Source organism: Ischnura elegans (assembly GCF_921293095.1).
Source record: "Ischnura elegans chromosome 13 unlocalized genomic scaffold, ioIscEleg1.1 SUPER_13_unloc_1, whole genome shotgun sequence".
NCBI lineage: Eukaryota > Metazoa > Arthropoda > Insecta > Odonata > Coenagrionidae > Ischnura > Ischnura elegans.
The window spans coordinates 10868368-11012546 of record NW_025791657.1 but is presented as its reverse complement, the minus strand read 5'-3'; the positions used below and the strand labels follow the sequence as shown (position 1 = coordinate 11012546).

At 37.1% G+C, this 144179-nt stretch overlaps 3 protein-coding genes and 1 long non-coding RNA gene across 8 annotated transcripts; 2 read left to right on the top strand and 2 right to left on the bottom strand.

The window, feature by feature from the left end:
• Nucleotides 1-38333: 38333 nt before the first annotated feature.
• LOC124172062 lies at nucleotides 38334-88817 on the bottom strand. Its single transcript, XM_046551469.1, has 10 exons — nucleotides 88684-88817; nucleotides 87654-88281; nucleotides 87074-87220; nucleotides 76477-76644; nucleotides 71470-71589; nucleotides 70100-70219; nucleotides 67351-67485; nucleotides 63024-63143; nucleotides 59673-59745; nucleotides 38334-40051 (listed from the first exon to the last, which is right to left on the bottom strand). The coding sequence occupies exons 1-10, from the start codon at nucleotides 88815-88817 to the stop codon at nucleotides 38334-38336; spliced, it is 3363 nt and encodes a 1120-aa protein (XP_046407425.1).
• Nucleotides 88818-91258: 2441 nt separating this feature from the next.
• LOC124172061 (craniofacial development protein 2-like) lies at nucleotides 91259-91963 on the top strand. Its single transcript, XM_046551467.1, has one exon. The coding sequence runs from the start codon at nucleotides 91259-91261 to the stop codon at nucleotides 91961-91963; it is 705 nt and encodes a 234-aa protein (XP_046407423.1).
• A 17097-nt stretch (nucleotides 91964-109060) lies between these two features.
• Nucleotides 109061-110670, top strand: LOC124172236. The gene is made up of 2 exons (XR_006868091.1): nucleotides 109061-109740; nucleotides 110250-110670. It is a non-coding gene; the product is annotated as an uncharacterized LOC124172236 (long non-coding RNA).
• Nucleotides 110671-112400: 1730 nt separating this feature from the next.
• LOC124172337 (transcription factor A, mitochondrial-like) lies at nucleotides 112401-142135 on the bottom strand. 5 transcript variants are annotated; one of them, XM_046551781.1, is made up of 6 exons: nucleotides 141877-142109; nucleotides 141626-141795; nucleotides 141339-141544; nucleotides 128420-128515; nucleotides 118947-119207; nucleotides 112401-112651 (listed from the first exon to the last, which is right to left on the bottom strand). In XM_046551781.1, the coding sequence occupies exons 1-5, from the start codon at nucleotides 141945-141947 to the stop codon at nucleotides 118974-118976; spliced, it is 777 nt and encodes a 258-aa protein (XP_046407737.1). In that variant the 5' UTR covers nucleotides 141948-142109; the 3' UTR covers nucleotides 112401-112651; nucleotides 118947-118973. The 5 variants fall into 5 exon arrangements, with proteins under 5 accessions (XP_046407737.1, XP_046407736.1, XP_046407739.1 ...); XM_046551780.1 differs by lacking the exon at nucleotides 112401-112651 and having other exon boundaries at nucleotides 118714-119207; XM_046551783.1 differs by lacking the exon at nucleotides 112401-112651 and having other exon boundaries at nucleotides 118714-119207; nucleotides 141894-142099.
• Between the last annotated feature and the right edge of the window lie 2044 nt (nucleotides 142136-144179).

The following is a 144179-nucleotide window of genomic DNA, read 5'->3' as shown; positions in this document are numbered from 1 at the left end:
TTACTGCTGAGGTAAGAAAAATCCGAAATGACATACAGAATTCAAAATGCTAAAATAATTTTAATTTTCACTGCTGAGGTAAGAAAAATACGAAATGACTTCTAGAAATTAAAATACTAAAATAATCCGTAGTTTCACTGCTGACATAAGAAAAAACGAAATGACACCTACAATATTATATGCTAAATTATTTCATAGATTTACTGCTGAGGTAAGAAAAATCCGAAATGACATGCAAAATTCAAAATGCTAAAATAATTTTAATTTTTACTGCTGAGGTAAGAAAAATACGAAATGACTTCTAGAACTTAAAATACTAAAATAATTCGTAGTTTCACTGCTGAAATAAGAAAAATACAAAATGAATTCTAGAATTTAAAATTCAAGAAGAATTTGTAGACAAACTGCTGAGGTAAGAAAAATACGAAATGACACCTAGAATTCAAAATTCTAAAAGAATTCGTAGTCCCACTGCTTAGATAAGAAAAATAAGAAATGACATATAAAATTTAAAATGCTAAAAAAATTCGTAGTTTCACTGCTGAGATAAGAAAAATACCACATGACTTCTAGAATTTTAAATTTTAAAAGAATTCGTAGAGTTACTGCTGAGATAAAAAATACGAAATGACATCTAGAATTCAGAATTCTAGATGTCATTTCGTATTTGACAGAATGACGTCTAGAATTTAAAATGCTAAAATAATTCGTAGTTTTACTGCTGAGATAAGAAAAATACGAAATGACATCTACAATTTAATATCCTAAAATAATTCTTAGTTTCACTGCTGAGGTAAGAAAAAAACGATATGAATTCTAGAATTTTAAATTCATGAAGAATTCGTAGAGTTATTGCAGAGATTAGAAAAATACGAAATAACGTCTAGAATTTAAAATTGTAAAAGAATTCGTGGAGTTACTGCTAAGATACGGTAAATACCAAATGACACCTGGAATTTAAAATGCTAAACTAATACGTAGAGTTACTGCTGAGATAAAAAAAATACGAAATGTCACCTAGAATTGAAAATTCTCAAAGAATTCGTAGTTTCACTGCTAAGATAAGATAAATACGAAATGACATCTAGGATTTAAAATTTTACAAGAATTTGAAGATTTACTGCAGAGGTAAGAAAAATACGATGTGACACGTAGAATTCAAAATTCTGAAAGAATTCGTAGTTTCACTCCTGAGATATAAAAAATACGAAATGACACCTAGAATTAAAATCTCTTAAATAATTCGTAGAGTTACTGCTGAGGTAAGGAAAATATGAAATGACATGTAGAATTCAAGATGCTAAAATAATTCGTAGTTTCACAGCTGAGGTAAGAAATATACGAAATAACTTCTAGAATGTTAAATTTTAAAAGAATTCGTAGAGTTACTATAGAGATGTAACATGTAGAATTCAAGATTCTAAAATAATTCGTAGTTTCACAGCTGAGGTAAAAAAAATACGAAATGACTTCTAGAATTTTAAATTTAAAAAGAATTCGTAGTTTCACTGCTGAGGTTAGATAAATAAGAAATGGCATGTAGAATTCAAAATGCTAAAATATTTCGTAGTTTCACTGCCGAGGTAAGAAAAATACGAAATGACATCTAGAATTTAGAATTCTAACAGAAATCATACAAATACTGCTTTGGTAAGAAAAATACGAAAAGAAATCTAGAATTCAAAATTCTAAAAGAATTCGTAGTTTCACTGCTGAGGTTAGAAAAATAAGAAATGGCATCTAGAATTCAAAATGCTAAAATAATTCGTAGTTTCACTGCCGAAGTAAGAAAAATACGAAATGACATCTAGAATTTAAAATACTAAAATAATCCGTAGTTTCACTGCTGACATAAGAAAAAACGAAATGACACCTACAATATTATATGCTAAATTATTTCATAGATTTACTGCTGAGGTAAGAAAAATCCGAAATGACATGCAAAATTCAAAATGCTAAAATAATTTTAATTTTTACTGCTGAGGTAAGAAAAATACGAAATGACTTCTAGAACTTAAAATACTAAAATAATTCGTAGTTTCACTGCTGAAATAAGAAAAATACAAAATGAATTCTAGAATTTAAAATTCAAGAAGAATTTGTAGACAAACTGCTGAGGTAAGAAAAATACGAAATGACACCTAGAATTCAAAATTCTAAAAGAATTCGTAGTCCCACTGCTTAGATAAGAAAAATAAGAAATGACATATAAAATTTAAAATGCTAAAAAAATTCGTAGTTTCACTGCTGAGATAAGAAAAATACCACATGACTTCTAGAATTTTAAATTTTAAAAGAATTCGTAGAGTTACTGCTGAGATAAAAAATACGAAATGACATCTAGAATTCAGAATTCTAGATGTCATTTCGTATTTGACAGAATGACGTCTAGAATTTAAAATGCTAAAATAATTCGTAGTTTTACTGCTGAGATAAGAAAAATACGAAATGACATCTACAATTTAATATCCTAAAATAATTCTTAGTTTCACTGCTGAGGTAAGAAAAAAACGATATGAATTCTAGAATTTTAAATTCATGAAGAATTCGTAGAGTTATTGCAGAGATTAGAAAAATACGAAATAACGTCTAGAATTTAAAATTGTAAAAGAATTCGTGGAGTTACTGCTAAGATACGGTAAATACCAAATGACACCTGGAATTTAAAATGCTAAACTAATACGTAGAGTTACTGCTGAGATAAAAAAAATACGAAATGTCACCTAGAATTGAAAATTCTCAAAGAATTCGTAGTTTCACTGCTAAGATAAGATAAATACGAAATGACATCTAGGATTTAAAATTTTACAAGAATTTGAAGATTTACTGCAGAGGTAAGAAAAATACGATGTGACACGTAGAATTCAAAATTCTGAAAGAATTCGTAGTTTCACTCCTGAGATATAAAAAATACGAAATGACACCTAGAATTAAAATCTCTTAAATAATTCGTAGAGTTACTGCTGAGGTAAGGAAAATATGAAATGACATGTAGAATTCAAGATGCTAAAATAATTCGTAGTTTCACAGCTGAGGTAAGAAATATACGAAATAACTTCTAGAATGTTAAATTTTAAAAGAATTCGTAGAGTTACTATAGAGATGTAACATGTAGAATTCAAGATTCTAAAATAATTCGTAGTTTCACAGCTGAGGTAAAAAAAATACGAAATGACTTCTAGAATTTTAAATTTAAAAAGAATTCGTAGTTTCACTGCTGAGGTTAGATAAATAAGAAATGGCATGTAGAATTCAAAATGCTAAAATATTTCGTAGTTTCACTGCCGAGGTAAGAAAAATACGAAATGACATCTAGAATTTAGAATTCTAACAGAAATCATACAAATACTGCTTTGGTAAGAAAAATACGAAAAGAAATCTAGAATTCAAAATTCTAAAAGAATTCGTAGTTTCACTGCTGAGGTTAGAAAAATAAGAAATGGCATCTAGAATTCAAAATGCTAAAATAATTCGTAGTTTACTGCCGAAGTAAGAAAAATACGAAATGACATCTAGAATTTAAAATTCTAGAAAAATTCATACTGAGGTAAGAAAAATACGATATGACACCTAGATTTCAAAATTGTAAAAAAATTGATAGTTTCACATCTGAGATATGAAAAATACGAAATGACATCTAGAATTAAAAATGCTAAAATAATTTGTAGTTACACTGCTGAGATAAGAAAAATCCGAAATGACATGCAGAATTCAAAATGCTAAAATAATTTTAAGTTTCACTGCTGAGGTAAGAAAAATACGAAATGACTTCTAGATTTTAAAATTTTAAAAGAATTCGTAGAGTTACTGCTGAGGTAAGAAAAATACGAAATGACATCTAAAATTTAAAATGCTAAAACAAATCGTAGTTACACTGCTGAGGTAAAAAAAATACTAAATGACGTCTAGAATATAAAATGCTAAAATAATTGATAGTTACATTGCTGAGGTAAAAATAATACTAAATGACGTCTAGAATATAAAATGCTAAAATAATTTGTAGTTTCACTGCTGAGATGAAAAAAATACGAAATGACATCCAGATTTTTAAATTATATAAAATGATGTTTCCTGGAGTTTAGGTCAATAAATTAAAAGTTAGCAGCCAACGTTTCGTTTTATTTTAAAAACATCTTCAGGGCTATGTTAGAAAAAAAAATTATGAAACAATATAAAATGCAGAGAATTAGGCAATATACAATATATATACATAAAAAAGGAGCAATCGTGCCTTTTTTTATATAAACAATATAATTAATAGAAATATATATAAACATATATATATGAACAGAATGGATTATACAAAAAATTTTGACATACCTCTAAACTTTGAATACATTTATTGATATTTGGTTTCTACGGTATTGAAACAACCTAGGTTACCATTAATTTTGATGTATTAAATAAAAATAAATTTTGCTGAGGTTATCGATGTCTGTTTTTTTATTACAGCAATTTTTTGTTTTTGAAATATAAACCATTTCTTTAAAAAGTCTTTTTTTCAATATAATTTCATGATCCAAAATTTCGGCGTTCTCAAAATCAAAAATATGGCCATTGTTTATGCTATGGCTAGCTAGAGCACATAGAGTTATACCACCTTTTATTGTTGATTTATGTTGAGAAATTCTATTTTTTAAATATTGCGATGTTTGTCCTACATAACAAGTGTCACAGTCGAGGCAAGAAATTTTATATATTATATTACTGTTTAGATTTTTAGGGGTTTCAGATTTTATTTTTGTGTAAATGAGCTTTTTTAGAGTGTTATGATTCTTGTGTGCAATTTTATAATTTATTTTTTTGAATACGTTCGAAATTTGTTCAGATAATTTACCAATATAGATGATTCCACGGTATGGGGATGTTGTACTTGCTGAATCATTTTTGTTTAGTGAATTTTGAGTACGTGAAAGTCTAGTGTTGTTTTTGTAAAGTATAGAATGAACAAGTTTTTTTGGAAAATGGTTTTTCTTTAGAATATCCTCAATTATTTTAATGTTTTTTTCGTGAAATATATTATCGCTCAAATTCAGAGCTCTAAATTTTAGTGCAAGCGCTACATTTACTTTATGTTTAAGAGGGTGATGTGATTCGAAATTCAGAAATCTATCCGATTTGTGTGGTTTCTTCCACCAATCCACATGAATCGAACCATCATGATTTCTAATGGTCAGCATATCAAGAAATGGTAGAGTATTGTTTTTTTCATATTCTATTGTAAATTGCAATTTAGGGTGGAAACTATTAAAATAATTTAAAATGGTGTCTTCCTTGATGTCATTGGGAAGTGCTAAATATAAGTCATCAACAAACTTGTAAATGAAAGGAATTTTGAATGGTAAACTAGTAATTACATTGTCTAAGAGATGGTTCATCGTCAAATCAGCTAAAATGGTCGCTACTGGGGAACCCATGGGAACTCCATTTTTTATTTGATATTGACGGTCCTTATATTGCATATATCCTTGATTGACAGTAATATCATACAATTCAAAGAATTCTTCCTTGTTTAATATTGTATGATCAGATATTAAAAGCCAATTTTCTATAATAATATTGTTTAATAGATCTAGTGGGATGTTTGTAAAAAGAGATTTAACATCTAGAGAGCACAGTTTATGATTTAAGGGAATCGTTTGTTGTTTAATTGTATTATAAAAATGAAAAGAATCTTTTAAGTTATATTTATCTGAGGATAGGATTTTTAATTTATTGACCTAAACTCCAGGAAACATCATTTTATATATTAAAATAAGGTCAAGAAAAAGGAGAAAATATAATAATGATTTTTAAATTAAAAAAAGATTCGTGGAGCTACTGCTGAGATAAGAAAAATATGAAACGACATCTACAATTAAATATCCTAAAATAATTCGTAGTTTCACTGCTGAGGTAAGAAAAATACGAAATGAATTCTAGATTTGAAAATTCAAGAAGAATAAGTAGAGTTACTGCAGAGATTAGAAAAATACGAAACGACGTCTAGAATTTAAAATTGTAAAAGAATTCGTGGAGTTTCTGCTTAGATACGGTAAATACCAAATTACACCTGCAATTTAAAATGCTAAACTAATACGTAGAGTTACTGCTGAGATAAAAAAAATACGAAATGTCACCTAGAATTCAAAATTCTCATAGAATTCGTAGGTTCACTGCTAAGATAAGAAAAATACGAAATGACATCTAGGATTTAAAATTTTAAAAGAATTCGTAGAGTTACTGCTGAGGTAAGAAAAATACGAAATGACATCTAATATTTAAAATGCTAAAATAAATCGTAGTTACACTGCTGAGGTAAAAAAAATACTAAATGACGTCTAGAATATAAAATGCTAAAATAATTTGTAGTTTCACTGCTGAGATGAGAAAATAACGAAATGACATCGAGATTTTTAAATTAAAAAAAATTCGTGGAGCTACTGCTGAGATAAGAAAAATACGGAACGACTTCTACAATTAAATATCCTAAAATAATTCGTAGTTTCACTGCTGAGGTAAGAAAAATACGAAATGAATTCTTAAATTTTATATTCAAGAAGAATTCGTAGAGTTATTGAAGAGATTAGAAAAATACGAAATGACGTCTAGAATTTAAAATGCTAAAATTATTCTAAGTTTCACAAGTGAGGTAAGAAAAATACGAAATTACATCTAGAATTTAAAATGTTAAAATAATTTTTAGAGTTAATGTTGAGTTAAAAAAAGACGAAATGACACCAAAAATTAAAAATTCTAAAAGAATTAATAGCGTTACTGCTGAGGTAAGAAATATACGAAATGACATCTAGAATTTAAAATGCTAAAATAATTCCTAGTTTCACTGCTGAGGTAAAATAAATACGAAACAATACCGCGAATATAAAATTATAAAATTTTATGAAGTGTTACTAGTAATTATTAAACATTCATTATGACTTCTAGAATTTCATATTCTGAAGAAATTCGTAGTTTTACTGCTTAGACAATGAAAAAAAGGTATGACACGTAGAATTTAAAATGGTAAAATAATTCGTAGTTTTTCTATGAGATAATAAAAATATGGAATAAAACCTGGAATTTTAAGTTATAATATGAATCAATAATTTACTGTGGAGATAAAAAATACACGAAATGACACTTAGAAGTTAAAATTCTAAAAGAATTAATAGAGTTACTGCTGAGATAATAAAAATACGAAATTACATCTAGAATTTAAAATTCTAAAAGAATTCATGGAAGAACTGTTGAGATAAGAAAAATAGGAAGTGATATCTTGAATTAAAAATGCTAAAATAATTCGTAATTTCAATGCTGACGTAAGGAATATACGATATGTCATGTAGAATTTTTACAATTCTTAAAGAATTCGTAGAGGAACTGCAACGGTAAGAAAAATACGAAATGAAACCTAAAATTAATAATACGAAAGGAATTCGTTTTTTTCCCGCTGAGGTAAGAAAAGTACGAAATGACATGAAGAATTTATAATTCTAAAAGGATTCGTAGAGTTACTGCTGAGATAAGAAAATTATGAAATGTAACCTAAAATTCAAAATTCTAAAAGAGTTCGTAGAGTTTCTGCTTTGATAAGAAATATACAAAATGATATCTAGAAATTAAAATGCTAAAATAATTCCTAGTTTCACTGCTGAGTTATTATAAATACGAAACAATACCGCGAATTTAAAATAATACAATTTTACGAAGTGTTACTAGTAATTATTACAAATTCAATATGACGCCCAGAATTTCATATTCCAAAGAAAATCGTTATTTTACTGCTTAGACATTGAAAAAAAGGTATGACTAGTAGAATTTAACATTGTAAAATCAGTCGCAGTTTTTCTATGAGATAATAAAAAATCGAAGGGACGCCTAGATTTTAAAACTCTAAAAAAATTTGTAGTTTTACTGCTGCCATATTATTAATACGGAATGACACGTTGAATTTAAATTTCTAAAATAATTCCTAATTTTAAGTTATAATATGAACCATAATTTTACTGCTGAGTTAATAAATACACGAACTAACACTTAGAATTCAAAATTCTTGAAGAATTCGTAGTTTCACTGCTGAGATAAGTAAAATACGAAATGACAAGTAGAATTCAAAATTCTAAAATAATTCGTAGATTTAATGCTAAGGTAAGAAATTTACGAAATGACATATAGAATTTACAATTTTAACAGAATTCGCAGTTTCACTGCTGAGATAACAAATGTACGAAATGACACCTAAATTTTAAAATGCTAAATAAATTCGTAGTTTTACTGCTGAGATAAGAAAAATACAAAATGACACCTACAAGTTAAAATGAAAAATAATTCGTTTTTTCACTGCTGAGATTAGAAAAATACGAAATGACATCTAGAATTTAAAATGCTAAAATAATTCGTAGTTTCACTGCTGAGATATGAAAAATACGAAATGACACCTACAATTTTTAATGCAAAATAATTCGTAGATTTATTCTGATATAAGAAAAATACGAAAATACACCTAGAATTCAAATTTCCAAAATAATTCGTTGAGTTACTGCTGAAGTAAAAAAAACACGAAATGATATCTATATTTACAAATGCTAAAAGATTTTGTAGAGTTACTGCTGAGGTAACAAAAATACGGAATGTCATCTAGAATTCAAAAGTCTAAAAGAATTCGTAGAGTTTCTGCTGAGGTAAGATAAATACGAAATTATATCTAGGATGCAAAATTCTAATGAAATCGTAGTATCACTGCTGAGGTAAGAAAAAAATCGAAATACTTCTAGAATTTTTAAATTTAAAAGAATTCGTAGAGTTACTGCTGAGATAAAAAAAATACGAAATGACAACTAGAATTCAGAATTCTAGATGTCATTTCGTATTTGAAATCTAGAATGACGTCTAGAATTTTAAATGCTAAAATAATTCGTAGTTTCACTGCTGAGATAAGTAAAATACGAAATGACACCTAAAAGTTAAAATGATTAAATAATTCGTAGCGTTACTGCTGAGATAAGAAAAATACGAAATGTCATCCAGAATTTGAAATTTTAAAAAAATTCGTAGAGCTAATGCTGAGATATGAAAAATACGAAGCGACATCTACAATTTAATATCGTAAAATAATTCGTAGTTTCACTGGTGAGGTAAGAAAAATACGAAATGAATTATAGAATTGAAAATTCAAGAAGAATTCGTAGAGTTACTGCAGAGATAAGAAAAATACGAAATGACGTCTGGAATTTAAAATGGTAAAAGAATTCGTGGAGTAACTGCTTAGATACGGTAAATACCAAATGACCCCTAGAATTTAAAATGCTAAACTAATACGTACAGTTACTGCTAAGATAAAAAAAATATGAAATGTCACCTAGAATTCAAAATTCTCAAAGAATTCGTAGTTTCACTGCTAACACGCGAAAAATACGAAATGACATCTAGGATTTAAAATTCTACAAGAATTTAAAGAGTTACTTCTGAGGTAAGAAAAATACGAAATGACACCTAGAATTCAAAATATTAAATTAATTCATAGTTTCACTGCTGAGATAAGAAAAAATAGCAAATGACATATAGAATTTAAAATGCTAAAATAATTCGTAGTTTCACTGCTGAGATAAGGAAAATACGAAATTACACCTATAATTAAAAAAGCTAAAATAATTCGTAGATTTCCTGCTGAGATAAAAAAACACGAAATGACATCTTGAATTCAAAATTCTAAAAGAATTGGTAGTTTAAAATCTAAGATAAGAAAAATACGAAATGACATGTAGAATTAAAAATGCTAAAATAATTCGTAATTTCACTGCTGAGGTAAGAAAAATACGAAATGACTTCTAGAATTGTAAATTTTAAAAGAATTCGTATAGTTACTGCTGACATAAAAAAATACGAAATGACAACTAAAATTCAAAATTCTAAAAGAAATCGTAGAAATACTGCTTAGGTAAGAAAAATACGAAAAGACATCTAGGATTCAAAATTCTAAAAGAATTCGTAGTTTCACTGCTGAGGTAAGAAAAATAAGAAATGACATGTAGAATTCAAAATGTTAAAATAATTCGTAGTTTCACTGCCGAGGTAAGAAAAATACGAAGTGACATCTAGAATCTAAAATTCTAGAAAAATTCATACTACTACTGAGATAAGAAAAATACGAAATGACATCTAGAATTAAAAATGGTAAAATAATTCATAGATTTACTGCTGAGGCAAGAAATCTCCGAAATGACATGCAGAATTCAAAATGCTAAAATAATTTTAAGTTTCACTGGTGAGATAAGAAAAATACGATATGAGACCTAAAAGTTAAAATACTTAAATAATTCTTAGCGTTACTGCTGAGATAAGAAAAATACGTATTGTCATCCTGAATTTGAAATTTTATAAAAATTCGTAGAGCTACTTCTGAGATAAGAAAAATACTAAAAGTCATCTAAAATTTAATATCCGAAAATAATTCGTAGTTTCACTGCTGAGGTAAGACATATACGAAATGAATTCTAGAATTTAAAATTCAAGAAGAATTCGTGGAGTAACTGCAGAGATTAGAAAAATACGAAATGACGTCTAGAATTTAAAATTGTAAAAGAATTCGTGGAGTTACTGCTTAGACACGGTAAATACCAAATGACACCTAGAATTTAAAATGCTAAACTTACACGTAGATGCTAAAAGATTTTGTAGATTTTTGCTGAGATAAGAAAAATACGAAGTGATGTCTAGAATTTAAAATGCTAAAATAATTCGTAATTTCACGAATAAATACGAAACAATACCGCGAATTTAAAATTATAAAATTTTATGAAGTGCTACTAGTAATTATTAAACATTCATAATGACTTCTAGAATTTCATATTCTGAAGAAATTCGTAGTTTTACTGCTTAGACAATGAAAAAAAGGTATGACACGTAGAATTTAAAATGGTAAAATAATTCGTAGATTTTCTATGAGATAATAAAAATACGAAGGGACGCCTAGAATTTAAAATTCTAAAAAAATTCGTAGTTTAATACTGAGATAATAAAAATATGGAATAAAACCTGGAATTTTAAGTTATAATATGAATCAATAATTTACTGTGGAGATAAAAATTACACGAAATGACACTTAGAAGTTAAAATTCTAAAAGAATTCATAGAGTTACTGCTGAGATAATAAAAATACGAAATTACATCTAGAATTTAAAATTCTAAAGGAATTCGTGGAAGAACTGCTGAGATAAGAAAAATACGAAGTGATATCTAGAATTTAAAATGCTAAAATAATTCGTAATTTCAATGCTGACGTAAGGAATATACGATATGTAATGTAGAATTTTTACAATTCTTTAAGAATTCGTAGAGAAACTGCAAGGGTAAGAAAAATACGAAATGAAACCTAAAATTAATAATACGAAAGAAATTCGTTTATTTCCCGCTGAGGCAAGAAAAGTACGCAATGACATTAAGAATTTATAATTCTAAAAGGATTCGTAGAGTTACTGCTGAGATAAGAAAATTATGAAATGTAACCTAGAATTCAAAATTCTAAAAGAATTCGTAGAGTTTCTGCTTTGATAAGAAATATACGTAATGATATCTAGAAATTAAAATGCTAAAATAATTCCTAGTTTCACTGCTGAGTTATTATAAATACGAAACAATACCGCGAATTTAAAATAATACAATTTTACGAAGTGTTACTAGTAATTATTACAAATTCAATATGACGCCCAGAATTTCATATTCCAAAGAAAATCGTTATTTTACTGCTTAGACATGGAAAAAAGGTATGACTAGTAGAATTTAACATTGTATATCAGTCGCAGTTTTTCTATGAGATAATAAAAATACGAAGGGACACCTAGATTTTAAAACTCTAAAAAAATTTGTAGTTTTACTGCTGCCATATTAATAATAGGGAATGACACGTTAAATTTAAAATTCTAAAATAATTTCTAATTTTAAGTTATAATATTAACCATAATTTTACTGCTGAGTTAATAAATACACGAACTGACACTTAGAATTCAAAATTCATTAAGAATTCGTAGTTTCACTGCTGAGATAAGTAAAATACGAAATGACAAGTAGAATTCAAAATTCTAAAATAATTCGTATATTTAACGCTCAGGTAAGAAGTATACGAAATGACATATAGAATTTACAATTTAAAAAAAAATTCGTAGTTTTACTGCTGAGATAAGAAAAATACGAAATGACACCTACAATTTAAAATGAAAAATAATTCGTTGTTTCACTGCTGAGATTAGAAAAATACGAAATGACATCTAGAATTTAAAATGCTAAAATAATTCGTAGTTTCACTGCGGAGATAAGAAAAATACGAAATGACACCTACAATTTTAAATGCAAAATAATTCGTAGATTTACTGCTGATATAAGAAAAATGCGAAAATACACCTAGAATTCAAATTTCTAAAATAATTCGTTGAGTTACTGCTGAAGTAAGAAAAACACGAAATGACATCTATGATTCCAAATGCTAAAAGATTTCGTAGAGTTACTGCTAAGATAAGAAAAATACGAAATGACATCTAGGATTTAAAATTCTACAAGAATTTGTAGAGTTACTTCTGAGGTAAGAAAAATACGAAATGACACCTAGAATTCAAAATTCTAAACGAATTCGTAGTTTTACTGCTGAGATAAGAAAATTACGAAATGACATATAGAATATAAAATGCTAAAATAATTCCTAGTTTCACTGCTGACTTAATATAAATACGAAACAATACCGCGAATTTAAAATTATAAAATTTTATGAAGTGTTACTAGTAACTATTACACATTCAATATGACCTCTAGAATTTCATATTCTAAAGAAATTCGTAGTTTTACTGCTTAGACAATGAAAAAAAGGTATGACACGTAGAATTTAAAATGGTAAAATAATTCTTAGTTTTTCTATGAGATAATAAAAATACGAAGGGACGCCTAGAATTTAAAATTCTAAAAAAAATTTTAGTTTTACTGCTGCGATAATAAAAATACGGAATGACACGTAGAATTTAAAATTCTATAATAATTCGTAGTTTTACTACTGAGATAAAAAAAATACGGGATAAAACCTAGAATTTTAAGTTATAATATGAATCATAATTTTACTGTTGAGATAATAAATACACGAAATGACACTTAGAAGTTAAAATTCTAAAAGCATTCGTGGAGTTACTGTGGAGATAAGAAATATACGAACTTACATCTAGAATTTAAAATTCTTAAAGAATTCGTGGAAGAACTGCTGAGATAAGAAAAATACGAAGTGATATCTAGAATTTAAAATGCTAAAATAATTCGTAATTTCACTGCTGACGTAAGGTATATACGAAATTAAATCTAGAATTTAAAATTCTAAAAGAATTCGTTGAGAGACTGCTGGGTTAAGAAAAACACAAATTGATACCTAGAATTCATAATTCGAAAGGAATTTTCTTATCTCAGCGGGGAAAATACGAATTCGTATTTTCCCCGCTGAGATAAGAAAAATACGAAATGACACCTAAAATTTAAAATGCTTAAATAATTATTAGCGTTAGTGCTGAGATAAGAAAAATACGTAATGACACCAAGATATAAAAGCTCTAAAATTATTCGTAGTTTCACCGCTGAGGTAATAAAATAACGAAATGACATCTAGAAATTAAAATGCTAAAATAATTCGTAGTTTTACGTCTGAGATAGGAAAAATACGAAATGTCACCAAAAATTTAAAATGCTAAAAGAATTCGTAGAGGTACTCCTGAGATAGGAAAATACGAAATGAAATCTAGAATTTGAAATTATAAAAAAAACCGTAGAGGTACTGCTTAGATAAGAATAATACGAAATGACATCTAGAATTTTTTATCCTAAAATAATTCTTAGTTTCACTGCTGAGATAAAAAAAATACGAAATGACTACTAAAAATCAAATTCTTAAAGAATTTGTAAATTCACTACAGAGATAAGAAAAATACGAAATGACACCTAAATTTTAAAATGCTAAAAAAATATCGTAGAGTTATTCTGAGATAAGAAAAATACGAAATGGCAACTAGAAATCAAAATTCTAAAAGAATTCGTACAACAACTGCTGAGTTAAGAAAAAATCGAAATGACATGAAGAATTTGAAATTCTAAAATAATTCGTAGTTTCACTGCTGAGGTAAAAAAAATACGAAATTATATTTAGAATTTAAAATTCTAAATGAATTCGTACAGTTACTGCTGAGATAAGAAAAATGCGAAATGACACCTACAATTTAAAATGCAAATTAATTCGTAGTTTCACTGCTGAGATAAACCAATACGAAATGTCATCCAGAATTTGAAATTTTAAAAAAATTCGTAGAGGTACTGCTGATATAAGAAAAATAAAAAATGACATCTACAATTAAATACCCTTAAATAATTTGTAGTTTCAATGCTGCGGTAAGAAAAATACGAAATGACATCTATAATTTAAAATTCTAGAAGAATTCGTAGAGTTACTGCAGAGATTAGGAAAATACGAATTGAAATCTAGAGTTTAAAATGCTAAAATGATTCGTAGTTACACTGCTGAGGTATGAAAGATACTAAATGACTTCTAGAATTTAAAATTTTAAAAGAATTCGTAGTTTCACTGATGAGGTAAGAAAAATACGAAATGACACCTAAAATTCAAAATTCTCAAAGAATTCGTAGTTTCACTGCTAAGATAAGAAAAACACGAAATGACATCTATAATTTAATATTCTACAAGAATTTGTAGAGTACTGCTGAGGTAAGAAAAATACGAAATAAAACCTAGAATTCAAATTTCTAAAAGAATTCGTAGTTTCACTGCTGAGATAAGAAAAATACGAAATGACATATGGAATTTAAAATGCTAAAATAATTCGTAGTTTCACTGCTGAGATAAGGAAAATAAGAAATGACAATTAAATTAAAAATGCTAAAATAATTCGTAGATTTACCGCTGAGATTAGAAAAATACGAAATGTCTCCTAGAATTCAAAATTCTTAAATAATTCGTAGTTTCACAGCTGAGGTTAGAAAAATCCGAAATGACATGCAGAATTAAAAATGCTAAAATTATTCTAAGTTTCACTGCTGAGGTAAGAAAAATACGAAATGACTTCTAGAATTTAAAATTTTAAAAGAATTTGTAGAGTTACTGCTGAGTTGAAGAAAATACGAAATGACACCTAGAATTCAAAATTCTAAAAGAATTCGTAGAGTCACTCCTGAGGTAAGAAAAATACGAAATGACGTCTAAAATTTAACATGCTAAAATAATTCGTAGTTACACTGCTGAGGTAAGAAAAATACTAAATTACTTCTAGAATTTAAAATTTTAAAAGAATTCTTAGTTTCACTGCTGAGGTAAGAAAAATACGAAATGATATCTAGGATTCAATATTCTAGTAAACTCGTAGTATCACTGCTGAGGTAAGAAAAATACGAAATGACTTCTAGAATTTTAAATTTTTCAAGAATTCGTAGGGTTACTTCTGAGATAAAAAAAATACGAATGACATCTAGAATTTAAAATTGTAAAAGTTTTCGTAGAGTTACTGCTGAGATAAGAAAAATACGAAATGACTTGTAGAAATCAAATTCTAAAAGAAATCGTAGTTTCACTACAAAGATATGAAATATTCGAAATGACCTTTAGAATTTAAATGCTAGAATAATATGTAGTTTCACTGCTGAATTAAGAAAAATACGAAATGACGCCAAGATTTTAAAATTCTAATAGTATTCGTGGAGTTACTGCTGAGATACGGAAAATACCAAATGACACCTAGAAGTTAAAATGCTAAACTAATTCGTATTTTGCTTCTGAGATAAGTAAAATACGAAATGTCAACTAGAATTCAATATTCTAAAATAATTCGTAAAGTTACTGCTGAGATAAAAAAAATACGAAATGACATCTAGAATTTAAAATGCTTAAATAATTTGTAATTTCACTGCTTAGATAAGAAAAATACGAAATAACACCTAAAATTTAAAATGCTAAAATAATTCGTAGAGTTATTGCTGAGATAATAAAAATACGAAATGACACCTAGAATTCAATATTTTAAATAATTCGTGGAGTTACTCCTGAGATAAGAAAAATACGAAATAATATCCAGAATTAAAAATTATAAAAGAATTCGTAGAGTAACTGCTGAGATAAGATAAATACGAAATGGCATTTAGAAATTAAAATCCTAAAATTATTCGTAGTTTCGCTACTGAGGTAAGAAAAATACGAAATGACACCTTGAAATTGAAATTCTAGAAGAATTCGTAGAGTTACTGCTGAGGTAAGAAAAATACGAAATGACACCTAGAATTCAAATTTCTGAAAGAATTCGTAGTTTCACTGCTGAGATAAGAGAAATACGAAATGACATATAGAATTTAAAATGCTAAAATAATTCCTAGTTTCAATGCTGAGATAAGAAAACTACGAAATGACACCTAAAATTTAAAATGCTAAAAAATTCGTAGTTTTACTGTTGAGATAAGAAAAATACGAAATGACACCTAGAATTCAATATTCTAAAATAATTCGTAGAGTTACTGCTGAGGTAAGATAAATACGAAATGATATTTAGAATTCGAAATTCTAAAATAATTCGTAGTTTCACTGCTGAGATGAGTAAAATACGAAATGACTCTTAGAATTTTAAATTTTAAAAGAATTCGTAGAGTTACTGCTGAGATAAAAAAGTACGATATGACATCTAGGATTTAAACAGGCCATTCATAAAAGATAGATTGGTTGAGAAGATTTTGTTATGATTTGTGATGGCAATAACTGTTTATTTTATTCACGTTAATTTTTCTGTTTATTTATGCTTTAAATTGCAATTGTATCCGTTAGCCCGTTATATTTAAGCTGCAAGGAGATATTTGTGTATTTCGACACATTAAGACTTTATTAGAGGTATTCCTCAGGTATAATCGTTTGCAATCATGTTTTGCAATCGTTTGCAAAGTCGTCATACTAGACCCAATCCATGCTTAGTATATTACCCAGCACGCTAAAAACCATCTCTACATCGATGTCTCATGTAGTTTTTATCGGACTGCTGTGGCCATTTCGGTAACAATTACCTAAACCAGTTTGATAGAATTTATCAAACTGGTGTGGTAATTGTTACCAAATTTTTCAGTGAGCCCTGTGACGACCAAAAAGTTTGATAAATTTCATCAGAATTCGATAGTTCTAACTTCACTTTTTCCATGCACTTTCGGCATCACTTGAGGAATCGCCAAAATACAGTGGAATTTTATTCGGAAAGGGAAGTAATGTCAAGGTACAGGTTTTCCAAGAAGACAGTGACTGTTGTATTCCTACTAATGTTGGCACGCGGAAACAATAACAACCTTATGCATGATGTTAAATAGTCTTAAGTGCTCATTTCTCCGTTAAAATATGTTTTAAGAATGCTCATTTCGTTGTCAGAATCGAACGTAAATTCACCTCAGTAGAGTAGTTGTTTAACAGCGGTAATGTTACCTATAAAACACGAATGCCATTACGTTATCATTTACTTCTGTCTTTGTGACACCAGATAGTGTAATATGTGAGATATCTATCTAAGTTTAGCGTGTTTCTGATTTCCAAGAATGCCAGTATGAATTTTACGATGTCGTCGTTTACAGATAGTCTGCGCTGAATTATCCCAGATGACGCAATCCACAGTGTCTGAGATAATCAAGGTAGGTGATACGTGATCGTAAATAGCTCATTGAAAAGTTTTGCACGTATAATACTGTTAATAATTCAAATCGTGCATTTTGAAGACTGCTCGCTCGTAACATTGGCTGTCCAGAGACGGCATCTATGAGAGCAGCTGATTGTGTCGACTTGGTAGGGCGTAGATAAAAAAGGCTATTTTGTTTACCTCATATCATGTCACTTCGTACCTCGTACTCGACAGTTATTTACATGAAACAAACGTCAGAAATCATTTTTAGTGTTATGTGATACTCCCTCCACAGTGTGGTCTTCCTGAGTCATGCAATGTTGTGCGAACCTCGTCGGTAGAAATGATAGTCATAATATTTTCCATCGATTTTACGTGATTTTTTAAGTACCACATTATTAATATATTGCCTGGGAAAACTGATTTGAACTAATGTAAACATGTTCACCGAGCACGGTAGGTAATGTTTTCATTTCGTGATCGTGTGTGCTGAAATTTTGTCTTGCGAAGGGATGGTATGTTCTAAAATCATTCATTTGAGTGGTAATTTGGCATTTATATGATTGATTTTTGGTTTATTTTTGTATTTTAAGCGTGCATGATAAACTCTCATGATATTCTCGTTATAATTAGTTAGCGGACGTGGTAAGCTAACATGTTTGCTTCATCACTCATGTAAAAGTGCTTAATAGTTTGATATGATAAAGAATAATGAATTTTTATGTAAACAAATATTTTTAATGCATCTTATGTTTTATGATGTTGGTTTACATAATTGGATTTTCTTTTTTCTCTTGTTGTGACCTTTTCTAATTAATGATTAAATAATTCCTGGAGTATATGTCATGTAATGCAATTTTTTTTGCCAAAATTTGGGTTTATTTTAAAACCTTCATCAGGGCTATGAATGAAAAAATGAGACGACAATAATATACAGTATTGATACATACATTAAGGTTACAAAACAGTTTTTTACAATAATTGAATAAAAATGAGAAAAGAATACACTAGAATTTTGACATTAAAACATATAAAAAATAATTTCTTAATGTCAAAATCCTTGTGTATTCCTTTCTTATTTTTTTAATTATATTATTGTAAAAACAAATTTTTGCAACCATTATGCATGTATCAATATCGTTTATTATTGTTCTTGACCATCAAGTTGACCATCGTAAGTTGGGCAGTGTTAGGTGCTAAGGCCTACGATAGTAACTCTGTGCGTTTACACGGCGTTTTGAGGTTACGCGCGTACGGATCAACGTCGATACGATCGTAGTGTAAACAGAGTATTACGGGGGTTACGGGGTACGATGGTTGGCGCTAGTGCACCAAGAAAAAAGAGTTAGGAAATGAAGATCGATGCATATACGATTCTTTCGCGCCGTTGCAAACTTGATACGGTAGTTGATGTTTCATAAATAACTCTAATATATCACAGTTAAATGGCAACGATTGAAGACATTATGGAGCAGGTAATGGAAGGACCTAAGGGGAAAGTTTTATCTGATGTTCTATTTATCAATTAATGATATCGGATATTCTATACTATACCAGTTTTATGTATTACTTCATTTACAGGTTAACCCATAATCATGTGTCCTTACATTATACTTTACAGATGATGGAAAATAACAAATAAACACAAAATGTTAACCAATAAAAAATCGTTGTAAACAGAATTTCACGATAAAGTTCGCCACAAATAACTATAACATTTAGATGAAGACATGGAGAAATCATTAGTTGAGGCGAATTTAGCAGAAATCCAAGCCTTTTATAGTAAAATAATAAGAGCAATATGTACTGCCATTAATGCGTGAATATTCTTAATTTTTTGACACATTCTCTCGAAGAATCTAGATTCTAAAAGGATTCACGGACTGTTATGACTAAGTTGAGTTACACCTCATCGTTCTGGATAACTGGGAGTTAAAGACATAATTTGCTCTATGGTAATTAAAAATAAACAGGTGAGGATTTGTATAGTTTTGACGGATTCCATTAAAATTTATTAATAAAGGAGATAGGAAAAATATAAATAGGAATAGATAATTTTGTAGAGGAATAGGCCATTGTTGGAGGATCCTTTGTCGTGCAAGAGTTTTCAAATTTGTTGGAAGAAGTTATTAAACTTAGACAGTTTTCATCTATTATTGTGGTTGGCATGTGAATTTTTACATGGAGACATTTTTTGTTTTCAGAAAATAAAAAGATAAGGTTGATTGTTGTTCAGTTTAACACATTGAAACGTGTCTTTATTTTCTCTCGAATAAAACCTATAAAATAGCTAAGAATTCAACAGGTTACGGGCCCAGAGGCACGAAAGAAGTAAAAAACAAATTGTGAAAAACTGTGAATGAAGATATAAAAAAAGGTGAAGTACTCGTAAAAAATATACCTGTGCATATATAATTATGGCAAAGAAGATTGTAAGTGAAGACATCGCCTGTGTCCAGAGGCAGAATTCTGTACTCCGGACCGACGATTGTCGGTGTCGGTAATGCCCCGTCTACACAACGATCGTCGCGACGTTGATCCCTACGCGCGTAACCTCAAAACGCCGTGTAAACTCGCAGAGTTACCATCGTAGGTCTTAGTACCTAACACTGCCGAACTAACGATGGTTAGCGCTAGTGTGCCAAGAAAAAAGGGAAATGAAGATCGATCGCAAAACGTCTTTCAATTTTTATCCAGCCTTCCCGCCTTTTGAAGATAGAGCAAAAAGAAAAAAAAATGGAGGGAGATAAAGGGAAAATATTTTCTGACGAGGAGGTGGAGGTTCTACTCGCTCTCTTCTCGGATAACGATGTACAAAGAAAGTAAGTTTATTGTATAATATTTGGTGGTATTTAGTGATTTTTTTTCCTGAATAAGTAATTTTAATCGCTACTTACGACAAAATGTGTTGAGCACATGGTGTCAATTTCTGAAATACTAATTTGAAGTATGGTGCTTGCATGTAGAATGCTGTGATGATTGTTTGGAAAATCATTTACCACTTGTACAAAGTGGATAGAATTGCTCAATTCCTGTTAACGTCATAGGGCATCAAACCGTAAAATGCTGAGTGCCTCATTGATATTCTGAATTGATTACGTGTTCATAACGTAGGGATTCATACGTAAAAGGTTACCATGTGATCTACCCTTAGTAAAGTGTCTTGGTGAATAGCAAAGCGTAGCAATGTGTTTATCTTTCGTGTTCTAATTAAACGCTGAAGTGTATGTTCTTACGCTCTCCAGGGGATGTGCCTACGTGAATTATGTGTATCCTGAAAGAAATTACGGTCCTAGACTCAACTATCATGGGTTTCATCTTTTTCCTTGTTCCTCTTCCTATATTTTCGGTGTCATTGTTATGACTTCCTAGTTCTGCATAGGCTTTGAAGTTTCTTTCCTTCCTAACTAGTATTGGAATAGAAATTTTCATTTTTATGAAATGATTTAAATTAAGTTTTTCTCGTCTCGGAAAACTTCTAATCAGAATATCCTATTGAGACCAAAATGTTCTTTGGAAAGAAGTTGATCACTTCTTTTACTTTGAATAGGTTACAGAGCAATCAGAGGAGCCACGCGGGAGTGTGGGTGGAGCTGGCGGAGCGGCTGTCAACCCTAGGATACCCAAGGTCTACCAGCCAGATTAAAGATAAGGTTAATAACCTGAGGCGGAGGTACCTAGGGTTGAAGCGGGGGATGAGGTCAGGGGACTCTCCGCCGGAGTGGGTCCTTTGGGATGCACTCCATAAGCTTTATGCCACTGCTCCGGCGGGGACTCCTGAGGCATGGATGGACTCCCTAATATCATCGTAAGTACTAACTCATAGAATGTAACATGTGCTTCAATCACGTAATCACCTCAATGTTGCTTAGAGATATCACTCCAGTGGTAGCTATTCATTCCTTTTAAACAATAGCCTCAATGGGATGGGAAATATGTAATGTGAATAAGTTTCTTGCTGTGAGCTAAGGCGTAATTGAAAGATGCAAATCATCTAACTAATGTAAGTGAATGCTTGTTTGAATGAGTGTAACCCGGAATCGCACAGAATCACCATAACTTGGTAACCCATTTGCTGTTTAGTCTCTTAAGGACCATAGAGAATGGAGTCCTCAATCCGTTCCCTGTGTTTTTCCATTTGATATCATAGAAGTTCTAAATAACTGGCACGATTAATATTCCATTGTTTGACAAGTAATGCTTCCTTCATATTGTGTTTCAGAGAAGTGATCACCGGTGATGATGGGGGTCCGTCCACCTCAGCCGGCCCTTCCACCTCGGCCGCTCCAGCCACTCCATCAGTAACGCGGAGGAAGAGGAGGAGTGAATCGGACATAACTAGCTACTTAAGATCTTCACATGAAGAGTACATGGGGATGCTGAGGAGGCAGAAGGAAAGGGAGGTGAGGGCCCTGGATTACCTAAGAATGCTCGTGGAGTCGGTGGTGAGGGGACCTCCCTCCAACTACCCTCTCCCATTGTGCCACCTTAATACCAACATATCCCCTCCTTATCCGAGCCCCCCAATATTCATACCTTCTCCTAGCCCCCCCTGTTCCCATACCAACCCCCAGCCCCCCCATGCCCACACCAACCCCCAGCCGCTATATTCCCATACCAACCCCCAGCCCCCCTATGCCCACACCAACCCCCAGCCCCTCCATTCTCATACCCACCCCTAGCCCCACAGTATCTGTAACAGCCGCCAGCCCCACCATCTCTCCAACAACCACCAGTCTCACCATCTCTCCAACAACCGCCAGTCTATCTACAGTTGCATCTTTATCATCTATTTGTGGCATTAGGAAAATTGTTGTGTTACGTCCAAAAAATCTTAAATAAAATTTGAAAAACAGAATTTTATTGTGTCTCAGTTGCTTTTCAACCCATTCCTCCCCAGCAGTGCTGGTTTTCCTTCTCATAATTCGATGATAATATGTAATTCATATCTTTTGCTTGTGTAGCTCAGCGGTTCGTGAGGCATTATGATTTTTATTGAAGGTGTTTCATAAGGTTTGTTTCTGCTATAACAATTTCCTAAGGTAAGAGTGATCTAGTTACCACAGTTGACAGCCCTCCTAAAAGCGAGTGAGTATGTAAGGGTTAGGAAATGGTTAAAGGATGGTCCATTCTCACAGCGGGGTTTGGGAGTGAGGGGAAAGGCCCATGAGGGATCACATTATTGCAGTACTATGTGATAACTTTATGTGCACTGGTCACTATAGGTTATGAGCTAGGTACTAATGTAAAATGTAAGTGCTAGTGATAATCTACTTATGCAAAACTCATTTCTGCTCTATTCTTCCCTTTGTACTTGGGAAAGGGTCTTTGTAATTATGATAGAATTGCTTAAAATACAGTGCCTGCTGGCGTGTTTTACAGCAAGGGTAAAAATAAAGGGCATAACTTGGGCTGTTTTCCTTCAGGTGGGAACAGGGTTGTAAGGAAAGCTTTGTCATGGAGAACAATTATCCTTGAGTAATTAATTGGTAGTCCTGAAAAGGACTGGTTTATGAGTTGCGGATTTCGTCGAATTATCGCACAGCATCATAAAGTTGCTGCGCCAGAACTTCTCTCTTCTCTTCCCCAGCAACAAAATTGTCCCCACCAGCTTCATCTTGGGGTTGCGGAAACATGTTCTCAGCAGCATTTGCTTCTTCGAGCCATACCGCCCAGAACACCTCCCTATTTTCCTCACAGATGTTGTTTAGGATGCAGCAGGTATTTATGACTTCCACTGGCCTTGCAACGTCCACTTCAGAGGCTTTAAGGAGGACTCGCCATCTGCCCTAGAGGCACCCAAAAGCATTCTCCACTACCATACGGGCCCTAGAGAGTCTGCAAGAGGTTACAATAAATTAAAATTCAGAGGATAACATGACCATGACTTCATGATGGGTATCAAACAGGAAACCCGCCGGTAATTGAAATGCTCTTCGTGGGGTCCATTTGGCCTCGGGAAAGGCTTCATCATATTGGCTCCCAGGGGGAAAGCCCCGTCACCAATTAAATGGTACTTCCCAGGTAAGCCGCCATTAGTGATGACATCCCATAAGGCACTAGCCCGCAGCACACCAGCATCATGGACCCTCCCCGGATAACCACTATTGCAGTAAATGAACCTGCAGAAGATAAGATGTTTTTGAATATATTTATACGTGGTCAGCGTGAAGTATATAACATTATTTTTAACCATTAATGACTACTAACCTATACTGACAGCCGAAAGGATGACCGAGTGCCACCCATTGTAATTATAATAATCAGCTCCTCCGTGGATTGGGGTCTTCATAGGTATATGGCACCCGTCAATGGCACCGATGGTTCCCGGGAAGTTCCACCGGGTGCGGAAGCAGTTCTCCTTGGCGGCCATTTCCTCCTCCGTCGACGGGAACACTATACATTCCATAAAATATCTGTCAAGGACAGCTCTGCAGAAGTCCCTTACAATGACATGCACAGTAGCTTTCCCCACGCCGAAAGCAAGGCCTACCACTCCATAATCAGCCCCAGTTTTTAAATAGAAGAGGCTACAGCGACCCTCTTCGCCACCGGTAGGGCAGGTATCCTGTCGACCGATGAACGGTGCCAGTTCTCGGCATAGCATGTCAAACATGTCCCTAGAGACACGAAATGTTTGCAGAAATCTATCTTCCGGCCAAGCAGGGACGTCTCTCTCCTATACCGCTTGAGCACGAATATAAGCCCAAGCTCTTCTCAGGGCTCTTCGTCGCCTAAAATTCATGGCAATTAACCGCTCCAGGCGAGCAATTTCTAATTGCATATTTTGTCGCTGGTTCCGTATCATACGATACTTTTGGTACGCAGCTATAGCTGCTATTACGTTACCGAAGTCCATGACGGTTCGATGTTTCCCCTAGGAACGAATTTGCGCTATATCGAAATTGCGCTATACGAGACATGGGTGCATATTTTATGGTAGGGAAAAGAACAATGAGAAAAATTTTCAGTTAGTTGCATATAGTGATTCTGACTATGGTGGAGACACTAGAATCAAGGAAACAGATACGACGAAGGAGTATATCAGGTTGTCTTATAATGTGCAACAATAGCCCAATCTCGTGGTGTTCACGACGACAATCCGTAGGCGCTCAATCTACAACCGAGGCCGAACTTATCGCTGCATGTGAAAGCTCTAAAGAATTGAAGTACTTAGTAGAGTTATCAAAGGAACTAACAGGAAAAATAGTGAAAATTACATTGATAACCAAAGTACAATAAAATTAATTGGAGCTGCAAGAATTAAAACAAGGCGGCATATTGAAATAAAATACTTTTTTGTTAAAATTGAAATTTATAAAGGTTTATTTAACATCAAATATGTACCGACTGAGTATTATGTCAGAAACAGTCGTCACCTCTGACCACGAATTGCGGCGATAACCCCGAAAATAGAGAAATCCACAAAAAGTAGGATTTGCTTTATAAATAATAATATTTATTAGACATAAAACAAAACACAATTTGCATTAGTCTTTGTCGTGACTGGTATACAAAATATTACAAATACAGAAAATTATTATATTATTAGTGCAATCTCTGAAAATATTCAGTCACAAAATATACAAAAAATATTAAAAGATACAATGAATTATAATAAACATTTTGGTGAAATTATGGAGAATATTAAATCACAAAAAAATTAAATCACCCTTGTCGCTATCAAGGAATTCCTCGATTGAGTAGTAGGCCTTTTTATTAGCCAGGCATGCACAACTCTCTTAAAATTTGTTAACACTAACAAATTTAGCTTCAGAGGGTAAACTATTAAACAGGTGCAACTTAGTTACATGAAATGATTTATAAGTTTTAGATAGTCTACAGTAGGGAACATTTAGAGTATCCCTGTTCCTGGTGAAATGCTGGTGGACATTTCCTCTTGTCTCCAAGAAGTTTTGATTGATCTTTACATCAAAAAGACACTTCTTTAAATATAAAGAATACAAAAGAATAAAAAGAATATAAAACTCAACCTCTCGTTAAACTCCACGTTACTGTCATCTCCACGTAAGTTAACGTGAGGTTTAACCAGACATTATAAAACCGCCCCCCCAAAATTATAAATAAATACAAAATAAATATAATATAAATATGTATTAATTATAAATACGCCAATGTCTCGGTAGGAATCAGATTCAAGAAAATTATGTCACCAACTCAATAAAATAGTGCAACGGAGAGAGTCACGGACTTATAAGCCGATGCACCGCAAAGTTAACAAAAATGTACTCCATGATTGAAGCACAAATGGTAACATCCACACTATTTAATTTATCACTTAACGACCGACCATGGATTCGACACTTGGTGCCATTTTCAAGGTAATCCAACAAAAACCTCTCTCGGTATATACACCCAGGCCAAGGTAGGAGGTGGGGGGGATATGGAATCGAAGTGAGGGGAGTGGGAGGGGGAAACAGTTTAGGTGAACAAAAGAGCGAAGGCCGAAGCCAGAAGACATACAACAAGAGGAGCGTGAAGGTCAGGGTTTTGACGTCATGGGGAAGCTTAACTTTAACTTAAAGGTGAGTCTGTACAAAATAAAACATCATTACAAAATCGATATGGGCTGTTGGCAATTTCAAATTTTTTGAAATTGCTAACAGCCTAATTTCTCTCTGCCAATATCCCATAAATCCCTCTTTTACCGCTTAACTTTTATTTTCAATTCAATCTCCAATACTTCTTCTTCTCTTGACATCTTTGCCTCCCGCACCAATGTAAATGACCAATTGAAAAGACTATCTTTGTGACAACAACCTTTTATGTTTTGTATGTGTTGAAAATGGTTGTTATTTATGAAATTATTTTTATACATGTCTATTAATTACATTTACATAATTTATTTTGCTTATAAACCCAATGTAAAAGTCTTAGTGCTGTTTTTGGTGTGATATAAATGCATAATTGTATGTGATTTGATTCGGCAGCTTACATATAGGATCCCCTTGCAATCCCGCAACACTCGAATACGCCCGTGTAATGCGGGAAACTTGGGTTAGGATCCGTAGGATACAATGAGTCTCATTATAACAGTAAAACCTCTTTACATCGTAATGGTGGGGACCAAAATTTGGGAACACATAAAAAACGCATGATAAAAACACAAACGGTAATTTCCACACCATTTAATGTAACACTTAACGACCGGCCATTGTTTTCACGCTTCCTGTCATTTTCAAGGTAATCCAACAAAAACTCTCTCGGTATTTATACCCAGGCCAAGGTAGGAGGTGGGGGCATATGGGATTGGAGTGAGGGGAGTGGGAGTGGGAAGAGGTTAGGTAAACAAATGAATGAAGACCGAAGCCAGAAGACATACAACAAGAGGAGCGTGAAGGTCAGGGCTTTGACGTCATGGGGATGCTTAACTTTAACTTAAAGGTGAGTCGGTACAAAATAAAACATCATTACAAAGTCCATCCGGGCTGTTAGCAATTTCAAATTTTTTGTAAGCAAGCCCTTAGTCAATACAATGTAAAATATCTATGCCAAAATTGCTTAAATGGTTGTTCAGGCATAAATGATTTTCAAAACAAGATTTTCTGTCATTATGTATAAAACTTCTTCCGTGTTCCTCCACTCTGTCTTTTAACCTTTTACCGGTCTGGCCAACATAACACAAACCACAGTCCTCAATCTTTAATTGTACACTCCACTTTTGCCCATACAACCATAATTGTCCTTAGAATTGAATATTATCTTGTCAAGCGTCAATGGGATATAAAATGAAATATTTTAATAATTTTTATATTTAGAGAAGACATTCCGTAGTTTTATACGAAATGTTTCTAATGAAAGGTAGCTTGACCCAGCGGGTAATTTTAGTCGGGACTTTACACAGAGATGTCAGTTTGTGAGAGTTTGTGGTTCCTTGGGAGCGATAGCGTTTAAGCATCTTGCCTATGCACAGAGCATTGAAGCCATTTCTTACTGCTATGGTTTCCATAATTTTGAGTTCTTTATCAAAGTTGTGGACAGTCATGAAAATATTCATTAACCGGTGGATCATACACCTCAATGCGGCTAGCTCATGTGTATGGTAATGAGATGAACCTATCGGAACAATAACATCAGTGAACGTTTCTTTTCTGTACATCGATAGATCATGTTTGCCACCCTTAATTCAAACATTTAGGTCTAAGAAATTGATATTTTCCCCACCATTATCAATCGTAAATTTAACCTTGTCAAGGATTGAATTTTAAACATTTTTAAAATTATCTTATTTGCGTGATGAGCCTGTCCATAAGCATAAAATATCGTCTACATTGTACTCTTCAGCCAATTTATTAATTGACAGTGATATGATTGTTTGCTGTAGAGGCAGTGACTTCCTATCATGGTGATACCCTGTAACTTTCAACAATTCAGCAAATTTTAACTCTAGAAAAAAAAGCCACCGGCTAATGATTCACGAGGATATCCACAGGCTTCGCATCGAATGTGACAAAAATAATTTTACCAAACTACATTGTAATATAGTTAATCAAAATTGAAGCAAATATAATTTTTTTATATTTGATAGGCATAGATATCAAACTAAAATCTTTTTTTCATTCTGAGATTAACAGCATTTCTTATTTGCTGATTTCGATCGAGGTGAACTGTTTATAAGTGTAACTCCCTCAGCAGAGTATTGAAAGGGGTCAGCTGATGACAATTTGAGGTCTTCCACTGAAGCAAAGGACTGCATTCGAGATGCGATTGCAGGCTCTCCACGGATGGCATGCTCAGTCCAACCAACTGAAATATTCATTCCAGTGCCAGACCTCCAACTTCCCACAACCAATATGTCGGTAAGTTTTATCACCATCCAGGGCTGTGGCAGATCCATGATAGCGTCAAGATGGAGGCTAAGTGGGGTTAAAAATACCAACAGTAGTGGGGGTTGGAAAAAATTACCATTCTATCTAGTGTAAAATGGGTACCCAAGGATAGCCCAACCCCCTACCCCCCTCCCCCATAGATCCGCCACTGATCCAGGGTGAAACCTGTGTTGAAAGATTCATTCTATAATTTTTGTTGTAGTAATATATTCTTTGTGTGATGAAAATGGGTATGACTGGCATTAGTATATGCATTTCTGAGTAAATTCTTCTTTAACATTACGACCTTCACTTTCATGACAGAAGGCAAAAAGTCTAATCGCGCTCATCCGTTTACTCATAATTCACTTCGCTGTACAACACCGCTAATGTTATGAATTAAATGCCGCTTATCATATGTAGTAGGCCTATGGTGAACTCTCCCAATTCTACTTAGAAGCCATTAATCTACAAGCCAGTAATACTTCCTTGGTAGCCTGCTCAGTCCAACCAACTGAAATATTAATTCCTGAGCCAGACCTCGAATTGCCCACAACCAAATATGTTTGTAAGTTTTATCATCATCCACAGTAAAACCTGGTTTAGTCTTCTTTAACATTATGACCTTAACCCTTTCACTGCTGTGGACGTACCTAGTACGTCCGCACGGCAGACTGCTGTGGACGTACTTTTTCTTCCTCCCTGCCATGCGGTCAGCACTTTCGCCGAAGCACTTCGAAGGGACCCACTAATCCCCGACCGTATACTGGACCAGCTCACCCACGCAGGACCGTCTCCTCGACCCTACGAGCAGGCAGCCTACCTCTCGAAAAGTGACCGCTCTGACTGCAATTTGAAAATCAATCACTCAATACGATCATCAAAAACTTATTGTTTTCATCGCACTCATGCCAATCATGCAATCAAGTACGTCTTTGAACCGTGTTTCTGCGATGAAAAATAACGGTTTTGTTAACTTTGCTAAAATGGCCATTTTTCCGGTTGTCCGCAGCCACGTTTCTAGAAAAGTTAACAAAATAGTTATTTTTCATCGTAGAAACACGGTTAAAAGACATGCTTGAATGCTTGACTGGCAGGATTGCGATGAAAACAATCATTTTTTGATGATTGGATTGAGTGATTAATTTTTAAATTGCAGTAAGAGTGGTCCCTTTTCCGGAGGTAGGCCCCCGCTGGTAGGGTCGAAGAGACGGTCCTGCGTGGGTGAGCTCGTCAAGGATAGGGCCGCGGATTAGCGACCCTTCGGAGGGTGTACCACACCCATCCTGGAAGTAGGTACCTGCTCCATGGGCCCAGGAAACGCATTTTAACATTTTCGCCGCATGTGAGGAGTAGGTTTTCGGTGATTGAACAGCAGCGAAAGGGTTAAGTTAAATGATATATGGCAAAATAGCTAATCACCCTTATCCATGTGCTAATAATTTAATCTTAGTTTTATTACAACACTAATGTTACGAATTAAATGTCGCACATCCTTAAGTAAACTTTCTCAATTCGACTTACAAGAAAATACTCGTAACTGTAACACGGCTAGGTGTCAAGTATGTTCTCTATTTTTTTAAGTAATCTTTCTTCTGAACCTAAGTTAAGGAACTTGCCCATTTTTACGTGTGAGAAAGGAATGAAGAATATAGTTGCCTAAATTTACATTAAGTAATTAGCGCAAAGTTAATTTTAACTTGGATTTTCTACTACTGTACAATTTCAACTTAATTGATTTGCGTGGCTGCGAAATAGCCCCAGAAAAGTCACCCTATGGTGAACACAATTTAAATTATAACGCCTGAAATGCATCTCTCACTTACCATGACACTTTTTAGGGCCATATCTGTAGTGTTCAGTGGGGTTGACGGGTTATATTGACAAATATTTGGTGAAAAGAACTTTTTCGAGGGGCAAACCCTGATTTCCCTTAGAGATGAAGACGATCACTGGGTTTACTATTACTATCATCGCTAATGGCTTTCGGGAGCAGCTGCGTGTTGCACTTTGTCCTGCGAGCGTTCGCATCCATTACAGGGCACATCATCAGGCAATGAATAAAAATTCGGAAAAGGTTGTCAATTAATATAGTTCTCCACCCTCCCCCATCCACTGGAGTAGTGGGGGAACTGGGCAACGCTGACGTCAGCAGAACTCTCAGCCCTGTCCTTGAGAGGTAAGCGGACTCTTTCTCGTATCTTGTGAATAACCTTGCTGGCTACATAGTCACCGTTTTCTCTTCCGGAAGATTCTTTTCCAGGTCTGGCTGAGTTTAACGCCGTCAACTCTGTTGAAATTCTGGGGGCATTTCTCAATTTCAATAGCGCATGGGGGAGTGTGGACGAGTATATTAATTGAAAACCTTTTCCAAGTCTTTTTGCATTTGCATCCATACTCAATCGCAGTGGATAGGCCACAAAAAGGTTATGTATTTACCGCCATTTAAATCGTGCGCAAGTTTTGAGGTGTTTTCCTTCCAGTGTGGGAAGATTTTCACTAATGTAGGAATCGTGCATCAGCTAGTAGTGGAATGCATTCACGCTTCCTCAAGTATTTACATTAAGGTTGCAGTAAAATAATTGAAATGTAGAATATCCGAACAAGTGTGTTGCAAAAACGCTTCCTTTTGCGACACGGAAATATCATGATTGAAAATAAACATGTGTGAAAAAAATTGAAAAACAGCAGATGCTGCCGCACTGTATGAAAAGATTTCCAAGCAGGAAAAGAAAATATTCGGGGAATATCATGGAAATAATGATGAATAGCTACTGTGAAATGAAAAGCAAAATAAAATATGAAAAAAATTGTAGACTGCGAGAATCGACCCTTAGACCTCCGGTCAAGAGTCGTGCAGCGAAACCACTGAATTGCATTTCGCTCTCGTTATGAGCGTGTTTCGAAGGGAATATATAATGCCTTTTAATGTTAAACTGCGTTTATTGTTTAACTATTGGTTATATAAACCAATTTGGGGGTGATATTTAGACAGCTCCTGCTGGACCCCAGCACTAAAGTTTGATTAAAATCTGAGATCCGGTTTTGTGATATTCCCCTTGTTAGTGTAGAAAATTATGAGAATTTATTAATTAAATTATTATTTAAACAGCCAAAATGGCCTTTACATTGAATACAAAAAATAAAATCTACAGCTTCAACAAATATAAACTATTAAAAAACTATAAAAAGGATATAAAAAAGAAAAAAAGGGATTCAGTAGATATCCTTTCGAAGCTGCCTCTTGAATAATCTTACGGGCATTGAAAGATCCAGGGAAGGTTGAGTACTCGAAATGGCATTGAAGGAGGTAGAGAGTCTGTAAAATAGTGATCTCTGAGAGAGAGAGAAAGAAGGAATTTAGGTTGGTGTAGTAGGTGGTAACTACGGAATGCACGGGTGGGAATGTGGAGTGAAAAGAAAGGCATCATATCTGAGGATCGGAACTTGCCATTTAAGGCATTGTAAATGAAGGAAATATCGTGGAAATTCGTGCGGGAGGATAGTGGGACCAATGATAGGGCAGACATTACTTCAGAGCGAGAAGAATTACGGAGGTGTTCATTCAAAATGTGGTATGTGGGTGATTTGATCCCCACATGCTTGAGCTGCCTTGTGCTTCTTTCACTACCGCGCTTCTTCAAAATACATACCGGAACTCGAAAATTACATGATTCGGTTTCTCCTTCATGAAATCACATAACATGTTTCACAATCTCTCTTGTGTACCTCATTATCACTGATTACTTATTTCATGGTTAGTACACATGCCACGTGCAAGTAGATGTGCTACCAGAGTGAGAGCTTCACAGAATCTGCTGGAAGAATAAGTGCTCTCACTTGTGTATACATAAGTGCGTGGCTCTTTCGAGGGAAAGACACCCTCATTCCATGCATGTATAAGTTCTTCTCGCTTGTGTGTAAGGATATGGTCTCAGAGTAGGGATATACAGAGAGGACAAAACGGCTGAAGGTGGTAATCAGCTCATTGCGCATTTCACCATGTTCTAAATAAGGAAACGTGGCTTGAGTTGCTATTTGGTTGCTATCATTTGCGCTTGGCGTGGAGTGTTGTCGCACAAATTCTTTTTATTCCTCTTTTCTTCAATGCTTTCACGTAGTGAGCTAGTGTTTTAAAGAAACGTGGAAAATGAAGGAAGTGGAAAATAAGACGAGGAGAAAAAGTTTTGCTTGGTGTTCAACCATTAACTGCAAAAAATGCGGGCATGACGGAAGCAAAGCTGAGTTTCTTCAGTTTCCCTAAAGACCATGTGAGGTAAATGATTTCACATTTTTTCTGAGTTACATTGCTGATGGAAGAAACTAAACTTATATTCGAGTATTATTTTGCATGCGAAACGAATTTGTCGAAAAGGTTTGATAAGAACTTGTGATGTTGGCGCAGGTCCAAGGAATGGGCGATTCGATGTCGTCCGTCGGCTTTAGAAAACAAAACTCAGTTATCTACATAATAACTGCCGGATTTGTGCGTGCGATTTGGCGTTCCTTGCTCTACCTTTATTATTAAAGAAATAATTAGGCTACTTTGAATTTTAAACCCTCTTTTTTCTGTGGATGGTAAGTCGTTAGCACTATTTGGTTTGAATTTGCCGCATAATTTTACTTATTTTCAGTATGGCCGCCGTGCGATTTATCACTACAGAGAAACGTATGGTACAGTCACCGAATGTCCCCGCTGTATATATCCACTCTGTGCTTACGGTAAAAATGGCCAGGTAGATAATCCCACGTTGGATACATATTAGGAAACTTGGGCAAATTTGGTACCTGACGTAATATTTCTCCATTATTTTATGGCCTCCTTTGGAGAGGTCATTAGATTTCAAGGTAATATTAATAAAATTCAGCGTTTAAGATAATATAATATTCATGAATGTATATACTAAAACATCAATTAAAATGAATGTGAATGAATTTTTTAAATTTAATTAATTATTATTTTTTATTAATTATTACATAAATTGTTACAAGTCGACCATAATGTCGGGTGGTAACATAAAATCAGGAAGTACATAATACAAGGAAACAGAACCGGAATACATATCCATGATAAAAACAATGCCCTTATTCTAATCTCATACAACTAAGAATTTAACATTATCCCAATAAAACAATTTAAAACAATCCATTAAATACATTTATTCTAATATAATACAACTAAAAAATGTGCATTGACCCAACTTCAAACTCTCTTTTTGAACCATTATGTACTAATCAATAGGTCAGAGCTTCACACTTCTTCCTAAAAATGTTGGCATTTGAAGGGAAGATCTTAAAAATCACTTCAGGTAGGTCGTTCCACTCTTTTATTCCTCTATGTAGGAAGGATTTTCTCAAAATGTCTGTTTTCTGTTTTTTCAATTGAATTTTAAATTTATGGTCTTTCCTTCCTATGTAGCAGGGTGAGCTCAGCTTTAGACCTAATTCATTCCAACCCTGCTCTTTTGTAAATGCTTTGTATACGCCGCATAGCCTATTAATGGTTCTTCTCACTTTTAGAGGTTTCCATCCTAAGCTCCCTAGCATTGCTGATACACTTTCCCTTCTTCCATGTTTCCCTAGAGTGTACCTGGCTGCCTTTCGCTGAACCCTTTCAAGCTTAGAAGATTCATTGTTATAGTAGGGATCCCACACAGAAGTTGCATATTCAAGTACAGGACGAACCATGGTCATGTAGGCCATTTCTTTAGTTTCTTTTTTGCTCTCTTTTATATTCCGCATGACCCAATGCAGGGTTTTAAATGATCTCCCTACCACCTGATCAGTATGCACTCCCCAATCAAGATTAGATGTGAAATTTACCCCCAAATATTTTAAGTCCCTAACTTTGGAAATATTTTCCCCGAGCAAGCTGTATGACCGACTCTCCGTGTTTCTCCTTCTCGTGAATGTAATTGGCTTGCATTTTCCCGTATTCACATCCATTTTGTTGGAGATTATCCATGAAGATACCTTTTTCAGGTCATTTTGAAGGATACAAGGGTCTTCCCAGGCTTTGATCCTACGGTAGATTATGCAATCATCTGCGAAAAGTCGTATATTGAAGTCAACTCCCACATGGATGTCATTAATATAAATTAGAAACAATAGCGGACCTAATACGCTTCCTTGCGGGACCCCTGATGTTACCGCTATGTCCATAGAATATCCTTCACCTACTCTTACCGTCTGAGATCTACCTTTCAAAAATTCCTAAATCCATACTTTAATCCTATCATCTATCTGTAGCCTACTAATTTTCTCTATCAATTGAACGTGTGGCACTGTATCAAAAGCTTTTTTGAAGTCAATTATCACCGCATTAATTTCACTGCCTTGATCCAGGACTTCAGCAATGTCTTGCGATAACCCTAGTAACTGGGTCTCACAAGAAAAGCCCTTCCTGAACCCGTGTTGATACTTGAATAGCCAATCATTTGTGGCCCAAAATTCGCGCAAGTACCCAGCGATAACTTTTTCAATTAATTTACACACTACTGACGTTAGGCTTACTGGTCTATAATTATCTACTTTAGTTTTATCACCCCCCTTAAAAATGGGTATGACGGTTGCCATTTTCCATTTGGAAGGTAAGACCCCATTATTTAGTGTGACTAAAACAAGTCTTCTAATGTAAGGAACTATTGCTTCATCCCCTAATTGCAATGCATCCGTGGACACATTATCAGGACCCATTGATTTATTTCTCTGCTGTTTCCGTATTAGTTTTAAAATTTCATTACCTGTCACGCTAATATAGTCTAATTTATTTTGTCCACGGCTAGATAATAATAATGAGTGTTCGCAATGTTCGGTGTTAGAGTTTAAATTAAAATTACCATCCCTATCCTTAAAGCTCCTAGCGTACCACTTATTTAGTTCGTTTGCTTTGTCTTTGTCACTTAAAATAACTTTCCCACCTTCACTCACGATCATAGATATGCCGTTATTAATATCTTTTTTCCTTCTAACATATTTGAAAAATTCATTAGTATTCTTCTGGTTTAGCATATTCACCAGATAGCTCTCCTGGGCTTCCCTTTTTTCAATATTAAATCTTTTAATTATATTTTTATAAGTTTCAAGGTTTTTAGGGCTTACATTTCTTTGTTTATACACACGCCTTGCCTTCCTTTTCAGTCTTCTTATATTTCCATTATAATACTCTGGATCGCTATTATGTTTAAGCCTTCTCCTAGGTACGAATTTTTCTATACACTCGAGCAAAATATTCTTAAAATAATTCCAAATTTCATCCAAAGTAGCACCTTGACCCGCCCATTTTGGAAAATATTCTCTTAGCATGTTTTTAAAACCCGTCACATTTCCTTTCTTATAGTTCCAGATGAATTTTTCTACTTTTTTCTTTGACATAGTGGGTGACAGTTCTAGCTCAATAGAAACCGCCGACTGATCACTTATACCCGGTATTATCTCAAAGCTTTGAACACCCTTAAATGGCCTTATAAGGAACACATCTAATATTTTACTTCCTCTCGTTGGTCCCTTCACAAGCTGCTCGAATCCCTCTTCATAAACTAGTCTATTTACAAGTTTTTGAACCTTGCCATTGCCTTTAGCATTACCATCCCAGTTGGCATTTGGCAGATTAAGATCCCCTGCTATGAGGATTTATTTGTTCGGTTTTTCGGCGCACGCATCCGCCAAAGCCTCTAGTATACTCATATCCTCATCCGGTTTTCTGTAAAGTCCAATTAAATTTAAGGGTTTTCCTTTTTCCTTCGTAAATATATTTACGCTCAGCATTTCAAAATCTGTCCTTACCCATTCTAGGCTACTCAATAAGTTTGACTTGACGCAAATGAATACCCCCCTCCTCTGTCAGTCCTGTCCCTCCTGTATACATTGAACTCATCTGGAAATATTTCTTTCGAGTTGATATCTTCTTTAAGCCACGACCCAGTGCCTACTACACAGTCAGGATTACACAATTCAATTAGCGACTGAAATTCAATAATTTTGTTTCTTATGCTGCGGCAGTTAACCTGAAGAATTTTTAAGATCTTACCTTGGTGCTGTGAAGTATTGGGGATGGTGACATTTCCCGCCGATGTGCTGCACATTAGCGTATTAACATCGCTGTAGAACTCTCCTATTTGTTCAGCACCTCCTGTTAACGACTCTATTACGTCCGCATCATTTGCACTCCTGCCCATTAGTGTAACCCCTTTCCCTGTATCCATATAGGGACCCTCACTACCGTCTGAAACGGGCTTACTCATTTCATTACAATATTGTTTCCCTGTACCTTCCAATTCACCCTTCACAATAACTTCCCCACTGTGATCAACATTATGATCATCACCACCAAGTCCCTTCTTTAGTTTCCCGACAAATACATTTCCACAACATCACAAATTAGTTTTCAAAACTTCTGCGATCCGGATCTATTTAAATGCAGCCCATCTCTTCCACGGTCAATTGACTTTACCTAACAGTTCGGATCCACAAAGAACATCCCCTTCATTTTGCAAACCCAATCAAAACCTTCGTTTATATAATCTATGATTCTGTCCGGCACATCTCGCCTTCTCAGAATCCCACTTATGATTATTTTTGCCGAACTGAAAGCCGTTCTAGCAGCTGTGCACATATCCCATACCCACCCCCACCACTTGGTCACTTTTTCTAGCCCTTTTCACGTCATTTGTCCCAACGTGAATGACCACCACTTCGTCATTGCCACCATTAGTCTTCTCTTCGGTCTTCAGTCTTCCAATGATACTCTCCAGACCTTCTGTTCTCACACCAGGGAAACAATCGACCACATACCCTTTAAGCCTCGGTATCTCCGCAGCATGTCTCAGTAGTGAGTCCCCCATAATACGTACCCTTGGGGTGCCCTTCTTTACTGCACTTCCAGGAAGGACTCCACCCATCTGCGGGCCATCAAGCGCTCCCTTCCCCTCCTCCGCCACTTCTTTCGGAGGTCTCCCATTATCGTCCTTCTTCCCAACTTCGGGTGTTTCTGCTCCCTTACTCGCTTTCTTTGTCACCCTAACTGCTTGCCTGCATTGACTCCGCTCGGAAGTCACTTCCTCGCGCACATTCGAGGAACCCTCAACACCAATGCTCCCAGAATTGCAACTAATACAACATTCCTTCTGATGAAGTTTAACCCTCAAAACTTCATTTTCCGCACTCAGCGCTTCCATTTGGGAGGAAAGCCTACATATCTCCTCCTTCAGACTCTTAATTATCCTTTCCTTCTCCTTCTGTTGCAACATATCTGACTCCGAATTACATTGAAAACACTGCCATTTTTCTTTAATGCAGTCCTCAATCGCACATCTGGAGCACTTAAAATGGAACCATTTCCCGCACTTCCCACATTGCACGCCATTTCTCAGCTTTTTCTTGCACTCGGAACACTTCAAAACTGTAACCTTACTCCCCTCCCTGACCATGGTCAACGGTTCAACTTCCACTTAGGGAGCTACGGCAAGGTAAGTCCTCTCTCCTCGAGGACTGGACAGAGACTGAGAATTTTAGGTTAATGCATGTTGAATCTTGTAATGTAATGTAACAGACATTTTCGCTCACTCTTCTCTGTCTAATGATATCCACTTCATAATGCGCGCTGGCTTTCCATGAAAGATGTAACGTAATGATCTTACACTGAAGATGGCCACGTGAGTCATTTTGCATTGGGTTTATTAAAAGACACTTCCTTATAAATGGTACCTGGCAATATATTTCCGCCATCCTTTTATAACTGTCAGTGTATAGGTTGTTGAGGATTTTAAGGTAATATTCATTAAGTTTAGGGTTTGTCCCCTCTGTATATGTATACTCTGTGATATGGTTGTTGAGGGTGGTTCTGAAAGGATAAGGTCTATCAATTGTGTACATTTAAGTGCGTGACAAGTGTTTCCTTTCGAGAAAAAGACTTCCCGCATTCCCTGCATGCATAAGGCTTTTCTCGCGTGTGCGTAAGGATATGGTTTTTGAGGGTGGTCCTATGAGTGAAAGATTTGCAGCCTCTGCTGCACGAAAATGGTCTCTCTCCGGTGTGTGTTCGAATGTGATCGGTGAGATGACCACCCTTTCGGAAACACTTGCCGCACACGCTGCACGCATAAGGTTTCTCTCCCGTGTGAGTGCGTGCGTGTTCTTCCAGGTTGTGCCTCTGGGTGAAACACTTGCTGCAGACATTGCATGAATAGGGTTTCTCCTTGGCGTGCGTAAGCATATGTCTGGTGACGTCAGAACTGTGAATAAAAGACTTGCTGCAGACACTGCAGGAATAAGGTTTCTCCTTGGTGTGCGTAAGCATGTGTCTGGTGACGTCAGAACTCTGAATGAAACACTTGGAGCAAATATTACATTCGTAAGGTTTCTCTCCCGAATGTGAGCGACTGTGCATAACGAGGTTGCCCTTTTGAGAGAAAGACTTGTTGCAAACGTCACAGGCATACGGTTTTTCTCCTGTGTGCGTTCTTACGTGGTCAACAATGCGGCTCTTTTTGGAAAAGCACTTGTTGCAAACATCACATGCATAAGGCTTGTCCCGTGAGTGAATGTGCATGTGTTCACTTAATGAATCACATCCAGAGAAGTACTTTTTACATATTCCGCATGAATAAGACTTCTCTCCTGAATGCGTTAACATGTGCTCACTGAGGGTTCTACTTTCAGTGAAAGTCTTAGCACACCCTTTGCATGAGTAAACTGTCTCTCTTGAACTCCCACACTCCTGATCACGGCGGTTTTCAATAGAAGAGTATGACTTTGAAGAAAACGTTTGTGCGCACAGTTCCCTATGTGCAGTGCCAATTTTCCTATTTTTTCTCACATTTTCCCTCTCCCCCATTGCACCAGAATTTTTTTCAATGCGCCCATTTCCTTTTCGTCTCTTCCCTTGTCTTTTAATCTTCAGCTCTTTTATCGTTCTGGAGGTTGTAGGCTGACAAGAAATATCACTTTCTTCATTTGACACAATGGTTTCCATAGACTCATCGTCTCCCACTGACAATTCAGCATCAACATCTGAATTTCTGGCAACATGATGAGTTTCGAGATGTTTGCTCAGCTCACTTTTGCTGTTGAATCCACCTCTGATGTTGAAGGTATGATATGATCTACTCTTTGCTCTGCGATAATTCTCTGGATTTATGTTAAAGCAATTACTTACCTCTTCCTTTTCTCCCATGACCGCCTCAGTGCCACTCCCTATTTTTTCTCTGCTTTCGATGCAGCTAAGGGTATCAGTGGTATTTAGTGCATCAAAACCACCTCTATCCTCAACAAAATTCATTCTGGCTCCATCTCCACTGATTTTAGATGTATGAATGTATTTCGTATAACATTGTCCATCATCAGGAAATAAGCACGCTGTTAACTTATCAGGATGAGAAGTGCCACATTCTTCAAAGTCATTTTCAATCACATTCGTTCCTTCCTCTGCACGAGAAGCTCCAGACTTGGATTCAAGGGGTGTCACTGAGGCTGAGGGAGGAAGATGGTCACAGCCTAGATCAATCCTTACATTTCTTTCTGCCAGCAGATATGGAGCTGAAGATATTCCCACGTGCGATATGACAGGAGCTGGTAGCCCTGAAAAAGAATTTTACATTAACATTATCACAGTTGTATATGAAAACTATATATTGGTGACATGATTCCTTCAAGTCCTTTTAGAATGATACAAAAGTTATTTTATTGATGTAGAGGTAGCTACTTCAAAGGATGATGAAATTAGTTGCTATATAGATTAAATTTAACCCTTTCCTGCCGGAGACTACGAAAGCAAAACTTAACCTAGCTACGAGTAGCATAAGAACATTTTAAAATCTCTATATGGAGCTCTTTTTTGGGCGTGAGTTGCCCGGGTACACTCGTCCCTCGGATTTGGGACCCAACTCAATTGGGCGCCCTGCCTCTCACCCGACCCTCGGACCCTTTCTTAGCGGGAGTCCGTGGTCAACTTATTATTTTACCGGTGTTTTTTATAAATAATTATTGATTACGATTTCTGAGAATTTACACTTACATAATAACAACTGACATCTTTTTAAGCATTGTGAAATTTTAAACGGGTTTCTAGCGTTGATAATAACCTAGTTAGATACTTTTCATTTTACAGAAGGTTAGATGTTTGGAGATTTTTAGAAGGTAAGGTGAGAAATTAGAGTGAGAATGCATTCTCGTATGGGCAGGCATAAGTACTAAGAAATAGGTTTAAGTGATAACGTTTTCATAGAAGTTGAGGATGCATTCAACAATAAAGGAAAAAGGGTAGGGAAAAAGGAATGCAAGCCTGAAAACCTATTAAAGAACTAGCACAATAGTATTTTGAGGATCGCTTTTCTTTGAATCGGAGAGGGCCATCGAAAAATTCGGCGAAAATGTCATTAGCGCTCAACACCTGGACTGTATGAATGCACGTGCGATATCATTGTGAGAGCGGAAGGTTTGGTTTTTCCGCGTACTTTACCCGAGACATCGTCAGGCAGCTGAGCACATGTTCTACCCAAAATGAGTAGCTAACAATAGGGCATACAACGCAGGTACGAAGTTGGATATACAAGTAACATTACTTTGGAATACCGGCGTATTAGTAATTACTCGGGGGAAATTGAATGGATCAGAAAATAAAAGGTATGTAATGTAGGAAGTTATTTGGATTGTAACATTCATGAGCGATAAAACAATAAAACAACAGCATCTCCCCTTTACATATTTTTCATCCCGTAAGATGAAAGAACAAGGTATTAAAGCATTCACATCAGAAGTTCGTTAAAAATAACACTAAAATTTCATTTGAAATTTGCCTACGCACAGAACAAAACGAAGAATTCATTACAATAAATAAAAAATTTGAGTTTGCAACAAATTATTCTTTGCAAAAACCATTGCCGTTTCAAGCACTTCACCGCAAGTTCCTGCTGTGGGAAGGATCATAAATGAGTGGGAGGGTCGGGCACGATTGCCTAAGGGGAGGCACAAGGCTCTCCCTAAGCTCGGTCTCCGGCCTGGCCTGAATACCACCGACCATAGCTACCGCTGCGGTCGCTTCCCATCCCCCACGACAGCTATACCCGACATCAGGTCGTCTGTGTAGAAAAGTTTGCGACAGCTATACCCGACGTCAGGTGTTCTGCATATAAAATGCCCGTCGGCTCCACCCGACGTCCGGTGCGAAAGGGCTAAGGAGAAGTAAAAAAGGTATAATTTCTCCTTATTACAATTTTCTTATAAAAGCCTCCTTTTAATTTTTTTTTTGGCAAAAATGGCAGAATTTATTGCTTTCCAGTTAGTACAATGATATTCAATTTTCTGAATTTTCCCATATAATATACCCATTTCCTAAATTTGCCCTCACAAGTCTATCTTAAACTGTAATTTTAAATTTCTCCTAAATTAATTTTCATACAGGCTTCTTGCAGTTTAATGAAAGCAAAGTAATAGTTTAGTTAGAAAATAACCCTGTAGCTACTGTCAGGGTGCAGGCTTATATGCTCACATGTTACTATGATGAAGAAGAAGTGGAATATGTCTACCAAGGTATAACGGAAGTTATCAAAGAGGGGAAGAAAATCTTATTATTTTAGGCGACTGGAATGCTGCGAATGTCAAGACGGAATGACAGCTGGGAAATATGAATTAGAAAATTGAAATGACCGCAAAGAAAGGCTACTTCAATTCTGCACTGAACATAGGCTAGTGATTGCCCACATTTTATTATAAAATCCTCCGCAAAGAAGATACACATGAAAGATGTCAGGAGACCTTAGAAGATACCAAATCGACTACATTCTAGTGAAATAAAAATTCAGGAACTAGGTGAAGGACTGCAAAAGCTACCCAGAGACAGATATCGACAGGTGATACAACTTAGTTATGATGAAAGTCCCCTAAAATTAAAAAAAGTTGAATAAAGCAGCAAAGAAAAATAAATGGCAGTGAGAGGAATTGAAGGAGATTCAGGATCAACTGGCTTTTAAAGAAGCTGTCGAAAATAGAATAGCGGAAAATACGTTCAATAAATCAGTGGAAGAGAGTTGGAAAACCCTTACAAGTGGTCTGCAGGCAGCAGCTACGGAAGTTCTTGCAAAAAGAAAAGGCATCATGAAAAGCCCATGGATCACACAGGAAGTATTGGATCTCGTTGAAGAAATGAAATACAAGGCTGGGAAAACAGAGGAAGGGCCGATTTGTAACAAGAAAGTAAGGAACGAAATATGTAATAAAGTGAGGAAAGCTAGAGAAGCATGGATGAAAAATATTCGTGAAGATGTACAAAACAATCTTAAACATGGAAAAGTAGAGGCCGTCTACAGGATAGTGGGGAACCACATAAAGGAATCACAATTCATAAGACTAAAAGAGCAGAGAACTGCAATGATTTAAGGACCATGAAACTGACCACACATTAGTTGAAGATACCGGCAAGGATCATTTATAGATAGAAGCATAGAGCACAGAGCAGAAAAGTACATGGATGAGGACCAATTTGGATTCTGAAAAAAACATAAACAAGGGAAGCAATATTAGCTCTTAGGCTGCTCATAGAGAAGAGAATGGAGAAGAACAAACCAACGTTCATTCTTAGAGAAGGCATTTGATAAGGTGGATTGGAACACAATGCTTGGAATCCTAAAAGAAATTGGAGTTCTTTATACCATCATCACTGGTCAACAATCCTAGGATTGGTTTGACGCAGCTCTCCACTCAGTTCTCCTATCAGCTAATCTTTTCACTCCTACGTATTTCTTCTCTTTCACATCTCTCTTTACTTGTTCCATATATTTTGTTCGAGGTCTTCCTTTTCCATTCTTGCCTTCCACCTGTCCTTCGACGATTGTCTTTATCAGGCCATCATGTCTCAAGATGTGGCCTATAAGGTTGTTCCGTCTTCTTATTAACCTTTTCCCTACCGTACACGTATATATACGTGTGGACGTTTCCTGACCCGGGAGACCACGGGCGTATATGTACGTGTGAGATTTTCCCGGTCAAGAAAACGAAACCCGTATATATACGTTTTCTAGCCCTCCCCCTTTCAGGACGGTCGTGGGTTTAGGTCGCCTTTGTCTCGGGACCCAACGCTTCGGGGTTTAGGATTAACCCTCCGAATCCGGGAGCAGGTACCCGGGCCCTTCGTCTTTTATAACCCCTCTCAGCGGTAAGGGACAGCGGTCATACAATTGTTTATAGAGTCAATTTTCGAAATAAATATTTGTTCATTTCTCAAGAAATATAAACTAAGAAATGAATTGTTTGTCTTTTGAGCAGCGTTTACAAATTTTAAACGAAATTCTACGATAACTATTAACTTATACCTCGATTTCAGTGTAATTATCATATTACGACTGATAATTCTTAACCGAAATTTTTTAAATATTTTTTTGCGTAATTTGTTGAATTTTATTCAAGTTTTCTTGAGAAATACTTCCTGTAAAGTCAATTTCCATTTTCTTGTTTCACCACTGCACTAAATTTTCGGAAAAGAAAATTTAAAAAAATTCTAAAATTGTCGAGTTTTCAGATAGATCTGCCTTACAGCCAGAAGAGAAAGAATCAAAATTATATATCTTCGGCGATAAATCTTTGGCTCGCCAAACTGTGCCTTTATCACTTATCTTCCTTTTCTTGGGAGCATTTTCCTCCGCATCGGACGAGGAATCATCAGACGTAGCCGCGGAGAAGTGCAGCTCCCGCGATATCCTGGATGTCGAGGGCAGCGATATAGATGTCAATTCACCGGCAACCTCCGTTCCCAGATCATCGTCCTCGGAATCGAAGCACAGGTCTCCATCATCACTACCACTGCGGGTCAAAATCTCCAATATCTGTTCATCCGTTTTCAATCTCTTCGCCATGATTCCAGCCGCAGCAAACAGAGATTAAAAAACACTGGCGGTACACTGCCAATTTCTCACGACGAATACAGTAAAGTTATCACTCGCAGAATGAGAACCACAAACGTTTGAACCCAAGAACGACTGAAACAGAAGTGAAGAGAAACTTTATAATCAAAAAGAATTGTGGGTATGTGAACGAGAATGAACTTAACCCATTCTGAGAAATACGTTTCTATACTGATGGGTGGAATTCCAAAGAAGGTCTTCATGAGTTATTTCAGCCCGTGGTGGAGCGTATTTTCCAAACAAAATGAGGGATTTAAAAAATTCCGAGAAAAAATATAATTATACTGATTGATGCAATTCCAGAGAAGCTTCACAGGTGTTCTGAATGCCCGAGTGGAGCGTACTTTCCAAGGGATACCAAGGTTGCCCTGTGACAGACAAAGAGCTTTTCTTGCAAGGATTTTTTTACCTCGAGTAATGCATTTCGGAGAAATAGCTAATGAGATTTTTGGAAGGGTTTGAATTCGATAAGAAAAATTTTAGGAGCATATATTTGGCATTGAAATTTATGCATTGATTGATTGATGCATTAAATCCGTTAAAATTGACCGTAGAACTTCGTTTAAAATTTGACAATGCTCAGAAAAAAATGAGGAATTCAATTCAAAGTCTGCAATTTACGTGCAAGCAACAATTATCCATTTAAAAAATCCATATAAGCAATCCATAAGTTGACCGCGAACCAATGCCGCAGGTATGGTCGTAAACCCGGAAAGGAGGGAGCACATCAACCCTCGCTGCCCGGGATAATGCGGAGTCCCCGCTGCGAGGGGGCGAAAAAGGTTGGAGCTCGGAGGGTGTAATAATCCGCTAGACCCTTCTTAACGAATGCCCTCAAAACTGCTCCGTACCACGAGAAGGAAGAGTTTCTTGGGGCTCGGTACAGCAGTCATGCTAAGACGAAAACTCGGCGGTCTCGAAAGGGCTAAGGTTTTCATGAGGCTTCTCTTCTCTCCTACCCTTCTTAGGACTTCCTCGTTACTAACTCGGTCGATCAATTTGATTTTCATCATTCTTCTGTAGCACCACATTTCAAAGGCCTCTATCCTTGCTTTCTCCGCTGCGGTCATTGCCCATGCCTCACTTCCGTATAGGAGCATACTCCAGATGTAGGTTCTTATAAATTGTTTCTTTACATCCATATTTAAGTTTCCCGCTGTAAGCAGGTCTCTCTTCTGGTGGAATGCTCTCTTCGCCTGGGCTATTCTGCTGATAATTTCTTTCTTGCTTCTCCCGTCACTAGTTATCTTGCTTCCCAAATGAGAGAATTCATCCACTTCTATCAGTTTTTGCCTCCCTATTTTAATGTTGGTCTTGACTTCTTCTCTTCTGCTGCATACTAAGATCTTAATTTCTTCGTGCTTATTTTCAGTTGATATCTACTCATTACCCTACCCATATTAATCAGAATATTTTTCAAATCCTCTGTTTCTGCTATAACGGCTATGTCATCGGCAAATATTAGCATGCTTATTTTTTCTCCATGGATATTCACTCCCAATGCCTTTTCTTTGATTTCCTTAATGGCTTTTTCAATGTAAACGTTGAAAATTTCGGGTGACAATGTACAGCCTTGTCGCACTTCTTTCTTCTATAATGACAGAAAAATCACCAACAGTTTATGCAAAAACCAAACAGCGGTGATAAAATCAGGGCCCAGCTGTGACAAAGCAAGAATTAGGAAAGGAGTGAGGCAATACTGTGCTTTGTCACCTGTAATTTTCAACATTTACATCGAAAAAGCAATTAATGAAATCAAAGAAAAGGTGTTGGTGCTGTAATGAAGTATAGTGGACTGTATCACTATAATTTTACTTTGCTGCAATTCACATCTCAGGATTCTAAGAACAAAGAATACATTTGCACTGATTCACTAATAAGGGAGCATGGAATCTGCCCAACCTCTCCCTGCCATCGTTCAGGCGTGACTTCCTCCCAGCACTATCTCACACCACATCAGTGCCACAAACGTTCAGAGTCCGAACAAAAGGCTTTGGGAGTGAATATCCACAGAGAAAAAATAAGCATGCTAAGATTTGCCGATGACATCCCCCGTAGCAGAAACAGAGAGGGATTTGAAAATGTAAATCAGGGTAGGGAAATGAATAAATATCAACGGAAAATAAACACAAAGAATACAAGGATATTTACGTAACAGAAGAGAAGAAGTCAAGAAAAAACATTTCAATAGGGAAGCAAACACTGGTGGAGGTGGATGAATTCTGTTATTTTGGAAGCAGGATCATTAGCGATGGGAGAAGCAAGAAAGAAATTATGAGCAGAATAGCCCATGCAAGGAGAGCATTCCACCTTATGGTGATCTGCTAACAGCTGAAAATTTAAACATGGATGTAAGGAAACAGTTTATAAGAACCTGCACTTGGAGTATGCTCCTATATGGAAGTGAAGCATGGACAAAGACAGCAGCGGAGAAAGCAAGGATGGAGTCCTTGGAAATGTGCTACAGAAGAATGATGAGGGTCAAACTGACCGACCAAGTTAGTAATGAGGAAGTCCTGAGAAGAGTAGGAGAGAAGAGAAGCCTCATAAAACCTTAATACGAGAAGACCTCGTAAGAAAACGGAACAACCTTATAGGCCGATATTCATATTCAGTGGAACTTAGTACTAAGTACGTACTTTCCTCCTTAGCACGACGATTTCTCCTGGTTCCGGTACCATCCGAGGAAACACAGGTAAAACTTTATTTGGTTAATAAACCTGAAATTGTGGCGCTTTCCTGTGTATTACGCTCAATGTTTTGCCATAGAGCAACCCGCAAGTTGTTTCCTAGTATTTTCCGAGTGTGTAAACCTCCAAATTCATTAATTACTGAATTATTATCAAACATTGACCTTTTTACACTCATGCCACATCTCTCTTTCTATAGCAGTGGTGCATCAAAATGCATTTCTCAGCGTGAAGAGTACGCACGTCATTGCTTGACAAGTAATGCAGGAGCTGATGATGCTTTGGATCGCCATGCGAAACACTTAACGCAAAAATACTCGATCATGATAAAAAAAATAGAAAGCACACTACATTGAACAACATTTTTAGAGAATTTCAACAGTAGATTATAAAATTCTGCTTATAGTAATCTCTATTTGTCTTACTAATCGTGATATCAATATCGATTCATCAATTGATATATTCATTGATATGGGTTCATTCCGAGAATGAATATGAATGGATGTTGCCGGGATTTACGGTTAAGAAAATGTTGCAATATTTTTATGATTTTTAAAACAACCAATTCATTTACTCAGGGTTATCGTCATTTTCTACGAATGATCTCTGAGAAAGAAGAAATGACCTAGCTTCAATTTGGAACGCAGTAGGAGTTGATGGCTGTGCATAAATCGCAAGTGGGAAATGTTGATTTATCTACGGGGGCAAAGAATATAATTACAGACTGCTATTCTTCAATTTATTTATTGCGAGGGAACATTGGTTAGCCAAAATTTCATTTAATTATCTCATAGAGAAGAGATGATGAAATTATTACTCCTTCGCAACTGTTAATTCTTTTATTTTTCTATATGAAGCGTATTGGCTCTCTTCAGACCCTTCTTTGTTGAAATTAGTCGCGAGTTATCGTTTTGGAGCTACTGCAATAGCAGCCTCCTTCGACCTGTGAACCCACCCAAAGTTCCTTGATCCAGGAAATTTTACAGGTAGTGAGTTTTGAGTTTTTTAAGCATTTTAGTAGTCATATGTTCAACATTAGAACCCTGAAAATTCGAATCTCGATATCTGGAAACTCCGGGAAAATTGACAACCCTTACCGATTTTTTCCTCACAGTCATAACGAATTTTTGAGAGGGCTCGGGCCCCATCAGGTCCCATGGAGTCGGCGCCACTGGTACTAATCTAATAAGGACCATGAACCTGATACTCCTGATACTTTATGTCCTGTGTTGACTGCGACTGGGGAAGAGCTGGAAAGTTGGGCCTTCGTATGAGGGGCTGAGGGTATCACTCCCCATTCCACTTTCTGCGACGTTGCCGTTGTTGGGAAGGCGGAGCGGGGTGAGGGGAGGTAAGAAATTCGAATTGGCCCTAATCACGTCCTTCGCCGCCATTTTAGGCCTGCAGTACTCCACGGTGTACCCATTTTAGGCCACGCAAATTAACATAGATACGTGGGTCTCAAGGTATTTTGTATAACAAAAGTGCAGCCACAGATTGTTTGTTTTAGAATTTTTATATTTCAGCTTGGAGTCAAGTTATAATTGGCCACAGTCCAACTTGATTTTCTGAAAAACCTGAGGACGTATTACTATTTATTTCCTTCCTATATGTGAATACGCGTCTCCTAAATACAATAAAGAAAACCGCAAGTCTCTATCTCTTCTAGTTGTTCCGCAATTGAGTGGTATGTGACCTCCGGCAGAGGGAAAAAACGATCGGCATCGGTCGCCCAGAGTGGCTCCCAGCCGTCACTACCATAACGCCTCAACGGTTAAGCTGCAAAATAATGTGAAGGCACTTCCAAAGGGGAACGGTTACTGCCCCTAAACTTACCTCCTGTGGCCAGATGGATAAAACTAGCAGCTAGAAACATTATATAACTACATAAAGTTAGCATGACACCCACTATTAATCCTATGTTTGGTAAAATATTTTACTCAAATCAAACTCATACTCAAATATTTGGTAAAATATTAGAGTATGTATTCTGTAAAAGGCTCATTGACTATCTTGATAAGCATAACATAATATCACTCCATCAATATGGCTTTCAGCAGGGAAAATCGACAGAATTGGCTCTATTTAATGCAATTGATAATATTACACAGGAAATAAATAGTAAAAATAAGGTAATGGGGATATTTTTTTACATGAGCCGAGCATTTGATGCTGTGGATCATGACATATTGCTAAAAAAAATGTGAATCAATGGGTATTAGGGGCATTCCTCTAAATTGGCTTGAGACACATCTTTATGGAAGAAAACAGAAAGTAGCGTAGAGGAAAGATGGGACAGTCTGAGCGAAAAATCCACAGAGAAAAAATCATTCGCCTTGACCGGGATTCGAACCCGGATCCCTCGATTTCCGGCCAAGTGCTTTAGCCAGTTAAGCTACTGAGGCGTCATTCATCCATGTGGAAATTTGTGGACTATACCGGACAAGGTGGTATGGACTGCTGCGCACGATTTGGACTGCTCGTCGCATAATATGCGCAGCAGTCCATACCACCTTGTCCGGTATAGTCCACAAATTTCCACAGGGATGAATGACGCCTCGGTAGCTTAACTGGCTAAAGCACTCGGCCGGAAATCGAGGGATCCGGGTTCGAATCCCGGTCAAGGCGAATGATTTTTTCTCTGTGGATTTTTCGCACAATTGTGCATTGCGGGTGACTCCCGTAAAAGTTATCACCGTGGCTAGCCCCGGTATACTTAAATGGGACAGTCTATTTCTCCTCCACGTTAGAAGTCAAAAAGGGTGTACCACAGAGGTCAGTGTTGGGTCCTCTTCTCTTTCTAATATTCATCAATAACCCACCCAATAAAATTGTAACCCAAGATAATAAGTGTGTGTTATATGCAGATGATGTAACCATCTTATCAAAAAGAAAAAATATGACCGTGTTAATTGATTCCAGTCAATATATAATAAAATGCTTGCAAACTTGGTGTGATGTCAATGAACTAAGGCTAAATGATGATAAAACCCAAAAGATTTTGTTTTCTGCTGGGCACAGCCCAAAGGACAATGATCTACTGCAATGTAAAAATAATTATCTTAATGATATGGAGTGTGTAAAGTTTCTTGGAATGTATGTGAATAGAAATATGAAGTGGGATGCACATTTAGAGCACCTATGTAAAAAACTGAATACAGTGCTCTATCTTATATCTGTACTAAAGCATTGTGTAAGCCAGTATGTTCTGAAAACCCTCTATTATGGATTATTCTACACTAGAATTTCATATGGAATTGTAATATGGGGATATACCTCCCTAATACATCATTTGTTTATTATACAAAATAAATTAGTGAGAAGTATGTGCAAACTAAAGTGTCGAGCTCATTGTCGCCCTTTTTTTATAAGCCTTAAATTACTCACTGTACCTTGTGTATATATATATCAGAGTGTCATATATGTAAAAAGGTATAAGGGTAGTTTTATCATGAATAATAGCATACATTCCTACGAAACCAGGAGATGTAATGACGTTCACGTCAAACAATCAAACCTACCTCTGGTATCTAGAGGGCCTGAGTTCATGTGTACTAAATTGTATAATAACTTACCTGTATATATTAAAATTATAGAAAGTATTAATGTTTTTAAAATGAGTGTCTCAGTTTACTTATTAGAGAAGTGTTTTTATAGCATTAAAGAGTATCTTCAATGTGAAATGTAACATTTTTTTATGTGAATTTGTTAATTTCGACGTGCCCTATATACTTGTGTTATGATTGTATCATGATATAATGTGTCCTTTGGGCAAATAAATATTATTATTATTATTATTATTATTATTATTATTATTATTATGCAGTTATAATAACAAACTCCTACCAAAGGGTGGTTTCCTATCATATTTTTACGGCCTAAATCGAAAGATTATTACTCCTGGAGTACACATTTCACGTTTTTCCATTTTTCAATGATGATATCTATTTTTCACGATTGAATGAGAAGTTAAAATTTTCAAGCAAGCGAAAGTGCGATGGCTAGGTATGAATGCTAGGAAAACCCCGTGTGACGTCATTCTGGTTCCCGATTTTGCCATGTGAGGTGACCTTAGGGCGAGGCTTTGAGCGCTGATACGATGCAGGCTGCTAACAGGCAGCGCTTGGCTTAAATAAGGATTATTAATACCCTATCAAATGAAAGAAACTTGACCTTAGAAAGAAAATGAAAGACACTTGAAATGACCTTAGGCAGTTTTAACAGGTGATTATTAATACATGTTCCCCTGAGCTCTGTACCTCATGCATGCATTGGTAATCTCAGACGATGTAAAACACATATCTACTCGTATAGAAACTAGGTCCCTGTGACGTCACGTGGAGTTGCATCGCATGGGCATCAATCTGGCCTTTTTTTTAATGCGGTTAAAATTGACTATTGCCATTCGTCTGAATAGGGAATTTTAAAACCAAATAATTTGTATATAATGAATACACTAATGGTGGGTAAAGAATCGCACTCAATACCTTTCGTTTTCTTTGATGAAGGAAACTACCCTATTATGGGATTGAAATCAAGTTCCAATGATTCTAAGACATAGTAATTTCATTTCTGGAGCATACCCTTCAAGCCTATATTATGTCAACAAAGTTTTCATAATAATTGCCTCTTGAATAATCTTACGGGCATTGAAAGATCCAGGGAAGTGTGAGTACTCGAAATGGCATTGAAGGAGGTAGGGAGTCTGTAAAAAGTGATCTCTGATTTAGAGAAAGATGGAATTTAGGTTGGTGTAGTAGGTGGTAATTACGGAAGGAGCGGTTGGGAATGTGAGGTGAAAAGAAAGGCAACATATCTGAGGATCGGAACTTGCCATTTAAGGCATTGTAAATGAAGGAAATGTCGTGGAAATTCCTAAGAGAGGATAGTGGGACCAATGATAGGGCATACATTACTTCAGAGAGAGAAGAATTACGGAGGTATTCATTCAAAATGTGGTATGTGGGTGATTTGATCCCCACATGCTTGAGCTGCCTTGTGCTTCTTTCACTACCACGCTCCTTCAAAATACAAACCGGAATTCGAAAATTAGACCGTTTTCCAATTCGCAATTATTCACCCTCCGTGCACTTTTCGATCGTCAACTTACGGATGTGACGACAGCAAGGGTGGATCCAATTGGCGAGGGCGCAATGGAACGAAGGGTAATTGAGCAACGGAGCGCGGGTGCTCCCTCACTACCTTCCCCTCGTAGGAAGTGGACGCCAAAATGGCGGCAATGGAAAACTCGGAAATCTTGAACTGGAGTTGTAAGTAATTTTTTGTTTATTATGAGAAGAGAGAGCCTCCAATCGGTGCCAGAAAAGTCAAAATACTAAGCAGTCTAAATTACAAACGTAAACAAACCGAGAAGTAGGGTGAAATGAATTCTTTAATCAACCACAAGATGTCCTAACCCGACCCTGCGCTTCACATTTCGTTACTGCCAATAGTTCGCATTATTTCCGTTCACACCTTATGGCGCCAGTAGAGCATTTGTAAGGGAGCAGGGTGCAAGGGAGAAAGGGAAGGAGGGAATGAGTGCATACTACGTGGATTGGAAAACGGCCTTACATGATTCGGTTTGTCCTTCATGAAATCACAATACATGTTTCACCATCTCTCTCGTGTACCTCATTATCACTGATTACTGATTTCTTAGTTGGTACACATGCCACGTGCAAATAGATGTACTACCCGAGTGAGAGTTTCACAGAATCTACTGGAAGAATAAGGTATCTCGTTTGTGTATACATAAGTGCGTGACAAGATGGCTCTTTCGAGGGAAAGACACCCCACACTCCATGCATGTATAAGTTCTTCTCGCTTGTGTGTAAGGATATGGTCACAGAGCAGGGATATACAGAGAGGACAAAACGGCTGAATGAGGTAATCAGCTCATTGCGCATTTCACCATGTTCTAAATAAGGAAACGTGGCTTGAGTTGCTATTTGGTTGCTATCATTCGCAGTGTTCGCATTCGCAGCTTGGCGCAGTGTTGTCGCACAAATTTTTTCAATTCCCCCACTCTTCAATGCTTTCACTTAGTGTGCTAGTTTTTTAAAGAAACGTGGAAAATGAAGGAAGTGGTAAGTAAGACGAGAACAAAAGGTTTTGCTTGGTGTTCAGCCATTAACTGCAAAAACAATGCAGGCGTGACGGAAGCAGAGTTGAGTTTCTTCAGTTTCCCTAATGACCCTGTGAGGTAAGTAGTTTCATATTTTTTCTGAGTTACATTGCTGATCGAAGAAACTAAACTTTTATTCGAGTATTATGTTGCATGCGAAATGGAACTGTCAAAAAAGTTTAATAAGAACTTGTGGTGTTGGCACAGGTCCTAGGAATGGGTGATTTGATGTCGTCGGTCGGATTTAGAAAATAAGACTCAGTTATTTACATAATAACTGCCGGATTTGTGCATGCGATTTGGCGTTCCTTGCTCTACCTTTATTTTCAAAGAAATAATTAGGCCACTTTGAATTTTAAACCCTCTTTTTTCGGTGGATGGTAAGTCGTTAGCATTATTTGGTTTGAATTTACCGCATAATTTTACTTATTTTCAGTGTGGCCGCCGTGCGATTTTCACTACAGAGAAACGTATGGTACAGCCACCTAATGTCCCCTCTGTACATACCTTCTCTGTGATATGGTTGTTGAGGGTGGTGCTGGAAGGATAAGGTCTATCACTTGTGTACATTCAAGTGCATGACAAGATGGCTCTTTCGACAGAAAAACTTCCCACTTTCCCTGCATGAATGAGGCCTTTCTCACTCATTTCATTTCTGAAGCATGCCTTCTGGACATTCTTTCTTCAACTGTTATAAATGCAGCATAGAGAAAATAAAGAGTTTTCTAAGCATTTGGCCCGAGTAGTTAAATATACAACAATTTCCGCAAAATTTTTTTAAAGGACGACCATTAAAAATACAGATGCCCACAAAAAAGTAAGTAAATATAACTCTCCTCCCCTATCCAATTGGCACTTATATTGAAGAAAACAGAAAATATGGATGGATGACTAATTCAGGTTCTTAATCCTTCACAACCAGTTACAATAAGCCTTATCTGTGCACTGATATTTGTAGCCCATGGAAGCACTTCCCCACTGCTTCCATTGTGGATGATTGGGCGGTGGTGCGAAATTGTCAATTATTTCTCTGGTCAGAGTAAAAATTTGCTAAATAAAAGGATAAACATGTACATCCTCCACAATTATAAACATCAATTCCTCCATGTTTAGAGATGTTTGCAAGCCCTTGATAGTACTCACCTATTTCCTCTGTAGAAGACTTTGTACACATGTGTTGGTCAAGGACCTTCCTAGCAGTGACGGACTTGATGCTGACTGGATGAAAAAATTCGCTCTCATTTGTGGGCACGCATGTGACTGTCAAGGAAACAACGCACAGCAAAATAATAACAACAAATGTTACATTGATAAGTTTTATCTTCGGTACGTGCGAATGTATTACTAGGTCACAATAATGAGTGAAAGACATGTTGCAGATAGGAGAGTCCTGCGGGTTTGTGTACACATGCCTATACTAGGAGGCTCTTTGTCGAGAGAGACTTTTGGATTCTTCACAAGAATTCTCTTTCCAATTCGTGACACTAGCGAGGTTTCTCTCCCGAGTGTGTTTGCAAATGTGTCACTAAGTTGATCTTCTTCGAGAAAGACTTTTGACATTCGTTGCATGAATACGTTTTCTCTCCAGTGTGGGTGCGCACATGTTTGCTGAGACCACATTTATCAACGTAAGATCTATTGCAGATTCTGCATGAGAAAGGCCCCTCTCCCGAGTGTGTTCGCGTGTGCAAAACAAGGCCGTCCTTCCGAGCGAAAGATTTGCTGCAGACAGTGCACGAATAAGGCTTTTCCCCCGTGTGGGTACGCATATGCGAAACTAACCTCTGCTTCCTCGAGAAAGACATTTCGCATTCATTGCAGGAAAAAGGTCTCTCTCCCGAGTGCGTTTGCATGTGTAAAACAAGGCCGTTCTTCTGAGCAAAAGCCTTGCCGCACACGTTGCAAATGTGAGGCTTCTCCCCTGTGTGGATTCGCATGTGAATTTTGAGATGAAAACTAAAAGGGAAGGACTTGAAGCAAATTTTACAGGAGTAAGGTTTCTCTCCCGTGTGTGTTAGCATGTGGGCAACAAGGCCGTTCCTCTGAGAAAAGCACTTGCTACAGACAGTGCACGAATGAGGCTTTTCCCCCGTGTGGGTACGCAAATGCAAAATTAAGTACTGTTTCGTCGAGAAAGACATTTCGCATTCATTGCACGAATAAGGCCTGTCTTCCGAGTGCGTTCGCATGTGTAAAACAAGGCCGTTCTTCTGAGCAAAAGCCTTGCTGCACACGTTGCAAATGTGAGGCTTCTCTCCAGTGTGTGTTTGCATGTGATATTTGAGAGCCTGCTTCGTTTTGAAAGATTTTTCGCAGACTTTGCATGAAAAGGGTCTATCGCCCGTGTGCGTACGCATGTGGGAAACAAGATGGTTCTTCCCAGCAAAGGAATTGCTGCACACGTTGCAAATATAAGGCTTCTCTTTTGTGTGTGTTTGCATGTGACATTTGAGATGACCCCTCTGCGTGTAAGACTTGAGGCAAATTTCACACGAAAAAGGTCTAACTCCTGAGTGTGTTCGCATGTGCCCGACCAAACCGCTTCTTCTAGAGAACGGATTCCCGCAAATTCCACATGAAAAAGGTTTCTTTTCCGTGTGTCTACGCATGTGGAAATCAAGGTCACTCCTCTGAGCGAAGGACTTATTGCAGAATGTGCACGAATAATGCTTCTCCCCCATATGCGCATTCGCGTGCCTAACTAAATGCCGCTTGGACAGAAAAGACTTTCCGCATTCATTGCACAAATAAGGTCTCTCTCCGGAGTGTCTACGCATGTGGGAATCAAGTCCATCCCTCCAAGCGAAGGACTCTTTGCAGACTGTGCACTGATAAGGTTTCTCTCCTGTGTGAGTTCGTTCATGTTTAACCAAGATGCCCTTTTGATAGAAAGATTTTCCACACTCATTGCAAGAATAAGGCCTCTCTCCCGAGTGTACGCGCATGTGGGAATTAAGGCTACTCCTGTGACCGAAGGTCTTGCTGCAGACAGTGCACGAATAAGGCTTCTCTCCCGTGTGCGTTCGTACATGCTTCCCTAAGTTGCTCTTTGATGAAAAAGACTTTTCACATTGATTGCATGAATAAGGCCTTTCGCCAGTGTGTGTTCGAATGTGTACGGAGAGGTCCCTTTTCCAAGCGAAGGACTTGCTGCAGAAAGTGCACGAATAAGGCTTCTCTCCCGTGTGCGTCCGTACATGCTTTACCAAGATCCTCCTAGTTGAAAAAGACAATTTACACTGATTGCATGAGAAGGGCCTCTCTCCTGTATGTGTTCGGATGTGTTCAGTGAGCCCACTTTTCTGAGGGAAGGACTTTGCGCACACACTGCATGAATATGGTCTCCCTTTCTCTCTCACGTGATTGCCTAGGTTTCTCGTGCAAGACGACTTTGAGGATAAACTCTGTGAAGTTGATTTCTCATCTTCAGAGAAACTTCCCGTCACTCGTCCTACATTTTTCGTATCTCCTTTTTCCCCAACGGTTTCCCTGATGGAAGCCTTTCCTTTTTGCCTCGGCCCTAGTCTTTTTGTCTTCAGCCCACCCAAAGCCATGGATGTGGCAGTCAAGCAAGAGCTGCTATTGTCGCTTGACAAAAGGGGTTTCAAAGACATGTCTCCGACAGAAGATTCTACTACGGCATCAAAATTACGAGAGACAACATGAATTTTCATGTGTTTGATTAGCTCATTTTTGTCGCTGAACCTATCTCTGCAGTCGAAGCAATCATATGAATTTTCGTTTGATCTGTTACTGTTACAAGGATTTGCGATCAAGCAATTTAGTGTCTCTTCATTGTTTCCCATGATAGTCTCACTACCACTTTTCTCGTTTTGTCTGATTCTGATAAACCTAAGGGAATCCATGGTATTTTGTGCATCACAACCACCTCTATCCCCAGAAACAGTCTTTGCCACTCCACCTTTGCTTCTTTTAAGTGATTCAATGTCTTTTGTATCACACCGTCTATCATTAGGATTTGAACAGCAAGTTATCTCATCAGTATCAAGAGCACCACATTTTTCCGAGTCTTTACCCATCAGATTTCTTCCTATCCCTACATGGGTTGCAACAGTCTTGGGATAATTTTGTGTCACCAAAGCTGAGTGACCAATGCATTCATCAATTGAATGATTTTTTGCACTTCCTTCCGCTGGCAGATATGAAGTTGATGTTGCCTCAATAGCCTTATCTTCGGCAGCTGGGACACCTATAAAAGAATATCAAATAACCACTATCACAGTAAAACAGGAAATCAAAGACTCCGACACCCTTCATTTACAATCGATTAAATGGATGGAAAAAGCCAGAAATATTAATGGGAACATGCCAATTTAAAAGATTTTTAGCTATCTTAAAATGGACCAAAAGCATTATCAATTTTACATGCGTTTGAGCAAGTTCCAAGTTCACATTTCCTGTGAACATTGAAATTTACTTTCGGATACTTGATTTTGAAACCAAGTGCTTCATTCTGGTGATTTTTAGATATTTTTTAAACCTTTCCTGCCGGAGACTACGAAAGCAAAACTTTACCACGCTACGAGTAGCATAAGAACATTTTAAAACTCTCTGTATGGAGCTGTTTTTTGGGGGTGAGTTGCCCGGGTACAATCGTCCCTCGGATTTGGGACCCCACTCAGCGGGGTGCCCGGCCATTATCCCTGCCTCTCACCCGACCCTATGACCCTTTCTTTATTTTACCAGTGTTTTTTATAAATAATTATTTATTACGATTTCTGAGAAATTACACTTAAATAATAATAACTTACATATTTTTGAGCATTATGAAATCTTGAACGGATTTCTAGCGTTGATAGTAACCTAATTAGGACCTTCTTATTTTTCAGAAGGTTAGATGTTAGTAGTTTTTTCGAAGGTTAGGTTCGATGTTAGATGCAAAATTTTGGAGCACTGTGAGGACACTGCTTGCTTGGGAGCCAAAGCTGAAGTGAGAGCGAAATTAGAGAGGGAATGCATTCTCGTATGGGCAGGCATAAGTACTAAGAAATGGGTTTTAGTGATAACGTTTTCATAGAAGTTAAGGATGCATTCAGCAATAAATGAAAAAGGGTAGGGATAAAGGAATGCAACCCTGAAAAACCCACGAAAGAACTAGCTAGCATATTGAGGATCGCTTTTCTTAGAATCGGAGAGGGTCGTCGAGAAATTCGGCGAAAATGTCATTATCGCTCAACACCTGGACTGTATGAATGCATGTGCGATATCATTGTGAGAGTGGAAGGTTTGGTTTTTCCGCGTAGTTAACCCGAGACATCGTCAGGCAGCTTAGCACATATTCCACCCAAAATGAGTAGCTAACAATAGGGCATACAACGCAGGTACGAAGTTGGATATACAAGTTACATTACCTTAGAATACCGGCGTATTAGTAATTGCTCGGGAGAAAATGCTGGATCAGAAAATAAAGGGTATGTAATGTAGGAAGTTATTTGTATTGTAACATTCATGAGCGATAAAACGATAAAACAACAGTATCTCCCCATTACATATTTTTCATCCCGTAAGATGAAAGAACAAGGTATTAAAGCATTCACATCAGAAGTTCGTTAAATATAACACTAAAATTTCATTTAACATTTGCCTACGCACAGAACAAAACGAAGAATTCATTACAATAAATAAAAAAATTGAGTTTGCAACAAATTATTCTTTGCAAAAACCATTGCCGTTTCAAGCACTTCACCGCAAGTTCCTGCTGTGGGAAGGATCATAAAAGAGTGGGAGGGTCGGGCGCGATTGCCTAAGGGGAGGCACAAGGGTCTCCCTAAGCTGGGTCTCGGACCGGGCCTGAATACCACCGACCATAGCTACCGCTGCGGTCGCTTCCCATCCCCCGCGAAAGCTATACCCGACATCAGGTCGTCTGTGTAGAAAAGTTTGCGACAGCTATACCCGACGTCAAGTGTTCTGCATATAAAATGCCCGTCGGCTCCACCCGACGTCCGGTGCGAAAGGGTTAAATAAACTCGTCTCATAGCTTGGATGAACCATGACAGCATTCTCATATGAATTTTAAACTGTCAAAAAAGCCATAGAGAGAAAATTTCTTCAGCATTTTGTCCAAGTAGTTGGACACTCAAACATTGAAGAAATTTTTTTTTAAAGGGGACCAGTATACAACATGCAGATGACTACAAAAAAGTAAGTAAATATAACTCTTCTCCCCTATCCAATTGGCACTTATATTGAAGAAAACAGAAAATATGGATGGATGACTAATTCAGGTTCTTAATCCTTCACAACCAGTTACAATAAGTCTTATCTGTGCACTGCTATTTGTAGCCCATGGAAGCACTTCCCCACTGCTTCCATTGTGGATGACGAGCCACTGCGAAATTGTCAATTAGTTCTCTGGTCACAGTAAAAATTTGCCAAATAAAAGGATAAGCATGTACATCCTCCATAATTATTAACATCAATTCCTGCATGTTGGGAGTAATGTGCAAGCCCTTGTGAGTACTCACCAAATGCCTCTCCACTGGACTCCTGCACCATAGTAAAACTTTCAATTGGCTCCCCATCCTCGTCTGAAATAAGCTGGAAGTAAGGATCAAAATAAGAATCATGTACAAACAGCAGACTCAGAACTTTTTTGAAAATATTTACCAAAACTAATTTATAAACCACATAATATCAAAATTTATTATTCCTCAGAAACATTTTCTTTACAAAATAAAAATGTTCAATGCCATCAGAGCGTTTATTATTTTCCCATTTATTTTAACTTGGAAGCAGTCCTTGAATTATCTTATGTATGCATTGTAACATAATATTTATTAAATAGCTCTGCCATTGATGTATTTTCTTCCCTACACTACCATACATGAATTAATGTTTCCTTATATATGATTTTACACTTTCCCGACGAACAACTTTAGAAAAATCTTCTCGGGATACCGTGCGGGTTAGAATATTTAAGAGCGCCGATGATTCGGGTACCGACTCGCTACCCATTCTCACCATCAGCCGTGAGAATGGGTAGCGAGTCGGTACCCGAAACGTCGGCGCTCTTAAATACTCTAACCCGCACCGTATCCCGAGAAGATTTTTCTAATGTTTCCTTGGTAATGGCTTCAATACTTATTTCTTCTACTGTTTCCAACCACTTTAAGAAAACCAGAGATCATTTGATATCCACTCGATATTCTAAAAATGCATAAAGAGTTTACAAATATGAATACAGCATATACTAATTCAATTTTTAGTAGGAAGTTCAACAATACAGAAGTTTAACCTTTTCCCTACTAAAAATGTAAATATACCTGTGGATATTTCTTGACCCGGGAGACGAAAGCCATATATTTTTACCGGAGATTTTCTCACACAAGTGAACAAAAGCCAAAACATATACCTTTCCTAGCTCTCCCCCTTCTGTGATGGTTGCGGCTGTACGACATCTTTGTCTCGGGACCCAACACTGTAGGGTTTAGGCTATACCCTTGGAATTCAGGAGCAGGTACCCTGACCCCTCGTCTTTTATTACCTCTCTATACGGTAAGCAACTGCGGTCATGCAATTGTTTATTCAGTCATGTTTCTAAATAAATACTTCTTCTTTTCTCAAGAAATATACTCTAAGAATTGAATTCTTTGTCTTTCGAGCAGTGTTTACAATTTTTAAATGACATTCTACAATAAATATTGACTTATATCTTGAGTTATGTACAAACAACAACATGGAAATTGTTGCTGCATTAAATGCAGTAATATTAACTATAGAACTTTGTTTAAAATTTGAAAATGCTTATAAAAAATGAGGAATTCAATTCAAAGTCTGCAATTTACGTGCAAGCAACAATTATCCATGTGCCAAATACATTTAAGCAACCCATAATTTGACCACAAACCAATGCCGCAGTTAGAATCATAAACCCGGAAAGGAGGGAGCACAACTACTCTCAGAGTCCGAGATAATGTGGAGGAGTCGAAAAAGGTTGGAGCTGAGAGCGTGTGTATATCCCCGAGACTCTTCATAACGAATGTCCTCCAAAATGCTCGGTACCACGAGAAAGAAGTCTCTTGGAGCTTTCTGCAGCAGTCATGCTAAGACAAAAACTCTGCCGTCTCGAAAGGGTTAAGCAACTTATAATACTACCAGCCCACTATCTAAGTACTGTCTATCTGCTACACAAGTCATATTCCTTTGCTAGAAGAAGTAATGGCATAAATTTGAAACGAGGCAATCTTTTAGGGAAGTAACACATCACTGTCAACAAAGGAAAGCTTTGAGAAAACAGAACAACGTGGGATCCTTTTTGGTCCAAGGAAAACCTGGAGAAATACACACATATTCAAGAACAACACTCTTGATTGATAGACCTACAAGCCTCAGGAGCCACCAAAGTCACAGCCACAGCATACGCAACCATAGGCTGGCCGTTATTTTTCCGAATTGAGAAAAATTATGTTTTCCTAGGCTCAAAATGGTACAAATGAGGTTAAATATTCACAAGCTAAACTTTAGTTACCCTTAACTAGGGGAACCCATACCTCAGGGGGCCTACGTACTGAGGACCTTCAACTGAGTTTTTTGGGGCTGAAAAATCACTATACTTACAAAAAATGGGCAAGAGGGTTGGAGTTCACATTTTATTCAGAGAATGGTCAAATTTGAACAAAGCTATACCATTAATATTGACACATTTAATGCAGCAAAAATTTCTATGTTGATGTTTATACTGGAATTGAGATGTAAGTAAATATTTATCGTACAATGTTAGAACCCCGTAGAGCCGAACATGCATGGTTGGAACCTGGCCACGACATCAAATTTGAGGAGAAGAAACTTTTAGTTAAGGAAAGCCGATACTTCCCTAGACAAATCAGGGAAAAAATAGGAATTCAAAAAACACCTTTGAATTTCAATAGAGAAGATGGATACTTCCTTCACAGCACGTGAAAAAGAGTGATCAAATAGAGAGCCAATCAGAGAGAAGCACCCAGTCAGATGGCCAATCACAGTGCAGCTCCCATCCAGCCTACAGTATATAAGCGAGCCAGAAACCAACAGCTAACACTTGCAACCTGAAGACGCTGGCAGGATAGCCAGCAAAACTGTTGTCCACAAACAAGCTGACGTGGAAGAAAACCCTGAAGAAATGCAGAGATCATTTATCATACAATTTCGTTTAAAAGTTGTAGATGCTGCTCAAATGACAAGGAATTCTATTCTCACTTAGATTTTTTGAGAAAGGAACAAGTATTTATTTTGCAACATGACTGGATGCAAAATTGTATGACCCCAGTCCCTTACCACAAAGAGGGGTGATATAAGACTAGGGGTCTAAGAACCTGCTCCTAGAATTCCGGGGTATGGCCTACATCCCACTTTGTTAGGTCCTGAAACTTAGATTTCACGAATCCACAACCACCATAAAAGGGAGAGAGCAAGGAAAAATTTATTTTTTCTGCATTCGTTCTCCTGCATATAAAAATCTCCGGCGTAAATTTGCCACCATAGTCTCCCAGGTCAAGAAACGTACTGCGGCCATTTTTGTCAATCGCAGAGAAAGCGTTGAGTACATCCTTCCTAACAAGTTTACCATACTGGATGAATTTGTAATTTTTTTCCATAGAAAATTTTATAATTTTAAAAATTCAATTGAATACAGTAGATACCATTTAATGGGTCCACTGGTTACTTGGGGCAGCCGCTTAATTGGGGCAGATCTTGAAGAACAGAACCCAATAGAGGAATATCCCAGAGTATTCTCCGCTTAATTGGGACAGCATGGTGCTTTATTGGCAATGTTCAACAGAGGAATGAATTTAGGTCATAAAAAACTGAGCAAAATAAAGGACAGAGTCTTCACTCACCAAATCATCATTTGCCAAGGGGTCTACAGGAACACTTGCAATTCCATCCGGAGCTGTTCCGTGCAGCACTTCATTATTTTCTTCTCTTAGGGGGTCCATGTTCTCCTCTTTTACATGAAACTAGAAGAGAATGCTGGGTATTACTCGACTAAATCCAAGAATAATGATGAAAATAATACATTACATTCCGTCAAATGGGTCCACCGGTTACTTGGGGCAACCACTTAACCTGTTCCCTACGCAGGGCGTGATTTCACGGCCTGAATTTTCTGATGCTAAAGAAGGAAGGCCGGATTTTCACGGCTTGAATTTTTTGAAGCAAAATGCTAAGGGCCGTGTTTTCATGGTTTCGCGGTCAAGCATGCCAAGTGGGTCCCAACCGCCATTAGGGTCCCTCGGCGCGAGAGGTCCGACCCTTTCCTATTGTCCGTGTGGGGATTACCTCGGCCCATTCCGGCTCTCAGTGTCCAACTCAAGGAAGGTGCTCATGGTCACTTATTTGTTTATAAGTTAAAATAACTTAATACCTTCATGTTGCATTTATTAAAAATCAATGCGAGGAATAACATTCTGTATGTTCTGCTGATTGGTTCCAAATTTTAAACGGAATTCTACCGTTCATATTAACTGAGTTGATCATCACCCACAACAATTTTTGGAGACGCTAAGGTTAGATGTTTAATTGTTATTTTTATAACTTACTAGCAAGTTTATAGGAGCGATATTGTAATGATTTACATATAAACATATACGTTACTCTGTTAGCTACATTCTAACTGTACATTTGCGGTGGTGTTTGATAGAATATTCGAATTCGATAGAATTTATTCTAGAAACAGTGTTTTGTATTTTTTCTTATTTCGTTCGTAATATGAATTTATATTTATAAAAGCAAATTTGCTCTAAAAAATAATATTTAGCCATTTCAAACAACAAATTTGTAAAATTCAAGTAGTTTTATGATAATTTTTGTGGAAATTATTCTTCTAAAAAATTCTAAATGTATCATTCTCATATTTTCAGAGAACTGGAGAGCAGACGCAAATGAGGAGAGTGTGGATTTTGGCATCATGGATCTAAATTATGTTAATATCATAAATCGTAAATACCTAGAAGTAGGCTAGGAACATTGAAAGATTTCACTCCCTTTAAAGTATTTGTTGGTCTATGATATAGCGCCATTTTGCTGAAAACCCTAAAAATAACCGTAGAACTTCGTTTAAAAGTTGTACAGGTATTGAAAAATGAAAGGAATACATTGATGAACTGACATTTAATGCAACAGTAACAATTAAAAAAATGTAAATTGCACTGGCAACAATAAACTGACCACAATAGTATGCCGGGATGCCTTCGGGGAAAAGGGTCAAGGATTATATTTGCCCAGTTGCGGAGAAAAGGGTCCCGGACCCCACTAGGAAACGTCATTAAGGGGAGGAAGCAACTACCAGCACAGTCAGAAGCCAAGAAAAAACTCCATACGGGGCGAAAAAGAAATTTTCAAAGCCTTTGTAGAGCCAAAAGCAACTTCCCGTGAAGGAGCTCGGCGCGAAAAGGTTAATTGGGGCAGATCTTGAAGAACAGAACCCAATAGAGGAATATCCCAGAGTATTCTCCGCTTATTTGGGATAGCATCAGTAGCGGCGCGTGCGTATACGCATGTTAGCAAGTGCACACCCAAAGATGAATGAATTATAAAAGAAAACTATTTCTTTGCAACGAGAAGGATAAAAATCCTGAGTGCATATGCAAGAAACATGATGCTCCGAACGCTACAGCTATCTCCTTTTCAAATTCACCGATCTACAAGTGTGCAATCCCGTGGCACCGCGCCGGGTGCATTTTCGGTCTATGGGATCGCTTGAGGGTGCTCTGGCGGGACGAAGTAAGCGGGGGGGGTATGTACAGTTCAAATGGGCGATGGGAGCAGACACAAAACGATGCGAGTGTGCAGGGGCGTATTTTTTGTGAGTGACTCGCAGGTAGTGTAGTGGTGTAGCCGCCACCTACACTACCTGCGCCCTGGATCCTAATCCGTTTAAAGAGTCATCTGTATGGCCGTTTTCTACACTACTTCCTCATAGGGTGTAAGGAAAGGAGAATGAATTTCACCTACCATCACTTGTAAAGGTGTGTTCAGAATAATTATTTTCATGCATGCTAATATTATTTCTGTTCATGCAATTTTAAGGGTAGAATATACCAGTGATATGTTTTGCTTGCTATGTATTCCATTACACCGAAATATGATGCTCATGGATTGGTATTAACATAATATAATTAAATCATCCTATATCTGCTCTAATGCACACCCTAGATAAATTACCACCAGCCACCACTGGATAGCATGCCGCTTTATTGGGCCATATCTCGGCCGCATAGACTATATACTCGCGAGGAAATCAAAATTTTTGGTTTCAGAATACTATTTTTTTATTTTCCTCCTTTAATTTACACTTTTTTTCAAAAATGATCCTATTTTTGCCCTATTTTGAAAGTTCTTGTTGTTACATTATCCGCAAGAGGATAGGACTTCTCTTTAAAAGGACTTAGTAAAAGACAGTCATTCGGTGTCGCCCGAGGCTGTGAAAAATATTTTTAACTAAATTGTTATGATTTTTAAAAATTAAATTAAATTAAACTCGCTGATTTATCAATCAAATTAATAGTTTAATAAACTTATACTGCATTAAAAAATTTCTTTAGTCTTCTTTCCATCATTTCAACGTTTGTTTATGCCCATATACAGGATAGTTCGCCTCATTGGGGCAGCCGCTTAATTGGGACCAAGTGCACAAGTCCCGATACGTCCCAATTAACCGGAATCTACTGTATTTACAGTTGAACCATTCCATTGAAAAGTGACAAACTTCAATTGGATTTTTTTAAATTGAATATTTTTCACCTGAATTTTTTTCAATTGAATAGTTCAACTCAATATTTTTCAATGGAATAGTTCAATTTAATATTTTACAATGGAATATTTCCGAAGGGTGTAAAAAAGGAATGAAATTAGTCTACATTGGGACTCAAACAGATGACCCAAGCAGCATAAGAAGGGGTGAGCACTCGGCCAACAAGGTAGTTGAGAGGGATCGATTACTCAAGGTGGTGCACGAAATCTTAACATGAGAATCTCTTTCAAACCCAGGACTGTAGAAGAAATCCATGACCCTTTTTCTACATTAACAATATAGTTTCAGAATACAACAGGGTTCCCACTCTAACTGAATTATAAAATTCACGGTTTTCTCCAGGTTTACACGGTCTATATTTTGTCAAATTCACGGTCTGTTTTTTTTATTTCTAAGAATAAATATTGATCACATAAAAATCATCGACTGCACGCTTACTAAAAATTTACCAAACGCTTTAAACGCCGGCAATGCAAACGCAGCAATGAAAGTACTCCTTTTTATGTCGCCTATCATTAGCAAAATTTAGAGCCGGATAAATGTTGAGAGTGGGGAAATGGAGGGTGGCCGAGAAGTGAAGAGGTGTCGGATTTCTCGTCAGGGTTAATGATCACTTTGGTTAGCAGTCTTCCAATGACAGGCTTAAGGTCTGTCTCTCGTCATGACACATGGACCAATAATTGTGCTTCTAATATACGTGTGCAGACAAATGTGTGGACATTGTTTGAGAGTTAATGACCTTGAAACATGATCGACACATCGATTTTTCTTTTGAATGGTCAATTGTAGTTCCACAATCAAGTTTGAGAGGATTTTAAGGTATCAGAATAAAATTCACAGCTATTTCCAGGTTAGTTCACGGTAGACAAAATTCACGGCTTATTCACGGTTTTAACAGGTTACGTACCGGGGTATTTAAATTCCTAGGAACGCCAATTTGGAAATATGTGCCTATTAGGATGTAATGCCTTTGGTTTAAACATGGTTAAAAAGCTAATTTTTAGAATATAACTTTACCCAATCAAACGTTATGATGCATCAATTCATTATGAATAACGAACAACAACTGAAAACATACTAATGAATACTTATACACTTTAAAATTGTTTAGGTTGACTCGCCTAAATCTTCGTCATCCATCCGGAATGTTCGGGAAAGTAATTACAAGAATTCTTGTCATCCGTACGCAACGTGTTAACATGAGAATTTGTCTCGAACCTGGGCCTATCTGGAAGAAATCCATGATCCTTTTTCTACATTACCTACATAGTTTTAGAATATAAAATAGGCATTCAGATCCCGAACATCAGTCTTGGTTTGTCTCCTTGTGAGTGCTGTTGGGAATATATTCCACCAAAGAGTGAATCTGCCTTACAGCAAAACTATACTAGACAAGGCAAGAGTACACTCACCAATTTATCAGTTGCTAGTGGGTCGGTGATATCACTCAAAATTTTAGCAGGATCTGGTGTGTGCAGTGCAGAATGACTCTCTGTACTGCACAGAGCACTCTGCAAGTGCTCTTTGTACTCCTCTTTCACGCGAAACTAGAAGAGAATGCTGGGAGTCATTTATAAGGAAACACCGCGTACCTTGCTCAGCTTTTATCAATATCACATTTTTATGGCATTCGGAATGCCAAACACATATCTCAACAGGTAGTGGTTCCTTTGAATGGGCCTCAGTTTGGCTGTAATTAATTAATTTGCATGCAGTACTTTTTGCAAGACTTATATCATTCCAAAATAGCACTTCTATTGCCAGTAGGTCTGTTGATATAGTGGATAAAGTTGTCCACTCACACCCGAAGGGCCAAGGTTTGAGGCTTTGCCACGGCAGATTAATTTGTAATCTCACTATTGATCAGACAGCGATGAGTTTTCATTGATTTTAATCACAGCAAGCATTTGCATGAGAGAATTTTTTATCCTCATAATGGCCTTTTAGTATTTAAGCAGTGTAATTTCGAAGGAGGACATAAGGAGAATAAACTTGCTACCCTCCTCAAAAACATACCAAAAGATTAGTGGGGAGTAATAGCAGTAGCTTTTTTTCAAGAAGTGACATTTGCAGGTGGTTCTCGATATTATGCGGGTTGGAGTACGGAATATATTGGGAAGCAGGGAGCACAAGCATATTTGTTTATTTTAAATAATCAACTTTTATTTCATCCTATTTGTTAATTGAAATGATGTTTTCGAATGGTTTTTTTTAGTATATAGGTAATTTGTAGGTAAACTCCCAGTAGAGTAATGTGAATTACAATTATTCGGGAGATATGGCAATTTATATTCGTTTCATGTTATTATTAATTACATCTGCATACCTATTGCTGCCTGTTGTGAGCTTTAATGGCATGTGCTCTTGCAAGAAGTTGTTTTCATTTTTAATTTGGAAGTTGACCGGTATAAGCAGTACAAAAAACATTCTAGCACACTCTCACCCTTGGTACTATAGTCGTCATATCTCCACGTTTGAAATGACACTGCCTAAATACCTAAATGCTGAAATGGATTTTAAAAATTTCTTTTGCCTATGCTTGCTGCAATTTCAATTAATGAAATATTAGCTGCCTCATGATCAAGATGAGGATTACAAAATGTACTGCTGTGGTGAAGCCTCGAGCCCTGTCCCTCAATGTGGGAGTCGACGACGCTATCCAGTATACCAACAAGCCTACCTGCAATTGAAGCGATGTCTTGGAATTGTATTATTATTATAGTATTCTACCGATTAAGGTAGGTTTCCATGGAGTACGCAAGAAGTGATCTGGGAGCCTCCCTTTCCTTCCAGCACTGACTTCTTTAACTCACAGTAAGGCCTACTCTCTTTCAATCTATCTAAAAATCCTATTCTTCTCCTTCCCCTCCCTCGTTTCCCTAACATTCTACCCTCAAGCACCATTTTCAACATCCCCTCACCACTAAGATCTAACTCCATCCATACCTTCTGTCTCCTCCGTATCTCATCTAAAAGCTGCCTCTCCTCGCCAACCATATCCAGCACTTCGTCGTTCCTTTTCCTCTCCGTCCATTTCACCCTCTCCATTCTTCTCCATACCCACATCTCGAATGCCTCCAATCTTCTCTCGTCTTCTTTCCTCAGTGTCCACGTTTCCGCACCGTAGAGAGCTACACTCCAGATCAAACTCTTCACTAACCTTTTCTTTAAACTCTTACATAACGATTCCTTCCTGTTCATGAACGCCTCCTTCGCTAATGCAATTCTCTTCCTGATGTCCTTACTACTGTATCCATTTTCCTCTAACGTACTGCCTAAATAGTTGAACTGCTCAACTTTTGAATGCTGAATGTTGGTAAATCGAATGTGCGTAGGAAGAGAACTAACTGCGCATCAAGTTAACCAGCTGTAATGAGTCTGTCACCATGATTCCCCAGGAATGAAGCTTGTTATATGACGTTGCGTGAATGGTGAAGAAATAACCATAAATGACGCTCTTGGTCACAGTACACGCGGGCAACTTAAACGTGGCGTTATTATTAAAACTTAGCGTAGTGAATATCCATCTAAATGCCATATCTTATGCGTGGAACTTCGTAATAAAGTTCATTCTGTAACCGCCATGACCGGGACTTTGGTTCGTAATTTCCAAAATACGAAAATTTCGTAATAACGTTTCTTTTCCGATAGCTTGGATAGGCCTTTTGCTCGGGACCAACGATTTGCTTCGTAAAAACGAGAACTTCGTAATAACGTTGTTCGTATTAACGAGAGTCTACTGTACTTAAATTGATTCATTATGTTATACTGCAATCTAAGGGCCTATAGTCTGCATTGTCTACTTACCTTTAATCATCATACCTTCTGCCTTTTATATATTACGTTGATTGATGAATCTGGTCATTTCACTGTCACAGTTAATACACGTAGGAGGGGTGTCAAGGATTACGAGCTAATAACACACAAAAATACCAGTAAATCACTACATTCTTAGGTACATTCACACGCACATACACTCAAATTTTCTTCGTTTTGAATGATTCGTTCATTCTCAACACAGCTCCTCTGTATTTTTTCACTTTTTATCAAGTGAGAGGAAGGGTTGTTTGTTTCTATTGAGTGGTTCTGGCAATGCTCAATAGAGGAATGAATTTAGGTAATAAAAAACTGAGCAAAATAAAGGAAAGAGCATTAACTCACCAAATCATCATTTGCCAATGGGTCTACGGCAACACTTGCAATTCCATCCGGAGCTGTTCCATGCAGCACTTCATTATTTTCTTCTCTTAGGGGGTCCATGTTCTCCTCTTTTACATGAAACTAGAAGAGAATGCTGGGTATTACTCGATTAAATCCAAGACCAATGATGAAAATAATACATTATATTCCGTTAAATGGGTCCACCCGTTACTTGGGGCACTAAGGTACCGTGTAAGTAAACTCCCTTTGGAGTACAGTGAATAACATGTGTTCGAGAAATATAGCATTTTATAATCGTGTTCTCATTAATTATGTCTGTACGTATGTTGTTGATAGCCGCTAGCCTTTAATGGTATGTGCTCTTGCCAGAGTGGTTTTCATTTTTGATGTAGAAGTTGATCAGTATAAGCAATGAAAAAATTAACATTTTGGCGCACACCAACCCTTGCTAGTGTAGTCGTTGTATCTCCGCGTTGGAAATGACATTGCTTAAATGCCTAAATGCCATTATGAGGATAAAAAAAATAATCTCATGTCTATGCTTGTCGCAATTAAAATTAATGAAAAAGTTGACGCCATATGATCATAATGAAGACAACAAAATAAACAGCCATCATGGAACCCGAACCATGGACCCCTGGGTGGTAGCTGTATACGCTAACCACTACCCCACCTGACCCGCCTGCTTCATGGGGTGACATTATGGAACTATATGCGGATTGTGAAAAGTGCCGCATGAAAATTAATTAATTACAGCCAAACTAAGGCCCATTCAACGGAACCACTACTAGTTCAGGGACGTGTTCACCATTCCGAAGGCCATAAAAAATACAGCATTGAAAAAGGCGGAGCAAGTTTCGTGGTCTCCCCTTGTTAGTAAAAGACATTCATTCAGCGTCGCCCGAGGCTGTGAAAAATATTTTTAACAAAAATGTTATAATTCTTAAAAATGATAATAAATTAACAAAACTCCTTAGTTTATTAATCAAATTAATAACTTAATAAACTTAGATTGCATTATTAATATTCTTTAGTCTTTTTTCTACAATTTAAAAGTTTTTATGCCCATACGTAAGAGAGTTTGGCTAATTGGGGCAGCCGCTTAATTGGGGCAAAGTGCACAACTCTCGATACGTCCCAATTAACCGGAATCTACTGTACCTATTCTCTTTTACCCGAGTCTGCTAATACCAGCCAAATGCCTCAATGCATGAGATTTTTGCGACCAACTTAGATGAAATGGACTAAATTTTTATCAAGTCAGGTAAAAGGTGGCTTGTTTCTAAGAAGTGAGACTGGGGACGTTCCACAGAGGAATGGATTTGCATCATAAAAAAACTGTGCTAAACAAGGAAAGAGTGTTCACTCACCAAGTCGTTGGTTCCCAAGGGGTCTATGGTATCACATGCAATTCCATCTGAAAGTGTTCCATGCATCACTTCATTATCTTCTTCTCTGAGGGGGTCTTTGTTCTCCTCTTTTACCTGAAACTAGAAGAAAATGCTGGGAGTCACTCGATAAAAGCCAAATAATAATAATAATAATAAAATATATGCGCCATTATTTTTCGAATTTCTCTCTAAACACCCCCTCATTTTATGCCAAATGGTGTAAAAACATACCCTGTAAAATGTTGTTGCAATTGGATAATGGGAAAACATGCCGCATCACACTCAAAGTTGAGATATTTTGGTATTTTCGGCTGTTTTTCGGATATGAATGGTATTAAGAAGGCGCAGGTATTTTTCAACTGATTGTCTATGGTAACTTACGACACAGTGGACATTTGGCATGATTCTCCTAAAATATTTTCCAAATGTGACCAGTGGTTCCTGAGATACGTCCCCAAAAGTAAGCGCGTCCCATCCTAGGCAGACATTTTTGGTGGCACGAGGGTAGCATACACTCAACATCTGTTGATCATTCTCACTCATCGTAAAACCATAAAATTCTTTAGATAAACTTTAATATTCGTCAATCTAACCTTTCCCATTATTCAATCGCAATAACATTTCACAGGGTATGTTTTTACACCATTTGGCATAAAATGAGGGGGTGTCCCGAAAGAAATTCGAACAATGAAGACCACCCTAATGCACCATATGATGACTTTTCCCAGACTATTTCAAAGTCATGCACATCAGTTGAGTTGACATTGCACAGTGGAAGAGAATCCAAGTTATAATTAGTGTAGAGCTAACTACCTCAAGTTTATATAGGTAACTGTGTTCTTCTTTGATTTTCCAATTCATGTAATAAGGCAAGTTACTAAACTGAAGTCATGAGAGAAGGTTGCTTAACCCTTTCAAAGCTATCCTTCTTCCCGGGGTACAGTCAAAAAATGTGGAGGGTAAACTGGAGAACTGTGTGGTTTGAAAGAGAAGAGAAAGAAGAAGGGAATGGTAACATCAGCATTGAGAATAGGAACATGGAATGTCAGAACAATGAATAGGAAAGGGAAGTTGGAAAATGTGAAGAAAGAAATGGTGAGACACAACATCAGTATTCTAGGATTAAGTGAAGTAAGATGGGAAGGAGAAGGAGAATTTGATTCAGGAGATTATAAGATTATTTATAAGGGAGGGGAATCTAAGGAAAATGGAGTCGGGTTGATATACAGAAAGAATTTGGAGAGAAATATAACTAAAGTTATGCCAGTTAGCGATAGAGTAGTGGCTATCAAGATACTGAGTAAGCCAGTAGATACATTAATTATCCAAGTGTACTTGCCAACATCAGATGCAGAAGAAGAAGAGATTGAACGGATATATGAGCAAATAGAGGAAGTATATGAAGAAAATGGAAAAGGCAAAGTAAGAACTATAATGATGGGAGATTGGAACAGAGTAGTGGGGAATGGAAGAAGGACGAATGTAGTTGGAGATTATGGACTTGGAAGTAGAAATGAAAGAGGAGAAAAATTGATAAATTTTTGTGAGCGCTTGGAGTTATGGATTGCAAATACTTGGTTTAAAAATCATAAAAGAAGGTTGTACACGTGGAAAGCACCTGGAGATATTTCAAGATATCAGATAGATTTTATTATTGTCAATCAAAGGTTTAAGAATAGTGTTAAAATGGCAAAAACCTACCCAGGAGCAGATGCTGACTCTGACCACAATCTTCTAGTTACTGATATAAGAACACGATTGAAGCTTGTTAAGAAAGGGAGGTTGATAAGGAAATGGGATGTAAAAAAGCTGAAAAATGAGAAGAATGAAGCATATAATAAAAATGTTGAGAAAAAATTGGAAGATGTAAGACAAAGTAATGAGGTATCAGAGGAATGGAATAACATTAAGGATGTAATATGGGAAGTCTTAGAAGAGGAAGTTGGTGTTGTACAAAAGGAAAGAAATAGGAAGGAATGGATCACTCAGAGCATGATAGATAAAATGGAGGAAAGGAGAAAGTGGAAAAATGTTCACACTGAAGAAGGAAAAGGGCAATATAGGAAACTTAACAATGAACTACGAAGATTAACTGATAAGGCAAGAGAGGAGTGGATGGAGAGAGAATGCGAAAAGATGGAAGTCCTAGAAGAACAAGGGAGATTGGAAGAAATGTATAAAACAGCTAAAAAGTTCACAAAAAGAGAGCCAAAGAAAATAAGTAAACAAGGAATGTTAAATAAATACGGAAAGATAACAACAGGTGTTGAGGAAAACAAAAACATATGGAAAGAACATGTGAAAGAACTATATGATTGTAAAGATGATCATTCTGAGATGGAGCTGGAAGAGGAATGGGAATGTGAAGAGGTGAATAGAGGACCAAACATACTGAGAAGAGAAGTGGAAAAGGCAATCAAGGATCTCAAGGAAAGGAAAGCAATGGGATGCGATAGAATACCATCAGAAGCATTAAAGAACCTAGGTAACAGTGCAATGAGTCGACTAACAAATTTAATCAATAGGATATATGATACCGGGAGCTGGCCTGATGATCTACTTAAAACTATTCTAATACCAATACCAAAGAAATGTAATGCCAAAGAATGTAAAGACTATAGGACAATTAGTCTTATATGCCATGTTACCAAAGTAATTACAAGGATTATATTAAAAAGAATCGAAGGAAGAATTAAAGAAAGTATGGGAGAAGATCAATTTGGATTTAGAAAGGGTAAAGGGACTCGTGATGCAATAGGATGCTTGAGGATGATAGGAGAAAGAATGATGGAAGTGAATAGAGATTTGTACATTTGCTTTATTGATTGGGAAAAGGCATTTGATAAGGTTAATTGGAATGTGTTATTGAAAATTTTGAAAGACATTGGCATTGATTGGAAAGATAGGAGATTAATAAAGGAGATGTATTGTAGGCAGGTAGTAGTTATAAAAATTGGAGATGATGAAACAGAAGAAATTGGCATAGGAAGAGGAGTGAGGCAAGGGTGCTGCCTTTCTCCAGAGCTCTTCAATGTTTATGCAGAAAAAATGATGGAGAAAGCTTTAGAAAAAGCTAGAGGAGTTGTAATAGGAGGAGAAAGAATAAAAACAATTAAATATGCAGATGATCAGGCAGTGCTGGCAGAAAGTGAAGAAGATTTAAAACAAGTGATGGATGATATAATGGATGTGGGGAGGGAATTTGGAATGAACTTAAACATAAATAAAACCAAGGTGATGAGAATCAGCAGAAAAGAAGGTTGTGTTTGTATATCCTTAGAAGGAAATATCATACAGCAAGTACAGACTTTCCAATATTTGGGAAGTCTGGTAAGATGGAATGGAAGTTGTACTGAGGAAATAAGAAGAAGGATATCAATAGGTAAAGGAGCGTATGGAAAGGTAAAAGCATTGTTAACAGCAAAAAGAATTCCAATAGAGATGAGGAAGAGGTTTATGAAATGTTTTGTGTGGAGTGTAGTGTTGTACGGATGTGAATCATGGACTGTTAAAAAGAAGGAGGAAAGATATTTAGAAAGTTTTGAAATGTGGGTATGGAGACGAATGTTGAAAGTGAAGTGGACTGACAGAGTGAAGAATGAGGAAGTTCTAAGAAGAATAGGCGAGGAATGAAAATTAATAAATATGATTCATAAGAGGAAGGCAAGTTGGTTAGGGCATATATTAAGAAGGAATTGTTTGGAACGGAGAATAATAGAAGGGAAGATAGAAGGAAAGAGAGGAAGAGGAAGAAGGAGGATGGGAATGTTGGATGATATAAGAAGAGGAAGAAAATACAAAGACCTAAAGGAGGATGCTCAGGATAGAGAAAGATGGAGAGAAGTCCAGTGGAAACCTGTCTAAGGACAGTAATCACTAATGATGATGATGATTTTAATTAAATGTAGCAACTAGGAAAAATAAACATTATATAGTTAATTTTTTAGATATCTTTAAGCGGTTCTTTTTTAATTTAATGAGATTAAATTGGACAATAATCATAACATTTTTATATGTTAAGTAAAATCTGATGCTTTCCCGGCGAATATGTTCAAAAAAGGCTATTCGGGCTTCCAGCCGGGTGGTCTCCCTCCATTCTGCCGACGTTTCGGAACACGAGTCGGGTTCCATCCTCAGGGCTAATGGTGAGTGGATGAAGTTTGCCAGCTTGTTTACTCTTCAGTTGGTTGTGAGGTCTAACGTGATTGGCTGGGAGGCAGCCAATCTTATTTTCTTAAGTGCCGGTTTCCATGCATTACTCAGTGAATACCCTGTGTCACGATTGAGGGTGTTAGTTGCCAGCCGGATCTCGATGGATTCCTTAACCAGATTTTTATATGTTTGCTGATATATGTTTCTTTACTTCAATGTCCTCAAATTTAACAACAATAACGTAAAAGCCGATATTTCAGCGTGCCGCACTTTTCAGCCAAGTGGTAAAAAACGATATATCGGTGCGCCGCACTAAGAGGGTTAAACAAATAGAGAACAATCTTGATACCAAACCGTGTTACAGCAAAGACTACTGGCTTGTAAGCAGAATTGAGAGAGTTCACCATAGGCCTACTGCATAGGATAAGCAGCATTTCATTCATAACATTAGCAGCGTTGTACAGCAAAGATTGACTTATGAGTAAATGGATAAGCGTGATTAGACTTTTTGCCTTCTGTCATACAAGTGAAGGTCAAAATACTAAAGAAGTCTCCACAAAGAAATGCCAATACTTACGCCAGTCAAACCCATTTTCATCATACAAAGTAATTATTACTGCAACAAAAATTATAGAATGAATCTTTCAACACAGCTTTTACCCTGGATCAGTGGCAGATCTATGGGGGGTTGGGCTATCCTTGAGTACCCAATTTACACTAGATAGAATGGTAATTTTTTCCAACCCCCACTACTGTTGGTATTTTAACCCCACATAGCCTCCACCTTGACGCTATCCTGGATCTGCCACAGCCCTGGATGATGATAAAACTTACCGACATATTGGCAGTGGGAAGATGGAAGTCTGGCACCGGAATGAATATTTCAGTTGGTTGGACTGAGCATGCCATCTGTGAAGAGCCTGCAATCGCATCTCGAATGCAGTCCTTCGCTTCAGTAGAAGACCCCAAATTTTTATCAGCTTCTTTCACTTGTTCAATACTCTGCTGAGAGAATTACACTTATAAACAACTCACCTCCTTCAAAATCAACAAATCAGAAATGCTTTTTATCTTGATGAAACAGGATTTTTGAAATCTCATCAATGCCATTACATAAAAATTGAAAGGTGCCTGTAAAAAAATCACTCATAAATAGAGATACGTGAAAATCCCACTTTCATTTCTATTTTATCGCACTTTCAATGACTGTTTATCGCATTTTGTAGCGTCTATTTTTTTATTTTCCTAATGAGGTAGATGACAATAAAGTGTAGGGAAACACAGTCATATGACAAAATATAGAATATTTTTAATAATTATGTTGTAGAACAATTATAAATTAAGGAATAAGACACATAGTGGCGGAGGTGTAGCTTGCCCACACCCACTTGTAGTTTGCTGCCACGTTGATTTCCAGCCAATAGGGTAGTTTCCTTCATCAAAGAAAACAAAAGGCATTGATGGCGATTCGTTACCCACTATTAGTGTATTCATAATACACAAATTATTTGGTTTTTGAAATACCGGTTTAGACGAATGGCAAGGGTCAAATTTTATCCTCATTTGAAAAAGGCCAGATTGGCGCCCATGCGATTCCACTCCACGTGACGTCACAGGGACCTAGTTTCTACACGAGAGGATAGGAGTTTTACATCGTCTGAGGTTACCAATGCATGCATGAGGCACAGAGCTCAGGGAAACATGTCTTAATAATCACCTATTAAAACTGGCTAAGGTCGGAAAGTTTTCTTCGCTTGATAAGGTATTAATAAACCTTTTTTAAGCCATGCGCTACCAGCCAGGAAGGTACTCAGCTACCCGTTAGCATCCTACGTCCTATCAGCGCTCAGAGCCTCGATCAAGGTCACCTACCAGGCGGGAGGGGGAACCAGAAATGCGTCGCACGGACTTTTTCCCTTCATTCCTACTTACGCGTCGCGTTTTCGCGCGCTTGAAATTTTTCACTTTTCATTTGATCGCGAAAAATAGATATCGTCATTTAAAAATCTAAAAGCGTGAAATACGTACTCCAGGAGTAATAATCTTTCGATTTAGAAAATAAAAAAATAATAGGAAACCACCCTATTAGCAGCTGGCCAGTCGCTCACATGCTTTAAGTGGTGAGTATCGGCGGGGAATTTAAACTGCACTCGGCACAAACTGTACGAATTCTGCCATCAAAAAGGCAAATTTGCATAAAAATATCACAGACGTCCAGTCATCGCATCTATATCGCATTTGCCATTTTCACACATCTCTACTCATAAACTACATACATAACTACATGGTCGTTAGAAACTAAATTGGGCAAGAAGATTCTTGGTAGACTCATTTCATATTATGGCTCTATTACAACATCCTTGGGGCCATGAGAAGGCCTTCAAATCGTCCCATTCACAGCAAATTCATGTTACTCCTGGAATATCAAGGTCATGCAAAGTATCTTAATTCCCCTATTTTCAAGTTGCAAGCTTGTACTTAAAATAGAGATTGAGAGTAAGAATCTTCACTGCTGAATGAACAAAATTATTTTTATTGTTTTCCTGCATTTGCTTCTGCAATAATAATTTTCAGAGAAGTTGCGTTTGAAAGGACATAATCACTAAATAATAAATTTACTCAGTGGTGTCTCTTAAACTTGAAACCTCCTTTAAAATCAACAAATTAAGGATGTTGTTAACCCTGATGAAACGGGATTTTTGAAATCTTACCTACGCCATTAAGTAAAAATTGAAAGGTATCCATATGTCTGTTAGTCGATCATGCCAAACTACAAAGCCAGAAAACAAAACTGGGCAAGACCATTCTTGGTAGACTGAGTCCATATTATGGCTTTATTAAAACATCTTTAGGGCCATAAGAAGACCTTGAAATTGGCCCGTTCATGGAAAATTCATGATGCCCTTTGAGAACATGGAAGTCATGCCAAGAATCTTAATTCCCTTCTTTTCAAATTACCAGCTTACACTTAAAAAAGAGATAGAGGATAACTATTGTCACTGTAAATGAACAGAAAAACTAAATTTCTAAATCTTTCACTGGATTTGCTTCGGCAATAATATAATGCAGAGTACCATCAGTAAAAAATATTTTCATAGGGGTATTTTAGAAAATTATGTGGAATGAGTTAATTTTGTTCACAACGTCTTCCTATATCACAAATGAAATATGGAAGTTAATATTGAGTCCATTATGAAGACTTTCAGCTTTTTAATAGAATAGACACTGATCACTATAGGCCTACTCCATTTGGTGTGTGATTTCTCTACCAGAAGGTAAGTGGTTTCGTAAAGCTTAGAGTTACTAACATGAAAATAGATAAGCATGTCTAGGCTCTGGTTTAGTTGCCCAACTGAGGGTCATACAATATTTGTAGAGTGACTACCCATAGGAATACATATTTACACTTTCACAACTGAAGGTCATTCTCCTCTGTTTTTACTGTAGAAGAGCGATTAACATACCAATACCATATTTCTCCGAATATAGTCCCCCTCTAAATATAGTCCCCCCCCCCTAATTTGGGGCTTCAGTTTTGGGAAAAGTTAAAAAAAAATGCGTTTGAATATAGTCCCCCCTTTACTTTTACCCCAGGCATTTTTGGAAAAAAGGGGGGACTATATTCAGACATATACAGTACATAGGCTTTGGATAGTTAGCAGTCTGGCATGAGAATGCATGTATCAGTCATTAGAACTCAGTATGCACAGCGAAGTGCCTTCAATTGCATCTTGAATGCAGATGCAATTAGAGTTACTTCACGGCCCACAATTCAGTCCTTTGTCTCAGCAGGAGACCCAAACCTGTCATCAGCTGCCTTCTATCCTTCCATACTTAACAGAGAAAGTAACAGTGAACCACTTTAACTCCATCAAAACCACCACAAAAGTGAAAGTTCCAACCATTGATGAAACAGGATTTTTAATATCTCATCCACACTTTTACATACATAAATTTTGAGTGGTAGACATGAGTTACTCGATCACACAAAATCTATAGGACCAACTTAAACAAAATTCGGCAGAAGTTACTTGGTGCCTGGGGTTCATGTTAAGGCTACATGAAAATCGCCCTGGAGCCCTGAAAGGCCTTCAAGTGGGCTCTTTCATGGCATATTCAACAGCAATTATAAAAAATATGAAGGTCATGCAGAGGCTTCTCAATTTCCCTCTTAAATTTCCTTATCGAGGGTTATAATTTTCACAGTTAAACGAATGAAAAAAAAATTATTTTTCTTTGACTCATTTTGCTTGCACAGTAACATTTTTCTACGTAGTTGTATTTCTTACCTCAAAACCACTAAATTCTCTTTGTTCAACAATGGTGTCTTTGATTAGGATCATTGATTTTATTTAACCCTTGGAGTGCCGGGGTGCACTATTGCGCTCCTCCTATATCTCGCTAAAAGTGTCACGAGCGCCATGGCACTCCTGCGAATTTTTTTAATTATAAAAATTAACTCATATTACCAAAAAATCATCAAATACTACATTATAAAGGTGAAACCACATATAATAAATATTTCCTAGATTTTTTAAATATATACCTCCAGTTGTTTTTGAGACATCATTTTTTTTCCTAACCAACTGCAAAATCAGCAACAATGCCTTCGCACTTTGATACCTCATTCACATTATGATAGTTCCAGCCATCGTTGGAACTATCATGCATTCACACAACGATGGTCGAAACCTGTGCTGCCCACTAGTGCTGACATCTAAAATGAATGGGAAATTGACGGTTAGCAAAGCTGTTGAGGTATGCATGGACAAGACGTGTATTTACTGAATAATTTTTCTCACTCCCATATTCTTCCTTCCTAGGACAAATCCATGAAAAAAATAGAGCTACAAGAGCTTTTTGTCTTTCTCTTGTCTCTTCCGGTCTCTCAGCGCCTAACCATTGTAAAATGGCAATGTTCGGAACTATGTGAACTATTGTCAGGACATGCATTCACACGGCTAGTTCAGTCAACTATCATCGGGACGATGGCTCAAACGATCGTAATGTGAACGAGGCATCAGTGTAGTACCCAGGAGATAGTTTGACACCCAAAGGATTAATCAACGCTCCCACTTGCGTGTGGCCCGAGATTGTTCATAGGCTGTTGGTACTCTGTTCAGTAAATATCCAACAGGCTTTAAAGAGACAGCGACCAGGCAACAACAGTCTTTAACACTTTGAGTGCCGGCAGGTTATTTTAAAGCCCTACTGAAAAATCCAGCCTTTTTTACTAACTTCGTACATTTTTAAAACATAAGCATCAAAAAAATATTTATATCGATGTGCATTTCAGTAAAAATGAGACTTTTCTCTTATTTATGAATGAGCTGAATAACATTTATTGCCAATTTAAAAAAATATAATTTAACAATGAAAACCTGCTGTTTTTGAAATATAAAAACAGTTGCAACATATGATGTACCTTCAAAACATGCATAACAATTTTTTTATTACACTCAATTTGAACTATTGAAAGCATGGAAATCATAAAAAATCATTGTAAATCCTAGATGACAACAAGGGTCACTGCATCCTCAAGAAACTGTTCTTTCCGCAAAAGAATTTTCACACCAAGTGGCCTAAGATAAGGATGCCGGTAGCTGCAGAGGACTTTTCGTCCTCAAGGCATTAAAAGAACTCTTTTTCCATCAAGGATTTCATTTTTTAAATAACAGAACCACTAAGCAGTATAGTCGAAAAGTACCACATGCGAAATATTACGGCTTCACGCGTACAAAGACAAATATATAGAAAGACGTAATATTACGTCCATGGCAATCTTTGGAAAGATTAACAGGACGTAATATTACGTCCATGGCACGCTAAGTGTTGACAGTTTGTACTCTGTTTGCAGCTTGTTCCTCAACAGGCATTTCGGGAACAATATGGCACAGACTCTTAAAAGACAGGGACCGGTTTGGTTTTATGTTTCACCACACAGGGAACGAACAGAAAACATTGAATAGCCTCTCAACTAAGGGACTGGTTTGCCGTCTGCATCTCCCAACCAGAGGTGAATTTAGGGGGGTAACACGGTAAGTCATGACCCTGTAGGCTGTCCCAAAAAAACACTTTTTTGAAAATTCCAAAATCGTCACTCGGATTTCGATGACCCTCGGGTATACAAGGATAGGCAAAAAAAGATTTTCGAAAAAGTTTAAATAATTAGGTAGCGAGGGGCGCCTAAATACCAACACCCTTAATTTATCATACGATTTCCCAAACAATGTCAAATTAAGGGTAATCAGGGTAAGTTGTGGCCCTTTGGGCTAAAATTTCGTCGGTTTTTGCGTATCTTTCACCGTTTAGGCTTTGCGGCCCGCGCAGCCTGGCGCCAAGAGTGGCGCTAAGCGATGCGGCTCGCGCGACGCGGCGCAACTGACGGCTGAGGCCGTCCCCCTCCCCTCCCACACCCCTCCTCCTCACCTGCCGTCGCCCGCCATGTTCGCATGCTTCAGTGACTCTGTCTCTCTCTCTAGTTCAGATTTTGAACTCCTTTCGTAGACCAAATCATGTCGGCACGTATGGTAATAATCAATCTTATCCTTATTTTGGAAAATCGTTATAAATTTGTTAGCCTACTGAGAAAATTATTCAACAAAACCAGGTTTCAGTTGAACAAGCTCTTACCTCGTACCCCCATTTAGCATTTACCGAAGTTGGGAAGCAATCTGCAGTAAATATTGCTTTTGTTCTTCGTCGTTAGAGATACTGCTAATTAATTCTGTTATTAGGACCACCACGGCTGAGACCGTCTCCCTCCGCACCCTATCCTCCTCACTTATCCAATCCTACTCATGTCCAGAAGCTCTTTCTCCGTTATTTGTCCTGCCATTTTTCTAGACTGAGATACAAACTGCAATAGATTATGCTTTTGGTCCTCACGGCGCATTTCCTCACCTTTTGCGAATTCAATGTAACAACACGGACCTCTGGTAGATATGAATCATGGAATTTACTGAGGCGCTAGGGTTAGCAGCAACTATTAAGGGTTCTCTCATTGACCCTCCATAGTTTATAACCTTCCTGCCCCGCCAGACAGGGTTTTGAAAGTTCTGACGTCCAAGCCATAAAATCATTTTTCTGCGAAAGGACAGAAGCTAATACCACTGCTGTAATTGGCATGGTATTACATTCTTACGCCCCGTTCTCTTTCCGACCTTCATTGTGAATTGCGAAGTCAGTTCATTGTGGGGCAGCTTCGTGTCTACTGAATCGTGCTGTTATTCAGTGGGCTTTACTCTTGCTCTGCAATACGTTCTAAATGCTTGCATTTCCAATTTGCGTCTAAGTGTGTAAAAGCGTATGCATACTAGGAACATAGTGGTTTGTGTTTGAGCTGTAGACATGGAGCCAAGAAGGTGATCAGAAGAGCCCGCGATATCTTCGCCCTCGGGATAAAAGAGAAATCTGAATTTCGTACACCAAGCACATACCAAAATTGCGTAATCTACTATCAGTTTTATTATTCCAAATGAGAAAGTTGAAGCACACCATAAGCGTCAGTGCTATTTAACGGGTACATACTGCTCTCGTGATTTACGGTAGAGCTCGGATACCAGCCATAGAGAGGTGGAATGTGATCCAAGGTCGTAAGAAGCAGATCGAACTTTCGAACAAACGAAAAAAGCTAAGCCAGGAACTATTCTCATTAATCGTTTGACAATCAAGGCGTTTCACATCAAAATAAAAATGATGAAACGAATGCATGACCGTGAAAATGATTTCGTTCAATCTCTGAAAAAATTGCCCGTGACTAAAAACGTGCACAGGTAAGATTTATCATTTTTTGTTTCATCAAGTTCAATGAATGGTTTATTCGTGAGCTATCGCATGAATTTCTCAACAAATATCCTAAGAATTGGGAAACAACAGAAAGCTACCAAACAGCTCGACATCACATCAAACAGTTCAAGGTGGTGAATGATGTGGCCGAGAGGGAGTGGCCCCAATCATAGAATTAATTAGCAGTATCTCTAACGACGAAGAACAAAAGCAATATTTACTGCAGATTGCTTCCCAACTTCGGTAAATGCTAAATGGGGGTACGAGGTAAGAGCTTGTTCAACTGAAACCTGGTTTTGTTGAATAATTTTCTCAGTAGGCTAACAAATTTATAACGATTTTCCAAAATAAGGATAAGATTGATTATTACCATACGTGCCGACATGATTTGGTCTACGAAAGGAGTTCAAAATCTGAACTAGAGAGAGAGACAGAGTCACTGAAGCATGCGAACATGGCGGGCGACGGCAGGTGAGGAGGAGGGGTGTGGGAGGGGAGGGGGACCGCCTCAGCCGTCAGTTGCGCCGCGTCGCGCGAGCCGCATCGCTTAGCGCCACTCTTGGCGCCAGGCTGCGCGGGCCGCAAAGCCTAAACGGTGAAAGATACGCAAAAACCGACGAAATTTTAGCCCAAAGGGCCACAACTTACCCTGATTACCCTTAATTTGACATTGTTTGGGAAATCGTATGATAAATTAAGGGTGTTGGTATTTAGGCGCCCCTCGCTACCTAATTATTTAAACTTTTTCGAAAATCTTTTTTTGCCTATCCTTGTATACCCGAGGGTCATCGAAATCCGAGTGACGATTTTGGAATTTCCAAAAAAGTGTTTTTTTGGGACAGCCTAATGACCCTGCCTCAAAATTTTTAATTTTTTATTAGTTGAATCGTTGTTTTTGCAATTCATTTTTCTACACTGTAAATTTAAACTTCTTAAAACACTCAATGCTGAGAAAATTTATCATAATATACCGCCATGCGGAATAAATATTTTGCAATAATATCCGATATTACGTCTTCCTTAATCATATACAATCATGCATAGTTCAAAATTATTAAAATTTTCACTAGTAATAATATTAAACATTATAATAAAATTATTATAAATATATCATAATAAAAAGAAGGCAAAAAATCTGCTGCAAGCAAACGACTTGTAATTCAAGGCATCCGCATTTAGTGTGCTAAATATTTCAACTTCATCGGTTGTTAAAAACAAAAATGAATGCTAAAAAAATGGGCTGCTCTCATCTGGGAACGAACAAACAATAGTGAACAGGCTCTCAACAGGCAGGGGAAGGTTGGTTGTGCACTTCACCAAACAAGAAAGGAACAGACAACAGGCAATCAACTGACAGGGGCCAGTTGGTGGTATGTTTCACTGCACAGGGAACAAACAGACAACAGTTAACGCACTATACACCCAAGGGTAATCAATAGGTATTGATTTCTGCAAAAATAATGCCTGTTTGCTATCTAGTTTTAAGTCTGTTGGAGATTTAACGAACAGAGTATGGACAGCCTACAAACAATATCAATTTCAATACGTACTTGAAAGTTTAATTGTGTTGCACCTTCGGTATGTCAACATAAATGAACTGTTTTTAGATTTAAAAATGGACTGTATTTAGTTGTTTAATTTCGTCGTTACAAAGTGTTTTTGAAACTTTCGTATGCTGTGGAACAAGCACCTTCCACCGACCGTCGCTCTCTTGTGACTGACTGCACAGTCGTTCCTTTCATAACACCATCTCCTCTCCCTTCCCCTTCGGAGGCACTCCTTACAATACAATCCCCTGCCCGGGCACCCCAAACGGGGTCCATCCCCTCCTGGGGCACCACTCAGTCACTCACGTCCATTTCATTGCCGTAACAAATTGAATCTATACAAAATATTATGTGCTTAAACAGAAATTATACCTGATTGAATTCGGGTCATTCCATTTCAAATCAACCAGGCCATGACACCCACCGTCTCGGATTATCATGAAACTTGCCATGGTATTACATTCTTGTAAAATTAAGGCCGTTTTACACGGTACACAGAATTGCACAGGTTAAAGCTGCATTAATTTCTAAAATGGCGTGGAATTGAGTGAATGCATGAACGAAATTAGAACAGGGGCTAATTTGCCATCTCGCATCCACGCATTCTGGCATGTGTTCTAGTAATTCACCGCTTTACACACCGCAATTTTGATTGCGCCTTCGCACGTATGTCAGATTGCGCAATTCCGTATACTGTGTAAAACGGCCTTTAGAAATTTTGTGCACTTTTAGCCTCCAATTGTCAATTGCTAATGAAATATGAGCAAATGAAATTTGAGCATCACCCCTAAAGTGCCGCAACGTGCAACACATTGTGATTTTTATTTTCATCCATAACTCCATTCCTGTGAGATGAAAAGGCATGATTTTTTTCTAAAGCTAAGAGTACATAATATTCTCACGGTTATCATCAAATATTCATTGCATGAAGTAATTCAGCTGCAAAAAAATAAAGTTTTAAAAAATCTTGCTTGTACCATTTTTCACTGTCAGCATCCCCAGGGAATACCCATGCAAATACAGACTCATGGTTCAGTTTAAAGTGATCATTAATGTATGAGCAAAGATCTTGATGAAAAAAAATCAAGGAGTCCGACGTTCCTTTTAGTAAAACAAAATACTCATTTATGGTCACGGGAAAAAATGGCTCTTTTTCAAGGCACATAGATATTACACAATTTAGAGGAGATATAAGCTTATACTCATGATTACACGATATTGAAGCATACATTATCTCACTATAGCATATGCTACTGGCTCTTAGAGTTGGAAATACAAGAAGTCATGTGAATGTACTCCCCCACGTACTGCTATTTTCTTGCCTTCAGGATTATTCCTAAAAAGCTATCTCTTCCATGGGTAATAGGTAAATGAATAGTATGGTATAAAATGTGAAGGCAGAAGAGAGCCATCAGAAAGTTTTCTCCAATTTCAGTCTAAGTGAAGTTAATTAATTTCTCAGTCATATGGTACTGCCTTAGCGATATCCTGGTTGAATTTCAAACTAAGTAACTAATGCTTGTGTGACTGATAGCCAGGCTTACATTTTAACATCTCATTCGTATTGAGGTCTGTCTTGCCATGTCAGAGATAGCATTGTACAGTGTTGGCAAAGAACTGTTCTGAATTTCACAAAAAGAGTTTTACAAGCACAGCCCAAACTTTTTATATCAAAGAACTTCCAGAAGTGGACTGAGATTTAATTCCCCTACTGTGCAATATTCCTATTTCATCATTGTTGACTGTGTGCTCTCATCATCTTCATTGCTTCTTAAAGAAATACGAGTGTTTTCAACTTTAATGCTGTACCCCTTTGCCATACAAAAAGGTCCTGCGAGGAAATTTCTGAGGACCATACCTCTAGAAAAGTGTAAGTCTGTGTGAGCAGTGGGCTTCCTGGTGAAGCCTGGAGAAAAAAATTTGCTGTAGGTGTGACAAGAGGATTTCCAAAATTTGTAAAAGTGAAGTTGTTCCCAATGGCTTTGATGAAAGTGATAAAGAACTTACACCAGTAAAGTCTTTGGGGGAAAGTGATAGAAAATTAGATGAAGAAAACTGCAGCTTGGAGGCTTTAGACTCCTCATCTTTGAAATTACATTCTTTCTCTTTGCCACATCATGGTTAAGGTCATCAGATATGAAACAATGAGATGAAGTGGTGAGAGTACCATCTTTCTTCAGGTAAATCAAGCAAGGGTGTATGTTGCATGATAGATTTATCCAGTGATAACTTTGAACTTCATCCTGAATTAAAAATGAAAAGTTCTCACTAAAATCCAGTACGATAACTGCCTTTTCATAACTGAGGGTTTCTTTGCTTATTTTGAAAAACAAGGATTGTACTTTAGCGACATAATAATATGGTATCAGTCTATTCATTTTGAGGCATAGAATGTCCAAGAGTTCATCAATGGATGATGTAAACAATGGAAGTTCTGTTCTATCAGTGGAAACCCACTGCCTATATTTCACTGTATCAGAAGGGTCATATTTAAAAAAATTAGAAATGATGATATCCTTTAGCCTGGAAGGATCTAGACAGTAATAACATTTTCTGAGCATGCAATCTGCATTGTTTTTGCCACAGATGATGATATCCATCAACTCCTTACATATATGTTCCCTTCAATTGCAAGGCACTAATTAGCTGTATCATATTTTGATGTATGACGCAAACACAAAGTGAATGAGTCCCAGAAGCACCAGCCATCACAAAGTACTTTTGCTGAAGTGAACAAAATTTGGTGAACTCAATTTTTTCTTGTGGATATTGCTCTTTGAAGAGCACATAAAGTTCCTTGAGGTTATATAAAATCAACCTCTTACGCATATACCCATTCTTAGCCACACTGACTTTATCTTTGGCTCCAGGAATCTGTCTAGAATTCTTGTCAAGCTCGAAAAAAATTATCTCCAGCTCTACTATGGAGTTTGGAAGTGGTTTCCCAGCACATGGTGATGGCATAGCAGGTATTCCCTTCTCATCAAGTAACTTTTTTGCCTGTCTCTCAGTGTAGTCTGAAACATGAAATTCACTCATAATCCTTTTCCTAGACCAAAATAAAGGGGCCAGGGTCAACATTTCAATTTTACCCTGCCAGCTAACTGTTGGCAATTTATTCTTAATTGTAGTCAGCAGGTCATCCAATTCGGCTTTCTTTTGCTTGATGAGTTGACTGTCACTCACATCTTCATCACTACTTAGATTTTCTAGGGATGCATTCACTAATTTCAATACACCAGACACTTCAGAAACAAGGTGATGCTTACCCTGTGTTATCTTTCCTTTTCCATATGAGTGTCTACTATGATAAGAAAAAGAATTTAATTTCAAAGATGAGCAGTCTAAAGCCTCCAAGCTGCAGTTTTCTTCATCTAATTTTCTATCACTTTCCCCCAAAGACTTTACTGGTTTAAGTTCTTTATCGCTTTCATCAAAGCCATTGGGAACAACTTCACTTTTACAAATTTTGGAAATCCTCTTGTCACACCTACAGCAAATTTTTTTCTCCAGGCTTCACCAGGAAGCCCACTGCTCTCACAGACTTACACTTTTCTAGAGGTATGGTCCTCATAAATTTCCTCGCAGGACCTTTTCGTATGGCAAAGGGGTACAGCATTTAAGCTGAAAACACTCGTATTTCTTTAAGAAGCAATGAAGATGATGAGAGCACACAGTCAACAATGATGAAATAGGAATATTGCACAGTGGGGCAATTAAATCTCTGTCCACTTCTGGAAGTTCTTTGATATAAAAAGTTTGGGCTGTGCTTGTGTTGCTCTTTTTGTGAAATTCAGAACTGAGTTCTTTGCCAACACTGCACAATGCTATCTCTGACATGGCAAGACAGACCTCAATACGAATGAGATGTTAAAATGTAAGCCTGGCTATCAGTCACACAAGCATGAGTTACTTAGTTTGAAATTCAACCATGATATCGCTAAGGCAGTACCACATGACTGAGAAATTAATTAACTTCACTTAGACTGAAATTGGAGAAAAATTTTCTGATGGCTCTCTTCTGCCTTCACATTTTATACCATACTATTCATTTACCCATTACCAATGGAAGAGATAGCTTAGTAGGAATAATCCTGAAGGCAGGAAATTAGCAGTACGTGGGGGATTGCATTCACATGATTTCTTATGCATTTCCTACTCTAAGAGCCGGTAGCATATGCTATAGTGAGATAATGTATGCTCCAATATTGTGTAATCATGAGTATAAGCTTATATATCCTCTAAATTGTGTAATTTCTATGTGCCTTGAAAAAGAGGAATTTTTTCCCGTGACCATAAATGAGTATTTTTTTTACTAAACGAACGTCGGACTCACGATTTTTTTCATCAAGATCTTTGCTCATGCATTAATGATTACTTTAAACTGAACCATGAGTCTGTATTCGCATGGGCATTCCCTGGGGATGCTGACAGTGAAAAATGGTACAAGCAAGATTTTTTAAAACTTTATTATTTTGCAGCTGAATTACTTCATGCAGTGAATATTTTATGGTAACCATGAGAATATTATGTACTCATAACTTTAGAAAAAAATCATGCCTTTTCATCTCACAGGAATGGAGTTATGGATGAAAATAAAAAAATCACAATGTGTAGCACGTTGCGGCACTTAAGGGGTAACGCCCAAATTTCAATTGCTCATGTTTCATATACAATTGACGGCCAAAATTGTACAAAATTTCTAATTATACCAGTAAGTATGACCATGGCATGTTTCATGAAAATCTGAGTCGATGGGTGTCATTTGGTCAAAATATTGGTTGATTAGACATGGAATGACCCATTCATTAATATGATTATCACCAACCATTGATAATGGCTAATAAAGTGAGCTCGAAAATTATAACAGCTATCACGGGTTATGCATGATAAATATTTACTTTGCCAATTACAGGCAGGGGATGCTTGGTTTACATTTTAGCAGATAGGGAATGAACAGACAACAGTAAACCGGCACTCAACAGACAGGGGCCGGTTGATCATCCATTTTAAACTAAAGGGAGCATACAGAAAATGGTGAACAGGTTCTCTACAGGAAGAAAAAGATGACATATTGGACAAAAGAAGACAAAAGTGGACATGGTGCTGCCACATACTTATGGAAGATAGCAAATGCAAACAACAATGCCAATATCTCTGAAACCATTATCTGTACATCTTTATGTGCACTGTATTGCGGCTGTTGATTTAGAGAAAAAATTTATTTTTTTGAGTGTTATTTAACTTGCACTAAATCCCTGCAGCATAAAATTAAGTCATCCGTGCATACAAGTAACAGAGAAAGTCTTGATGTGATAATTGTTTTTCAGTGTCTTCCTTTAATAATTTATTGTATGTCTTCAGTTTCTGAGCAATTACTAATGTTTGTATTTAAAATGTGTTATGGGTATGCGAGTTCCGTCGCCGATAAGAACCTACTAACATTTGTCAGAGGACTGTGCTTCTTCTAGGTTTGTTTGTGTGAAGTGAAATTATTGTTTTCATGTAAAATCATTAATGGCGTGTTTCTCTCTTGAGTAATACATATAATATTGGCATAGTGAATACCCCAAATTGTATTCATTTAAGGAAGTCTTTCTTTGATGAAGACATGTGAAATATTTTTTGGTGTCGTGGTTTTTCTGGTAATGATGACAAAGCTTCCCGTGTGGAGTTGCTAGTCTCCCATCGGGCGCCTCCCCAGGTGGCGGATAGGGGAATGCTCACCAGATATGGTGGGTACCGAGGAAATAAAATACTCGGGGTGGACCAAAACTAGCACTACTGCCTTGTAGTGAGGTGTTGGATCACCAAAGGCTAGAGGACGGAAAACCTTGATAAAAAACCCAGGTCCTCCAGGTTGGGGGTTGGTTGTAGGGCTAACAACCCTACACCGGAAAAAGACCTTAGTTCATGAAAACAAAAATCAGCCTCTGACGGATGGATATAATGGCCAAAGACCTACGCGAGAACGGAAACACGAGTTACGGATTGCAACATGGAATGTAAGAACAATGTTGAAGCCAGGAAAGATGAAAGAAATAGCAGATGAGATGCAGAAGTACAGAATCGATGTCATTGGGTTACAAGAGATAAGATGGCAAGGACAAGGCAGAATTAATAAGAAGGAATAAACCTTACTCAATAGTGGTCCAGAGAATAGGACAGGAAGATATGGTACAGGATTCATTATTTCGAGTAAGATAAGAAAGAGCCTCTTATTATTTGAACCAATAAATGAGAGAATTTGCAAGATAAGAATAAAAGGAAAGTTTAGAAATATGACTTTCATTACAGCTCATGCACCTACGGAGGACAAGACGGAACTGGAGAAGGAAGAGTTCTATGAATGCCTGGACGATGTGTTAAATCTTTGTCAAAAATATGATATGGTTACAGTTTTAGGCGACTTTAATGCAAAAATTGGGAGGGAAGACAAAATGAAAGGAGAAGTTGGAGGATATTCAATACATGAGAAAAGTAGTGAAAATGGTGATATACTCGTGCAATTTGCAGCCAGAAACAACTTCATCATAAAAAGTACATGTTTCCCTCACAAAAGAATACACTTAGGGACTTGGAAAGTCCCAGGTACAAATATAGTTAATCAAATAGATCACGTGCTGACTAAGAAAAGGCATTCATCATCAGTTATTGATGTCAGAGCCTGCAGGGGTCCCAACTGCGACAGTGATCACTACTTAGTAAGGGCAATCATTAAGCAAAAATTGGCAAAAACTAAAGTAACACCCAAATCAACCAGAAAACATTGGAATGTTGGAAAACTGAACATCCAAGAGAACTTAGAGAAGTACCAAAGAGGTATGGAGAGAAAACTTTTTGAGTACCAGGCAGATAAGAATATCAATGAAAAATGGAATGATTTAGAAACATTCATTAAGGAAATAACAGAAGAAGAAATTGGTGAAAGCCGTATGTATGTATGGATGCCGTTAGAAACAAAAACAAAGCTCGGGAAACAATGATTGCTAGGGATACAAGATGTCATAGAAGAGAATATAAAAGGTTAAGAATGGTAGCAAATAAGGTGTGCAGAAAAAAGAAAACAGAAGCAATGCAAAAGCAGTTACAAGAAATAGAAGAATTAAGTGATCAGACAAGTGAAGTAAGAAAATTCTACAAAGCTGTCAAAAGAATGACAAAAGAGGGGTACAGCGTGCAATTGGGCATGTATAGGGACAAGGAGGGAAAGATACTGGGAGATGATGACAAAATAGTAGAGATATGGACAGAACATTTCTGCGACCTGTTGAATGATGAAGGATTTGAGGAAGAGAGCGAGGTGCATGAATATCAAGAGGGAAATGGTGAGGACGCTATCGAAGAGCCTACGATGGAGGAAGTGGAAGCGGTTGTCGGGAAATTAAAAAATAATCGGTCACCTGGTGAAGATGAAATAGCCCCAGAACTTATTAAGAAAGGCGGAAATGCACTCATGAGATGCATGCATGAATTGATCAGAGACATTTGGAGACAGGAAATAATGCCTGTAAAATGGAGAACTGGCATTATATGTCCCATATACAAGAAAGGCGACAAAATGCTCTGCAACAATTACAGAGGAATTACGCTGTTGAACATTGCATATAAAGTGCTCTCAGGAATTATACAAATGAGAGTTAGCAAAAGAGCTGAAAGCATCATTACCGAATATCAGGGTGGATTTCGACGAGATAGGGGGACAACAGACCAAATATTTACTTTGCGTCAAATAATGGAGAAGCACTTCGAGCACAACCAAGATTTACACTTACTGTTGGTAGATGTTAAGCAAGCGTTTGATAGTGTGAAGAGAAGCACACTGTTTGCAGCACTAAACGAATTAGGCTTGCCTAAGAAGTTAATCAGACTGGTAAGAATGACAATGCAGGAAACCATAGCTAAGGTCAAAGTCGGCAATAAAATGGGTAGTGCTTTTCCATTTAATATGGGAGTAAAGCAAGGAGATGGTTTGTCTGCAACATTGTTCATATTGGCCTTGCACTGGGCAGTAAGGGGAGTTGACACTGGTGGAACAATATTCTATCGGAGCAGTCAAATACTAGCGTATGCAGATGATATAGTCATTGAAGCCAGATCTGCAAGGAAGTTGAAAGAAATATTTGGCTCACTAAAGGAAAGCGCAGGAAGAATTGGACTGAAAGTTAACTGTGGCAAAACAAAATACATGTGCATGTCCACATCTGAAGCTCGCAGACGACCTCAGACATTAGATATCGACGGAGATAAATTTGAGGGTGTCTCATCCTTTAAATATCTTGGGGCATTGGTGACATCGGATAACTCAATAAGTGCTTGCATAAAAGACAGAATCACCGCTGGTAACAGAGCGTACTTCTCAAATCATAAATTGTTGAAAAGTAGACTGATAAGAAGAAATACTAAACATAAAATATAAAAAACTTTAATAAGACCTGTTGTCACTTATGGATGTGAATGCTGGACGTTATCAACAGCAGAGGCGCACGCACTTAGATGTTTCGAGAGAAGGATCCTGAGGAAAATTTATGGACCCATACAAGAAAATGGAGTTTTTCGAAGACGATGGAATGAAGAACTTGACGACCTCATAGAGGGCCAAGACATTGTGAGATTTGTCAAGTCACAGAGACTCAGATGGATGGGACATTTGATAAGAATGTCAGAGTAGAGAGTGGCCAAAAGAGTTTGGGAGGGAAAATTATTCAGCGTAAAAAGAAGAGGACGTCCACACCTAAAGTGGCAAGATGGAGTGGAAGCAGACCTGGCTGCTTTGGGGATAAGAGGATGGAGAAATGAGGCCGTTAAGAGGGAGGAATGGAGGAAGATTGTATTGAAGGCCAAAGCTGACAAAAAGCTGTAGCGGCAAGGAAGAAGAAGATGACAAAGCTTGCTTTTCGATAACTATTCAGGATTTTCATAAGTCATGGAATGTGTGGAAAAGCACAACATAAGTTTTTTTTAGCAATCCTTCAAATGAATTTCAACTTTGAGTTCTATTTTTACATAAATTATGTCTTGTCCATTACCAAATTAGCAGCAGCAAACAGGTAAGGAACAAAGTTTGCGACTAGGGAGAGAACAGGCAAGTCACTATCTCATGGGTGTGAAGCAGACAAGCTGTTCCAATTAGCATTCTACCAATAGTCGCCTGCCCATTGTCACTCGGACAGTAAACAGAGATGTAACAGCCACATAAGCAGGCACTGAAATGACAGTGCACAGTCCACTGGCTGGTTGGCTGTGAATCAACAAGTAAGGAACAGAGATTGCCGTATCCCACAACAGGGAAAGAACAGACAAGTTACACTCCTCTCACAGACTTGAAACAGACAAGGCATTCCAATTTACAACCTACCAACAGTCACCTGACTGTTTTCACTCGGACAAGACACAGGGAGCCAACAGCCTACTAAACAGACGACAAACAGGCGTTATTGTTAAAGAGAGCAACAGGGTTATTTTACAAATGTAATGAATTGCATTGCTTTTCAATTACTCATTACAAGAGACGATAGATATTTATGGTTGATTCGTTTAGTTTGGATACGAAATAAAGTTTTATTATACTTGCAGTTCTATTCCACGAATGTTCTGATCTATTGGATATTTTTTGTACGGCTACATTATTAGTACAATAGGGCATTGCAATATTTCCACCGAGTTTTGACATTATGCGTTCCGTTATTACGAGTACCATTATCAAATAAACAACAACGAAACGTATAGTGTCAAAATAGAACTCAGTGGAAATATAGCAATGTCCAATTTTACTAACATTAAGAACTTCCACCACATCGTGTCTCAAACAGAAATATTATTCTTTAGTCCTTGTACACTTTTGCATTTCTCTCATCTCTTCGTGTAATAATACACTTTGAAAATGGTAAATAAACTTCAATAACGTCCGCAGTTCAAGCGTTTCTATTAATGAACTTGAAGACCTAAAATTTAAATCCAAACAGGTGGTCAAAAGCAAAAGGAATATATCCTAAATATATTTCACATCTATTGTCATTTTCCTGCTTGCGTGAATGATTTAACATTACTTGATAGTTTCACCAGGCTTCCCATGGAAAACTAAAATAAAAGCACTCACCCTGAAGAAATTTCTGGGCAAAAATTTTCTCAGTTTTGCGTCCGATTTATGACAAATATCTCTAAAATCAGAGAATTCCATGAGTTTTCCCCAGCATAATGGACATAAAGTGGCGGGCAGGCCGTCTCCCACAGCAACCTGAGAAAGCAATGAAAACCTATGCGTCAAGAGATTTCAGACTCATCGTGGAATATATGTTCATAGAACAGAATAAAACATGAACTAAGGAAATCACTTACATTTAAATCGACTAAATCATACAAGGCATCCGCTACAGTTATCTGTCTTGCTATAGTTGAAGTGAATATGTTGTAATAATAATTATTTTTCTTCATGCAAAGTCTGCACAGGGTACCCTCGTGAATCCTTCCTGAAGACCCCGAGGAGTTCTCAATGGTCGCACTCATGTTTTCAATGAAATAACTCATTCAATCTTAAAACCACTTCACTCATCAAAGAAATCATCCACACAGCACTGGTAAAGATTGCCAAATTCCTCATACACTACGATCGTTTCCAAGACGCACGTCAATACGAAAAATTGAGACTGATCAAGGACAAGGGCATATAAAGCCACATTTGAATACGACCTCAAACAGAAATCACTTCGCAACAGAATGGAAAGTAAATGTTCTGCACGAATTTCATGCCCATTGACACCCGAGTTTATATCAGACCAGGTAAGCAAGATTTAGTTTAGATCTCGTACTTTATCTGCGTATCTTACCACTAGAGGACTACGTATACAACGGGCTTTCTATCGAAAAATGCGATATTCCAGCATTTTTAATGGCAAATGGGCGTTTATTTTATATTCATTTAGTGGGAGTTAACATGGTTTTTTTAAAAAATATTTATAATTTACACAATAAGGAAATTTTGGAATCCTTTTTCTGATTTCAAGACGTTATAATGTGACCGGGTGCAAGCCGAAGTTGGGCATCAATTCCGTTTATTGCCGGCAGATTGAATAATCAAATGAAATTGTAGAATACGATCAATCAATAAAGTGCAATAAATTTCAAATGCAGTGTCCATTTGTTTTATTTAATCAAATGGAAAGAAGTTAGTCTTCAAACGCGGATATTAGGCCTGTTGTTCAGGTGTGCTTTCTGCGGTAAAAATGGAAACTAGAAATACTCTAATCTAGACCGGTGTTTTAATGTATTGTCTTATATTAACAAATAACATGTGATGTTGTGTACAAGGAATCGTGTCAAAACTTGTTGAAAATATTCTCAGTCCATGCTATTGCGTCGTGATGTATGTGTTACGTGAATTATTTGTTGGCGTTTTTGGTCCTTTCGGGGATAATTTCATAGTATTTTCATTTTCACTCATCATTGAAGTGAATGCAGTTTCCTTGAGAGAGTTTCCCTGTAATTTGTGCTGCTGTATTATAATTTCGTTTTTTCCAAGAAAATTCTGATGACACACAGCTTGTTTATTTCTATTTCAGGTTGCTGTGGGAGATGGCCTGCTCGCTACCATGTGTCCCCTTTGTTTGACGAAACTCACTGAATTCAGTGTTTTCAAAAAGATTTGTTTAGAATCAAACGCAATTCTGAGAAAAATTCCGCCACGAAATTACAGCAGGGTGAGTACTTTTCGTTTTTTCTTATTTGAAGACTTGTGCGTTATAAGTTTCGGAGAGTTATTAGTGACCCTCTTTGGTTTGTTTTAACAGCAGTAAGAAATCTTGGAAGATAATTATTTGCGGAATGACATTGTTACGAAAAAAATTTGTAAGGATTAACTGAATTTGGTAATAGATAATCGCTTAGTGGCATTAGCGGAAAAATATATTGTATTACTGCATGAGGCCATTTAATCCAGTACCTTTTAAGTAGAGGCACTTCGATTAACGATCGAAAGAGAGTTGAGCAAACCAATTTTTTATCTACAATAATTGGGGACATGATCAAACTGTTCCATGTGTGTGAATCATTGGCAAGGACCTAGTTATGCAGTTGGTGTTTCAAAGGCCACGACTGAAGATATTTTGTCTTCTGGTAAAACTTAATGTGTGTACTAATGGCATGTGTGTACCAATGTATGGCTTTCAAATTCACCATTGATCAACTCAAAAAGGAAGTCCACCCACTAGGCTGTACCACACTCCCTTTTTAAGTATTCGATTGGGTATCCGGAGCATATTTTAGTGAAAAAACAAATTCCAGACAATTTACTGCTAATGAACGAAATGTGAGATACCCAGAAATTAGTTTGTTTGTCGGTTGTCAAGCATAGTCTCAAGTGCACGCAAACGTATGATATTTCTTTTGTTCGAGTTCTTGTTTACCCTCGACTATCATCTCTTGAGGTTTTGGTGAACTACAGTGTGTCCCAAAAAGAATGACCCGATTATAAATAAGATTATTTATTAGGAAGAAGGGCTTAACATCAACATATTCTACACTAAATTACTCGCAAAAGACAAAAGTTTATAAAAAGCCATCATTAAAGTTCAATATGTCCTCCATTGGCTGCGCGGACAACATCTAGCCGATAGCTGAATTCATCCCAAACTGAGCGTAAGGTGTCTTCTGTCACTGAAGCTACAGCAGCTGATATTTTTGTTTTTAGTTCATCAATGTCACGAGGTAAGGGAGGAACGTAAACATGCTGTTTAACATTTCCCAAAAGGAAAAAATCGCATTGTGTCATGTCAGGGGACCTAGGAGGCCAACAGTGTAAAGTCTGTTCTCGCGGTCCTGTACATCATCTTCAGCGAGACTGGCTGCACCGTATTGTTAGACCAATGGTCTAAGGGTTGCACGCTCCACATCGCTCGTAGTGACATTCAGCAGATTTTTCTAAAACTCTAAACAATGCCGATCACATCTGGCTCTGTTTCGCTTGCCTAGTGACATTTGTTTCAATATTGTTACAAGTTGAAATCAGGTCATTCTTTTTGGAACACACTGTATACCAAAATATTTTCACTGCATTTCTGAAATGGATTGTTCATTTTTAAGGTGTTTTTTTTATGAATAGGTGGTGGGTACATTGAATGCAAGAGTAGCAAGGTGTATAAAAATATTAATTTTTAGTACGCCAAAATTATTCTGGAAAGTATTTTAAGTAATTGTACAATTACAAAGCAAATAAGGAATTTTGATGTGATAGACCTTTTCTGTAGTCCTTAAGTATTTTTTTTTGTTCCAATTTCCAATATTTTAATAAATTTTTTTATTTTTGCGTCAACTGTGATTAATAAGATCACCAAACATATGGATAAAACCATCTGTGTTAGTACCTTTATGAAGATTATTTGTACATGTGTTTATAAAAGCTGTTCCCTTATTGCAATATGAAAATTTTCTATGAATTACGTATGCGTTTAAGAAGTTTAAAGGTGACCTGTGTTGGGAAAAACATTTTTATGGTTTGAAATTTTTATCCTGCATAACAGTCTTCACAACCGTGGCAAGGTATATGAAATGCAATATTTCATTCTTAAGCCGATGTCCCACGGTCAAATTTGCATCAAAATATTTTCATCAAAATTTGATGCAACTGACGCGCACCCTGTCCCACGGTCAAAATTTCATCCATCTGGCTTTTGGACCCAATGGATTTGTAGTAAAAATTGGTCTTGATAGGCGATGGAAAGTCTCAACTAGGAAATCCGTAATAATATTTTGATCTTTAATAAGAAGGAAGCGATCTTTAGAATCGCAATACAAGGAAGGATGTTTTGGAAAGAATAAAAGATTTATTTAAGGTATCGAGGCCAAATTCTCCTGGTTAGCTTTGTGGAGGGCATATAATGCGTGTGAGCAGCTGGAGAAATGACTAATATGAACTCACGATTATACCTGTGAAACACTACAGCTGCCCCTTTCTATTACTATGATTATAGGATAAGGACCTTATATTAGCAACTGCTAGATTAGGAGAGAAAAATGTGATTTAAGTGCACGCATACAGCAGTATTCGTAACATCTCCTCAACCAAAATGTCCATCATTTTTTAATAACATTTTCCTCACGGGAATAAACTGCCTTACGTTAGTACCCTGGTGTTTTATTCTACCCTCAACCTAGCTGATAAGGGACATGAAAATATCCTCACTTATCGTCAATTATTATCGATAATATACAGGAACATCGGCGACCAACTCCTTCTCCAACATGTTTAGCATGCTTATTCCAATGCTTTCATACCCCCTTTCCAGCCAAGGCCAAGTTCAGCATTCCTTGTTTTCTTTTTTTTTGCCCCTTTAATGTTCAAGAGGCCTGTTCTGACAATTTCGCCTGCTAAAAAAGACAGAATCCTTCACCTCCACAAGTTTCCAAATTTGTGTACATAAATATGTTTCGTTTGTTTTTGATCAAAATGAGATGCATCGTGGGACACCCCCATCCAATTACATCAAAATATTTGCATCAAAATTTTTGGACAGAAATTTTGATGCAAATATTTTGATGTAAATTTGACCGTGGGACACCGGCTTTAAATTTTAGGGGATTGTGACTTAAATGAGTTGTAATAATGTGAATGCAGAATATTTTGATTCTTATAATTTATTTCGAAATAAGTTACCTGGAAACCTTTTTTTTATAATATTTTGTGTGGTAATTGTGTGACATTTACTTAGGGATTCTGTTTTTATGTTGATAAATTTTGTTCAATGAGTTTGGATTATGCTGACAGGAATATATTTTTAATGGAATGCATGAGGGAATGATTAATGCTCTTTGCTGATTTTTTCTGAGAATATCTTCGACATCATGCAGACTTCTGTGGTGAAAAACTTTTCACCTAATTTTAGAGTTTTAAATGTTAGTTCCCTTGAAGTATTAGTGTTGTTTTTCAATGGTTGATGAGATAAATAATTTTAAAAACCTGGTTGGTTGGTTAGGTTATATCTACCCTATGATATAAATGGAGCTTTCAGCATTTCTTACGGGTGACATGTCAAAGAAAGGAAATTGTCCATCACTAGCTGCTATATTCCCCATCATTGTGGCAGGGCTCAAACACCGTAATGGTTAAAGTTTTCATCATTTGAAGCTATGCATGAAGCAAGCCATTTTTTGATGTATTCATATGTACTCAATTCTTGACCTGCCAGACCTTGTGCCATCGAATAACACAAGTTATAATCATACAGTGCAATGTCTGGGGAATTTGGTGGATGCACCTTCTTCTTTTTCTTCACGTTTTAACATTTCCAGATAGGTTTTAATGGGTTTTGGAAGTTCAGGTCGAGCATTGTCATGCTTAGAATTACTTTTTAATCATTAGGGACCCAAGTTCCTTGCTTTTGAATTATTGCCAACGTATGCTATTGCTTGGAAATGAGGGCTTAGTAGACTCATAATACAAAGCCAGCTCTTCTTGAGTTTGGCATTGATATTCTTTTAGCAATGCCTCTAATCCAGCCTATCTGGAGGTTTTTGTCTTCCTTCACATGGACATTTGTCAACATTGAAATGACAGTCTTTGAAGCAATGGAACCAATCATAGCTTGTTGTTTCACTTAGGGGAGCATCTCCATAAACTTTTTGGATCTCTCACTGCACCTTATCCCCTTTTTTCTTTGAATGAAAGAAGGAAATCAACTATTCCCACAAAGTGTGCGGTTCATTGGCACAGACTCAGACATTTACAAACAACAATAAGTATATAATACCGATACAAATTCTTTATGGTTATTTAGAAGTTTGTTTGAAAATGTCTATCCTTGAGTCATGATCATGAACATACATATGGACTATCGTCAACATAGGGCGCTGCATGCACATGATTGTTTCCCGAACTTCCGGTCGATAGGTTAACAAAATTTGTCAGTTCGCGTCGCTACTTTGGAAAGAGGCTGGTGTGTCACGTTAAAATTACATGGCGGTAGTAGGGAGATTCGTGTCAGGCAGCGACGAAATTGAGAATTGAGGAGTAATTGCACCTTCCTCAGCTAAACTGCCCATTCTATTTATAGCACGTTATTAATAGTTGGATGTGAGCGTGATAGAGGCGCAGTATATTCTCTTGGAAGCAGAATTGAACGGTTTCAATCGGACCGCATGGGACAGCTTTGAGAGTTGTGCGTGGTTGTGCAAAATATTGGTGTTTTTACACTTTTTCTTGGTTTTATACTCTTCGCCACAATCCCGCAATGGTTAATAAAAGCAGGAGCTGTTTTGCGCCGGGATGCAAGACGGGCTACCCGAAAACGAGGGCAGATAATGCCAAGCTGGGGGTCAGGAACAAATCAGTGTTCAAAGCCTCTGTAAGTACCAATTCTTGTATCATTCTGTTGGATGTTTGTGAAGTGCGTATTCTAAAATCATTGTTTTGTATGTTCAGTATTCCCTTAATTTCATTCTAAGTAATGTTGAACCTTGGGTCTTACCGGGAATGCAATTGTACTCGCCATGCGGTCATTTCTTAGTGATTCAAATCGAGGCAGCCATATTCATGTGAGGAGCCTTTATTATATTAAATTTGTTTTGTTTTTCTAAATTGTAGTCAAATTGTAGACCAACCATAATGGAACGTGTATTTAAGTGCACAGGAAATCCGAAAAGCCATAATAATTGACATGCGGTCATTTCTTTGTGGTGCAGAATGAGGCAGCCATTACGGTTTTTTTGTGGGAAGCCTTGTTTGGTTACATCTCGTTGATCATAATTTGCCATGTATTTATCACGGCGATATTAGAATTGGAATATTAAATGGCGTGTCTAATTACTGATAATTTCATTTGTTGGGTGGTTCATTGATATTTAGAGAGAAATTGTTATCGTGCAGGAGTGCCATTAAGCGCGGTCTTACCTCTTGATAGATGTATTTCGTTGTATAAAATGCTTTCGATGTAGCAAAGTTAGCAGTCCATAATGGGTGTCAATTGGCATTTAGTGTCACAGTTAATGGATGAGTATTTAACTTTTGAAGAAATTTATGTGGTTCCATAGTATGAGATTTTCTTGGACTACAGAACACGTTCAATTTTAGGCAAATATCTTCGAGCTTCTGTGTTCAAAGGCGTCGAGTCTGGTTTATGCTTGGGAAGTATATATGTAAGGGTATATCCCACAGGGATAGTGCTGGGGTTTGTTGGTGATGCCAGTAATAGGAAGGGGGATTATAATTGAATATACCTCCTAAGTTAATTACTTGCTGAGACTGTTCTCTCGCGGTTGATGAGAAATTTAGCCATGCATCTCATTTTGCATGATCTATAACCCAGTGTCATTGCATGTGTTAATTTCTGCATGAACAACAAAATAGACACCGGGCCATATATAAACATGCTGAAGTTGATTCTCGAATAATAATGCTGAACAATAATAGTAATGACCAGCTTTACTTTCAGAGCAATGCGCAGCTACAGAAATGGAGAGCGGTGATTCTGCGAAAAGACTTGGTCTTTGAGGAGCACAATGTGATTTGCGAGCTCCATTTTGAAGACTCTGACATAATCCGGTGGTTCGAAACGAAGTTGCCTGATGGTACCACCCACAGGAATGAGAGGGACCGGCCAGCTTTAGTTCAAGATGCGGTGCCATATATTTTCCCCAATCTCCCTCATTATTTATCAAAAAACATTCGTCCTAGAAAACCACCCACGTCTAGGACGGTGTGCCATGAATGTGTCCTGGGAGAAAATTATCCGGGAGAACTGTTGCCTTCCGACAATGGTGTCTCCTCAGGAGACAATAATGAGGCAGTGGAGAACGTACCGGAAGCAAGCGGTCTTCTCCTACTAGCAAATGCGGCTGAGTCTCGGGAAGCTGCAAGTTTCGGAAGACTTGAATTTTCTCGCTTTATTAATTCCCGTGACTCTGTAAAACTGCCTGGATTAAATTGGGCTAGGGCTTTAGTTGGAAGGAATGTTGTGTTTGTCCGCATTGGCCATGACTTCGTTACAGAGAGAAGTGTGATAATATCACAGGACATGAGGGTTAAGGTATGGTTTATAAATTTTATCCGACTTATTTTATTTTTAAGTTTGACAGGAAAAAGCAATTAATTTCAATAATATGTGATAAACTTCTAATCATAACTTCTTTTCCGCCAGTTCATATTCCGTGGTCTGGAAGTCATGGTTCCAGGGAAAGAAAGAGTGACAGATGTCGGCGACATTGGGCCAATGCTCATGTCAGTAGATGGACTCAGGGCATGTCCTGGAGTGCCAAACAGTGAAAGGTATGAGAGGCATTTTTGTTACATGGAATATTTTAGTTGCATTATGTCTGGTGTCAAGATATCATCATTTCAAATTACTCATGGCCATAACTGAAGTAGAATCATACATTATTGTATGATATTATGCGTAAGTGCCGAATGTAAACTTTTTTGTATTTCCAACTTGCCTGCATTTTCTTCCTATGTTTTCAGTTGAGATAATTTTTCTTCAACTAATCACTGGATGATCTACATTGCATAGATGTATATCAAATCATCTTTCACTGTAAAGAATATTATAAGTTTTTAATGGATTCAGATTATTTCTTCACTGTGATAATGTATTATACATAGCATTATTGACAATTGAGTTCCTCTTCAAATGGTTAGAACATCTATTGGCTGCCTGGGTTTTGTTCCCATTGATGCCAAATCCGCCGGTGAGAGGAACAGAAGGGGTAAAATGAGATGCCCAGCCTACACAGTCGCATGGCGGCAAACAATGGATAGGAGAAGGAGGCAGAGGAATGGTGGAGAAAGAGGGTCCAGGCGTCCCGCAAGGGTCTCCTTGAAGATATGTCGTGCAAAGAATAGGAGATTGACCAGCAAGGTAAGCATGTATAATAACCATAGGGTCATTCCATGCCATAATAACCACCAAAATGAGGTTTTGACACCTATTGATTTTAGCATTTTAATTATTATACCATTCCTTCACGAATGTACTTGCTTCGATGAAAGGATGTAGAGTATATTTAGTGTGTGAACAAAATGAATCTGTGACAAACTTCGCCTTGCGAAGGGAAATGAATTTCCCATAAAAATTTCAAAATCCAATTTCGCGAAAACTACTCTTACTGTAATTTTTTTGGCCCCCTTGTACTAGTTTGATTGTTTTTGATAGAGTAATGGAGTGGGATGCCATACCTTGTCTCCTTTAAAGGTTAACCATTTGAAGGCCACGATGCAGGAGTTACAGGAGAAATGCTCCTCATCATCGGAGTCTCAGCTCTTTGCAAACATATCTAACCTTCCAGAGCACCAGCAAGAAGGTGTGAGGGCATGCTTTGCTGCATCTCAGCTAAAAGATCCTAAGAATAGGCGCTATACACTCAGTTGGGTGTATGAGTGCCTACTTCTTAGGATTAAAAGTCGCAAAGCATATGAACACCTCAGGAAAAACAACATCCTTTGTCTCCCTGGAGCTAATACCTTGAGTAGGTACATCCGTAATGTGAAGGGGGCATACGGATTTCAGGGGGCAATTTTCCACTGCTTAAAGGAGGAGGCTGAAGGGCTAGCTGCGGAGGAAAGGAGAGGTTTGGGTTGCCTTTGAAGTTAAATAAAATTATATATTAACCTCTCTGTCATTTTGGTAAATCTGTTTTTCTTAAACTCTAGGTTTTCTACTGGTGGACGAAATGAAACTTTCAAAGGCTTTATCGTTTGATAAGAGAACATTGAAGTTGGAAGGTTTCACAGATTTGGGGGACTACACTCCACTGCACCAACACAATGAGAGGGGGGATCATGCGTTGGTGCTTATGTTTCAGCCATTTTGATGCATTGTCCACTGCATTAGCACTGTCCTGCACCACATAATTTTGGAGGGCATCATGTTGGTGGAACAAGCCAACTTTTATGTGGATGCAGTGACGTGCGATGGAGCCCAATGGAATAGAAGCATGTGGAGAAGGTTCAGAATCCATGGCGAAAACTGCAGCTGCAAAAATCCCTGCAGTCAGTCAAGGCGCCTGTGGTTCATATCCGACTTCCCTCATCTCATTAAGAACATGAGAAATTTCTTTATTTCTCGAGATGTTTCTTGGGTATTGCTTTTTTTCATGCATATATTATTTATAACCAAGTTATTCTTTGCCTTTTCTAAGTCCTTTCTGTTACTTTCCTCTTCAGACTCCAGATGGGCCTGTGAAGATCAGGCATTGGGATGCTGTCATCGAAATGGATAAACCTAAGGGGTTCCATTTGAAAGCATGCCTGAAGCTGACCGAGGACCACATTCGCCCTTGGCCATACCAAAAAATGAATGTTGCCAGGGCATTTCAGGTACATGACTACGTACCCATAGCATCTTAATGGGTTGAAACATTTCAGACTATTTAAGTTCAACGACTTTTTTTGCTAACAGTGATGTCTTTATTTTCCATTCCTTCATTTACAGTTTTTTGGACGTAATGTGGCTGCTGCTATCGTGGCATACAAGACACATCATCCTCTTCTGCATGACTGCAATTCCACAATTGCTGTCATTGAGAGGGTGAAAGGGTTAATCCTGGCGATGAATTCCTGGGTTCCAGGGACAGTTCTGAGAAAGAACACAGAGCATTGGAGAGTGAGGATGTATACCTGTTATAGGTGTCTGTGTGGAAATGATATCTTCATCCATGTTCTTGCCTACAATTACATAATATTTTTGCTTATAGGTTATTGAGAGGTTCCTGGATTACCTTGAGGAGTGGCAATTGGAGGCTGGTAGAAATGAATATCATTTCTTATCTGGGAACACATATCTTGGGCTAAAGGTAACCCTGAAGGCCACAATGGAAATACACGATTTCCTTGCCGCAAACTGCGGTTATGAATATTTGATGACTGCTCGTCTGAATCAGGATGCATTAGAAGTAAGTGCCTCACCGAAGGACTCAATAACCAAATTTATAGTTACAAAGCACACTGCAATTTAGGCGTTCTTCATGAGGGTTGTTAAAGTGTACCTTTCTCGTCAAAATCTCTTGGAAACTAATGGCATGTTTTCTTCTTCCTATGCATTGCAGAGGTTCTTTTGCATGATGAGGGCAGCATGTGGCGCTAATGATCATCCTGATTCAGTGCAATTTGAGCAGGTCTTCCAATTAATGGGGACATACAGCCTGGTGAAGCCACCCAAAGGCTGCAATGTGTCAGGCCCGGATGTACTCGAGACCTTGCTCAGGCTTACGGACATAACACCTAGAGATGAGAGATGGTCTCTTTACCAGTCAACCTTGGACAGAATCATTGATAATGGTGTGTCCGTGGAAGATTTGAGGAGTTCAGTAATGGCTGAGCACACCTATGCTGCAATGTGTCCATCTGATGGCATTGTAAGTTATTTTGCTGGGTATGTGGCCAGGAAGGCAATTAGATTTACCAAATGCGAAAGATGCAAGGAGGAGTTGGTATCAAATACCAACACCATAAGTGAAAGGGAAGCATTCACTGCATACCAAGATGGGGGCCACCTAACCTATGCATCAGAGACACTTTTCCTTTTGATAAATGAGTTAGAAAAAGGTACTGGTCCACACTTTAATAGGGAAGGGCTGAGTGTGGACTGAGTTTTTAAACTCATCAATGAAATTGAGGAGAAATCAAATATACCTCTAGTTGGATGTGAGGACCATAGGGCTAACCTCACAGAGGCGATATTAAATTTTTTTATTACCACACGGATGCACTTTGCATGTCATGTGTCTAACAAAAATGACAACAGAGAACAGGAAGAGACACGCCTTAATAGGAAGAGGGCGAAGTTATAATGTAAATTAGAGATTCCTTATTTAATCTCTCTGACATTCCTTAGAGCTCATGATCATTCATGAAATTCTTTATCCAGTAAGTATTTATAAACATTCGTGTATTAAGGCAGTTATTAATGATAGTGTATAGTGTATTTCACAATGCCATGATAACCATTGTTTATCTTTTTCAGATTTAATCAGTACATCCCACAGATATAATACCGAACATGTACTTGTTTATATTCATCTTGCTTCTGCTACTCATCATGGACTCTCCCATTCATCTTGCTTCGCCATGCTTTGTTCAAAGACTTCTGAGTGGAACTTCTGAAGTCACACTAAGCTCCTTTGTCATTGAAAAGGTGGTCACTTAGCTTCAGCCCATGACGGATGTCCTTCATCCCGTAAGTACTCATATTAGTGGTTGTTAATGAATGTGTTTGTTTCAATGCCTGCATTACCATGTATATTTATTTTTTAGATGTGAACAATCGAATCGGGGATGTTTGCTACTCAATGTGGACTCTTTTATATTCATCTTCCTTCGTCATGTTTTGTCAAGTCCAAAGACGTCTATGTGGAATATCTGAAGTCACACTAAGCTCCTTTGTCATTGAAAAGGTGGTCACTTACCTTCAGCCCATGACGCAGGTCCTTGTCCCGTAAGTACTCATATTATTGGTTATTAATGAGTGTGTTTTTTTCAATGCCTGCATTACCATGTATATTTATTTTTTAGATGTGAACAATGGAATCGGGGATGTTAGCTACTCAACATGGACTCCTTTATATTCATCTTCCTTCGTCATGTTTCGTCAAGTCCAAAGACGTCTATGTGGAATATCTGAAGTTAAACTAAGCTCCTTTGTCATAGGAAAAGATATCACTTCAGACTATGGCTGATGGCCTTTTTACTGCAAGTACTGATAAATTTTGGATTATAGTAATGGGTATTTTTTGAATGCGTTAATTACCATCTATTTTTCTTTTTTAGGTTTGACCTATTCATTTCTGGACATGTGACACCCATAGGCACTCCTTGCTATTCATTCCTGCATCGTCATGAGATGTGCTATTGTTTCCATTAATATCTTCATACCCAATATCCCCACTTAATTGATGTAGTCTGGCCAGTAACAACTTGGAAGGTTGACTCATTAAGCTTCCTGCATCGTATGCCTTCCCAGCACCAATCAGCGATGAGGTCCGACGCTTTTTCCTCTCTTTAGGTTCATCCCTAGACTCATCATTTTTGCTCCACTCGAAGGTGGCTCCGTAGCGGATCAGGTCCATTCTGTGCACATTAGGTGTTGTGCATTTCATGGAGGGTTCATATCCTATGGAATCATAACCTTGTCATTTTATAAAAGATCCATTCCTATAATAACATACCATATGCAGATGAAAGTTTAATTTTCGAATTTTTATGACTTTCTACATTAACGCATTAATTACTAAACAGATTCTTTGCCAGAGTTGAAATAGGCAGAAATAAATTAGTAAATGAACTCTTGAAACTAATTAACTTACAATTAATAATACATGTATTCATATATAAAATACAGTAAATAATTGTACAATGATGACCGAAATAATGGTCATTTATGTCTTCAAACTTCTAATTCAGGCTAATCCGTGATTTTACTATGATGTCTTTTCTTCGATCTAGAATGGTAGAATTTCCACCTGGTCCTTATAGCTATTTTTTGTTCACATACCCACTGTTGGTATAGCATTTGTGCTTTCATAAATGTAATCTCTTGTATTATTTAGTTATCAAGTACTGGAAAACTTGAAAAGTATGATTATCTATCTAATTCCAATTTTATCTTAATTTAGGGTTATGAAAATGAATTTAATTAAGAGTGTGTCTGATTGTTTGGTGTGAATTTGGTTTATATAAGTAGGAATATTTATCAACTGAAAATCAACAGTAATAGTGTAGTTGCCTTCATCAAAGAAAACAAAAGGCATTGATTGCGATTCGTTGCCTACCATTAGTGTATTCATAATATACAAATTATTTGGATTAGAATTCCTAGTTACACGAATGGCAATGGGCAATTTTAATTGCATTTGAAAAAGGTTAGATTGGTGCCCATGCGATGCCACTCCACGTGATGTCACAGGGACCTAGTTTCTATACGAGTAGATAGGAGTTTTACATCGTCTGAGATCACCAATGCATGCATGAGGCACAGACCTCAGGGAAACATATCTTAATGATCACCTATTAAAACTCCCTATGGTGGAGAAATTTCCTTCGTTTGATAGGGTAGCAATAATCCTTATTTAAGGCAAGCGCTCTCTGCTAGCTGAGTACTCTGCTACCTGCTAGATCAGCATCGCAGCGGCGCACAATATCCTCGCCCCAAGGTCTTTTCCCAGCATTCATACTTAGCCGCCTCGTTTTTGTGTGCTTGCAAATTTTCACTACTAATTAATAGCGAAAAATAGAATTTGTTATTTCAAAATCTGAAAGAGTGAAACACGTAATCCAGGAGTAATAATGTTTCAATTTAGGCAATAAAAAAATTATAGGAAACCACCCTATTATCCGAAAGGACATGATGCAAACTCTGCCACTTCCCTGACTTATTTCCTCAGTGAATGAATATGCTTACTAGTAGAAATAAATGTGTTAACGTAGACAGTCATTATTTTAATGAATTTGGTCTTTAATAAAATTCGGTATCCATTACTTGTAGAGGCTACTGGGTGTACTATGTAGATGTCAAGGATGATTCTTTTGCAAATTAAAAAAATTATAAGAACTTGAGATTCGAGCGCTCACAAAACTTTATCACAACAAATGCATGTGAAACAAAGTGACTGCGATACGGAGCCACATCCCTATACCTAGAAAAGGGTGAGATCAAATATGAATCCAAAGAGAGGAAAAGCCTTGACAAGGAGCTCAAAAGGAACTTTACATTTAGAAGAGGAATAAGTTTATCTATGTCATGCACTTTTCTTTATAAATACCTTATTAACAGCCTGTTTTCAGATGGTAAGTAATCAATGGATTTAGCTGATAAGAGGTTAATCTTTGTTTTTTTTATTTCTCTTATTTTTTAGTAATATCGCTATCTCCCCTGTGATATGTTGTTGGCTCCTACTAGTAGCTGAAGCATCTGCTACTCATTAAGGTGTAGCAATTCCCCTTTTTCTTTATTTCTCTTTCTTTGTCTGTATGCTTCAGCATCTCTGTTAAAACTACCTGAAATGATTATTGGTTGCATGGTATTTTTCTTAAATAATTATGTTCAAGACTTTGAGGCTGTAAGGCATGTCACACCATTGTAAATTTGTATCAAAGGCATTGTCTTAGTTGATTTTTACTCTTTTTCAAAGGTCAATGAATTACATTGTTTTTGACGTATTCTAATAAATTTCTTGAGGATGGTAGTCTGTCCCGGTTTGGTATTTAGATAGAAATAGTGTGATTTTGTGCGTATTCCCTCTATATGCATCCATTTGTATTGCTATGCTTTTGACTGATGATAAATTTTTTTGCAGATTCATCTGTGGTACTCATCAGGCATAACTGTGAAGAAAATTACATCAAATTGTTTTTCGTGATGATAGGTAGTTTTTGAAGTGACTGGTTCCTGTTTGTTGCATCATCTATGTTTAACGTACTTATCTGGGTAGAAAATGGCTTCATATTGATTTTTGCTTGGCAGTGTTATTATTTGATAGGTGCCAGGAATGATACAGGTTCCAAGATATTTTAGTCATCACTTGCAAACTTAGGCTTCATGAATGTGATGATAAACTTTTAAGAGATGAAGCAATGCATGAATGTTTTGACATTTTATGGATTTTACCACTTCCCTGTACTAAGAAGTTCACATATTAAAATTTGTTCATTCCTCTATACTTACACATTATATATCAAAGGTTTTTCCTATCATGAATAAAGTCCTTCATTGCATAGGTTTTTGACTTTTTGATTTTGTACCTAACCTTAATATGATATATATGAGTATGTCATTTTTTTTCTTTTACAAGTATTACTCAATTATTTTCATTGCTAAATTTAACAAATTACTTCCTTGTATCTATGACAATAATTATTATTTCACGTTGTACTACCAAGGTTAGATGTGGAATGGTTGCTTCAAAATGTTGAGTATATTGGATGGAATGCAGCCAGCAGTAAGAGGAATGGGGTGGTAAATATTATGGTTTACCCATCAGGAATTTGCAGTTAATTATGAAATGGTCACTTATTTACCTGCTGACTACCCAATAATGCCAGTGTCAGCATTGGTACGTGGAATAGGATAAAGGTAATTAATGTAACACCTCTGCTGTTCAGGGATATCAACTTCCATAAAATATTGGGGGGCCCAAACCAGGGATCATATCCAAGGAAATTTTACAAGTAGTGCGTTTTCTAGCGTTTTAGAAGAGTCAAATGATGAATATTAGAATCCTGCTAACTCAAATCTTGATCTCTGAGGAAAATCAACAAGCCTGACATTTTTTCCTCACACCCTTAACGAATTTTTGAGGGGCTCTGCACCCATGGAGTCTGCGCCACTGCTGCTGTTGTGATTTCTAGTATATTTCGCTTTATTATTACACGGAGCAGGTTATAGAATTGCTAATGGCATGTATGAAGGCCAGATGATGCATTTGTTGACTGCTGTTCAGACATTTCATTATTTTGCACCGATACTTGGCGCTGCAGGTTATAGTTTAGAGGATGCATTTGTGGCTGGTTGGTTCCAAATATTTAGCTCTTTTACTCCTAGGAAATTTCATGTAGTTTGTTTACAGTGAGGCAAAGTGTTACTCAATGTGTCGTTACGTGAATTTCAGCTTTCTGTGGTGAAAAGACGTTTGCTGCCGAAATAGATAATTGCCGGCATTTACTCCATTGCTTCCTTTAAAAGCGTAATAACTGTAATTAATTATTTCGCCCTCAGGCCGACTTGAAGCCACATTTGAAAACCCGCATTTTAGATTTTTAGTACCGCTTTCTGCCGAGTAGTGGCGTCACGACCACGAGTGGCATCGTGAGCGTTAAAAGCGGATTGTTTGGGGTCATCTGCCATTGGCTCGATGGGCATCCATATGTATGTTCATGGTCATGATATTTCTCGTATGTCAAAATCGATCATCAATCGGTGCGATAGCCATCTATTGGCAGACAGCTGGAACTTTTGGACCTAATAAATAATTGCTGTATGATTGCTTTCTTTTGAAGTTTTAAGGATAGCAATATTTATCAGGGTTATTTAAAATACAGTTTTATAGAAATAATTTTGGCATTGAACATGATTTTGAGGTTTATTTTCTTTCTGCATAAATATTACACCCCATTATATCTTCCAGAGTTCAAATTTTAATAATAGCAAGAGTTCTAGAACATTGGAAATACGTTGAAAACATATTGCACATCAGTAGCTCCTAATCTAAGACTTCATTGTTGAGGAAAGAATAAATAGTAATTTTGGCATTTTGTAAGTAACTTCTCCGAAAATTTCAATTGCAGAAGCAAATTAAGTGTAAGAATAAGAGTTATTTTTTTCATTTTCTTAACTGTAAAAAATTGAATCCTCAATCTCTATTTTGAGAAGTCTTTGTTTTTAAAATAAGACATTGCAATATTTCCACTGAGTTTTCCGCTAAACTCAGTGGAAATATTGCAATGTCTTATTTTAACAATATTAAGAACTTCCACCATATCGTGCCCAACATCATACTAGATATTTTAACAAGGGATTATTTATACCTTTGAACTATCAGCATTTTGTCTTCCAGCGCTATCATATATTTTGCATTGAAGGGCCAACTTTCATGGCCCTTGGGAAATTTTAAAATAGACACCATGTTAACTCAGTTATAAGAAGGATCTTCCTGCCAAATTTTGTTTCAGCTGTCTCTGTAGCTTTTCAGTGATTGAATACCTGAAATGCAGACAACACACTATTTTTATAAAGAAGCAGAGACAATATGTTTAACATATTATTTTATAAAGGTTAGGAGTATATTTTATTTGTTGATTTTTAATGAGATGAGTTGTTTATCACTGTTACTTTCTCTGCAGATTATTGAAGGAGATGGGGCTGCTGATGAGAAGTCGGAGCCTTCTGTGCGGACTAAGGAGTACATTCGAGATGTAATTGATACCGCTTCACAGTTAACATGGTCAGCCCAAGCGACTGAAATATACATTCCTGTGCCAGATTGCCAAATACGCAGGGACAATGAGTTGCCCTATTGGAAAAATTCAATGGGAAAAAATTCAATTGAAATGTTCCATTGAAAAGTGACAAATTTCAATGGAACAGTTCAATTGAAAAATTTTCAATGGAACAGTTCAATTGAAAAATTTTCAATGGAACCGTTCAAATGAAAATTTTTACAATTGAAAAAAAATTCCATTGAAATTTGTCACTTTTCAATGGAACAGTTCAATTGAAAAAATTACAAATACATTAATACATCCAATATGGTAAACTTATTATTAGGTAGAATATACTTAACATCTAAATTTCACGAATCCCGAATTCTGAATAAATAAAACATGTGAACAAAAATTAAAGTTGAAATATTTTTAGAAGCAGTGTCATGAAAACTTTAATTGGGCTTTTCCACATCTTACATCACTTCTCACAATCATGAATAGTTATCGAAAAGCTGTATAGTTTTGCCATGATTATCAGAACAACAACTATACCATGAGAGCCACTTTTTTTTCCAGTTCAAACAACGTTGAATAGTTGTCGAAAAGAAGACGTTTTTCCGCGATTAGCGATAACAACTTCACCAAAAAATATTTCACACGTCTTTATCTAAGAAAGGCTTCTTTAAAATACTGATAAATATACTTCTGGTTTGACATGAAGCCAACATAACTTGTTTTTCACAACAGAAACATGTCACTCATGTTTATACAAGAACACGGGAATTTCACTTCACGCAAACAAACCTGCGTGATACACACTTTCCGACAATTAATTAAGTTATATAAATATGCTTACATTTTAAACACAAACGTTAGTATTACCAGTCAAAAAACTGAAGGCAAACGATACATTACTAAATGAACACACTACAGCACAACAATCACATCACGACTTCCATTATAGCACGGAAGAAACACACGAATGACCTAAAACAACGCTGTGGGGATCAACACAGGTTAAATAACAACGATACTAAATAGTCTTTTCTCCACAAGCAAAAAATTAACCACAACTGACCACAACAACCATGTGCACGTAAACATATGAATAACGGTATAATGGTATTTTTGATTTCAATTGAGTATTTGAGATTTCAATGGGATTTGAACCGGAGACCGCCGGGTGGAAAGCCAACACTCTTGCCACCACACTAACCCGATCCCCGATAGCTGTGTTTCTTCTTCATTGCTGGAGAGAGAATTGGAGCACACGGGTCTAACTATGCTACAGGAAAGGTAATTGTTTGTCATTTACAAGGGAGTGTTTGGCCTTACTATCTCTAATCAACTAGATACATACAGTGAAAGTAGCATTCCTACGATGCATGTTTCACCTATATAGAAATAGTAATACAGTAATGTTCATTATGCTTTGTATCTCAATATAATTTGTACCCTTATGGTTAATGTTACCTATGAGATACCTATGCTCCTCAAAAACTGTGCTGAATGCGTCCCAAATTTGTAAATACATTGAGCCCATTCATGATTCACTTTCAATGGCATGGCATGCATAACTTTAATGAAAAATTTAGTGTAAAAAATTAAAATCCCTTTGAAAAGTATTAGTTTAAGTGACTGGATTGTTAATTCTCAATAGTTAATAGACTTGTCACCTGGTGTGCGATACTTATATATGTGTGGGACATACCTAAGTGTTCATTATTTTGGAAAAGGCCCTTTAGATAGTGACTGATTGTATGAAATCATAACATATTTATATAGTTATAGTAGGACTATTATTTAATAATATTAGCAAATGGTATGCCATCTAAGCCTCAGCCTTGTTTTCATCCAGTGATCTTAACACGTCGCCTACGGATGGCAAGAATTCTCGTCATTTTTTTTTCCGAACGTTCCGGACGGATGATGATGATTCTCGTCATTTATGCGCGTCAACCTAAACAATTTTAAAGCGTACAGTACGTATTCGTTAGTACGTTTTCAGTTGCTGTTCATTATTCATAATGAATTGATGCATCATAACGTTTGATTGGGTAAAGTTATATTCTTAACATTAGCTTTTTAACCATGTTTAAACCAAAGGCATTATGCCCTGATAGGCACACATTTCCAATCTCAACGCCTCCACCCAGAATTGGCATTCCTAGGAATTTAAATATCCCGGTACGCAACATGTTAACATAATATAAAGGTAGCTGAACTCAGTCTAAAGTTGTAATGTGGAATTTATGTGTGTGTTTCATTTAGCAGATGAATATTTTAAATGAGAGTGGACAAGAGCAGAGTATTAATATTCCAATACCGTTATACTAATGAAGTTAATATCTCATAATCTAGCATTCACATGAATGATCCTTTTAACAATGTAGTTGTTCATGATTCACCTATGTCCAATTATTATAAGTACTTAATTTTATTTAATACATCTAGATTTTTTATCAATACTAAAGATATATTTATAGCTTAGAACCATATATAAATTATGGGGGTTTACTTAAATTGCAGCTGTTGAAAAGGCCACAATCACGAAAAAAAAAAAGTCAAATTAGTCGGGCAAATAAGATATATCGCTCGGTGGCCGTTAACCCTTAAACACCCAGTGTTGCTTCTAAGCAACATATAATTCAAATACCTGAAATTCGTAGGGTATGCATTTTATTTAGGCATCCTCATTGAAAGCCGTATCTTCAGAGTTAATATTTACGCCACAAGATGATGATAGGTGAAAATATCGCTTTGTCAGGGGAGAATGAAATGAGGCATGCTGAAAGGTTAAAAATTATCGCTAACATTCTGGTAGTTATGAAGATTTTTTTTAGTTTACTATCATTAAATCATGTTTTATTATATACATTATTAAAATATTTTGTTGAATTCAATTATCATAGAAAACACAAGCTGATTACATGGTTTCTATAAGCTTTAAATTTCATTCGAAATTCGTGTTGCTTCAAAGCAACAATGGGTCTTCATGGAACGATGGGTAAATCTGGGACATGAAGGCAATCTTACATGGTAATGTGGTGATTCTTTTGGCGGATTCTTAATACGCAGTTATATTTAGCAAACGTAAAATGCAGACGTCTGGAAAGGAGGACAATATCACTGACAATCTAGATGAACTCAGTTATGGCAACATATCAGAGTACAGAAATTACCCTATCGACATCACTTGAGGTGATGAAAGGGAAGAGAGAATACACATCCCAAAAATGTGATCTGTCATTGGAAGATGCTGCTTGTAAGAGTAGTACCACCTTCACAGGTACCATATGCTCCACATTACTACTTTTTGTACTACTGATCCAAAGAGATTTTCACCATTATGAATGAAGAGTAATCCCTTTAGTCAATACCAAAACAATAGTGTGGTGCTTTACTCATCTCTGAAGGAAATGGAGTAGCACATTAGTATTATCCTACTATTGGGAACAATCAAAATGTCACATTACAATGTACTGGGCAGACGAAACTAAGTTTACTTTTACAACAAACTCCTATCGTGGATGTTATGAGTTGCAATCGCTTTCCGTTTTGATGCGGTATTTACATTTCACAATAAAAAACCACCAAAAGCCCAAGAATCATCCTAAACATGACCAATTGTATCAATAGGGTGGTTTCCTATTATTTTTTTATTGCCTAAATCAAAAGATTATTACTCCTGGAGTACACATTTCAGGCATTTAGATTTTAAAATGATGATATCTATATTTTGCAATTAAATGAAAAGTGAAAATTTTCAAGTGCATGAAAACGTGGTGGCTAAGTATGAATGCCGGGAAAACTCAAGAGTGATGTGGTTCTGGTTCCTGCTGCCGCAAGTGAGGTGACCTTGGGGCGAGACTTTGAGCGCTGATACGACACAGGATGCTAGCAGGTAGCAGAGTAGCCTCCTAGCTGGTAACACATGGCTTAAATAAGAATTTTTAATACAATATCAAACAAACTAGGTCCCTGTGACATCACGTGGAGTGGCATCCTATGGGCGCCAATCTGGCCTTTTTCAAATGAGGATAAAAATTGACCATTGGAAAAAATAATTTGTATATTATGAGTACACTAATGGTGGGTAACAAATCGCAATCAATGCCTTTTGTTTTCTTTGATGAAGGAAACTACCCTAATGAGACCACTTATTCCATTCCATTGACGAGCAAACGATTACTTTCAAGGGGTGGAGCCAATGGAAAAAATATATCAAAAGCAAGGCGCGCAAGTAGGGTTTCTAAGTTTTTAACCCTTTCACTGCTGTGGACGTACCTAGTACGTCCGCACGGCAGACTGCTGTGGACTTACTTTTTCTTCCTCCCTGCCACGCGGTCAGCACTTTCGCCGAAGCACTTCGAAGGGTCGCTAATCCGGAACCCTATCCTCGACCAGCTCACCCACGCAGGACCGTCTCCTCGACCCTACGAGCAGGCAGCCTACCACCCGAAAAGTGACCGCTCTGACTGCAATTTGAAAATCAATCACTCAATACGATCATCAAAAACTTATTGTTTTCATCGCACTCCTGCCAATCATGCAATCAAGTACGTCTTTGAACCGTGTTTCTGCGATGAAAAATAACGGTTTTATTAACTTTGCTAAAATGGCCATTTTTCCAGTTGTCCGCAGCCACGTTTCTAGAAAAGTTAACAAAACCGTTATTTTTCATCGTAGAAACACGGTTAAAAGACATGCTTGATTGCTTGATTGGCAGGATTGCGATGAAAACAATCATTTTTTGATGATTGGATTGAGTGATTGATTTTCAAATTGCAGTAAGAGTGGTCCCTTTTCGGGAGGTAGGCCCCCCGCTGGTAGAGTCGAGGAGACAGTCCTGCGTGGGTTAGCTCCTCAAGGATAGGGCCGCGGATTAGCGACCCTTCGGAGGGTGTACCACACCCATCCTGGAAGTACCTGCTCCATGGGCCCAGTAAAACGCATTTTAACATTTTCGCCGCATGTGAGGAGAAGGTTTTCGGAGATTGAAGAGCAGCGAAAGGGTTAAGAGAGCTGCCCAGTCGGGACTCCAGTACGACATTGAAATATATACTGGGAAGGGAACCTGTGAAGATGTACTTTTCGGGTGACGTTGAAATGGCTCTGAGGAGCCAGAGTATCAAAATTTCAAAGCATATTTTGATAATTGGTTTTCTTCCCTTCAACTAACAATAGCTCTGAAGGACAGAGGAGTACTTAGATACAATTCACTGTCGTAGAATGTGCAAATGTCCTCTTTCCTCAGAAGCTATCCTCAAGTCATATGGGAGAGGAAGTTCAGTTTGGTGAATTCAAAACACTTGTAATGTTGCCACTTTCTGGTGGTCCACAGCCGCGTTTTTAGCAAAGTTAACAAAATCGTTATTTTTCATCGCAGAAACATGGTTCAAAGACGTACTCGATTGATTGATTGGGAGGAGTGCGATGCAAACTATAATTTTTTGTTGATTGGATTGATTGGTTGATTTTCAAATTGCAGTCAAAGCGGTCACTTTTCGGGAGGGAGGCCCCTCGCTGGTAGGGTCGATGAGACGGGCCTGCTTGGGTGAGCTCGTCGAGGATGGGGTCCCGGAATAGCGACCCCTTGGAGGGTGAACCATGCCCATTATGAAGTACCTACTCCATGGGCCCAAGAAACGCATTTTAACCTTTTCGCTGCATGTGAGGAGAAGGTTTTTGGAGATTGAACAGCAGCGAAAGGGTTAACTGCTGGGGCCATATCATAAAAAAATTGTGAAAACATTTTAGCTACAAAACAAGAAATGAAGTTTTTTTGGGTCCTTTTAATGTCATGCACTAAGGTTCTCACGAATGAATAATAATTGAACATGATTTTTATGATTTAATTATAGGTACACTATGAATGAATAAGTAAGTAGTCACTGAAAAGTGGAACTATTATAGATGCACCACAAGGCCACCCACTATTGACAATTATCGCACACTTGGCACTCGGCAGTCTTTGATTTGCAGGAAGTTAGGTGTCATTTCGACGATGAAATGATGTTGACTGAATTTTGGGCTCAATGAGAATTTTCATTCAATGGCTCATGGGAACTCACCAACAAAAGGGTGCGTGACGTGCAAAATTACTTGTTTTTTTCCATTGCCCTAGTTCTGAATGCTTTCCTGGAGGTAACCTTTGGCTCAATTAGAGCCTCACTTCTAACAAGATCAATGTGTCCCATTCTTATCATTCTCTCCTCCCATTCATGAATTTGCCGCCGATGACTTTCCATGGCTGAAGAAAACTGTCTATGGTACGTGGCTTTCAGTTCAGGAGGCATATCTGACCATTCCTTCCCCAACTTGCTCACCCATTCCTGAAAGAAACAGATAAAAAGATTAATGTTACAAAGACACAATATAAATCATCTAAAATCATAATAGGGTGGTTTCATATTATTATTTTATTGCCTATATCGGAAGATTATTACTCCTGGAGTACGTATTTCACGCTTTTAGATTTTTAAATGACGATATCTATTTTCCGCGATTAAATGAAAAGTGAAAATTTTCAAGCGCGCGAAAACGCGACGGGTAAGGAAATCTCTCCGTGTGACGTATTTCTGGTTCCCCCTCCCGCCTTGTGAGGTGACCTTGATCGAGGCTCTGAGCACTGATAGGACGCAGGATGCTAGAGGGTAGCTGAGTACCTTGCTGGCTGGTAGCGCTTGGCTTAAAAAAGGTTTATTAATGCCTTATCAAACGAAGAGAACTTTCTGACCTTAGCCAGTTTTAATAGGTGATTATTAAGACATGTTTCCCTGAGCTCTGCGCCTCATGCATGCATTGGTAATCTCAGACGATGTATAACTCCTATCTTCTCCTATAGAAACTAGGTCCCTGTGACGTCACGTGGAGTGGCATCGCATGGGCGCCAATCTGGCCCTTTTCAAATGAGGATAAAAATGGACCATTGCCATTCCTCTTAACCGGTATTTCTAAAACGAAATAATTTGTATATTATGAATAAAGTAATGGTGGGTAACAAATCGCAATCAATGCCTTTCGGTTCCATTGATGAAGGAAACTACCCTATTTAAATTCTCAATTTCCAAGAGTCACACCCTCCTGTTTTGTGTGCATGACAGCATCACATCAATAAATATCACATTCTTGCAATGGCTCAATTACTTCTTAGTCTTATGTCAACGCTATACTTGAAATTAAACTTAATGGAATGTGATATAAAGGAGGGTCCAACAAAAATTTCATTAGAATATTAAAACCCATATGAAATGCGGTGAAAAAAATCCTCCGCATTAAAATAAGCTAAGCAGATATATGTCGCTATTTTCTTTTGAATTACTGCAAGAACAAAATAATTTGTACTTGTCCGCATGACTGGTAAGCTACATGGTAGACTCGTTATTATGAAGTTCACAGGACCGAAAACCCGGATGTACGTCATAACAAAGTTTGTATTCTCGTATTTTTGGAAACGTTCAAAAATATTTATTATATACACGATTAGATTATGCGCAAATATATAAAAATGAGAAAATTCGTTTCAGATTCTCCATAGAAGAATGCGGCATGATGCAATCGAGGGCTGATAACTTCCCAAATGCAATAATACTTCGACATATGAGCCAGATGCGTTCTCAGACCTCGTTTGTAAGATGATAAACCTATGTAGAGAACAACGATTTGCTTGGTAATAACGAGAACTTCGTAATAATGTTGTTCGCTTTAACGAGTCCTCTGTACATACCACACATTAAAAGTAATTGTTATAAAATAACTTGAATCATTTTGTAAATGAAGATAAGTTTTTGGAATTTATCCTCATAATATGGTGGTTTACTATTTTTTAATGCCTATATCAAAAGATTTCCTGGAGTACGTATCTCATGATTTTAGATTTTTAAATGAAATTTTTTTGCCATTTTATTAAAAGTGAAACTTTTCAAGCACCTCAGTTCATGCTTTTAGATTTTAAAATGACTATATCTTCTTTTTTGCGATTTAATGAGAAGTGAAAATTTTCGAGTGCACGAAAACACGACGGCTAAGTATGAATGCTAGGAAAAGCCCATGTGACATCCAGCTGCTGCTGTGTGACACCACCTGGGTACGAGTCTTTGAACCCCGCTACGACACAGGCTGCTTGCTGCCGAGTATAGCCGTAGCCTAGAGTACCTTGCTAGCAGGTAGTGCTTGGAATAAATAAGGATTATTAATACGCTATCAAACAAGGGATACAGTGAGTCCTCGTTTAACGTCACTAACCGCTCCTGAAAAATGTGACGATAAACGAAATTACGTTCATTGAAACACAATATCCCATAAAAAACAATGTAAAAAGTGAATATCGGCTACTAGACCTCACAATTCCTAAGCAAAAAAATTATAGCGTATCATATCTGGGCCATATTTTACGATGGGAATGCCAAACTATGGTGTAAATACGAGTTCCTGTCTTCATCAACGACAATAGCAGCAGCGACGTACATCCTTCTCCATTTTTGTATCTTCCCACATTTGCTTTTCGGCTTCGCTATGGTGGTCACCCGGTCGAGCGTCGTCTAGGCATCATCATCGCTGAAACATCGTCGCAGTTACAGGAAACAAGATTATTGAGAACACGGCGAAAAAAGTGACAACAAATACTCCGAGTTCTACACGGAAAAATTCCTTGAAATCACTTTTAAGGTTCCAGAAAACCATTATGTCAAGTAAAATTTGCTAAAACTTAACTTGCCATTTACGCACCTACCGAAGAATTCATTTGGCGGAAAATTTGCAATAAACATTATCGCAAGTGACAATAAACACATTGTTTTACACTTCGCTTAGAGTGACTGTATTACCGCCCACAAAACGAACAACCTGCAACGCCCGCCGCTTCGCATTTTTTCTCGCGCGAAATTTAAAAGTGCTGACGTTATCGCAAAGCAAAGGTGCGATAAACGAATGACGGTCTCAAAATTTTCATGACGTTATTGCGAATTGACGTTAAACGGGGTGACGTAGAACGAAGACTCTCTGTACTTTCAGATCATAGGAAATTTTAATAGGAAATTAGTAAGAGACGTTTCCCTGAGCTCTGTGCCTCATGCATGTAGTGGTAATCTCAGACGATGTAAAACTCCTGACTACTCATACAGAAATTAGGTCCCTGTGACGTCACGTGGAGTGGCATCGCATGGGCACCAATCTGTCCTTAGGGTCACTCCATTTCAAATCAACCAGGCCCTGAAACCCACCAGTTCAGATTTTAAAGAATCATTCCATGGTCATACATTCTGGTATAATTAGAAATTGTGCACAACTTTAGCCTCCAACTGTCAATCGTTAATGAAATATGAGCAATTGAAATTTGGGCGTGACCCCTACATTGCCGCAACGTGCAACACATGGTGATTTTTATTTTCATCCATAACTCCATTCCAGTGAGATCAAAAGGCATGATTTTTTTTCTAAAGCTAAGTGGTCCATAATGATCCCACCATTATCATTAAATATTCTCTACATGAAGTAATTCAGCTGCAAAAAAATAAAGTTTACAAAAAAATCTCGCTTGTACCAATTTTCATCGTCAGCATCCACAGGGAAAGGCCATGCGAATACAGACTCATGGTTAAGTTTAAAGTAATCATTAATGTTTGATCAAAGATTCTGATGAAAAATAATCGTGAGACAGGTTCCTATTAGTAAAAAAAAAATACTCATTCATGGCCACGGGAAAAAATGGCTCTTTTTCAAGGCACATTGATATTACACAATTTAGAGGAGATGTAAACTTATACTCATGATTAAACAATATTGGAGCATGTATTATCTCACGATAGTGCACGCTACTGGCTCTTAGATTAGGAAACAAATAAGCAATCATGTGAATGTACTCCCCCACGTACTGCTAATTTCATGCTTTTCGAACTATTCGAGAAGAGGTAGATTTAATTTAAAAAAACTGCATGACCGATGGTAAACTATTATATTTTACATTCCTTTAATCTCAGTCCAAAGACCAGATACATTTCTTATCCAGATGTAGTGACATCACAGGAATGTACATTATCAAATGTCAAAAGGAACTGTCATCGATTGAATTAAGAAATTTCTCAGGTACTTCACCCTTTCAATGTTTCATTTAGTGATGCATTGGAAATTTAGGTATAAACAGTACAACTTAGTTACAACCTTGATTTGAAAGTGAGCCTCCTCTTTTTAACTGGCTGACCACATTCTAAGATGTCTTAGTGTTTTTCACAAAGTCTAAATATTTTTTTAAATGTTGGTCACTTTTTCAAGAAGTAGTATGACCTCCCAGAACTTGTGGTTGCAGGAGAATTAAGCACACACAATATGTGTCCTAGTGTTACACAGCAAACATTATATCTCTCTGGCCAAGATAATGAAGGTGAGGGCCCTTTAGGTGTCATGAATTTAACTGAAATATCACCTTCTTCATACCTTGTACCACAGTGCTTGCTGTAAATACAAGCTGCATATGAACCAACAGCCAAATTATCTGGGAAATCCACTGTTTCAGAACGAAAATCAAATATAATGCTGTACTCGTCATCCAAGCCAGTGAACTTTGCAGCGGCTTTTCTATCCAATAAAGGCACAAAATGATGGAAGTTTCTTGTGCCTGGAATTGTTTTGGGCTTGGTGGATATTTCAAGAAGTTTACTATGTGACCAAGCCACATCACTAGACTTAATGTAATGGATGTTGATGTTTTTCACATTATCTCTACATAATTCATACATCCAACTACTGTTTGTTATTTGCTATGCCATTTGTTTGATGGTAGCAAATATACCATCACAAGATGACTTTCCATGGCATGTGGAATAAAAAGACCAGGTTGCATTCATTCCATTGTTATTATAATAATGGAACAAATTTATAAAATTTGTAGTTTTTATACTGCCCCGCACATCCATCTGTGAAGTACTTAACCTCTTGGATCACAGGCAAATTTCTCTTTAAAAATTCTGTTAGGTGAGATTGCACTTCCGTAACAAAGGCCACATCATGGTTAAGGTCATCAGATATGAAACAATGAGATGAAGTTGTGAGAGTACCATCTTTCTTCAGGTAAATCAAGCAAGGGTGTATGGTGCATGATAGATTGGTCCAGTGATAACTTTGAACTTCATTCTGAATTTAAAATGAAAAGTTTTCACTAAAATCCATTACGATAACTGCCTCTTCATGACTGAGGGTTTCTTTGTTTATTTTGATATATGAGGATTGTTCTTTATTGACGTCGTAATGTGGTATCAGTTTATTCATTTTGAGGCATAGAATATCCAAGAGTCCATCAATGGGTGACGTTAACAATGGAAGTACTATTCTCTCAGTGGAAACCCACTACAGTGGAACCCCGATTTATCGTTCCCGCATTCATCGTTTGACAAAAATAAGACGAAGTGTTTACAACGTGTTGTTTATGGCTAATAACGACAGATACAAAGTTTGAATCTTCCCCAGGAGATTGAAATACAATAGGGAGAAGCTGAGTGCCGTGGGATAGTCACATTATCGCATTTCCCAAGATCCGGTATCCCCCTCCATTCAGCACTCGCCTCGCCCCGTCAGAAGCTTTCCTCTTCTCCGAAATAAAAAAAAGGTCCTAGCTCGAGCAGGGATGGTATTACGAAGACCTTAGCTTCGAAAGAAAATATCTAGTTACTCGAGAACAAAAGAAAACTTTTTCACGCTTCCCCCTTTCTCGACCGCTGACTTTTTTTTAGCTGACTCGCTTCAAAGATCCTCTGAAGGTCAACTGCTGCATGAATCACCGATTAGCCCAAAAGGTGTGTAAAAATGAATTTCGGCAATTGGTATTATACTTTTATTAGATTGAGATATTAGTGATGTGCACGTAATTCAAAAAAGAATGATACCAAACACGAAGAATTTATAACGTTATTTAACCATTTTAAGCAAGGAAATAGTTGGAATAATAAGAGATGGTGATTTCTTGCGAATATCGATATCCTCGCAGCTGATAGTGAGCTTCACGGCAGTTGATGCGGATTTTTTTTCAAAAACTCGGCTCATCTAGAGCTACGCTACTTATTGTTACAAATGAGTGGGTAAGCTGCCTTCTCCATAGAATAAAAAAATTTGTGCAGTCTTATGGCCATGCTTCACCCTCTGCAGTAAGCTCTGCTTACGCCGTACGCGATAGCATTAGTACCGAACTTCACCTCGAACGAGTGGTTCCGTACTTTCCAGGGTGGGTTGACTTAAAACCGGCGAGTGTTTTCCATGCGGGTTCAATAGAGTCCGGTTTCATTTTTATTAGTTTTATTTTCATTCGTCTTCGGACCATGGCCCTTCCGAAGACACGAGTGAGAACTTTAAAAGATAGACTGAAATTAATTTAAGACGAAGAAAAGAATCCGGGCTAGAAATGCGTGAATATTACCGCACGCCTCGGTATGTCCGCTAGTACATGACGGCAGGGGTGGGGGTAGAGCGAGATCCCTGGTGAAAACAAGAAGTGAGATGAAGCCAAGGTTCTGGTGGGCGTGCCGCTGACGATTAACGCCACATTGCCGCAATCATATTAAAAATTTTATTGCAAGAAAGGAACATTTCAAATAATAAACTATTTTTGGCCTTCTTGATCCATCCTATAACCAATCACTGCGACGGCGAAATCAGTTGTTTGAGGCATAACGCGCACATTTCTCTCGTAAATACGTGTACTTGAAATGGCATTTGATGGATAAGAATTTTTACATCGGACAGAAATGCATAATAGCAGTGAAAATTCCGAGTGGAGTGAAACATTTTTTAGCAAGGCGGCGTGTTCCTTCAGGATATTTGAAAGAGATAAAATCCGAATCAACAATATGACCTAAGTGTTTCGATAAAGGAATAATATTCCTGTAATCAGCTAAAATCTTTTTGAATCCATTAATGAATGTCATAATTCGCAAAAATTCAGCGTTTCCTGGGACATAGGCAACCCGGACAAACATTCCCGCTTTGATCGTTTTCCCGCATTCGTCGTTTTTTTCATCCATCCCCCTGAAAAACGATAAATCAAGGTTCCACTGTACCTATATTTCACTGTATCAGAAGGGTCATATTCACAAAATCTAGAAATGATGATACCCTTTAGCCTGGAAGGATTTGGACAGTAATAACATTTTCTGAGCATACAATCTGCATTGTTTTTGTCACAGATGATGATATCCATCAACTCCTTATATGTTTCCTTCAATTTCAAGGCACTAATTAGAAGTCTCACATTTTGATGTATGACACAAACACAAACTGAATGAGTCCCAGAAGCACCAGCCATCACACACCATTTTGCATGAAGTGAACAAAATTTAGTGAACCCAATATTTTCTTGTGGATACTGCTCTTTGAAGAGCACGTAAAGTTCCTTGAGGTTATATAAAATCAACCTCTTTTGCATATACTCATTTTTACCCACATTGACTCTATCTTTGGCTCCAGGAATCTGTCTAGAATTCTTGTAAATATTTCTAGTTCAAATATTTTTCACCAGCTCTACTGTGGAGTTTGGAAGAGGTTTCCCAAAACCTGGTGGTGGCAAAGCAAACATTCTCTTCTCATCAAGTAACTTTTTTGCCAGTCTTACAATGTAGACTGAAACATGAAATTTACTCATAACACTTTTCCTAGACCAAGATAAAGGGGCCAGGGTCAACATTTGATTTTTGACCTGTTTGCTAATTGTTGTCAATTTATTCTTAATTTTAGTCAGCATGTCAATCAAGTTGGCTGTCTTTTGCTTGATGAGTTGACTGTCACTTTCATCTTCATCGCTAGTAAGATTTTCCAAGGAAGGGTTCACCAAACATAATAACACTATCAGTCACACTAACATGAGTTACTTAGTCTGAAATTCAACCAGGATATCACTAAGGCAGCACCATATGAATGAGAAATGAATTAACTTCACTTGGAGAAAACGTTCTGATGGCTCTCTTCTGCCTTTACATTTTATACCATACAGTTCAGTTACCCATTACCCATGGAAGAGATAGTTTAGTAGGAATAGTCCTGGAGGCATAAAATTAGCACTATGTATGTGGGGGAGTACATTCACATTATTTCTTGTGTATTTCCTACTCTTAGAGCCAGTACCATATGCTATAGTGAGATAATGCATGCTTCGATATTTTTTATAAGCTTATATCTCCTGTAAATTATGTAATTTCTATGCCCTGTGAAAAAGACTTAATTTTTCTCCCATGACCATGAATGAGTATTTTTTTACTAAAAGGAACGTCGGACTCATGATTTTTTTTCATCAGGATCTTTGCTCATACATTAATTATTACTTTAAACTGAACCATGAGTCTGTACTCGCATGGCCTTTCCCTGTGGATGCTGACAATGAAAAATGGTACGAGCGAGATTTTTTTGCAGCTGAATTACTTTATGCAGTGAATATTTAATGATAAGCGTGGGATAATTATGGACCACTTAGCTTTAGAAAAAAAATCATGCCTTTTGATCTCACAGGAATGGAGTTATGGATGAAAATAAAAATCACCATGTGTTGCACGTTGCGGCACTTTAGGAGTCACGCCCAAAAAAACTAATTGCTCATATTTCATTAACAATTGACAATTGGAGGCTTAAGTTCTACACTATTTCTAATTATACAAGCATGTATGACCATCTAAAGTTTCACGAAAATCCGAGCCGGTGGGTGTCATTTGGTCAAAATATTGGTTGATTTGACATGGAATGACTCCTTTTTCAAATGAGGTTAAAATTGACCATTAACATTCATCTACACTGCGATTTCTAAAACCAAATAATTTGTATATTATGAATACACTAATGGTGGGTATTGAATCGCAATCATTGCCATTCCTTTTTTTGATGAAGGAAACTACCATATTACAAAATTTCATGTACCCTGAAGTTAAATTTTCTAATACAGTATATTTCACTGAATGCAGTCCCCAAGCCCTCATTTTATAGGCTAAACATTAGGAAAAAATACCATTGTGCCTTAGGATTAGGTGCTCAAAGTATGCAACTTAATAAATTTATGCACTGAATAGTAGAGGCCTTCACATTGTAGAAATCCATCTTACTGATTTGTGAATGAAAAACTTTGCTGTTTCTACAATTTGGGGATCAACAAAAAAACAACAACAACAAAAATCAATACAAAACCAAATTGTAGAAACAGCAAAGTTTTTCAATCACAAATCAGTAATATATTTATTATTATGCATAATAACAAATACTGCCTAATATGTAAATCAATGGTTTAAACTGCACTATCATTCAGTGAATTCATTTTCAATTTACACATTGCCACTTATCTTATGATGAGCATTAGAAATAAAAAATTTATGGTTCTTACTATTGAAAATTTTTAGAAAAATAGAGGAGAAAATGTACCTTTTTTATTCCACAAACGTCATCTAATCACTCAACTAATAGCCTTTAAAACCAGAAATAATTGAATACAGAATATCCTTGTTATACATTTTAAATTCAAATGTTCAATTTTGTATGAGAAGGGAAATCACGTGGGCGGGGCCGAAAGATCAAAGAAAATTACCTTGTATGGAGTATCCCCTCGAGCACTTTGTCTAGAACTGAAAAACATGACAAAAGCTGATGGTGGTCTTCGTGGTTTTCCCAGATCTTTCATTTTCTATCGAGAAAAAGCACAGGAGAAAATGCATGAAATTAGTATAAACAGATGCAAATTCGACATGGAAAACTGTGATTATTCTACCTCACAAAATACCTCTACAAACCCATTCTCTACAGCTTGAAAGTTTTGAACTTATCTGAGTAGTGAATTTTTTCCTCCATCTTTTTATCCATTTAAATATCCTGCCTACTGTCGGCGTCAAATTGATGTGCCGCTGTGCTTTGCAAATTCATTTCTACATTTCAGTGCACGCCATAATAATGAATAATACGTCATTAAAAAAAAATTTTATTCTCAATAGGGTGGTTTCCTATTATTGTTTTATTGCCTATATCGGAAGATTATTACTCCTGGAGTACGTATTTCACGCTTTTAGATTTTCGAATGACGATATCTATTTTTCGCTATTAAATGAAAAGTGAAAATTTTCAAGCACGCGAAAACGCGACGGGTAAGGAAATCTCTCCGTGTGACATATTTCTGGTTCCCCCTCCCGCCTTGTGAGGTGACCTTGGAGAGGCTCTGAGCGCTGATACGACGCAGGATGCTAGCGGGTAGCTGAGTACCTTGCGCGACGGGTAAGGAAATCTCTCCGTGTGACATATTTCTGGTTCCCCCTCCCGCCTTGTGAGGTGACCTTGGAGAGGCTCTGAGCGCTGATACGACGCAGGATGCTAGCGGGTAGCTGAGTACCTTGCTGGCTGGTAGCGCTTGGCTTAAAAAGGTTTATTAATACATTATCAAACGAAGAAAACTTTCCGACCTTAGCCAGTTTTAATAGGTTATTATTAAGACATGTTCCCCTGAGCTCTGTGCCTCTTGCATGCATTGGTAATCTCAGACGATGTATAACTCCTATCTTCTCCTATAGAAAATAGGTCCCTGTGACGTCACGTGGAGTGGCATCGCATGGGCGCCAATCTGGCCGTTTTCAAATGAGGATAAAAATGGACCATTGCTATTCGTCTAAACCGGTATTTCTAAAACGAAATAATTTGTATATTATGAATACAGTAATGGTGGGTAACCAATTGCAATCAATGCCTTTCAGTTTCTTTGATGAAGGAAACTACCCTACTCTGATTTATTTATGCTTTTTCAAAATTCAAAAATCAAAACAAGTGAGTGTAATAAATGACTATGCGTACCATTAAATTAACCGTCTTGTCAATTTCATGAACTTTGGAACTCAACCTACGAGAACTACTACATCTACAACATTTATCTTCCACAAAAAGATGCAAAAATTAGTGTAGATTAATAAAATGGCTTTTACATATTTTTGGAACGCATATTTTGTTGTAAACTAACGAAAATTGAAGGTACACTCCTTATTTTATTTGCAATTTTTCTATGATCCGAAAATACATGATTTTTATGTAGTATAGATTATTAAGGAACATTCAAAAAATACGTCGGAGCAAACGAATAATGCGTTGCCAGGTCTTGCGCACGTAACTTTGCTTCCTGGTAACTGGCACTGGCCCTACACAGCCCCGTTTAGCAACATGGCATTAATAAAAGTTATTAAAATTTACGAATATCAATAGTTTCATAGATTATGGATCATAGAAAATTTTTAAATAAATAAAGAAATGTTTCTCTTGATTAAATTTTTTCTTTCGGGGTAAACTGTAGGACTAGATAGTGTTTAAACATTTTCGTTAGTTTACAACAAGATATGCATTCTAAAAATACGTAAAAGCCATTTAATTAATCTACATTAATGTTTGCATTTAATTGTGGAAGATGAACGTTGTAGACGTAGTAGTTTTCTCTCTGATGTGTTACGAAGTTCATGATATTGACAAAACGGCTAATTTTATAGTGGGTGGATTCATTTAATGCACTCGCGTGTCTTGATTTTTGAATTTTTCACAAAACAAAAATATTAATCAGAATTGAAAATAAAATTTCCTCTAAAATGACAGGTTATTCATTATTATGGCACGCTCTGAAGTCCAGAAATAAATTTGCAAAGTACAGCGGCACATCATTTTGACGCCGACAGTAGTAATGAGTCCCATTTTTTTATTGTCCTGGGCAACCCAGCCCAATGGCAGTGTGTGCAGTGAATGGGTTAAAAGTAAATACTGAAAGTAAGGCCAAATGGATTTATTTCCTCAATTACAGGGTTCCCACTCTAACTACATTATAAAATTCACGGTTTTTTCCAGGTTTTCACGGTCTAAATGTCATCAAATTCACGGTTTGGAGATCTCTATCTCTCATGGCGTCACCTATCGTTAGCAAAATTCATGTCCGGCTAAAAGGGTGTGAGTGGGAAAATGGAGAGAGCAGGGTGGCAGGGAAGTGAAGAAAGGCCTGATTTTTGCCAGGATTTACGTCTTCCAATCGCAGGCTTAAGGTCAATGTGCTGTCATGGCACACGCAGACCAATTAATAGTTGCGCTTTCGAATACACGTGTGCAGGTAAATGCGTGGACATTGCCTGCGCGTGAATGACCTTGAAACATGATTGAAATATTGTTTTTTTTCTTTTAACCCGTCTATCTTTATTCTACAATCAAGTTTGAGAGATTTTTAAGGTTTTATGACGAAATTCACGGTTATTTCCAGGTTTTTTCACGGTGGACGAAATTCACGGCTTATTCACGGTTTTAAGGTTTTCACGGTTGAGTGGGAACCCTGAATTATTATGTAATAAATTCTATGATATAAGGAATGAGTTGACAAATTACTTCCAATAAAATCACGTAAATGAGTGAGTAAACATATTCATACAAGTTTCACCTATACAAAAGTCATGCAACCAATGTGTTGGGCACATGCTAACGTGTAAACTTATGTCTTTTACCTTTGGTGATCAATTATTTTGTTACCACTGCACCTATGTACAAAATTAGTCATAAAATAAAAGAGAAAAACATGATTTATGCTCATCAATAGGCATACATAGAAATGACTTTGGCATCATAGGCAGTGAATATCCAGCCACGTGCTAATATTTCAGCTCAATTTTATATTTTGACAAAGATGTTCAGCCAGCTAAAGGCCAATTTTTCAGCTAATATAACATTATAATTTGCTTTTGGGTCAATATTCTGTTAAATAAATAGCATACGGCCACATTCATATCTTAACCCTTTTAGGCTGGCGCGCTGATATATCGGCTTTTACCGCTCGGCTGAAAAGAGTGGCGAGCCGACATGTCGGCTTTTATGTTATTGTTGTTAACACCTCTTGGTCCGGCACACTTTAAACTAGACTAGCCATTGGGGCTGGTCATATTATATGCCATAGGCCTCAATATACGTTCAAACTATTATAACGTCGATAAAAAAGACGTCAATAAGAAAAACTTTCACGAAAACAAACAGTAAAGCTACCTGAAGACGCACAAACCAGAACTAGGTCGAAATAGTTCCAAATAAATCCGTAGAGGTCAGCAGGAGACTGCACTGCATGAAAACGTAAAAACGCGTGATCGGCACACAAGCCCTGGCGGCGGAAACACGTAAAAACACGTGTGCGGACCATAATGTGTTAAATTTGAGGACATTGAAATTTAAAAAAAATTGTACATCAGTAAACGTATAAAAATGTAGTGATTATTGTCCAATTTAATCTCATTAATTAAAAAAGAACCGCTTAAAGATATCTAAAAAATTAACTATATAATGTTTATTTTTCCTAGTTGCTACATTTAATTAAAATACCCTCCACATTTTTTGACTGTACCCCGGGAAGAAGGATAGCACTACAACGGTTAATTTATGATGACCTTTCATCTATGCCATACGTGCACGCATTTTTGATAGTTATTTGCTTCTCTTTGGCAGTATTAGTGCTTCCCTGCTCAACCACAGCTTGTATGCTTTTTTCTTATTTTTTATTTCACTGACGGCACAGTTGAGTACAGTTGATTGGTATGCTCGCTGCATTCACGAGTGCACTTTGTTCCTGTTTTCCAAGCCTCGCAGTGAGCGACTGCACTCTGTGATCACAGATACACATCCCGCGGCAGTGCATCCGGGCATCTTGCCACTCTGGAATCTTATTTATCAACCCTTGCCAATTCATATTTTAATAAATTATAAAAATGGTTTGAATACACATACAAATACGATCTGAAGGATTGTGTGAGAATCAAGAACACAACTGAGTACAACAGACTCCTGATTATCCGGCTGTGGTATACATGTGTTGCGGATTATCTGTGCGTGATTTTTACTTTCCCTCAATATTTTCCACGATCTTCATTAAAAAAATAAATTTGGTTGCTAAATCATTGGAATTACTGCAAGTCACTCCATTTCAAATCAACCAGGCCATGACACCCACCGACTCAGATTTTCATGAAACTTTACATGGTCATACATTCTGGTATAATTAGAGATTGTGTTAAATTTTAGCCTCCAATTATCAATTGTTAATGAAATATGAGCAATTGAAATTTGGGAGTGACCCCTAAAGTGCCGCAACGTGCAACACATGGTGATTTTTATTTTCATCCATAATTCCATTCTTGTGAGATGAAAAGGCATGGTTTTTTTTTCAAAGCTAAGAGGTCCATAATGATCTCACGGTTATCATCAAATATTCACTGCATGAAATAATTCAGCTGCAAAACAATAAAGTTCACAAAAAAATCTCGTTTTAACATTTTTCATTGTCAGCATCCGCAGGGAAAGGCCATGCGAGTACAGACTCCTGGTCCAGCTTAAAGTAATCATTGTTTGATCTAAGATCCTGATAACAAAAATTTGTGAGTCCGACGTTCCTTTTAGTAAAAAATACTCATTCAAGGTCAAGGGAAAAAATGGCTCTTTTTCAAGGCACATTGATATTACACAATTTAGAGGATATATAAGCTTATACTCATGATTAAACAATATTGAAGCATGCATTATCTCACTAAAGCATATGCCACTGGCTCTTAGGGTAGCAATCATGGGAATGTACTCCCCCACGTACTGCTAATTTTGTGCTATCTGAACTATTCGAGCAGTTTTAATTAAAAAACTGCATGATCCATTGTACACTATTACATCCTACATTCATTTTAATCGGTGTCCAAAGACCAGATTCATTTCATATCCAGATGTATTGACAACACAGGAATATACATTATCAAATGTCAAAGGCAACCATCATCAAATCTTTTTAATTGAGAAATTTCTCAGGTACTTCACCCTTTTAATGTTTCATTCTGTCATTCTATATCATTAAAAATTTAGGTAAAAACAGTAAAATTAAATTACTAAAAGGAACATCGGACTCCAGATTTTTTTTATCAGGATCTTTGCTCATACATTAATGATTACTTTAAACTTAACCATGAGTCTGTATTCACATGGCCTTTGCCTGTGGATGCTGACAATGAAAAATGGTACAAACAAGATTTTTTTGTAAACTTTATTTTTTTGCAGCTGAATTACTTCATGCAGTGAATATTTAATGATAATTTTGGAATCATTATGGACCTCTTAGCTTTGAAAAAAAACCATGCCTTTTCATCTCACAAGAATGGAATTATGGATGAAAATAAAATCACCATGTGTTGCACGTTGCGGCACTTTAGGGGTCACTCCCAAATTTCAATTGCTCATATTTCATTAACAATTAACAATTGGAGGCTAAAATTTAACACAATCTCTAATTATTTCAGAATGTATGGCCATGGCAAGTTTCATGGAAATCCGAGTCGGTGGGTGTCATTTGGTCAAAATATTGGCTGATTTGACATGGAATGACCCCTGCATTAACCCTTTCGAGACGGCAGAGTTTTCGTCTTAGCATGACTGCTGTACTGAGCCCTAAGAGACTCTTCTTCCTCGTGGTACGGAGCATTTTTGGAAAACATTCATTAAGAAGGGTCTCGCGGAACCTTTTTCGACCCCTCCACGCTGGGAATCCGCATTATCTCGGACTCCGAGAGTAGTTGTGCTCCCTCCTTTCCGGGTTTACGACCATACCTGCGGCATTGGTTCGCGGTCAACTTATGTATTGCTTATATGTATTTAGCAAATGGATAATTGTTGCTTGCACGTAATTTACAGACATTGAATATAATTCCTCATTTTTATCTGAGCATTGTCAAATTTTAAACAAAGTTCTAAGGCCATTATTAATGCATTTAACGCAGCAACAATTTCCATGTTGATGTTTATACATAACTCGAGATATAAGTTAATATTTGTCAACCAATTTCGTTTAAAAATTGTAAACGCTGCTCAAAAGACAAATAATTCAATTCTTAGTGTATATTTCTTGAGAAATGTACAAATATTTATTTCGAAAATTGACTGTATAAACAATTGAATGACCGCTGTCCCGTATCGCTGAGAGGGGTTATAAAAGACGAAGGGTCCGGGTACCTGCTCCCGGATCCCGAGGGTTAATCCTAAACCCCGAAGCGTTGGGTCCCGAGACAAAGACGTCGTAAACCCACGACCATCCTAAAAGGGGGAGCTAGAAAATGTATACATACGGCTTTCGATCGCCTGTCCGGGAAAATCTCACACGTAAATATACGCCCGTCCTCTCCCGGGTCAGTTAACGTCCACACGTATATATACGTGTACAGTAGGGAAAAGGTTAATGCTAGGTTATACCAGACTTATTATTTCTATTTGAATCCCCTTCGTAAAACGGAGGCTAGCTGCATTCATGAGAGCACCCTGTTCCTGTTTACCACACTTCGTGATCACGGATACACATCCTGCAGCAGTTGCAACCCGAGAAACCTGTGCGAGACGCAACTACTTGGCGTGGTGCCTGACAGTGGTTTCTGACGCTGAGGAGTGGTTTGAAGCATTCGTGCAAACCACTTTTATGTATGGGCCAATCCATTTGAAGTGATCCAAGGCAGGGTTGATAAAAATCATGATTTTTTTCAAAAAAATCATTTTTGTTGATTTTTTTATTTAAATCAGATTTTATTGATATAATCGGATTTTATTGATTTAAATGAGATTTTTATGATTCCCCACTCATCAAAAATTCAGTTATTTGCAGAACTATTTGGGCAGCATATTGGAGAATGATCGTTTGCAGAAACAATAAGAGGCAACATACTCTAAACTCAATACAACATTTAGTCAATCAGGGGAGAGAACTATGGAAATGCCAATGGTATCAAATTAAAAATTACACCAGCATAAAATAAAATATCCATTGGAAGTATCAAATGTGCAATATTATGCGGTTCTAAAGCATATGAAGTTTAGAAAAATTCTGTAATTGCAACTTTGTATGGTGCCTACACTTAGAAGTTAAATCAGAAAACAAATTTTTTTCAACGGATACACTAGTACTCTAACCAAAGCCATTTTTTTTAAATTCTCATGTTACATGCATTCCTACAGTATCATTTCTATTGAAGAGCCACCATTGTGCTGATAACTGTCGAATCATTGTTTTAATTAAGAAATATTAATCAAAATTATACACTTACAGCTTCCTTTTCTTGACTCTTTAAAAATCAAACATATAGATGACATTATGATTTAAATCACCTGATTTTTTTAAATAAAAATCAAGTGATTTAAATCGTGATTTAAATCATGATTTAAATCAAAGTGATTTAAATCAATCAACCCTGATCCAAGGTAGGTTGCTTGACCAATTTTAATATTTTAAATGTTTTTTATGTTTTTACTACACAAACGGGAAGTTCAAAACAGATATTTTAAAAAATTATTCTACACTGTTCACATGTGGTGGCCATTTTTGCTGTGAATCACAGAGCATTTTTTCCCTTTGTAGACATTTGCGTTAAATTGATTATCTCTGGACTGCATCGTGCAACAAGATTGAAACTGGAATCGTCTTTTTCAGTACTTTCTTCCATACAATAGTGTTTCATAGCCGTAATCCCCTTTGCAAATTTTACCTGTCTAAACGGTCTCAAAAGCAGGGGGTCGAAAATTGAAGAATTCCACTTTTCAGAAATTAAAAAACCATGAAGGAGAAATTTATCAGAGTTAATATTTTTTTTAATAAGATATCATTGGGTCCACACATTTTATAGAGTATCAGCATTGACAACTCACTCGTTAATTGTTAATGAATTTTTGAAATTTGGATTTTTTAAATTTTTGTAGTTTGAGGCTGCATATCTCAGATGGGACTGGATAAAAATTCACGATTTTTACACATTATGTAGTCCTTTATGATAGCAAAGTGGAGTAAAAATTTCAACATTGTTATTTGACTGAACCAAGTTATGAATTTTTTTAAATGCAGGAAATCATCATTTTTGCAAATAATGCATATCAGCTACTAGTATAAACTATATGTTAAACTGTCTTAATTTGAAAAGTTATAATATAAAGTGTTGAAATAGGTAACTTATTAAGTTGAAAAACACCAAAAATGAGCTAAATTACAATGTATTATTTAGATATTTACTGTGACTACAATTATTAGTACTGTACTTACATTTTATTTACTGCTTAACCCAAGTGATTGTTAAGCATGACACTTATATCTTCAGAGAGTTCAGGTAAGATTGAGTAGGATCTTCCTGTTACTGCTGTAAGTTCAAGAATTGATAATTTTCTTAACTGTTAATTTTTTGTTTTCCACTTTAATCCAAACAGTCATAAATTTTTTTAAAATATGTTTTTAACTTCCCGTTTTTGCAGTAAATAGATATTAAAAATTTTAAATTATTAAAAATGGTCATGCAACCAACTTATTTTTCTTTGGATCACTTCATATGGATTGACCCGTATCCGTGATTACTATACGAGTGCAACCATGTTATTGCTGCTAAAAAGATCGCAAACTGGTTAAGAAAGATCTCAATGAGTCGGGGAAGCACTCTAAAAGAACAGAAGTACTGCATACGTAATAGGGTGGTTTCCTATTATTTTTTTATTGCCATAATCGAAAGATTATTACTCCTGGAGTATGTATTTCACGCTTTTAGATTTTTAAATGACGATATCTATTTCTCGCGATTAAAGGAAAAGTGAAAATTTTCAAGCGCGCGAAAACGCGGCGCGTTAGTAGGAATGATGGGAAAAAAGTCCATGTGACGCATTTCTGGTTCCCCCTCCCGCATTGTGAGGTGACCTTGGAGAGGCTCTGAGCGCTGATACGACGCAGGATGCTAGTGGGTAGTTGAGTACCATGCTATCTGGTAGCGCTTGGCTTAATAAAGGTTTATTAATACATTATCAAACAAAGAAAACTTTCCGACCTTAGCCAGTTTTAATAGGTTATTATTAAGACATGTTCCCCTGAGCTCTGTGCCTCTTGCATGCATTGGTAATCTCAGACGATGTAAAACTCCTATTTACTCGTATATAAACTAGGTCCCTGTGACGTCATGTGGAGTGGCATCGCATGTGCGCCAATCTGGCCTTTTTCAAATGAAGATAAAATTTGGCCCTTGCCATTCGTCTAAACCGGGATTTCTAAAACCAAATAATTTGTGTATTATGAATACACTAATGGTGGGTAACGAATCGCAATCAATGCCTTTCGTTTTCTTCGATGAAGGAAACTACCCTATTATATATTGTTTGTTTTAGGTACATTAATAAAATTACACATTAATGTGAAAGTTTATGTTATCTGTTTTTTCTGATTATTCGTGCTGTCTCTACCCATCATTAGCCCAGACATTCGGGACTGCATTGTAATTGGTGCTTTATAAAAGGCCATCTTTGCTTGCACAATTTTTCGTTTCCCAATGAAATGGGGAGGAATCAACATCTTGGTTGTTCCTAACAAATTCGACAAGCCAAATACCCCTTGGGTCAGTGATTTCTATTAAATTTAGAAAACCATCTTCATTTCATCAGAAAACGAAAACCCTTTTTTCCATAATTCAGGTAATTCCTTCGTTTTTCCATATCTGCAATGCATGTGACAGTTTACTGAGATGCAGCGACCGTTTCTCCACATTAGACATTGTATAAACGGAAATAAGGAAAATACAAAACCATGCAATTTCTCCTTTTAAAGGTTTACAAATTATGAAATTGAAAAAATTATCAAGGGATTGTTTTAAGAAATTTAGAAATAAATATTTAAATAAATTCAAATTTCCCAATTGTTTTTCGACGATGCATTACCCCTTTCATTTTCCTCCTTTTTAATATGTTGTAGATAGCTCTCCATTCAAGAAGGTATGAGCCGTATTTTAGAGATAGTATGTTTAAGTCAGAATTCTGCAGTCATGTGTGCCTAAATTTGGCACACAGGAGAAAGATGGGTGATTTTAGCATAAAGAAGAAATACCCGTTAATGTCTAGTGTAATAAGCAGACAAGAGAGGAAAAAAAGAAGTTGACGGAAGTGGCTTTCCCTGATTTTGCTGTCAGTCACTTCTTTTTTTCTTCGACCAATAGAGCAAGAGCTAGTCGTGTGACTTTTACGGTGTCTAAGGCTAATATAGCCGCTAAATAAAATAAAATATATCAAAAAATACGCACATTCCGGGAATAAAACTTTGTAAATCTACTATCAAGCAATTATCCAATTTAAGGAATCGAGAAATCATGAGTACCGATGAATTTGGCTTCAAATAATTTTTGATGATATTAAAAACCCTTCACTGCCGGGTTCAAACACCCTCGCCGAGAGCTTACCGAGCCAAACGGCTTGCAGACGAGCAAGTAATCTCACTTGTTTCCGAGATAGACTAGAGAAGAGTAATTCTACGTAATTAAGAATTCAGAGTTGCACCGCGACGGAAATAAATTTTCCTGAATTAAAACTTCAACACACGTTTACACGATACACGTACGAGTTATTGTACGTTTGCGTGAATGATTTTTGTGGACCGGAACGGAACATGTATGAATGCATGAACCAAATTAGAACAGGTTCTATTTTCTGAGCATGCATTTGCACAAGTAGGGTGGTTACACGGTGCATTTTGGGCGTAGTCCAGTACAAGCTACCAGTGCTCCGAAGCACTGGGAGCGGGTCTTTGCGTGGTCCAGTAGAAGCTACAAAAGCTACCGTGGCGCTCTCGTACGTCATGCATGACGTCACTATATTCGCTTCTCTCTCGCTACAAACGCTCCCAAGAAATAGGTAGGGCGGCTGGAGCGAACCGGTTTTCAGCGCGAATTTGAACGGGAAGGAAGGCAAAAGAAAATGGTGTTCAAAACAATTGTGGACCTGGCCGGCAATAATATGACCATTTGGAGTTGATGGAAGAAGTCGCTAAGAGAGCCTTGATAGTAAATGCTAAAAACAAATGGTTAAAGAACTATTCGGGGGATATTACGGTGAGGCAAATGGCTGTAACTCAATGGTTTCACAATTCAGAGTCGCCACGGGCCAGATCGGGGAAGAAATTGAGCGGCAAGACCAAGATATCTTATAAACTTTGTTGTTGTAATAATTAATTATACATAATATTATTTAATTATTAGTGGTTTAAGCTTGAGCTAGCGAGAAGGGTAGATAGAAAATGGCTATTCGAAATTAATAAGACATGTAGTGAGTGAACTTTCCGGTCGAAGCATTCCGTCCGTTACATAAGAATTATGTTAATTTTGTAAGTTATATTGATTTATTTGTTATTTAGATCAATTATTAGTTATTTGAACTTGATATTGCGTGAAATTGAGATAGAATATGACTTCTTAGGTTAGGGTATGTGAACTTCTAGTTAAAGCATTCCGTTTGTTGCTTTTTGGCGGCCAACATAGGTTTTCTTCAAGCTTTCCCCATGAAGATTGTATTCTCTGTTAAATGATGATATCTTCCTCTAATCTTCAACTGAAGTTTAATCAATTATTGATGTTCGGTTGTATTTTACTTATGTAATTTTCTTAAGGTCAGCTTGACACGCATTGCATTTATGCTTAAGGCTCGTTGTTGACGAGATTGGTCCAAGTGTAGGACTGCTTTTGAGACTGTCATACAATGTCATGAGTGCAATTGATAAATCGTATAAAGGACACTCCACTTAAGGCCTTTTTACACCTACATAAATCCGCACAAGTCTAAATGTATGAACGCGAGAAAGAACATGAAATCTACCGTACGGTTGCGTTGTTGCACGTTAAGTGGTTACACGTGTAACCACTCAACTTGTGCAAATGCATGATCGGCAAATTTAACCTGTTTTAGCTAGGTTCAAACATTCGTACATGTTCCGTTTCGGTCCACAAAAATAATTCACGCAAATAGGCATTAACTTGTACGTGTATCGTTTAAACGCAGGCTTTTAGGTGAGTTAAGTTAATTAGGCTTATTTTTGGTTTCATTGAAATTTCTCTAATAAGGTATTTAATCAGTCTTATCTTCTTTCATATGTATCATATGATCTGCTCTGTATAGTTTAAGTTTATCACCTTGTTGTTAGAGGATTTGCAAACCAGTGGGTAAAATCTTCAGGACAAGCATCGGTCTGCTGTGGTGCCCGATCATGGTATCCAATGAAGATCTAATATTAAATAGGTTTCTTGTGGTGTACCCTATGGTCATATTCTTTTTGTCATTTATATTACTGACCTCTCTAACAAGCTAAGTAAAGTACAAGGGGCTATAACAATCCCTAATTCAGACGATCTAATATCCGAGCAGACGATACTAGTAAAACAAACGACTAACAAATGCTACAATCGCTCCAGCCGTGATCCAGTAGGGTAGCACTGGAAGCGATAGGAGCGAAAGTGGACCACGAATCTGTAGCGTCTGAAGCGGGAGCACTCGGGAGCATTGGGAGCGTGTACTGGACTACGCCCTTTGACGTTCATTCTCGCGTTCATAAATTTAGACATTAACCCGTACGTGTTAATGTACCGTGTAAATAGGCCTTTGTTAAGGATAAACTCACTGCACAGACAAAAGAAAAATGAGGAATCTTTCCACAACGAACGTACCTTTTTAAGTTTTCGGTTTTCTTTGGCAGCCACCATTTCCTCTTTGGCTCTTTTTAATAACTGCTTCTGATCGTCTGTCAGCTGCATTTCGTATTTATTTTTTGCATCCACGTAAACAATCATATCTTTTCTGTAATTCTCCAAGTACCTTTGCTTGGTTTCTTGAGGAAACTTTTCCCATTTATCACCAAGAAACTTCGCCAGTTCTATAAATACGTATACAATAGACAGTTTAAATTAAAATAAAATATCACTCATTGAAAACATAAAGGAAAGCTAACAATCACCTGTCACTTTGCAGTCTGGATGGCTTTTCTTCAGATCCGGTCTCATTTCAGCCATGAACCTAAAGTAAGGTGACAGTGGCTTTTTCGGTTTCTCTGGTAAACTTCGCAAGTCATCAGCATTCACTACACTTCTTGCACACCGATGTGAGGTTATGCATGAGACAGGTAATCTATAAGTACAAGAAAAAAATATAGAAGGATTAAAAACATTACACAAGTTTAGGCAGTTCTTCGAGTTCACCGACGTTTACCTGCTCTGAAGATATACCTGGTTACCCGCAACTCTGATCGCTAAACTTCCCAGTTTTTCAAAAAACGACATAATTACTTAAGCACGAGATAACCACTATATCACTTTAGTCAATGCCCTATATACTTTTCAGGGGAAACGGTTGGGGTACCTTCAGATGTGGCCGCTGAATTACTGGCACTTAGAGCATAAAATCACGAGATGCATAATATAAGTGAAAGAATTTATGAAATTCTAGCGCATATATTCTTAAACGGCATCAGCACGTCCCGTATCATTGTGTTCCGTTGTTTACTTGGGATGCTTAGACCATTTAAGTAACTTATAGTTTCTTTTCTTATATAAGTTCTTATATGGTCTAAGTCAGCCCCCTCCAACTCGGCTGTTACGCTGCTGGTTGGCTGGTCCCAAAATCCTCCCACGTTATTCAATTTTTTTAGTTCATTACAGAGTGGCGCTGCGAGCCTGTCGCGCGCCCAGTATCGCGTTGCTGTTACATACATTTCAATGGTGAACCAGCGAAGCTCATCACTTGGAAGATGTGTTATATTGCTAAAAAGCTATTAAATTTGAAGATGGTTCGTGCATCGCGCTTTTGATATGTGTCTAATAATTCTACAAGATACAGGAAAACCAGGAAGGAATGCTGAGCTGAAAATAAAAGTTTTTTCAAAGCAGTGGTAAGTACTCAAAATGCGGTGGGTTACCGATGTTAGTTTTATGGCTCTGTTATCATTAATTTGGTAATTTTTTCGTGGTTTTAGATCTAAGTGACCTCGTTTTTTAGTTGAAAATATGTGTTATTCGCTAAGAATAAATTAGCGGTGCAAATAGATAGCGGAAATACTGCGGTATCTGCAATGGCGGCTTTGTTTACTCTTCTATGCATATCCTTTCTCTTGTTTTTAAAGAGGATATGGCAAAGCATCCGATATTTATTTACGGAAATTTTTATTTTTATCTTCGCGGGAAATCATTGGTTCATGTTATTCACATAATACCGAAATAATATCATGCCATGTTGCCGTGGAGGCATAGTTCAATCAGTTTTTACTAATTGTGTTATTGTACTTAATTACAATTGTATAACCTAGGTGGTTTCGTAGCTCGCTCTGCAATTAATTGATGGCTTTAGATATTTAGTGAAGAATTTTGTGTCAGTACAGAAAGAGGAGGAAAAATATCGCTCCACCACGAATTGAAAACTTGTATTATTTCATTCCTATTAGATACAGTTGTGCAGTGAATTTATGTTTTTATGATCATGGTGAAAGTGTTAATGTGCATCCTACTCTAGTTTTAGGACTTAATGACAGTGAAATTATAATGGTAGCTTCTGTTATTTGGTGGGATAAGATTTATGGCGCCCTAGCGATAGTTATACTTGCATCCATGCTCATTTTATGCAAGTATTGATGTTGTTTAGCGGACAATAATATACACGGACTAACGGTGATCCGCCTACGGATGTTGAGATATAAATAATTTCATATTTTTTTTACTTCTGTGGATTTGCTGCCATTGCAGTTTAGAAATTGTTGTAGTTGTAAACAAAGTGCAACAACAGTAATGTGGTCAGGATATTTTTTGCTGAGAAGGGGCAGGGGTAATAAAAAAGGAAGAATAAAAAAGGAAGTCATGAGAATAGAGTAAATGGTGGTTATATTAAGAATTGAAAGGATGAATTTAGCTCTTGATATTTGCAATCGAAAATTTGGCCCCACCCTTTCATTATGATATTTTTCTCGTGCCTCAAAGCCTCACATTTTTGGTGTGACATAACCTCTTGTAACACCATTATTAGCTAACTGTGGAGATTTTTCGTGGTAAAAGTACTGTCATTCCACATTTATAACTGATACGACCTAGGATTGCTACTCATTTTTTAAATATATTTTTTTAAATTTTGCCTAATTTTGAAAAATTTCTATTTCTAGGCGGTCATTCATCTCCAGATCTTTTGGTGGAAGTGATACTGCCACAACCGTGGAAAACCCTCAAATCTTCATGAACTTCGAGATTTATTTACATTTTTCACACTTCCAACCTTTGCCCTTATCCTTTAAGCTCGCCTGTACAGTGTTAATGATAGTGCTTGTGCTTTCATGAATAAATGCATTTTAAATTTAACAACAATCACTTCCTTCAACTACCGTTCCCAGACGTCCCCTTTTCCTTTACATTGGTTGATGTTTCGGTTGATCTTGTGATGTGTATTTCTGTGACTTTCTTGGGTTAAGAATTTAGCAAGGTGTTTTTGTTGTGCCTAAAGTCTTAATTAGGGTTCCCAAACGTACATTTTCC

Excerpts from the sequence above, each read along its gene's own strand:
- LOC124172062 (XM_046551469.1), bottom strand. The coding sequence starts at position 88,817 with ATGTCAGAGATAGCATTGTGCAGTGTTGGCAAAGAACTCAGTTCTGAA. Across the intron at positions 88,282-88,683 it reads AGAGATTTAATTGCCCCACT|TAGACACTCATATGGAAAAG; the intron begins GTGCAATATTCC and ends TTCTTATCATAG. Across the intron at positions 87,221-87,653 it reads CTGGGACTCATTCACTTTGT|GATGAAGTTCAAAGTTATCA; the intron begins GTTTGCGTCATA and ends TTTTTAATTCAG.
- LOC124172061 (XM_046551467.1), top strand. The coding sequence starts at position 91,259 with ATGACTTTCATTACAGCTCATGCACCTACGGAGGACAAGACGGAACTG.
- LOC124172337 (XM_046551781.1), bottom strand. The coding sequence starts at position 141,947 with ATGTCGTTTTTTGAAAAACTGGGAAGTTTAGCGATCAGAGTTGCGGGT. Across the intron at positions 141,545-141,625 it reads TCCAGACTGCAAAGTGACAG|AACTGGCGAAGTTTCTTGGT; the intron begins GTGATTGTTAGC and ends ACGTATTTATAG. Across the intron at positions 119,208-128,419 it reads GAGGGGATACTCCATACAAG|GAATGGGTGAGCAAGTTGGG; the intron begins GTAATTTTCTTT and ends TGTTTCTTTCAG.